This window comes from Pelobates fuscus, chromosome 9 (assembly GCF_036172605.1).
Source record: "Pelobates fuscus isolate aPelFus1 chromosome 9, aPelFus1.pri, whole genome shotgun sequence".
NCBI classification, from domain to species: domain Eukaryota; kingdom Metazoa; phylum Chordata; class Amphibia; order Anura; family Pelobatidae; genus Pelobates; species Pelobates fuscus.
In genome coordinates, this window is record NC_086325.1 from 26,383,108 (window position 1) to 26,527,286 (window position 144,179).

Here is a 144,179-nt window from a genome sequence, read left to right on the forward strand (position 1 = left end):
AATCCCCTAATCCAAGGTGTCCAAACGAACATGATGGATATCAAGATATCACTATACGCGGATGATGCGTTACTTACTCTTACATCTCCAGAGTCCTCTTTAAAAGCGCTAATGATTGAAATTAAAAGGTACTCCAATATTTCGAACTTTAAATTAAATATAACTAAAACCACAGTAATGTTTTTGAATTTGAACAATGATCTGGTAAATACCTTAACCCACTCCTATAAATTTATATGGACAGACTCAGAATTAAATTATCTGGGACTATTTATAACTGCCAATGTGACAGACATAATGGAGAGGAATACAATGTTTTTCATGAGAAATATGAATCTCAAACTTAAAAGATGGAAAAATTTAGAAACCTCCTGGCAAGGTAAAATAAATATTATTAATTCATATATTTTGCCTAAATGGCTATATATGTTCTCTATGATGCCACTCAAAGTCCCGGGGTCTTGGTTGGCTATGATCCAATCCAGCTTCAATAATTTTATCTGGAATAATAAAAAACCCAGAATTGCTCAAAAGATCTTAACTAAAAAACTGTCCAATGGTGGATTAAACTACCCTAGTATTACCTACAGTTATTATGCAAATATTATTAGACATATCTATCTCCTTCAGGACCCAGTGCAGGTCCCGGAACCATGGTATATTTTAGAGTCTGAAATGGTGCAAACAGACACATTGCAATTTTTGATGTGGACAGTCACAAACAATTCTTTAATCAACATGTTTAAGAACTCCACGATATTATTTCAAATTTTGGAAGAGTGGATAACAATTAAGAAAAAATTAGGCCTAATTAATAAGATACCCAAGACATGTACACTAGATATACTGCAAATCCTTATAAAAGATTTTTCTCTAAAGAACTGGGCTAATGCAGATAAAATTAAGTTATTACAAATTATGCAAGGCGATAATATTTTGTCATTTCAGACCTTAATTGATATTTTTCATATTCCATCTAGAGAAATTTTCACTTATTTGCGGATAAAAAACTTCATACACAAAAACGTGCTCAAATCGACTTCTATTTTTGCTAAAAATTTGGAAGTTATGTTTAAGTCTCAATCTATTAAAAAGAGCATGTCTGTTGCCTCATCAATGTTGGAACCCCTTAAGGAGTCGCCTTATAGATTGATCAAGACGTGGGAATTAGACTTGAAATTGCAAATTTCGTTAGATGACTGGAACTCCTCTTTAACTCGGGTAAATAAACATATCCATTGTTTGAATCTGTCAGAATGCCACTTCAAAGTTCTCTACAGATGGTATTATACTCCTGTTAGATTAGCCAAAATGTTTCACTCTGCCGAGCCAACTTGTTGGAGATGTGGAAGCCATTTAGGCACCTACATACATATTTGGTGGTCATGTCCAGTTGTTAAAGCTCTTTGGTCCTGGGCCTTTAATATTTTTGCATCTATGACCGTAGATAGAATTCCGGAGAATGCTGCTTCGGCTCTTTTACATCTGAATTTGCCTTTTGATTCTCAAAAAGAGATCTGTTTTGCCATTCATTGTTTAGTGGCTGCTAAAATTATTATTGCGAGAAATTGGAAAATATCTAAGTCGTTTAATAAACGACTACTGATAGAACAAGTAAGGTACCAAATATCAATGGAACACGAGATGATCAAAAATTCGACTTTCACTTCTAGGAAAAAAAATTGGTATTGTGAATGGTTAGATAAATACAGCTTACTATTTGGATAACTACCCCATAGATGGCTATCTCCCAATTTAAGTCATACGAGACATATCGACATCTGTATAAATAGAGAAAGATCTCTTAAACTGAAAATAGAAGTCAATAACCCCAGTACAGGTGGAAGAGAACATATTTTGATTATGCGCTCTGAGTTGGTGGATTTTTTTTTGTGTCCTATTGTTGTTTTTCTATGTATGTTAGTATTGATATGCTGGATTATAAGTGAATACGTGACTACTATTTGTGAATACGTGCTATGCATGTTAACTATAAAAGATCTATGTATTTATGTGATAGATGTGCATATATGCTGCTAAGTATTAATTCCTGCATATTTGTTGTATGTCAAAAAAATGAAAAAATGTTTGTCTAATAAAGATTTATATAAAAAAAAAAAAATGTATGTACACAAAGTGGATTGAATGTTTGCCATGCAATAGAACGCAAATACTGTGTGTGCCACTTCGTTGATTAACCATGTATTTTCCAGGTTTGGGCTGCCTCAAAGAATTGAGTCAGATAGAAGTAGTCATTTTACTAATGAAGTAATGTCTGAGATATGGAAAATCCTAGGTGTTAAACGAAAGCTACATATTGCATACTGTGCTGCGTCTAGCGGGGGAGTAGAGCGATATAACCAGTCAATCATTAATATTCTGAACAAAATATGTTAAGGCGTCTGGGAAAGACTGGGACATTAAATTGCCTCTAGTTTTAATGAAGATTAGAGCTACACCTAGCACTGCTACCAAATTGTTACCTTTTGAATTGATGACAGGAAGAAAGATGGTTTTACCCCAGCATCTACTTTATCGTACATCTGATCACAGCTTGATCAATGCTGCCAATACGCATCAATACATTGAAAATTTGTGCAAGCACTTACAGCATGCGTTTGCCCAAGAGAATCTTGAATAATCAGCGACAGGGGTTAAGACCTATTACAATTTAAAAACCACAACAAGGGAATATGAAATAATAGATCAAGTCTATTTGTACAACTTTGCATGAAACCAAGTAAAGGAAAATACAATTTTACCTTCTTGGAATGGGCCATATGTAATAATTGATCAAATTTCCCCAGTAGCGTATAAGATAAAAATTCCTAAGGATGGTGATTTTATTGAAATGTGGGTTCACATTAACCAGTTGCTTGCTTGTCATCCTAAATATCAATTAAGGATTATAGGTGTGCATTCAGATGCAGAAGAGTGAACGACTAACCTGGATGCATGCTTGATTCACGTGGAATGTTGTGATGTGCAATGATCTCATGTATTTTCATGCCATTAACCATCCAGTAACTACATTTTTCTAAGGGAATTACTGAGGAGTCAGTATGAAATGTAGTGAGGGATGAAACTATAAATATATTTATAGACAGAATAACATAATGTAAATAATATGCATAACGTAGATGAATTGTCAATAATGTGTTGTCCTAGGCCAAGTGATGTCACACTGTTATAAGTTTATATGCTTAACAATTCTTGAATCATTAGTAGATAAGTCTAACACGAGTTCCTGATTCGTGACTGTCGAAAGATGTCCAAGAAGGATGTGGCGTATTTCTTGATCGTACTGCTCCTGTGCCAAGAGCTACGGACCGATCCAATCGCAGATGGAATTATCCTGATTTCGGAGATGCTAGGGTTCCTCTTGACAGAGAAGAGAATCCGGACACAACATGTGTTTGTCAGCTTGGACCCCAAGATTTCCATCGAGAAGGCGTACAACGTTTCATCAATGCAACTTCCTGAGTTACAAGGCTGGTACCAGATGCACCCCAAAGAGCATAGGACCATGTGCGAAACATCTTGGAGCAAGCAAACGTTTCGTATCCAGTACTATTTCGATGAGCAACCAATCCAAAATGTTCCTTACCAATATAATCATTACATTGGTTTGTACAACTGTTGGTGCGGTTGTTGCAACTGGAATGACTGCAGCCAACTCTATTTCAGTCCAAAAGCTGGATAAGGAAATCTATGCGCTAAAACAGCACATTACCAACATTCATCAGGCAATAAAACAGCAAAGAACACTTCTCTAAGACGTGTTAACTATTGTGGAAGACACAGTTGTTACAACAAACTTGTAACAGTTGTTACAACAAACTTGTAACAGACAGAGACATACACACACAGACACACACATACTTACAGACAGAGAGACACACATACTGACAAACACACACATACTTGCTGACAGACACACACACTGACAGACAGACACACACACTGACAGACACACACACTCTCACTGACAGACACACACACATACTCACTGACAGAGACACACACACAGACACACACACACACATACTCACAGACAGACACACACATACTCACTGACAGACACATACTCACTGACAGACACACACATACTTGCTGACAGACACACACACAGACACACACAAATACTCACTGACAGACACACGCACATACTCACTGACAGACACATACATACAGACACATTGACAGACACACACATATACTCACTAACAGACACACACACATACTCACTGACAGACACATACATACAGACACACTGACAGACACACACACACACACACACATACTCACTAACAGACACACACACATACTTGCTGACAGACACACACATACTTGCTGACAGACACACACACACAGACACACACACACACACACTCACTGACAGACAGACACATACAGACAGACACACACACACACTCACTGACAGACACATACATACAGACACACTGACAGACACACACACACTCACTAACAGACACACACACATACTCACTGACAGACACACACATACTTGCTGACAGACACACACACACACATACTCACAGAAAGACAGACACACACACTCACTGACAGACACATACATACAGACACACTGACAGACACACACACATACTCACTGACAGACACACACACATACTTGCTGACAGACACACACACACACATACTCACAGACAGACACACACACACAGACACACAGACAGACACACACACACACTCACTGACAGACAGACACACACACACACATTATTTTCTTTATTGCTCCTTACCTTATGGAGCTGGTGTGGGGCATCTCTCTGGGGTCCTTCCTGCTCCTCACTGCTCCCTTGCGCGGGTTAGTGATGCCGGGTGCCGGAATATGACTTCATATTATGGCGCCCGGCTTCACTTCAGACGGCGCCTGCGAGGGAGCACCAGCATGTACTCGCGGCTCGGCAGGCCTCAAAGACGGTCCGCCAATTTGACATGCTTGGTGTAAAGGAATTCCAAAGCTGAGAGATATCTGTATTACACATTGCTAAAATTGCATCTATGTGGATATAACTGTTGATTAAATTCTAGAGGAATTATTTGTCATCTTGCATGTAACTTCTTTAGAAGTTAAATTAGCATAAGTTGTGCCAGAACTGTTGCCAACTGGTATACTTATGTTATACCTAAATATTAATTGATTATTGCCACGCATGTAACATATTATTTTTATTAATAATTATTTGTCACAATAAATTATACTTTTATAATGTGTGAAATACAAACCCTCTAATAAACGTACTCCAGGGTCTATAAGAGTTAAAATAGTGGGTAACTCTTCCCTTTAAATCAATTAAGGGGAAACAGTGCCAAGATATAAATTTTTATATAATAAAAATGATTAAATACATTTTTGATAATTTTTATAAAATATTATTTTTAATATTTATCACCCTATAAATATCCTCCCAAAACAACATATCAAGAAGCCGAAAGATTGCACAACAAAAAGGTATTTATACAAAAAGTAAGACTCATATTACACAAATACCAATCCCGAGTAAACCATCTAGATCAGAGTCCCGGGTCAAGGGGCTTGAAATAGCCTCTAGTTCCAGTAGATCCAAGAATTGCCAATTTGGAGCCTTATGTACTTCAGAAAGGGAAGAAACAGAAAAACTTGGTTTAGTGCAGGAGTAAGAATTATAGAGACAATGTCTGGCAGTCATCCTTCAGCCAGAAGATCGTCAGTAAAGGAGATAATGTCATGTCCATTGGTAGACTGGACCTCGAAGATCGGAAAACTGAAATCTGTGAGTGAGAAGTGACTAAAGTACTGAGGGAAGTGGTGCTTCAAGGTCAATTTGTTTTGCCCATTTGGGATTACATCTGAATAGTGGTTCACATTTCTTTAAAATGCTATAAACAGCGATGTATCAATCAGTCTAGATTTAGTATATTACAGCGTAACTAAATTGCTGACATTCGTACAGAGTTTAATAGTTCTATAAATTAAAACTGTCTCCTTACCCTTTTTATGGTCTACAATTGCATGAAGATATTTATCTTTTTTCATTAATCATGTTCTTCAAGGATTAAAAGGTAATTTTCCCCGCAAGGACAGAGCTTCGGAAGCTTGTCTTTCACTTTATGACAACGGCATTTTTTGCATTTTTTGCTGTTTGCGTTCAACTGCAATTTGCATTTGACTAATTTATTGCACCGACGCATATTATATACCGTTTTTTAAAGGACAGAAAGGGCTTTAATTCGATGTAACATATATATATATAAATTCTTATTTATTATAAAAAAAAAACAGAAATATGCAAAAAAATGAATTTTTGTGTGTTTTCTTTTACAGTTTTTGCAATAATAATGTGTGCACAATTAGTGCAGGTTAAGGAAAGTAATTAAAAATAAATTCATTTAGTTGTTCTGATTTACAGAATATATAATGTGTCTGGGATTTTAAGTTTTCTTTGGTAGTTACAGGTCACAAAGCACAAGGAGTAAAATAAACTTTTAATGTGGAGCGATTTTAGAATTTGGTATGTTTGTCTTGTAAGCTTAATAGCCATAAAAGAAAACAAAATTGCCACACAAAAGTATATATTTATATACAGTAGACACCACAGGCTATTTACCTAAGGTTGTTTTGACACTTTCTACGTAGCCATTTTACCGCCAACCTCTGATAAATATTGGAGTAAAATTGTGTTTATTTGGGGATTTCGCACACAAACTTATAACAAAGAACTTCTCATGTGTATTTTGTAAAGTTGGTGTGTGCTATTCCTGTACAAAGTTGTATTATGTGTTCAGTTACTTCTGCTGAGTACAACGGTACCCCCATTGTATTTCGTGAAGCTACAGTGGCATATAGGAGACCTGTCCTTTTCAGTATTCACAGTAGAATTTTGAGAGACGGATTTACATACGGATTGCATTTTTGCTGGGCATTTTGTATATTTCATATGTGCCACTAAGTTCAAACCCCCCAAATTATGCTCAGCTAAGTCTTCTGAGTAAAAGGACACCCCCATTGTATGTCTATGGCACTATTTCGTGAAGCTACAGTGACATACAGGAGACCTGTCCTTTTCAGTATTCACAGTAGAATTTTGTGAGACGGATTTAATGAGCCTATGCTTCCATTTGGGGTATTATAACAGTTTGACTGTTCAAAAAAAACCCACAAAGGCCTACCATTTGTAAAAGTAGACACTCCAGGGTATATCATAAGGTGCATATTGTGCCTTAGCATGCCCCCATTTTTTCCCCAATATATGCCAAAGTATGTGGTAAAAAATAATTTGGGGCATTTTTTTCATACGGATTGCATTTTTGCTGGGCATTTTGTATATTTCATATGTGCCACTAAGTTCAAAACCCCCAAATTATGCTCAGCTAAGTCTTCTGAGTAAAAAGACACCCCCAATGAATGTCTTTGGCACTATTTCGTGAAGCTAAGGTGCCATATAGGAGACCAAGCCATATCAGTTTTTACCGAACTTTGAATTTTGACGCTGGGCCTATGTGCAATTTCCAAGCCACTTCGCAGGTTTTAAATTCAAACGACCCCACAAAGGCCTACCATTTCTTAAAGTAGATACCCCAGGGTATTTCAAAAGGCATATTTTGAACCTTGGCCTAGCGTGTACCAAGTGTAGTGGTAATAAGCGTTTTTTTTTCTGCCTTTTTGACACACAAAGTGAGTTTGCACAGTATTTTTTGCAAACCATATGTGTACTACCACTGTATAATACTTCATATGTTGCTCAGCTATGCCTGCTGAGTACAAAAATACCCCAGTATGTACCTTTGCCATGTATATGTGGACATCGGAGGGGCACATTTGGGACACAGCCATTCCATTTTTTTCAAACTTTAAATTTTTACGCTGTGCCCATGTCCCATTTTAGAGTATTTTACCAGGCTATATAATCCAAATACCCCATAAAGCCATACCATTTCTTAAAGAAGACATCCCAGGGTATTTCAAAAGGCATATTTTGAACCTTAGCGTGGGATCATTTTTCCGCTAGCTTGTACCAGGTGTAGTGGTAATAAGCGTTTTTTCTGCCTTTTTGACACACAAAGTGAGTTTGCACAGTATATTTTGCAAACCTTATGTGTACTACCACTGTATAATACTTCATATGTTGCTCAGCTATGTCTGCTGAGTACAAAAATACCCCCCTATGTACCTTTGCCAGGTATATGTGGACATCGGAGGGGCACATTTGGGACACAGCCATTCCATTTTTTTTTCAAACTTTAAATTTTTTTTTATTATTATTTTTTTTATCTTTACATCAGGTTTACTGCCCTGTCATCTGAAATTTACAGATATATAAGCAAATTAGTCAAATGTTTCTTTCACAAACTTTTTTTTTTTTAAACAATGTAGAAATATTAATGAAAAAAAATTTAAATCTTCATATCAGTTTCATTTCATATTAAGAGTTCTCTACGACCAATAGTCACACACTGCAGACATTAGGGGCTGAACGACAGACATCAAGAACAATGTGCAAATATAGAAAATAACTGAAATGATGGATTTACCAGCTCAAACAGCTTCACTGGAAATTTTATATTAAAGGTTAATCCTGCGACCTGGTTAGAAAACCTCTACAAAAGAATAGTATGAATCTTCAGGTGTACGTCCCACCGGATCAATAGCCAGAGTACTAATAAATGAACATGGAAATGGCTTAAACAAATTGTTCCACCGATATAAAGGTCAACCTCAAGGACTGTTTTCACAAAGTCTTTGTAAGCATACAAAAGGATTTTCTGTTTGTCTGTTGCCAAATGCATTTTGTCATAGTCCTAAAGTAATTCCATCGTCTGCTCATTTCTTCTGTTTAGGCGGTGGTCTGTAAATACCAACCACCACTGCGTGGTCTCTCTCAAATGGCTCCAAGGTCAGTTGTTCTTGTGGTTTCATATTTTCTTGTTGCATTTTCTTTACTTCAGAAGCAAAAACAGCCTCTGGAGCCGCGGTGGAGTCAATACAATTTGCCTTAATAGATATGACAAAATGGCCACAATTCTTCAGGAAATTGTGAGCATTGAGCGCCACTATCCGAGTATGATCCGGCTGAGCTACGTCTGCAAAAACGACATCTATCATACCTATTAACATGCGGTATTTGTGAGGATGCCTGGCGTCTTCAATGACAGGACTGATGTTTGTACGTCTCTTTGCCACGTTAATGAGATCACGGCCGGATCTGTGAGAGAACTCTACGGCATAAACCAATCCTTCTGGACCAACCAAGTCAGAAACATGAGACACTGTGGTGCCGGAAGCAGCTCCAAGATACAAGACTTTAGAGCCAGGTTTTATGTGGATTTGATCAATTCCGCCCAAAATGGCAGCAGCAAGCTTCGATCGGAAAGGGTTCCATGCTCTGTACTCTATTTTAGTTTCTCCTTCCTCAACAGATAATCGCTTCTCTCCATATACAGACTCACCGGGAACTAGGTTTCTAGTCACCAGAGCATCTTCCTTCCCTCGGGAGATAAAGACACCTTCATGTCGGTAAGGCTCAACAATGACTTTCTTTCCTCCGCCAAAGCCTCCTCTTCCTCCGCCACGGGGACCCCCTCTTCCTCTGAACCCTCCCCTGCCACCTCGACCGCCACGATCACTAGGGCCGCCAAATCCCCCTCTTCCACCACGAAATCCAAATCCACCTCTTCCACCACGATCGCCAAATTCCCCCTCTTCCACCACGATCGCCAAATCCCCCTCTTCCACCAAAACCTCCGCGGCCACCTCTAGGGCTGAAACCTGGCCTCATGGCGATGTCTGTGCGGACTGGCAAACTTTAAATTTTTACGCTGTGCCCATGTCCCATTTTAGAGTATTTTACCAGGCTATATAATCCAAATACCCCATAAAGCCATACCATTTCTTAAAGAAGACATCCCAGGGTATTTCAAAAGGCATATTTTGAACCTTAGCGTGGGATCATTTTTCCGCTAGCTTGTACCAGGTGTAGTGGTAATGAGCGTTATTAAATGTATTTTTTTACTTTTTAAAACTTTTTTTACTTTTTAAAACTATTTTTTTAAACTTTTGTTTTGCTTATTCATTTTTTTAAAGTTTCCTAAACTTTCGTAAAACTTTTTTTTACAGATTTAACATTTTTCTAAGCTTTCTTTTTACCGTTAACCCCTAACTAGCAGTAAGCAGCACTAACAGTAAATTCCCTATTTTCCCATAACTCCCATCCACCCCAGCTAGCAAAATATTTAATTATACAATATTTAAATTAGTTAATTAAATAAATTTAACCCCTGAGGGTTAAAAAATAAATACAAGTTAATCGTCAGAGGTTAAAAAAAATTAGATCACAGTATAATACTGTGATCTGTGTTTTGATCACTGTAGGCAGTGATCGACTGGCAGGGAAGGGGTTAATTTTGATTTGGACTGGGTAAAGGGTTTATTTTTTTAATTTTTTTACTTGAATGTTATTAAAACTTTTTTTAACTTAATTTTTTAACTTTTTAAAGCTTATTTTAAAACTTTTTTTAACGTTAACCCCTAGTTAGCCTAACACTAAATCCCCCAATTCCCCACTAACTTCCACCCTCCCCAGCTAGCTAAATTTATCATTTTAAAATATTTAAATTAATTAATAAAATAAATTTAACCCCTGAGGGTTAAAAAAAAAAAAAAGAATTGACCCTCAGGGGTTAAAAAAAAAATCAGATCATAGTAAAATGTAATCCCTGCCAATTGATCACTGTAGTCAGTGATCAATTGGCAGGAAAGGGGTTAATTTTTTTTATTAAAATGGGTGTAAAGGGGGGTGGGATTTTAATTAAACTTTATTTTTTTTCCACCAGGGGGCAGGATCAGCACTGATCCGTCTCCCTGCACTTCACACAGAACCCGGAAGTGCAGGGAGGCGGAGGTGAGTATACAGAGCACATGTGCCCGCTCTGACATGCTGTCAGAGTGGGCACATGTGCTGGGACAGCCCGATCCAGTGCTCCCGGTCTGCCTCTAATACAGAGGCAGACCGGAGCACCATTAACCCCGCGACCGCCACGATTGCGGCGATCTGGGGTTAATTTTACCGCGTGACGGACGAGGTCCGTCACTCGTCATTAACGCATTCCCCTGAGTGACGGACCTCGTCCGTCATTCGTCGTTAAGGGGTTATGTGTCTTCCATTGATATTTGTTTTAGGGTTGCACCCAATTATTGGGATTATCTCGGTTTACGTGAATAAATTCTGTTACGATATCACTTGCTTTTTATTTAATACACATTATAACAGTTTCAGATTGTCTCTTTTGTCATGAAATTTGGTATTCAGTTTTAATATAATTTGGGGTGCAGTGGGAGCACTGTGTGTATGTTAGATAGTGTGTGTTTGTGTGAGGGGTGTAGTGTGTGTATAGGAGTGCAGTGTATATATGGGGGTGCAGTGGGGGAAGTGTGTGTATGGGAATGCAGTGGGAGCATGGTGTGTATGGGTCAGTGTGTGTATGGGGGTGCAGTGTGTGTATGGGGAAGCACTGTGTGTATGGGGGTCCAGTGGAAGCACTGTGTGTATGGGGGTGCAGTGGGGGCAGTGTGAGTATGGGGGTGTAGTGGGAGCACTGTGAGTATGGGGGTGAAGTGGAAGCACTGTGTGTATGGGGGTGCAGTGGGGGCAGTGTGAGTATGGGGGTGCAGTGGGAGCACTGTGTGTATGAAGTGAATTTAGAGCTCTGTTTGTATGGGGGTGCAGAGTGTGTATGGTGTGAAGTGGGAGCACTGTGTGTATGGGGTGCAGTGTGTGTGTATGGGGGTGCATTGGGAGCACTGTGAATATGGGGCTGAAGTGGAATCACTGTGTGTATGAGGGAGCAGTGGGAGCACTGTGTATGGGGGCACAGTATATGTATGGGGTGAAGTGGGAGCATTGTGTGTATGGGGTGCAGTGTGTGTATGGGGGTGCAGTGGGAGCACTGTGTGTATGCGGGGGCACTGTGTGCATGGGAGGCTGTGAGAGAGTGTATTTGGGATTTTGATTAAAACAAACAAGTGTTTTTTATATTTAAAAAAGTATGCTTTATATCCTCCCTCCCTTCTTACCTTTGTCCAGGGAGGAGGGATATCAATTGTGAATCCCTGGTGGTCCAGTGGAGAAGCCCTGGTGGTCCTAGTGGTGAGAGTGAACTCTAGCCTGCAGCTCCTGAGCTTAAGAGAGGAGAGAGAGCTGCAAGCAAGAGCTCATAAGGTCTCTCCCTCCCCTGCCAGCCACCAGCAAAGTGCAACCGGGCCGGTGAAGGAGATCTCTGATCTCCACATTAGTCCATGAAGAAAACCAGCAGGGCCGGCCCTTGGATAGCGCCGGCCCTGCATTGTCTGGCAAGGAAGAGCATCAGCACTGTTATTTTCTCAGGGGAGAGCAGGGGGCACTTGAACCCCACCCAATCTGCCACTGCCTGTTGGTGCCTTATTTCCTAGGTTTTAGTTTACAATAAAAGTTATAATAATAATAAGACTTAGTACAATTATAAACTAGAGGAAGACTAATAGAAAATAATGAGAGTGTCTTTTGGATTATCATTATACAAAAAGTGCTGATTTTTTATAGAAACTGGTATTTTTTATAAATTAACCTTGTTACTTCCTCTGGCTGTCAAAGAGACAAAGATCTGAAGCGTTTTGCAGGCCATAAAGCGAGCCTGTGCATACTCCTTATGCTTCCCTCAATAACGTTTTATCAATAGAAACACAAACAACAGAGTCACAAAACCAAGCAACCTTTTGACTCAACACCAGGATCTTTGTCAAATTTTGGCAGCTTAAGAAAAACCTGTATAGGGTCAAAATATTGCCTGGTTCACTTTTAATGAGATACTTTTCCTTCACTTTATTGCTGGACTTTATAGCTCTGTTATATGCATTTCTGCTGGACATACAGAACTTCCCAACCAATAGTTCCTCTCTCCTCCCAGTACTACACCAGAACAGGTCTGTATTTGTGGTTAATGTTCTGCCACTGGTGCCCAAGGGTACCCATATACTTAAAGCAGGTTTTGCCACAAAGTACCATTATAGTTTTATTTTTCGTTTCAGAGCTGCCTTTACATCTTCATTTTTTAAGCTGTAAATTATTGGGTTTAATATTGGGACAGCTGCCGTGTTAAAAAGAGAGAAGCCTTTATTGAAGTCCAAAGTGTCCATTGAAGATGGCATTAGATACTGACAGAAAAGTGTTGAGTAAAGTAAGACAACCACCGTGAGATGCGAGGAACATGTGTAGAAGGCTTTTTGTCTCCCGGAACTCGAACGGATCTTTAGTATGGGGGCAATAATAAATAGATAAGAGATAAAGGTCAAAAGAAAGGGAGTGAGACTCAACAGAAGCAGGCCTTCTGTAAAAAACAAAATAATCAAGGCAGAGGTGTCACTGCAGGATAATTTTAAAACAAACACTATATCACAGAAGAAATGGTTCATAATATTGGATTTATAGCAGGTGAGATTTAAGGTTAAAACCATGTACGGTATAATTTCTATAAATCCCACAAACCAGCAGGCACATGCCAACACATAACAGTTCTTCATCTTCATAACGACTGGATAGTGCAAGGGGTTACAAATGGCCATGTAGCGATCATAGCTCATGGCAGTCAGTATCAGCAACTCATTCGAAGTAAAACTTGAAAAAAAGTAAATTTGTGCCATGCAGGTAGAGAAAGAAACTTGATTACTTTTCGTTAAAAACATGATAAATGTATTGTGTAGAGTTACAGTGGAACAGCACATGTCCATGATGGAGAGGTTACACAGGAAGAAGTACATGGGAGTGTGCAAATGATGGTCCAAACAGACGAGCAGGAGAATGGTCAAGTTACCACCAAGGGTGAAGAGATAAATCAGAAGAACCAGTAGGAAGATGGGAGCCTGGAGCGCAGGGACATCTGATATCCCCTTAATAATGAAGAAGGTCACTTTAGTCTGATTTATTTCATCCATTAGTACAATACGCAGCAATCTAAGGAAAATTATTGTTTTGGATTGATTTTTAATTATAGGCATTTCGAAAACAGCACAAATAAATTCCATACACTCCGCTATGTATTGAGATCTTTGTCCGATATTTGACCACTTTCTGCTACATTTTAAATATATCTGCTAATTCTATGATGCATGACAAAAACTAGAAATGTCTGTATTGTGCATTGGGGAACATTATGGAAATAATGCGAATGCGCCGAACGCTCATGCAAACTTACCCATAGGAAAGCATTGAATCAATGCTCAGTATGAGAGCCACTAGAGGGCAAGTTGACCCCACATCTTTCTCAAAAATTGCAATGTTTTACATTATAGTCACCCAGACCATTGAGATGAAGTGTCAGTGCCAATAATATGTCAAATATACATACAGAGAGAGAGATTTGCACACGAAGAATTTTTGTTTAGTTTTGGTCGAAGATTTTCTATTTTCAGTTCAGATGAAATTCAAATATCAATTTGGTTCGAACAAAAAAATCCAAAAAGTTTGCATTTGATTAATTAATTTTGGTCAAAGCCTTAATCCGTATGGTGAATTAATTTTAAAGGTGGCAGTCACAACAACCCCCTAAAGAGAGTTACTCAAGTTGGAATGTTAAAGGAACACTGTAGGCACTAAAACAACTTCATCTTATTGAACTTGGTATAGTTCCTCCAGCCCTAACACATCCCCAGAGCCGTCACATTCTGTCATAGTGAATCTTTTTATTCAGTGATTCTCAATGGACGAATCCTAAGCATACAGTTGCGAGCAATGCACATTTGCCTAAGGTCCACAATGCTCCTCATAAGAATGCCCTATGAAGGAAATGTAGATGGGAAAACCGTAGGATGAAAACCATAATTCAGATAACACGACTACTTTGCATAGAATCACAAGCCATGTTGTTATGTGCATACTCACCCAGGGAATCAGACCAACCCAATTATCATGATGCTCAGTAATGAAACATCTCAAGTACTGTTCCACATTTTGATTAGTATGTTCTGCACCTCCATGAGATTGAGGATGATAAGCCGACAAGAAGTTGAACTGAATACCCACCTGAGAACAAAAGACCCTCCAGAATTGGGATATGAATTGAGTGCCCTTGTCAGATAATTTCATTGAGGATACCATGTAAGCGAAAGACTTCTTTGGCAAATATTTCAGCTAATTCTGAAGATTAGGGTAATGTAGGCAAAGGAATAAAATGAGCCATTTTAGTAACTCTGTCTATAAAAGTTAAGATTACAGTTGTTTTGTCTGACATACGTAGATCAACATCATAAAGTCTATTGCTATACTAAGCCATGGTTTGTTTGGTATTTCTAATGGTGGAAGCAGACCACATAAGAGCGTATGAGGTAGTTTGGTCTAAGCACAAGTTTCACAAGCCATAACATAATCTCTGATGTCTTTACGTAAGGAAGGTCACCAGCATTCATTAGTTATAATGGAATGTCTTAGGAATGCCTGGATGTTCAGTGACTTTACTGTCATGGAAACAGGTAACTATTTCCATCTTACAACAAAAAAACTGAAATAAAACAAGTTCAGAAGGACCTGGGGCCCCAGGATGGCCAGCACAGCTAGCGATTAGGGGATGGATGGGGTGGGTTCAGTCCCCCACACGTCCCGCCCATCCCACGATAGATAACGAACAATTGCTGTATAAAGTACCTATCTCCAAATGGGGGGGCTTATAGGATCCCCCAAAGGGGATACTCACAAATTAAACTGCCCTAGAGAACGTACTAATACGATCCACTGACCTATCCGCCCTTCGCAAGTGGCGATACGGTGGAGTTCAGGCGAGTTTTTTTCTTCTCCTTAATCACTCCTCTACACTGTACCCCTTATCTTTTCTATGCACCTATATTTCCATATTTTTGTTCATTATGTACAATTGTGCAGTATAGGATCACTCATGGAACACAAAGAGAGGTAACAAGCAAATTGCGATATTACACTGCCCCCTGACATTCCTAAAGGGGAAGAGACCATTGAGTGGAAAATGTCCTATCTCTCAATACCTAATATTTGTATGGTTGTACACAATTTAATTTGTATTTACAATAAAAACCAAGACAAGATGCTGGACGTTGTATATTTCCGAGATTAGCTTAAAGACACATTGTATTACCTGAACTCAAAGGCTATCTATGTGGTACTATTCACAGCTGTGTTTTAGCTGTCCATGTGTATATGGATATTGTTGCTGTGCATATGTTCATATATGTCTATATACATATTACAAATGTTATGGATATGTTGTATTGTTTCATACTGTGTTGAAATAAATAAAGAAGTAAAAAAAAAAAAAAACAGAAATAAAATCATATACTTATCAAATAAACAGAAGGCGTGACAAAACGTGTAAGACCAAATTTCCTTTCATTGTCTTTTTATATACAAATAAAACCTCCTTTTCTACTCATCTACCTGTCGAAGTCCTGCATGGTTCCTGATATTGGGTGATACCAGAATCTAAGAGGGAGATACTAGCCCCCCCAAAACATCGGGGAGGCACCATTTGAGTGCATATAACTCCAACATCCTGTAAGTGCAATCTTTGGCAGGACATAACCTCACTCTGAATAACATTTGTAAATTGTGGAAACATTTGTAAATTGTTGTTTATCAAAAAGTCTCCACCGAACCTTGAACATTTTGTCCAGTAGAATGGTCACAAAATGCAGAAGCCAGTTGTGTCCAGCCAGGCCTATGTTACATTCCTATTCTACTTCTGGGAAATCGATTAGCAGTATTTACGACATTTGCCTTTTCTTGTCTAAAGAATATTAAGTTAAATTTCCTTCAACTAAAAATGATATACAAACATCTGAATCGGCAACATGTAATAAGGGTACAGGGTTATATTTAGATATAAAGACACTCTTAGATCCGAAATTACCTGATACACACTGACAAGGCTGTCAGTTAAAGGTATTTAGATGAAACCTACACTGCAAAAGGTCTCACCTTTTCTGAGGCTGGTTATAAGTTATAAACATACAAAATTAAACAGTCAAACTTCCACTACTCCTGGGCGGCAGCAACGACTATAATACATGTCAGCCCCAATACATACAATGAAAAACAAAGAAAAAAGTTACTCTCGCACTATCCCACCTGTGCAATGCAAACATACAAAATTAAGCCCTGTGTACTCTGTACTAAATTGCATTGCAGCTGTCCAGGAGTAGTGGGAGTTTGAGCACAGGGCTTAATTTTGTATGTTTGCTTTTGTATCACAGCCATGTTACAGTGCTGCCGCCAACCCTAATTATTCTGTATTAAATGGTAATACGTGTGCAGGGGTTTAGAAAAATACCCCTCTCTGTCTCATTAGAGATTTTGCCTTTTAACTAAAAGAAGTCAGGTGAATTGTTAGTGTAGGACTCACCTAAGAGGTTTTGCCTTGACATGGCTTACACTTAATGGCCACTAAAAACCTCCAGTTATTCAAATGTGCAAAGGGATTTGTGATAGTGTTTAAGTAGTTTTTTTTCCTAGTTTTTTTTATTGACTATAGGTTGTAGTTGCTATTCACACCTGGATAAATGCCATAATGTGCTTTATTTCACAGTGTCGTGTTCTTGGTGTGAGGGACAGCCGGTAGAGCTAGTTAGATAATTCAACGTCCCCTGTATGGAATGTCCTGCTCAGTAGAGGTCAGCGATGTCTGCTCTTACCTGTTACAGGATATATCCTCTCTCTACGGCTCCGGGACTGATTGAGAGTGAACGTTTTTATCTTCTCCTGGTAGATTTGGGAACATGTCCCTAATGGTCACGGAACCTCAGAAGACGTGCATTTCAACAAACACTATATTAACTATTTTTATTCTAACTCTAAAGCAATATTATGGGCAACTCAAACTGCAGATTACATATTTGACTTTTGTATTCTGTGACGACCAGCCCACTGGGAAAAAAGTGTGGCCCATGTCAGGGTACCCATTGAAGTTGGGGATATTAAAAGAAAACTACAAACATGTAATAGTCCTCAGCTTGCAAAAGTGCATTGTGCGTGAAGAATGCCTCCTCTTTTTTCCAATTATAAAAATGCTGATTTCAGCACTTTCATAAATGAACCTTGTTACACTTCCCCAATCCTTCCTGTCAATCAGACAGCCAGTCATTTTTCGTCCTGGTCTGTGCACTAAAACTTACTGAGAGGTATGTGATTGGATAGCCAGAGAAAGTCTGTCTTGGGGAGAAGGGGAAGACTTGCAGTAGTTGTACATCAAGCATGTCAAACTTGTGGCCCACAATGAATATATTTGCGGCCCACCTGCCCTGGGGCCGCTTTGTGCTGTGGCCGCGAACAGCCACAAGACAGGAAAGATTCTTGTCTTCCCTTCCACGGCCACAAGAGGGCAGATTGGCTGTCTGTCTGCAGAGCAGGCCAGTTACTCCCCCAGCCCCTCCTGCTCGCAGTGCCAGAGGAGTGTCTAGCCTGCTTGAGCAGAGAAGAGCAGATCAGAGCTGGAACTGGAGGATGTGCGGCTCATCTTAAGGTGAGTGAAGAGGGGCTTGGGGGACCTTCCTGTGTAGTTGTTAAATTGGGGGGGAGGGCAGTGTATTCATTTTGGGAAAGGAGGGGGCGGTGTATTAAATTATGTAGGGAGGGCAGTGTATTAATTTGAGGGAGGGGCAGTGTATTAAAGCAGTGGGAGGGGGTCAATGTGTTAGATTGGGGGAGGGCAGTGTATTCATTTGGGGGATTGGGAGAGGGAAGCAGTAGTAGAGTGGTGGTAAGGGGGCAGTGGGTTAAATTGGGGGAAGGGCAGTGTAGTAATTTAGGGGAGGGTGGGGGCAGTGTATTAAATTGGGGGATGGAGGGAGCAGTATATTAGAGTGGTGAAAGGGGGGGGGCAGTGTGTTAAGTTAGGGAAAGGGGCATTGTATTAAATTGGGGGAAGGAGGGGGCCAGTGTATTTAATTGGGGTGTGAGGGCAGTGTATGCAATTAGAGTGGAGGAAGAATGGGTAGTGTATTAGATTGGGTGAAGGGGCAGTGTATAGGAGTAGAGGGAGGGTGGGCAGTGTATTGGATTTGGGGGCAGTCTATTAGAATGGAGGAGGGGTAGTGAGTTAGATTGGGTCTGCATGGAGGCACTGAACGCTCGCTGTAGCCGCGCAGCTTTTTGCTACACATGCACAATAGCCTCCCAATGCTTTCCCCTGGCTTCTGAAATTCCACTTTTTGGCTTTTGAAATTTCACTTTCAGGAAGCGAGGAGTGCCGCTGATTGGCTGAAGGCGGTCAGCTAATGCTCTCAGTCAATCAGGGGTTTCTCATTCACAAAACTGGCTTGGAGAGGAATATACCTTTTCCCACAGGCCTTGGGAAGCGATACGGATAGATGTAAGCAACAAGCACCTTCAAGGCTACTGGTCTCGGCAGCTTCAAAAGATAGAACGCAAATATATGCATAGGGGCTCCTTTTTTTCTCTTTTTCTTCCCCTCCTATCACTAATTCCACCTCGAACCTTGCGTTGGTGCCTGCACTCACCCGGGCGCTAATCATAATGGCCGATCAAGTGATTGGTGGCAGCCAGAGAAAAGTATGGTGCAGTCAGAGAAAAGAGTGAAAAAGGGAAAAACAAAGACCAAAAAAAAGAGAAAGGTGGGAGAAAAAAAAAGATATGGGTAAATTATTGCACAATAAATAATGACAGGTGGAGGAAGAGAAGAAGGAAGAGAGATGGGAAATGGGCTTAACGGGAAATAAGTGCAGAGGCAGTATGTGCTTTGGAGGCACCAATAACCATTCATGGCCACTGTGGTCAAAAGTCCTCTCACTCACCTATTATGGGTTATTGTCTCGATAGGGAGAAATATTTTTCCTGACTGTAGCCAAATGGAGAATACATGATGTACCCAAGTTTGTTCATGCAACCCTGTTATCCTTATATAATGGATTATTGTCTTCTCCAAACAGTATCAGACTTCTCTTGTATAATGTCACATTTATAAGAAGTTTTTTATGCAACTTTCACTGTTTAATAATTACAAATAGTGATGTCGCGAACACAAAATTTTCGGTTCGCGAACGGCGGACGCGAACTTCCGCAAACGTTCACGAACCGGCGAACCGGGCGAACCGCCATAGACTTCAATGGGCAGGCGAATTTTAAAACCCACAGGGACTCTTTCTGGCCACAATAGTGATAGAAAAGTTGTTTCAAGGGGACCCTGATACACACTGCGGGGGGACCTACTGTCCTCCCCCCGCCCCCGCCCCTGCGTGGTGGGTGGAGGCCATAAAAATAATGAGGGGGGGACCTACTGTCCTCCCCCCGACCTCCACCCCGGCGCAGTGGGTGGGGGCCATAAATCACAATGGGGCGAGGACCTAATGTCCTCCCCCCGCCCCCACCCCTGCGCGGTGGGTGGGGGCCATACAAATTATGAGGGGAGGGACCTACTGTCCTCCCCCCCGGTCCCCACCCCTGCGCGGTGGGTGGGGGCCATAAAAATAATGAAAGGGGGGACCTACTGGCCTCCACCTCGGCCCCCACCCCTGCGCGGTGGGTGAGGGCCATAAATCACAATGGGGGGAGGACTTACTGTCCTCCCCCCGCCCCCACCCCTGCGCGGTGGGTGGGGGCCATAAATCACAATGGGGAGGACCTACTGTCCTCCCCCCGCCACCACCCCTGCACGGTGGGTGGGGGCCATAAAAATAATGAGGGGGGGACCTACTGTCCTCCACCCTGGCCCCCACCCCTGCGCGGTGGGTGAGGGCCATAAATCACAATGGGGAGGACTTACTGTCCTCCCCCCGCCCCCACCCCTGCACGGTGGGTGGGGGCCATAAATCACAATGGGGAGGACCTACTGTCCTCCCCCCGCCACCACCCCTGCACGGTGGGTGGGGGCCATAAAAATAATGAGGGGGGGACCTACTGTCCTCCACCCTGGCCCCCACCCCTGCGCGGTGGGTGAGGGCCATAAATCACAATGGGGAGGACTTACTGTCCTCCCCCCGCCCCCACCCCTGCACGGTGGGTGGGGGCCATAAATCACAATGGGGAGGACCTACTGTCCTCCCCCCGCCACCACCCCTGCACGGTGGGTGGGGGCCATAAAAATAATGAGGGGGGACCTACTGTCCTCCCCCCTGGCCCCCACCCCTGCGCGTTGTGTGGGGGCCATAAAATAATGAGGGGGGGACCTAGTGTCCTCCCCCCCTGGCCCCCACCCCTGAGCGGTGGGTGGGGGCCCTAAAAAAAACAATAAGGGGGGGCCTACTGTCCCCCTCCAGCCCCCACCCCTGAGTGGTGGGTGGGGGCCCTAAATAAAAATTTCCCCCCCAATCAAAGGTGACTAGGGGTCCCCAAGCCCCTAGTCACCCACCCCCCCACCCCCAAAAAAGTTACCCCCTACCTACCCCCCTCACCCTAAAAAATAGTGAAGGGGGAATAAAATAACTAACCTGTAAAGAACTTTGACGTCTTCTTTTTTCTAAAATCTTCTTTTTTCAGCCCCAAAAAAGGGCAAATAAAAAGCCATAAGAACCGACGCAATAAAAAAAAAAAACGAGCGCAAAAAAAATAATCCATCTTCACCCATGGAGGGCTCCGTGCAGACTGAGCTCTGCAGGGCGGGGGAAGGCTTATAAAGCCTTGCCACACCCTGCAATTAGGCTTAGAACACTCTGATTGGCTGGTTTAAGCCAATCAGAGTGCTCTTTGTCATTTTACACAGCGTGGGAAAATTCCAAAGAACTTTCCCACGCTGTGTAAAATGACACAGAGCACTCTGATTGGTTAGATTCCAAGCCCACCAATCAGAGTACTCTTTGTCATTTTACACAGCGTGGGAAAATTCCAAAGAACTTTCCCACGCTGTGTAAAATGACACAGAGCACTCTGATTGGTTAGATTCCAAGCTCTTTGTCATTTTTGTCATTAGATTCAGAATTTGAAAACGAGGACCATTTTTTAGAAATTCGTACACACTACAACACACTAGCCACACTAGCCACACCCCTCAAGATCACAGAAAAGGATTTTAAGTTTAGAGGAAGAAGAAGTGTTAGACGCGAACAAAAGAGAAAGGCTAGAGAGATAAAGATCACACCGAAAACCAACACTTGCTCAGGCATTTTTTACCTTTCACAAAAAGTTCTAAGTGCAGCACAACTATCAGTTTTAACCAAAGGGCTAAAATTTGCCCCAACAAATACATTCAAACCATTCAAAGCTTTCATTGATGTGAATATATTTGTGCGCAAAGCAACACTTAAAGGGACACTATAGTCACCTGAACAACTACAGCTTAATGTAGTTGTTCAGGTGAGATCTACAGGGAGTGCAGAATTATTAGGCAAATTAGTATTTTGACCACATCATCCTCTTTATGCATGTTGTCTTACTCCAAGCTGTATAGGCTCAAAAGCCTACTACCAATTAAGCATATTAGGTGATGTGCATCTCTGTAATGAGAAGGGGTGTGGTCTAATGACATCAACACCCTATATCAGGTGTGCATAATTATTAGGCAACTTCCTTTCCTTTGGCAAAATGGGTCAAAAGAAGGACTTGACAGGCTCAGAAAAGTAAAAAATAGTGAGATATCTTGCAGAGGGATGCAGCACTCTTAAAATTGCAAAGCTTCTGAAGCGTGATCATCGAACAATCAAGCGTTTCATTCAAAATAGTCAACAGGGTCGCAAGAAGCGTGTGGAAAAACCAAGGCGCAAAATAACTGCCCATGAACTGAGAAAAGTCAAGCGTGCAGCTGCCAAGATGCCACTTGCCACCAGTTTGGCCATATTTCAGAGCTGCAACATCACTGGAGTGCCCAAAAGCACAAGGTGTGCAATACTCAGAGACATGGCCAAGGTAAGAAAGGCTGAAAGATGACCACCACTGAACAAGACACACAAGCTGAAACGTCAAGACTGGGCCAAGAAATATCTCAAGACTGATTTTTCTAAGGTTTTATGGACTGATGAAATGAGAGTGAGTCTTGATGGGCCAGATGGATGGGCCCGTGGCTGGATTGGTAAAGGGCAGAGAGCTCCAGTCCGACTCAGACGCCAGCAAGGTGGAGGTGGAGTACTGGTTTGGGCTGGTATCATCAAAGATGAGCTTGTGGGGCCTTTTCGGGTTGAGGATGGAGTCAAGCTCAACTCCCAGTCCTACTGCCAGTTTCTGGAAGACACCTTCTACAAGCAGTGGTACAGGAAGAAGTCTGCATCCTTCAAGAAAAACATGATTTTCATGCAGGACAATGCTCCATCACACGCGTCCAAGTACTCCACAGCGTGGCTGGCAAGAAAGGGTATAAAAGAAAATCTAATGACATGGCCTCCTTGTTCACCTGATCTGAACCCCATTGAGAACCTGTGATCCATCATCAAATGTGAGATTTACAAGGAGGGAAAACAGTACACCTCTCTGAACAGTGTCTGGGAGGCTGTGGTTGCTTCTGCACGCAATGTTGATGGTGAACAGATCAAAACACTGACAGAATCCATGGATGGCAGGCTTTTGAGTGTCCTTGCAAAGAAAGGTGGCTATATTGGTCACTGATTTGTTTTTGTTTTGTTTTTGAATGTCAGAAATGTATATTTGTGAATGTTGAGATGTTATATTGGTTTCACTGGTAAAAATAAATAATTGAAATGGGTATATATTTGTTTTTTGTTAAGTTGCCTAATAATTATGCACAGTAATAGTCACCTGCACACACAGATATCCCCCTAAAATAGCTAAAACTAAAAACAAACTAAAAACTACTTCTAAATATATTCAGCTTTGATATTAATGAGTATTTGGGGTTCATTGAGAACATGGTTGTTGTTCAATAATAAAATTAATCCTCAAAAATACAACTTGCCTAATAATTCTGCACTCCCTGTATAGCTTCCTGCAGGCAATCTGATGTAAACACTGTATTTTCAGAGAAAATACAGTGTTTACATTGATTGATGGAATACCTCCAGTGGCCGTCACTCAGACGGCCACCAGAGGGACTTCCTATCACGCAGGGCCCTAAAAAGGCCCTGTACACGTCAGACGTTTGAAAATACGTCTGACGTGTTCAGGAGAGAGAAGGCACTGTGTGCGCGCCTTCTCTGTCCAGCCTGTCAGCGGAGGAGGGGGGCGGGCAAAGACCGCGAGCTGAGCTGTCACTCAGCTCAGCTTGCGGCCACGTACACCGCGCGAATGCGCGGTAGTGCGCTCAGGACTTCAGAGGGCGGCATGAATGCCGCCCTCTGAAGTATGTGCGCATGTGTGGCGAAGCCGCACATGCGCATAAGGGAGCAATGACGCTTCCAAATGGAAGCGTCTGATTGCTCCCTGCTCGCGCCCGCCTATTTCGTCATTTTGACGAAATAGGGGGCGCGGCTTCACGAGGCTCCCGGCGCTGGAACCAGGTGAGTAAAATTGCCTCCCTGGAGAGTCCCTTTAACAGATTTTTTATAGACAAAAATGCCGATATTATTGTTTCATCTCCCCCTCTTCCTCATACTGACCATCAAATTATTAACACACAATTGCGAGAAAAATCTAAATTTTATCCTGCACATTTTAAATCTGCTCCTCTAACAACTCTTGAAAAACTGGTAACAAACAATCTTGATAAAATCAAAAAAATAAATATAACCCTTAGAACTTGACACATGCTGAAAGGAATGCACTAAAAGAGCTCCAAGAAGATACAGACATAGTAATTAAACCAGCAGATAACGGAGGAGGATTAGTTATTTTATCTAGCACTATGTACATAGAAGAGGCACACAAACAGCTAAACTCACAAACGTATATACAAAACTTTCATCAGATCCCACAAATTAAATGCAAACTATTTTAACTCAATTTTTAAAGAAAGGTTTAGATTTGGAAATTTTAAATAAACAAGAATTACATTTTGTAAACAAAACATTCCCTAAAATACCTGTTATATATTTTCTTCCCAAAATACATAAAAATGAAACCCAACCCCCAGGAAGACCAATCGTGTCAGGTATTGGTTCTCTTCTCTGTAACCTTTCGCAATATATTGACACCCTCCTGCAACCCTCTGTAAAAAGAATGCAATCTTATCTACAAGATTCCATGTCATTACTAAAGTTTTTAAACAATTTTAAATGGAAGTCTAATTTTATCCTTGTCACATGCGATGTCCAATCTCTCTATACTATTATACCTCATAACATTGGTTGCCAAGCAATTAAAGAGATTTTAACATCAGAAGGAAAGATAGCACATATACAAATAGATTTTATTCTTGAAGGTATTAATATTATTTTAAAGAACAACTATTTTTGATTTCTTAACTCTTTTTATCTCCAAAAAAGGGGAGCAGCTATGGGGACTAGGTTTGCACCCAGCTACGCAAACCTGTTTATGGCACACTGGGAGTCTGAAGCCATTTTTGGTGATCATGCATGGACGGCAAACCTAGTCTCCTATTTTAGATACATTGATGATCTCTTTTTTTATCTGGGAAGGTTCAGAAGATGGCCTTATTTCTTTTATTAATTATCTTAATATTAATAATAGAGGCATCATTTTAACATACGAATATAGTAAAGAACAAATCAATTTTCATAGATCTGAATATTTTTATCAAAAATGGACAAATACACACCAAAACATATTTTAAGAAAGTCTGTGTAGATACTGCAATTGAGAAATCCAGTTGCCACTATCAACCATGGCTGGATAGTGCTCCCAAGAGCCAAATCTTAAGATTACGCAGAAATTGTTCAGAATTGAAAGATTTTAACGAGCAAGCAGATTTAAAAAAAAATAAGTTTATTGATAAGAATTATTCCGAATCAATCCTAACAGACACAATCAATCACATTCAACATAAAGATAGAGATGAACTTTTAATATATAAAACTAAAGATACAGGTGAATCTATGCCCCTCCCTATTATTTTTGATTTTAATAACAAAAGTGGTAATATAAAAAAGATTATTAAAAAATTGGCATATTTTAAAACAAGATGACACCCTTAATAAAATTCTACCAGAACGTCCTAATATAGTATTCAGAGGAGCTCCTAATTTTTAATCTCTCCTGACTAAAGATTTTACTAGAGAAACAATAACTAAACCCTCTTTATCCTTATTTCCTAAAATTAAAGGTTTCTGCAAATGCAAATCATGTATAGTTTGTAGAACTACCGATTCATCATTACCATCTAAAATAACTGAATTTACCTCCAAATTAACAAATAAGGTTTACAAAATTGATGATTTTATCAACTGTACTACAAAAAATTTGATTTATCTGCTGGAATGCCCTTGTGGCCTCCAATATGTTGGAATGACCACAAGGTGCTTCAAAACAAGAATAAGCGAACACTACAGAAACATCAAAAATGGATATCTGAATCATTCAGTGTCCAAACATTTTCTCTTACATAATAAAGACACAAAAATGTTAAAATGCATGGGTATCAAGAAATGTTCTGTCCCCTGGAGAGGAGGAGACATAAAAAACATCTTGGGACGAATAGAAATGAAATGGGTATATGAGCTTAAGACTCTGATACCCCATGGCTTAAATTCAGATTTTGATTTGTTTAATTTTATCTGATATTTTGTGCCTTTTTATTCTGTCTCTTCCTATGGTATTATCAGTTTTTATGGTCCCCATCATATATATTTTATATAGTTTTATTTTATGTTTTATTTATAGTTTTTCTCTATATTACTGTTCATTTATTTCTAACATATGTGTCACTAGCATTTCCTGTGTTTTCATTTATTTATATATATATATATATTTTCTTTTGCCCTTGTATTTATGTATTTTTCTTTATTTTATTATTATCCTTCCCCACAAACTATTCATTTATTTATTTCTCAACATTCTGGTTCTTTTATCCGATCGGCTGCAGCTACTGTGCTAGCCGATTTCAAATTTACATATTCTCCGCCCACTCTTCCGTCATTGGTGGCCAGTGCTTGTACCAGCGTGTGTCCCTCTCCCCCTTCTAGCTGGCTATTTGATTATGCGCACGCGCGCACGCACGCAAGTGCGCATGCGCGTGTGCGCTTGTAAAGACTACAAAACCCATAACCCCTAGCGGCTAGCGGACCACGTGATCGCAACTAAATATGAATTATAAAGCGAAATAACGCTCGTTTTCGATGCTTGGCACCTGTACTCAAGTGCCACTAACACCTATGAATGAATACTAACATTAAATGTGTATTTTAAATGTTTTTATTATTGTTACATTTTATTTCATTTTCTTGGAATCTGATTGACTAACCTCTGTTTTAGGCGCCATTTTTTAACATCTGTACCCCTATTTAAAGTCACCCTGCCAGGTTATATGTTTTATTCCGTATTGATAAAGCCATTATAGGCGAAACGCGTTTATGGACATTTTTATTGTGTATTTTATATATTAAAGATTTTTTTGGTCACTTTTTTGTTTGTGCCAATAATCTTTATATACACTTAATCTTTTACCTGGCATTTTCTACCTCGGGACTCCAAGCAATCCTTGGTGGGGATTATTCCACCTACGCTATCATCAAGGAGCAGTCAGCCTGCTCCATTCTTGTGAATACCATGTTATTCGTTTATTTTATTTATTCATTATTTTATACAGAAAACACTATTGGTTGTGTCTTTTTATTCTCTTTGAGTGGCATTTTTTCCTTTGAAGAAAAGAAAAAGCTGCAGTATATCCTACAAGCGGGGATCTAAACCGCTGTACGCGTTCCACACTAGAGCTAGTTATAGCTCTACCAAATGTGAGTGCTATACTTTTCTTTCTTAATTTGTCACACTTTAGTGAATATATTACACTATTTTGGATATTTGTTTTATCTTTTCATATTATTGGATTCACCTGCGGAAGGACAACGAGGACACCGTTCTCCATCCAGTATTGTATAGACTATCCTACCTAAAGAAGATTTACCCAGCTAAGACTTTACTTATTTTACTTGGACTTTCCCTTTTATCTGGACTATTTTATTAACTTATTTCTTTTTTTTAGTGGCGCAGCTTTTACTTTTATTTTTTTTTCATTGTGTTTTAAGGGTTTTTTTTTTTTTTTTTGTCAATCTGATTTTTATTAAGGCATATAGTATGGGGTACAAAAGAGAAGACGGAGGAAACGTTAAAGCGAGTTACATTATAGGGTTGGTACAACAATACACAAAGTTAACGTACATTTCCAGATTTTCAATGCCTAATTTTTTTTTTTTATGTAACGTAGTTAAGCTCCAATTTGAAAATACAAGCTAAGGATCGTAGGATCCGGATTAGTATCTCGCTAGGTCATGCTAGTCAGGCGACAGGTTACACATATATAACAAAAAAAACAAAACATTAGTTACTTATGCTAAGTACATGCTAACTTCAATATGCAAGCAGGTCTGGCTAGTTCAGCGTTAGTGGTACTGGTCAGGTAAGTTAAGTTATGCACAAGTTACGACATTTTTAAAACATGTGAGCACAGGTGTTTTGCCAAATTTCGTCGTGGAAATACATAGAAATTTCAGGCTTTGGAACAGTAATAGAGTAGTTTAAACACGCTAAGCATGGCAGATTTAAGTTTGGTCTAGTAGACTAATAGACATGCCTCTGGATAACTGTCGCTTAACACATCTAAGTCGGCATACTTGCAGGGCCATTGTGAATAACATAACAAAAATCTGCGTTTGGTCATGAAGACGCGAGTTAAGGTCACTAGTAATAAAAGATTTCTGTAGGCTTAAGTTTATCCACCAGGGGGCAGCAGAGCGACAGGCTTAAATTTTGTGAATAGAATAAGCAGTAAGATAGGGAACTTATAGTGTCTAACACAGCATTTTTCAATTATACACATTTAAAATATGCAGTAAACAGGGTGCAGTAATAATGACCACAAAGACAAATTGGGCGAGTCAGTGATTGCAATATTTGGGAGGTCAGCATGAACTGTACCAGGGGTGCAAGTTAGTCCTTAGACCGTGCACAATGGCTTATCAGGCTGCCATTTTGTTGCCAGTGTCCCCATTTACCCGATACCAGAGTTCGGTAGGCTTTCGGTGTAGGTCTGTGGGCCGTCCGTGCCTATCTGTGTAGGGGTTACCTCCTGCGCTGCGGCTGTGCGGTTCCGGCTGTGCGCCATCGCTGGGTTTCGGTTACCCTCTTGTCTGTGTGTGGCTTGGACGTGCTGGAGCTGGGCAGGCATTTGTCCTGGGACTGTCTCCGCCGCTTGTGGTCGCTTGGGAAGGAGAGTGCTGGTGCCTGAGGGGCGATTCGACGCTACCTGTTGCTTCGCTCTCTGCCTTCGTCCCCTTCTGGAGGCTGCCCTTGGGGCTCGCTGTGGGTGCTTATGTAGTTGCCGCCTTGTAGCTGGTCGGACCCATAGTGCTAGTGCCTGGACCGCTTGGTTAAAGGGCCGAATCTTGTGCCGGAGTTGTGACCATAAACCAGAGCAGAGTCGGTCAAAAAACTCCTGGGTGCTTTTAGGTGGGGTGGCAAGGGTATTGCTTTTACCGTGTGTTTCCCCCTTTCTCCTTACTGCCGTTTGCATGTCATCGCTGTGTCGTGGCTGTAGCAGGCCACGTGTAGAGATACTGAGCCTCTCCGCCATCTTGGGCGCCTCCATTCTGCTTGGAAGGTCAGTGGCGTCTGCTATGCTGGCTTGCCTTGCCGTGTCCAGTGTTGGTGGGGACCGGGATATCCCCCACCGGTCCAAAGGGGGGGGGGAAGTGGCGTGTAAGTGTCTCCTCTTCAGCCTGAGAACCGGGAGAGCGGCCGTCTCTCCACGGCTCCCACCCGTGCAGGCCGCGGGTTGAGAAAGTGGCTTTTCCGCGGCGGGGAGCCCCGGGACGGGTGTCTCCGTGTTCAGCATTCCCTCCTGAATGCGAGGGTGATTGTCCGCTGCCGGCACGATCCGGTGGTCGGGCGCAATGCCCCGAATCAGGGCTTCAGTATCGGGAGCTCCCGCCATGAGCGTCCGGCTTGCTCGGCTGGTAAGCTCCGCCCCCGTGTTTTAAGGGTTTTGAGGGATTCCCTTTTAAAGTTGCTGCCTTGTTCTGGTTTTAGCGCTAACCCTTTTTCTCTTCTTTTTAGATTTAAAGTAAGACCTGAAGAGGTTGTTTTATCAGTCTGTATAGATCAGGGGTTCTCAATCCCTACCAGTCCAGGATTTAGAGATTACCTGGGTGTGTCTAAGGTGTTTTTTTTTTTTCATTTTCGAAACAACTTAGACACACCCAGGTAATCCCTAAATCCTGGACTGGTAGGGGGTCTTTGAAGACTGGGTTGAGAACCCCTGGTATAGATGGTTAAACAGCAACTGGATAAATACTTGCAAAAACATAATATTCATGGATATAATTTTTAAAAGGTGGAGTAACAGCTTCTTGATCCAAAGAGAGATCTGACTGCCATTCTGGGGTCGAGAATGTATTTTATTGTGAAACTGGAAAGCGTTTCAAACTGTCCTTTAAAGTTGATGGATACATGTTTCTTTTCAGCCTATGTAACTATAACTATAGCGAAGTTGGAGAAATTTTCCAAATCTGCTATTTTAGCCGTAATCCTGTAAAGCCTGACCAATGAAATATTAAAATATTAATAAAGAAATACATAAATAGCCAGAAAATTCTTATTCTTTTTCAATGTGAACATATTATTTAACCTTTAAACATAATTTAATTTTATTCATTTATGAGGTTTCTTAATCCTAAATATTTTTTTTTCAAGAAACAAAAACTATTAGAATATTTGCAATAAATTGGTTACATTTCTTCCCAAACAGGAACCTTTTAACATCTTACATATTATTTATTTTGCAATGTGGTTGGGAAAACAAAACAAAAAACATTTTCTGTCCTTGTTCAGGAAAAGATGAACTTTACATTTCCCACAGAACGCATGTGAGAAGTGATTGCTTGTGCAGTGTTTGCATGAATGTTGAGTTTCCCATTGTCAGGATCGGGACAGGGATCCAACACGCAGAGTACAAACAGGTACAGGATACGTATACCGGACCTTAGAATGGCCGGACTAACGTACGGAGAATATAGAGAATGGTCAGAGACAAGCCGAGGTCGAGGGAACGAGAGGACAGGTAAGCGAGGAACAAGCCGGGTCAAGGATAACAGAGGTAAACAGAGTAAGTCAAACAAGCCGGGTCGGAACCAAAGGGATAACTGAAAATACCAGAGCACTGTGTGACTAGGCAGGCTAGAACCACGACAGGGCAATGAGCAAATGAGAGAAGCACTGTTAAATACCCTGGCTCAGAAGGGTAGACACGCCTCCGACGAGTCCTGATTAGTCTCCAAACAATTGAGTGACAGGTCGTTCCGGGTTGGCGTCATGACGTCGACTTCCGGAAGTCATGCTACAAAAGGAAGTGACTCCCTCGCGGCCGGCGTTTATGTGACCGGGTGGACCGCGAGGAAACAGACCGTCCGGATGGATAGACGTCTAAGTCTCTACCTCTCCCAGAGGTAGAGACCTCAGGTACCCTGACAGTACCCCCCCTCTCAGATACGCCCACCGGGCGGAATGAACCGGGACGAGATGGGAAGCGGAAGTGAAACGCCCTGCGGAGACGAGGAGCATGAACATCCTCTTGAGGCACCCAACTCCTCTCCTCAGGACCATATCCCTTCCAATCGACCAGATATTGTACTCTCCCCCGGGAGATTCGAGAATCGATGATAGCGTTAACCTCATACTCCTCCTGACCCTCCACCTGAACAGGGCGAGGGGAGGAGACCGTGGAGGAAAATCTGTTACAGACTAGTGGTTTCAGCAATGAAACATGAAATGAGTTAGGGATGCGTAAGGCAGATGGAAGAGCTAGACGATACGCAACTGGGTTAATTCGAGTCAGCACCCTGTAAGGTCCAATATAACGAGGAGCGAACTTCATGGAAGGCACTTTTAAACGAATGTTTCTTGTACTCAACCATACTCTATCACCTGGAACAAACACCGGAGCCGCCCTTCTACGTTTATCAGCGTGTTTCTTAACCAGCATAGAATTGTGCAGAAGAATTTGTCGAGTCTGATCCCACAACTTCCTCAAATTGGCAACATGAACATCAACCGACGGTAACCCTTGGGAAGGAGAAGCCGAGGGAAGAATAGATGGGTGAAAGCCATAATTCATGAAGAAGGGGCTTGAATGAGTAGAATCACAAACGAGATTGTTGTGTGCAAACTCCGCCCAAGGAATCAAACCAACCCAATCGTCCTGGTGTTCAGAAACAAAACAACGTAAATATTGTTCAATCTTTTGGTTGGTGCGTTCAGCAGCTCCGTTAGACTGAGGAAGATAGGCAGAAGAGAAATTCAATTTGATACCCAGTTGAGAGCAGAAGGACCTCCTATAACGGGAAACAAATTGGGAACCCCTGTCAGACACAATTTGGGAGGGTATCCCATGTAAACGAAAAATCTCCCTTGCGAATATCTCTGCCAATTCGGGGGAAGACGGGAGTTTAGGCAGAGGAACGAAGTGAGCCATCTTGGTGAATCTGTCAACCACGGTGAGGATAACAGTCTGTTTTTTAGAGATAGGTAAATCGACAATGAAGTCCATAGCTAAACAGGACCATGGCTTCTCTGGAACCTCTAAGGGATGCAGAAATCCACATGGGAGCGTATGAGGTTGCTTAGTCTTAGTACAGACCTCACACGTACCGATGAAATCCGTAACATCCTTACGTAAAGCAGGCCACCAGAAATCTTTGGAGATTAAAGCATACGTCTTGCGAATGCCAGGATGCCCAGCTACCTTGCTGTTGTGGAAACACCGTAACACTTCCAGTTGGAGAGCAGGGGGAACGAAGTGGCTATCCCCAGGAGTCTGTTTAGGAGCTAGATGTTGTAACTTCATGATCTCAGCAAGCAACGGAGAATGAATCCTGAGATTCGTGTTAGCGATTATATTACATTTAGGAACTATCGAGGAAAGAACTGGCTCAGCTATAGTGGACGGTTCATATTGGCGAGATAAAGCATCGGCTTTAGAGTTCTTAGAACCAGGTCTATAAGTAAGCACATAATTGAAGTGAGTCAGGAATAAGGACCAATGAGCTTGCCTGGCGGATAGGCGCTTAGCCTCCCCAATATAGGACAAGTTCTTGTGGTCCGTTAGAATCGTAACAGGATGTAAGGTCCCTTCTAATAAATGTCTCCACTCCTTTAGAGCCATAATGACCGCTAACAGTTCCCTGTCACCGATGTCATATCTGCTTTCAGGACCAGATAGTTTCTTAGAGAAAAAACCACAAGGGTGTAACGGTTTGTCCACCCCTAACCTTTGTGACAGAACAGCACCTACTCCCGTCTCAGAGGCATCGACCTCGAGTAGGAACGGCAGAGTCGTATCAGGATGGACTAAAATTGGGGCAGAAGCAAAAAGTTCCTTGAGAGTCTTGAAAGCAACAAGGGCCTCAGTAGACCAGGTCTTAGTATCAGCCCCTTGTTTGGTCATATTGGTAATAGGCGCAATAATAGAAGAGTATCCCTTAATAAAGCGCCTATAATAATTAGAGAAACCAATAAACCTCTGAATCGCCTTGAGTCCCTTAGGCAATGGCCAATCTAAAATAGATTGGAGTTTGTCAGGATCCATCTTAAAGCCTTCCCCAGAAATCACGTAACCAAGAAAGTCTATCTGAGACTGGTCAAAACTGCATTTCTCCAATTTACAGTATAAGCCATGTTGCAGAAGTTTGTGCAATACCTTTCTGACTTGTCTGTGGTGGGTCTCAATGTCCCTAGAGTGTATAAGTATGTCATCCAGGTATACAATAACACAATCATGTTGAAACTCCCTAAGAACTTCATTAATCAAATCCTGAAATACTGCCGGAGCATTACAAAGACCAAATGGCATAACCGTGTATTCATAGTGACCATAACGGGTATTGAACGCTGTCATCCACTCGTGTCCATGCTGGATTCTCACCAAGTTATACGCCCCTCTGAGATCTAACTTGGTGAAAATTTTAGAGCCCTTTAAACGATCAAACAGCTCGGTAATCAAAGGAATCGGATAGGCATTTCTGATGGTTATCTTATTCAAACCTCGGTAATCAATACAAGGTCTCAGAGTGCCATCCTTCTTTTTAACGAAAAAAAACCCAGCCCCGGCGGGAGAAGAGGATCTCCTAATGAATCCTTTTTCTAGATTCTCACGAATATATTCCTCTAGAACTGAGTTCTCTTGAGTGGATAGAGGATATACATTGCCCCTCGGAGGCATAGTACCAGGTAGAAGCTTAATTTTACAATCAAATGACCTGTGTGGAGGTAAGGTATCAGCATTCTTCTTGTCGAATACTGCTTTTAAGTCCTGGTAGAGAGACGGTATCTGTCTCTCTGTAGACTGAGTGGAAGTACCTGGTGTGTTTATTACAGCCAATGGAGAAACCCTGCGTAAACACCTCTCCTGGCAGCCCTGACCCCATGAGAGTATCTCCCCTAACTCCCAATCGATAATAGGGTTATGTCTTTTTAACCAAGGGTACCCCAGGACTATGGGGACAGAAGGGGACGAAATGAGCATAAGTGATAACTCTTCCTCGTGTAAGATACCAACAGTTAAGTTAACGGGTATGGTCTCACGGGAGATAACAGGCTCAAGTAAAGGTCTACCATCTATGGCCTCAACGGCCAAGGGTGTATCCCTTAACTGGGATGGGATAGTGTGTTTAGTAGCAAAGGCTTGGTCGATAAAATTCTCAGCAGCTCCGGAATCTATCAAAGCCATAGTCTTTAGTACTCCCTTCTCCCAAGTTAAAGAAACTGGTAGCAGAAGCCTGTGATCTTTATAATTATGAGTAGAGGACAAAATAGAAACACCCAAGGCCTGTCCTCTAGAGAAACTTAGGTGCGAGCGTTTCCCGAGCGATTAGGACAATTCAGGCGTAAGTGACCTCTGACTCCACAATACATGCATAATCCCTCTCTTCTCCTGTACTGTCTCTCTTCTTCAGAGAGGCGAGTATTGCCTATCTGCATAGGTTCAGGAAACAGTGAGGTAGTGGAATCAGGACTTTGAAATGCGGGAGCTAATTTAAAGGAAGGTCTAAGGTTCCTCTCTCGAGTGTTTTGTCTCTCTCTTAAACGCTCATCAATACGAGAAATGAACGAAATTAAATCCTCCAAATTTTCAGGGAGTTCTCTAGTAGCAACCTCATCAAGGATTACGTCTGATAGCCCGTTCAAAAATACATCTATATAAGCCTGCTCATTCCACTTAACTTCTGACGCCAGAGACCTGAACTCTAGTGCATAATCCACAAGTGTTCGGTTCTCCTGTCTCAGGCGCAACAGTAATCTGGCTGCATTGACCTTTCTACCAGGGGGGTCAAAAGTTCTTCTAAAGGCAGCTACAAAGGCATTATAATTATATACTAACGGGTTATCGTTCTCCCATAGTGGGTTGGCCCATCTCAGAGCTTTCTCAATGAGTAAGGTGATAATAAATCCAACCTTTGCCCTATCTGTAGGATAGGAACGAGGTTGCAATTCAAAGTGGATACTAATCTGGTTTAAAAAACCACGACACTTCTCAGGTGAACCACCATAACGTACTGGTGGGGTAATGCGGGAGGAGGCACCTACAGTGGCTACCTCTAGGCCAGAACTTACAGGGGAGATAGAAGTAGTACGTGTCTCCTCTGGTGGATTATTGGCACGAGATAATAACGCCTGTAGCGCTAGGGCCATTTGATCCATTCTGTGTTCCATGGCTTCGAACCTAGGATCAGAGGGGCCAAGCTGACTGTTTGTACTTGCAGGATCCATTGGCCCTGTCGTAATGTCAGGATCGGGACAGGGATCCAACACGCAGAGTACAAACAGGTACAGGATACGTATACCGGACCTTAGAATGGCCGGACTAACGTACGGAGAATATAGAGAATGGTCAGAGACAAGCCGAGGTCGAGGGAACGAGAGGACAGGTAAGCCGGGTCAAGGATAACAGAGGTAAACAGAGTAAGTCAAACAAGCCGGGTCGGAACCAAAGGGATAACTGAAAATACCAGAGCACTGTGTGACTAGGCAGGCTAGAACCACGACAGGGCAATGAGCAAATGAGAGAAGCACTGTTAAATACCCTGGCTCAGAAGGGTAGACACGCCTCCGACGAGTCCTGATTAGTCTCCAAACAATTGAGCGACAGGTCGTTCCGGGTTGGCGTCATGACGTCGACTTCCGGACGTCATGCTACAAAAGGAGGTGACTCCCTCGCGGCCGGCGTTTATGTGACCGGGTGGACCGCGAGGAACATGGGAAACAGACCGTCCGGATGGATAGACGTCTAAGTCTCTACCTCTCCCAGAGGTAGAGACCTCAGGTACCCTGACACCCATGTAGAAAGATGATCGATGCCATCCTTCCTCACATCCAACATTCTAACAGGTGCACTAGAGGATGGCCTTTTGCAGGAAGATGCTGCTTCAGGTTCTGAAAAGTATAGTGGTCTGCTACACTTGATCCTACCCTTTCTGGCACTTGTGAGAAGCCTGGAACCTTTGCAGAGGCATGGGTTTCTTCTGGAGTCCAGGTCTCTTCTGTAGAGATTCCATGCATTGATGATTACCAGCGTGATAGAGAGCCACCAAATATACATGTACCCCCTTTTGGACTTGAAGCTAAACTTACAAAGTGCAGACAGCATATCCAGGGGGGTCAACACCTCCCATGAACTTATTTTTTTTTCTTGTTTGGCATTTGTTAAGAAAACATGACAGAAAGACATTTTGTCAAATACATCCCCATATCTTGAACCCCCATTTGTTTGGTTTTGTTAGCATGTAGACATGCAATCTTCCCTTGATTTGCACCATAATTTCATCCACTGCATTAAATTCTTCAGGTAAAGCAAAATAAATTTTCTAGTAGATTTTGTTTTTCTCATCATCAGACACTATAGGATAGTCTTGAAGGTGAAATTCTTTGAGCAATTTTATAAATCGATTGCTAGACATCCCACCAGATTCTCCATTTCCTAATAGGCTTGTACATTTGGCATCTAAACTCATGTGCATGAACATACCAAGAACATGCTCAATTACTTTGGCATTTGTATTTACTGACTTTTCCTCTTTCTGTACTCTATACAAGTTAGTCTGTTCTGCAAATTCATATTTCATGAGCAACAGACCACTTGATTAGCAGTAAAAAGAAAAAGGGAAGTGCTCATGACATTGTACAGAACACTGGTGAGACGTCACTTGGAGTATTGTACGCAGTACTGGAGACCGTATCCTCAGAAGGATATTGATACCTTAGAGAGAGTTCAGAGAAGGGCTACTAAACTGGTTCATGGATTGCAGGATAAAACTTACCAGGAAAGGTTAAAGGAACTTAACATGTATAGCTTGGAGGAAAGACGAGACGGGGGGGATATGATAGAAACATTTAAATATATAAAGGGAATCAACACAGTAAAAGAGGAGACTATATTTAAAAGAAAAACTACCACAACAAGAGGACATAGTCTTAAATTAGAGGGACAAAGGTTTAAAAATAATATCCGGAAGTATTACTTTACTGGGAGGGTAGTGGATGCATGGAACAGGCTTCCAGATGAAGTGGTAGAGGTTAACACAGTAAAGGAGTTTAAGCATGCGTGGGATGTGCATAAGGCTATCCTAACTATAAGATAAGGCCAGGGACTAATGAAAGTATTTTTAAAAAATTGGGCAGACTAGATGGGCCGAATGGTTCTTATCTGCCGTCACATTCTATGTCTCTATGTTTGATGGTGTGGCATGGTGTCCACCCTGATCTATCATCTGGATTTCAATTTGCTACAATTTGGAATTTAGTCAATAACCCTGTACCTGTACCTGTCCCTCCAACACTAGAACCAATATGACATACATATTTAATTATATCTGAAAACCCTATACATTTGCTAGGGCAATGCATGGAGGAAATATTTTCCAATTTAAAATAAGACTTAATTCATTAACCCCACGGTAAAAAATATGGGGAAACAAAAAAAAATCCCTGTTTAGTAGATACACTCCCAATGAATACATGTATTCGTGCATTTTCTCGCATTTATTCATTGGGGGTATATCTTAAAAGAGCTTGCAAAAGCTACAGTTCTTGATCTGAACTGAATGAACCGTAGCTATAGCAAGCCATTCCCTTTTTACCAGGAAGAGACTTTATGTCCTAATCAGAGGACATTTTTTTTTAGAACTGGTCTGATCTGAGCTCTGAGAACAGGTAAGCAAAGAAATCTGAACTTTTATAAAGTAATCTTTTAATATGACACTCCTCACCAATAAATCACTTTAGCAAGTGGTCCTTTAAGGGAAGGATAATGATCCTTCATCAGAACACAAACATTATTGTATTGTTTATCTGCAAGTGCATCATCATTCTATGGGGTGACAAAGCATGATGGAAGATGCATTTTCACAATAGCTGTATATCTACATATTGCAAAAAAAGGTGCGCTATGACTTTAAATAACTTAATAGTGTACAATACAATAGTAATTTTCAATATTGTTGTTGAAAGTGCATGTGCAATGTGCAACACGTGAAAAAAAAATGGGGTAGCAAATCCACACTTACAATTTTAACGCCACTGGCGTGGATCACCCCTCAGGGCTATAGTATAGTGGTGTTTTTCTGAGCTATTTTACACGTTAAGGTGCAGCTTGTTTTAAGATTGTTTCACTTGGAATAAATAAATAATTATATTCACTATCACTAAATATATAGCGCCTACTATTTGCCTGTAGATATTTCTTTTATACTGTATATCTACATATTGGCTACTTCTGCTCTGTTGTTTAATACAATTCTAAATTTGTTTATTAGACCAATTTAATTTAAGAGTCCATGGGTTAAGTGCATACAAAGCTAGAATGTGTTTTCTGATGTTTTTTACAAGAGCTGACCTCTTGTTAAAACATGCCCTAAAATCTGGGCAAGGGAATGGTTTTTCTCCTGTGTGAATCCTCACAGAGGCTTCTTGTTTTGAGAACACTAGTCTGATCTGAGATATGAGAACAGGTAAGAGGAGGCAGGCACGTACATGCCACTTCCATTAGCTCAGGGCAGCAAACGGAATTAGGAAAGAAACCTCCCTGGCTTTTGCTAGACATTGGGTGTTCCGTTAGTTAATAATAAAAGTAAGGATTTCTCATAGAAACTAGCACTTTTACAAAGTGCCTTTTTTCCAATTTGAAGTTTATTAGTTTTGCAAGCATCAAAAAAAAAAAAAAAAAGAGGGGGTACAGAAAGCAAGAAGGGAGGCATTGGGGGGAACATTAATATAAATTTTACATTCCAACATAGCATGACACAACGTCATATCACTTTATGTTATGTTTTTTATGTGGACACCGGTCATCAATTTTACAGCAAGAGTTTCGTCAACTGAGTAGTTTTGTGGCCCTTAGGCGTGTCTCTGTCTACGTGGGACCTTTGTGGAGACGGAGACCTTTGTCCTGGGCAGTTGACTTTGAATGCTTTTTTTTTTCTTGAATTTAAAAAAAAATTATGAATGTCTTTAATTTTTGCTACCCATTCGGTACTTGCTTCTTGGGTTGTCTTGTAGATACCAAACTGTTGAATGGTCAAAAGTTCATATGACCAATTTAGTCTTTTTCCAAAGTCTAGAGATTAATAAATTGTCAGATATTAAGGCATGGTAAAGGATGACATGGGTACGTTTTGGAGGCCCTCCGGCATCATAAACAAAACACAGACCTTTGTGTTATCTATCCGTGGTGTTGGTAATATGTTTTTGCAAGAGGTTTGCTGTGCCGGTCCAGAATGGTTGGAGCCTGCAGCAGGACCACCAAACATGAAGCATAATGCCTACCTCTCGCCCACACCTCCAGCAAGTATAAAGTGTCCTTTAAGGAAAGGATAATGATCCTTTATCAGAAAACAAACAGTATTGTATTGTTTATCTGCAAGTCCATGATTCTTTGACATCATGCTATGGGGGTACAAAGCACAATGGAAGATGCATTTTTACATCAGCTGTATAGCCACATGCTGGCTACTTCTGCTCTGTAGTATAATACAATTCTAAATTAGTTATAATACTAATTTAATGTATAGTCCTTGGGTTAAGTGCATACAAAGCTAGAATGTGTTTTCTGATGTTTTACAAGTGCTGACCTCTTTTTAAAACATGCCCTACAATCTGAACAAGCAAATGGTTTTTCTCCTGTGTGAATTCTCAGATGATCCACAAGAGAGGACTTCCAACTAAAGCATTTCCCACATTCAGTGCAGGAAAAAGGTTTACTTCCTGTGTGAATCACCATGTGCCTCGCAAGTTCTGAGTTACTCATAAATCGTATCCCGCACTGCAAGCAAGGAAACGGTTTCTCCCCTCTGTGAAGTTTTTGATGTTTGGCAAGGTGTGAGTTTTGACTGAACCGTTTCCAACACTGTGGACATGTAAACGGCTTCTCTCCTGTGTGTGTCCGCTCATGTTTCACAAGACTTGACCTAAGGTTAAAGCATTTTCCACACTCGCCACAAGCAAATGGTTTCTCACCAGTGTGTATTCTCGTGTGTTTCACGAGATCTGACTTTTGTGTGAAAACTTTGCCGCATACTGAGCAAGGAAATGGTGCCCTTACTTCATGAACTCTCTGATGCTGAATGAGCGTTGAGTTCCTTGTAAAACTCTTACCACAGCTTGAGCAGATAAAGAGAGTCTTTTCACTGTGTGTTACTTGATGTCTAGTGAGATGTGCGTTACTGATAAAACACTTCTTACACTGCAAACATACGAAAGGTTTGTCGCCGGTGTGAATCTTCTGGTGTTGTTCAAGATTTGACCTTTTATAAAAGCGTTTTCCACAATCAGAACAAGGAAAAGGTCTCTCGTCCATGTGAGTTTTTAGATGTTCTATGAGGTCAGCATGACTGGACAAACCTTTGCCACATCTACAGCAATAATGCAGCCTCTCTGCTTTGTGGCGGTTATTTGTCAAATCAATAGCATCTTGTGCCATAGCCAAGCAATAAGATTCGTCACATGCTCCAGTGATTGCTGACCCATCTAAGAAAAAAAAAAGTACCGGTAAAATAATAGCAATGCAAACAGTACATGAGAGTAAACTTTGCTTTTTTAATAAAAGTATGACATATCCTCTGAACACTATTTATGATCTCAACAAGATGAAGTGGTTAAATTATGCTAACTGCGCCTTGGTGAGTAGGACTAGTGATAGAATAAACTATCTTGGCAAAACAACAGACAAGTAACTCTTCAAATCTAAATACAAAGCCACTTGCAAAACTCTGCAGTAGAGCAGTTGGTTGATTTCTGCAATGTTCCTTGCTCATTGTGATATGAAATAGGTGCAAACAGGAGGACTCATGGGATCTGCTACGTGATATGGGTAGCAACCTAATGAATAATAGCAGAGGTTTATGATGGGAGTGCTAACAAAGTGATGGACATGTGCAGATTGTGACGTGAGTGCCATGGGTATGAATGGTGGGTGTGGTATGTGATGTAGATGCCATGGGTATGAATGGTGGGTGTGGTCTGTGATGTAGATGCCATGGGTATGAATGGTGGGTGTGATCTGTGATGTAGATGCCATGGGTATGAATGGTGGGTGTGGTATGTGATGTAGATGCCATGGGTATGAATGGCGGGTGTGGTCTGTGATATAGATGCCATGGGTATGAATGGTGGGTGTGGTTTGTGATGTAGATGCCATGGGTATGAATGGTGGGTGTGGTCTATTATGTAGATGCCATGGGTATGAATGGTGGGTGTGGTTTGTGATGTAGATGCCATGGGTATGAATGGTGGGTGTGGTTTGTGATGTAGATGCCATGGGTATGAATGGTGGGTGTGGTCTGTGATGTAGATGCCATGGGTTTGAATGGTGGGTGTGGTCTGTGATATAGATGCCATGGGTATAAATGGTGGGTGTGGTTTGTGATATAGATGCCATAGGTATGAATGGTGGGTGTGGTTTGTGATGTAGATGCCATGGGTATGAATGGTAGGTGTGGTTTGTGATGTAGATGCCATGGGTATGAATGGTGGGTGTGGTTTGTGATTTGGATGCCATGGGTATGAATGGTGGGTGTGGTTTGTGATATAGATGCCATGGGTATGAATGGTGGGTGTGGTCTGTGATATAGATGCCATGGGTATGAATGGTGGGTGTGGTATGTGATGTAGATGCCATGGGTATGAATGGTAGGTGTGGTTTGTGATGTAGATGCCATGGGTATGAATGGTGGGTGTGGTTTGTGATTTGGATGCCATGGGTATGAATGGTGGGTGTGGTCTGTGATATAGATGCCATGGGTATGAATGGTGGGTGTGGTATGTGATGTAGATGCCATGGGTATGAATGGTGGGTGTGGTATGTGATGTAGATGCCATGGGTATGAATGGTGGGTGTGGTCTGTGATATAGATGCCATGGGTATGAATGGTGGGTGTGGTATGTGATGTAGATGCCATGGGTATGAATGGTGGGTGTGGTCTGTGATATAGATGCCATGGGTATGAATGGTGGGTGTGGTTTGTGATTTGGATGCCATGGATATGAATGGTGGGTGTGGTTTGTGATGTAGATGCCATGGGTATGAATGGTAGGTGTGGTTTGTGATGTAGATGCCATGGGTATGAATGGTGGGTGTGGTTTGTGATGTAGATGCCATGGGTATGAATGGTGGGTGTGGTTTGTGATTTGGATGCCATGGATATGAATGGTGGGTGTGGTTTGTGATGTAGATGCCATGGGTATGAATGGTGGGTGTTGTCACGAACGCACCCTACTCCAAGAGTGTGCGTGACGTAGTTGTGGTGGTGAAAGGGTTAAAGTACACTATTTGTCTTCACTAGACCGGAAATAATGACAAAACCCCCCTTTTTAACAGCACCCACACTTAAACATAATAATATAACTATTACTATTTTAACGCTGCCACCACCAAGACAATTTATAAATGGGGTGCCTTGGTCCCCCAGATAAATCAACAATAAAACCCACCAAATATTACTTAATACAATATTTAAGGAATTACAAAAATACTAACTAGTCTCTTCAAGTAACGTGATTCTTAACCAGACAAAGGCAGAACTTAATAAATTATTATGAACAAAGAATAGTCACAGTGCATATAACAATATATGATAAACAAGTTATTTACACCAACAACAGATAAAAACAAAAAGGATAAAATACAGAAGTCCTAATTACTCACTGTAGCGGAGTAGCAGTATAATCACGGTATCTCCGCTGGTAGTCAGGATAAAAACAGGTAAAACACAGGCAGCGTAATAATAATCCCTCTTCCCCAAGGACTAGACGACACAAAGTCTGGGAGCCAACTGTCAGCTGACCTCTGTGGGGGTCCCACCTTCAAGAGATGTAACCCCTGTTGACCTCAGCAATAACATCTCTGTAATTTGTGCCATTTACTACACAAATTACAATAAAGGATAATATTCCAAGGGTGTGGTGTGGTTTGTGATGTAGAAGCCATGGGTATGAATGGTGGGTGTGGTTTGTAGGTGTGATTTTTGATATGGTTGCCATGGGGATAAATGGTGGGTGTGGCTTGTAAAGTGGGTGCCGTGGAGATGAATGCTGGGTGCAGTCTGTAATGTGAGTACCGTAGGGAAGTATGATGGGTGTAATTTGTTATATGGATGCATATTTGTATTTGTTATGTGAGTTGAGAGCATGGGTATGAATGGTGGGTGTGGTTTGTAGGTGTGATTTTTGATATGGTTGCCATGGGGATAAATGGTGGGTGTGGTTTGTGAAGTGGGTGCCGTCGGAGTGTTATTTGTGATGTTGGCACCATGGAGATGAATATTGAGAGTAATCTGTGATGTGTGTTCCGTTAGGATGAAGGTGGTTGTGAATTACCGGCTTTTCATTTACTGCTGTTACTGGCAATAAGTTTGCAATATGATGATTTTACCTGAATTACTTTCAGGAAAACACTGCCTCTCACCTGTATGTGAATTGTCCTTTAAATCTGGATGTTCACTTTGGTCTGTCTTCTCCGCATTTTCATCTGTATCTATGACATATCCTTCTAGAACACAGAAAAAATATAGTTTATTGCACCATTTTATGTCACATTTAAAATGTTAAAGTATTCCTGGACTATCTGTTTAAGGGAGAAGTAAGATAGCATGCTATATAATGTCAGGTCTCTGCGGGCTGCGGCTCGTGTCGGCCGCGCACTGATCATGGAGATCTTGCCTCCTGCCTCGCCGTGAGCAAAGGCTCGTGTCGGCCGCGTGCCGCGAACAGTAGTTTAAATTCTTACCTCACCGCCACCGCCGATTTCTACTCCCCGCGTACCATTAGCGGCGTCCCCTCACTCCCGCTTGCCGCTCGCGGCGGCTCTTGGTAACCGCGCGCCGCTCGGGCTGTCTCTGCTTTCCCCGATGGCCTCCTAGAGCTTTTATGGGCACCCGAGTCAGTCACCTGACTCGACGCGTAGTGATGAGGTCATTAGTCAAAATGGGAGCTACAAGTACCTCCCACGTGTAATAATTAACTCTGACTAGAAGTTAGCCAATCAGAATTGTTCTAAACCTATATAAGCTTACCTTTTCCTTTCCTTTTTGCCCTGTTGATGTCTTTGATAGCCCAATAGCACGTTATACTGTGTCTGATTTTCTGGTTACTGAACTTTGGCTTTTCTCACAACGTTTACTTTGTTTTCTTTGATCCTTGACCTCGGCTTGTCCTTTCGTATTCCCGGTATACTCTGTTGTCCTTGACATCGGCTTGTACTCTGACTACTCTCTCTCTCTTTTGCATAGCCCGGCCACTCTAAGGACCGGTATTGCAATCCTGTGTGTCTGTGATCTGTCTCCGTGTTTAGGTTCCACTAATAACCGTAACAAATAAGGCATAAGGCATGGAATGCTTTTGCTATGCAAGGCATATGACAGAAATTTTAAAAAATAAAACCTGTTTTTTGGGTTTGTTTGTTTTTTAAAAGCACAACCAATATCTTCTATTTAACTATCAGGTTGTTAAAAAATCTCAGATGTGATGTTTTTAAGCATAGGCGTAAATAAAACATATTGTACATGTTGGCTTCCAGAATGTTTTCTTTACAATACACCTGAGTTTAAATATCTTATCACTTCCATTTCTAGTCTATTAAAATGTCACCTTACAACAATCAATAAAAACATCCAAATCCCTCACTGCAGACACAAGCTGGGGATTTTACACGACAAACCCTTCAATACACACAGACATTTTCTGTGTTCACAATAAAATTATGTTATAGATATAGAGGACATATGTCTGAATGGCCATTTTTTTTCCCCACATAGAATAAGCTCTTTGGAATTCAGACGTTCCTTCTTCAGGTTGAACAGTAGAGGCCTCGGTGGTCTGAAAACATACTTCAGCCAAACATACAGCTATATTAAGATGCTCTTTCTATATCTCACTCTATGGAGAGGATTGCCTCAGAGCAAGGAGGCATTAAAACTGACAAACAACATAATCCACTCTACCAATGGCCATTTGTCTGCAGACCAGTTATCCAGGGATTATCGTGACATAACATTGGAGACATTAAAAAGAGATCATAAACACTTTTAGAGATATTTTCTCTTATTTTTGCAACAGTTTAAAATTTACTGAAATGAGGATATAATGCATTATATAGAGTAAAAAATGGGTCGCAAGAGAATACTGAGAACGGGCAGCAACTGAAATAGCCTGCCCTTCGGTCGGTCACCGCTCAGTTCTCAAGCTGCTTTTTGCTCATCTTGTGCCATTACAGAGAGAACTTCTCTGAAACATATCAGACTGGTCCCACCCATACGGGCAGTCCAGATCCGAAATGCCAGCAAGTTCCCTCTGCACGAGAGACACAGCAACCCCAGACGATCGTTTCAGCCTTGTAAGGCATCATCAGTGAGGCATAGCTGATATCTCCCTAGGCACCGTGAGCAAGGGGTCCACGTCTGGATTATCCCTTAAACTTGTGGAGAGTAAAAAATGGGTCGCAAGAGAATACTGAGAACGGGCAGCAACTGAAATAGCCTGCCCTTCGGTCGGTCACCGCTCAGTTCTCAAGCTGCTTTTTGCTCATCTTGTGCCATTACAGAGAGAACTTCTCTGAAACATATCAGACTGGTCCCACCCATACGGGCAGTCCAGATCCGAAATGCCAACATACAGTGAGGTATATATGAGGGCAGTTTTGAACCAATGTGTGTTTTATTTATCATATTAAAGATCTTTTATTCACTGACCTAGAACTTCCCCAAGCAATGTATCCAGTTATCTAAATTCCATTCTGTGATTTTGAAGCTCACTCTGTAGATTGCTTTACTGCAGGTTAAAGAGTGTATGTGGGGGTGTAGGGGGCTTAGTTCAAGGCAATACTGTAATCATATAGGAACATCATATATAACTGTGCTATGAGGAATTTACCTGAGCAGGACTGTGGATGATTTTCATTCTCCCCAGAGTCATCATCGCAGGACTCCTCTTCCTCTTCGATCTTAATTGTAATCTCAGACTTTGCTGTTGCATATCCTGCAGTGGAGAGCTGATTAAAGTTTCCATCTCACATTCAAAGAAAACTTCTAACCCTTCCAAAGCCCGTTAGGTAATCATTATTACCTTGATGGAATCTGTATTTTCTTGTCACTATGCACCGGTTTGGCATATGTTATATGTCAAGCATGTCAAACTCAAAGTGTGGCACGGGCCACATAAACAAGGTTTAGGTTTATGTGGGCCGCACACACACACACCCACTCACTGACAGACAGACACACATACTCACAGACAGACACACACATACAGACACACACATACTCAGTGACAGACACACACACACATACTCACAGACACACACATACTCACAGACAAAAACACACATACAGACACTGACACACACACACTCACAGACAGACACACATACTCAGACAGACACACACACATACTCAGACAGACACACACATACTCACAGACACACTGAGAGACACACACACACTGACAGACACACACACACACACATACAGACACACACACTGACAGACACACACACAGACACTGACACATACAGACACTGACACACACACTCACTGACAGACACACACACATACTTGCTGACAGACACACACTCACACACACACATACTTGGCATTATTGCTCCTTACCTTATGGAGCCGATGGGGGACATCTCCCTGGAACATTAGGCATGTACTCGCGGCTCGCCGGGTAGCAAAGATGGTCCTTGTGGGCCGCATGCGGCCCGCGAGTTTGACATGCTTGTTATATGTTATGTTATTATGTTATATGTTACAAAAAGATGGATCCAGGGAGCATCCATATTGGTTTTTGAGAAGTTCACAGAGGCATTTGTGAATTAATAATAATAACAACATGCCTAACCAGGAAAGTTACATTCAGATTACTCTGGTTTCCAAGTAAACAGCCTACATTTTAATCAGTTACTTATTTTAATACTTGGATACACTGTTGCTGACCTATCTGATGCAAAGTCCTACGGAAAATGTTACGGAAGCACAGAATTTCTACGTCTGGCTGTGAGCTCAACACGCTGTTGTTTAACATAATTCTATTGCGTATGTGTAAGGTGGCCAAACCTTTTCTTAACTACATAAGAGGGTTTTATTCACAATTAAAAAAAATGAACTTTTTGTATGCATGACTTCCTTCTGCCTATGTAACTTACTGTCATTTAGGTTTGCAGGACTCTTGTCAAACTGCTGGTCACACCTTACATATGTCTCGTCCTCTGTCTCCATCTTAACCCCAGTCTTCAGTTTCACAGAACTGTGCCCTGGAAGATACATTTTAAGATATTACATTTTACTACTGCATCATATTTCTCTCTCCACTCATACATCTCTGACCCTTGGGAAATAATTCAAACTATTACCATGTTCGAAAAAGAAACAGAAAAAATATTTGTGATATTTAAGATGATCACAAAACAGTTCATATATAAAGCAACAATCGATTCTGAGGTGCTATACCCTTGACATTTTCAGAATACATATCCCATGATGCACATTCATTTGTGGTTAGCCAACACTGTTACACACTGTTGATTAAAATGTAAACGTGGATACAAAATAATTTAAACCCGTAAACAATATTTTCAAACATCAAAATTAAAAATGGATGCTCTGACTGTATAAATAGCTCTTCATGGTGTTCAGAACCCCAATCAAAATGAGAGGACTGGTCATCGTACTGTATGTCACGGTATCTCCATGGTGCGCCTTTTGCCTTCCTATTAAGAATTCTTATTCAATATTAATATTAGAATAATTGGGGAATAAAATGGTGCCTTAAAGAAGTATTCTCCAAACTGTCCTCAGGATTATTCCGCTATAGTCAATGTGAGCTAATTCATGGCTCTGTCATTGTGTCACACTTTGCTCTGTGTTAGCAGCTTTATTCCTTATAACTCCATTATGGTCACAACACAATAGGACGACCCTATGTACAGCCTGGGGATGCAAAGCTGTGTACCCGGGGACCACATGGGGCAATAAATAATAATAATAATAATAATATAATGAGAATACTAATATGACAATAATAATAATAATAATAATAATAATAATATAATGACAATAATAAAATAAGGAGAATAATGACTTTAATAAAATAAGGAGAATGACAATAATAATGTATTGAGAATAATAATAATATAATAAGAATAATGGCAATAATAATATAATAAGAAAAATGACAATAATAATATAATACGAACAATGACAATAATAATAATATAAGAAGAATAATGGCAATAATAATATAATAAGAACAATGACAATAATAATAATAATAATAATAATATAATAAGAATAATGGCAATAATAATATAATAAGAATAATGACAATAATAATAATATAATAGGAATAATGACAATAATAATATAATAGGAATAATGGCAATAATAATATAATAAGAATAATGACAATAATAATATTAATAATAATAATAATAATAATATAATAAGAATAATGGCAATAATGATATAATACGAACAATGACAATAATAATATAATAAGAATAATGACAATAATAATAATAATAATATAATAGGAATAATGACAATAATAATAATATAATAGGAATAATGACAATAATAATAATATAATAGGAATAATGGCAATAATAATATAATACGAACAATGACAATAATAATAATAATATAATAAGAACAATGACAATAATAATAATAATAATACTATAATAAGAATAATGGCAATAATACCATAATAAGAATAATGGCAATAATAATATAATACTTACAATGACAATAATATAATAAGAACAATAACAATAATAATATAAGAAGAACAATGACAGTGAAAATTTCAACCTACTGCAGCCATTCCTAGGGAGAGGTTGAGGGGGCGTGGTCCACAATCTTGTGAGTTGATTGGCTGCGTCCAGTTGTCTGCCGCAAAGGATTCTGTGATTTGTAGTTCACCTGTGTAGCTTCCACAGTGCCACCTGCATGTGCGGCACCGCAGGGGTTAATGGCAGTGTTTACCAGCCAGCTGTTAGTCTCTCTCTCTCCCTCTCTGATATCACGTGACGCTGACTTCACGCTATAGAATTCTGGGAGTTGTATTGCCTGTCCTCTATCTCTGCAGTAGCTTGCTGCGGAAAGAGAACTACAACGCCCAGAATGCAAATGAGACGAAGAGCGGAGCAGCCAATCAGATGGCCTCACCCTGTCACACGTGCTTTATAGTGCCCTATACAGGAAGCTGTGTGTGCAGAGCTGCTACCTGGTAAGGTAATTGCTGTATAATGTTCCATGTGCATGCATGGGTAGGCTTCTGAAATAAATCTTTTAATTATCAAGCATTTTTTACATTTTATTATAAATAAACACATATTAAACTGTCATGTTTGTGCAGACTTGGATCTATAATGGGGTTAAAGTGCAACATTTGGAGCAAACAGTAGGACATTCCTCTGGTTCCTATGGTGATTGCCCCAAATTAAGTATTTTACCTTAAAACGGTCTTTTTTATGATAAGAATGGCTCAGTAAGGGTGTATCTAACATCTAAACAACCTTTTTATTACTCCAGTTTCTGATCTTCAGGAATCCCACACTGTATGATCTATTGGTAACACACTGTTATGTACCTTTTTTTGTAATAACGTATAGCAGTGTTTATAGAATCTGGTCAGGTTTCCCTTTATAAACATTTACAGGGGCACTCCCAGCTCTTTGTAATGGTTTTGGTTACAGGTTCCCCAGACACAGTCCCATTGTTAAAATTCAATCCGTTTTTATTTGACACTAACTAGGCGACTGCCGTGAATCCCCTCTTCATAAATATAGCTAAAGCTGAAATTCTTACTTCAGTTTTGTGAATGAGGCGTTAATGAGAGGTTGAGCGTATCAGTTGGTGGTTTAAGCCTATCCGCAGCCCCCCATGCTTGAAGCCCTGGACCATCATTGGAAGTTGCAGGCCAGAGCGAAGATTTGGTGTTAAACAAAGCTCTGATGGTAAGAGCCCAGGACCTCCATACATCATAACTTTATTGCAATTAAGCTGTTATGATGCCTAGTGTGTCCCTTTAACAGTGAGATGGCTCCTGTGGACTCATGGCACCATTACCCACTACAGGCCATTGTAGTAGTTATGGGGCTTAGATTGACGCTTTAACAATGTTTCATACTGTCCTTTAATGTTGTAATATTTTAGGCTTGATTTGCCACTGTTAGAAAAAGTCTCTGATTCAGCAGAATTTGAGAAAAGATATTTAGTGTTGGTATTATGTCCATCTGGTGATAAGCCAATGTGAAAAAATATTTCTTATATTTGTTCCATTTGACGTCATTCCTCTTTTCGTAGGTCTCTGTCTTCTAACTAACAATGAACAAGAGTACAAAGCCGATGGGTGTGAGGGTTCTAAGAAATGCTTTAGAGATTATCCAGTTAATCACTGGAGATGTAAGTTTGTAAGCTGTGTTATCACATTATCTGTCTCTTCACTCCAGACACAATTCATGGATCCTGGATTTTCTATATAATTCACAGGCTTTACTGTTGTACTCCCAGAATAACTATTCCTTATCCAGGGTTATTGTACCAACTTAGGAGAAGACTGACTCCCATTCACAGAGAAGTTTATATCTTGATATAATAGGGTGTCTTTAATTAGCTCTGTATGCCTGATCCCTTTTAGTCTGTAAAACGTTAAGGCACTGAGGTCTGATATTGTCTTCTTTTTTATATTTTGTAGGAATATATCATTGTGAATAAGAAATTCCAATGTAAGTGCATTGACTTGCTGACTAGCGAGGTAAGTGCTTCTAGACTTCTATAATTTTGTTAAATCCCACGCTTTACTTCATTAGCTGCTTTTCATAGGCTTCAAACTATCTCACGTGCTGGCTAGTATTTTACAATATTCACATGTGCCATCATTATGTCTTTAACGGTCCCGTGTTCACTGGTGATATACAATACAGTATTTTGCTAAATTAGATCACAGATAAAATGCAGACCACACTAGGGCTTACCTACAAGGTAGCACTTGTTCTCAATATAACTGGGCATTTTGTTTCTTCCAGATCCCTTTAAAATATAAAGATATTGCAGTTTTCTTCTCTGTGGAGGAATGGGAGTATATAAAACGACACAAAGACCTATCTCAAGATGTAATGATGGATAATCACCTTTATATCGGCACTTCTGGACCTGACATTAATATTCTCACAGGTTCCTTTACATTTTTTATTAGTAATTGTTTGTAAAAATCGACGAGTTTTGCTAAAGATTTCTAGAACAGGAATGTATTGCTTCCATGTGAGGCAAAACTATTGTGTATCAGACTGTGCAATAAAGGATGTTTTAAAAAATAGATCTCTCTTTTCAGGAAGTGTGTAGGGAGTATTTTTAAATCACAAGCAGGGAGGTGTGACTATGACTGCATTAAGAAAGCGATTCAACTCCTAATAATTGAGCAGTGAGACTGAAGGGGCACGATCTATATACCAAAAACACTTAATTAAGCTAAATTTGTTTTGGTGCTTAGAGAGTGTCCCAGTAAATTGCTTTATTGTAAATTACAGGTCTTCCCATCTCAATCTCATGTAAGCTCAACCTCCAGGAGGAAGATGGGATGAATGAAAAGGATGCATGTCTTGAACGGACATCAAGGTGCCCAAGTGAGTAAACTAAAAGCTGGTTTACCTAGAGTTAATGGTTATAATAAAAAGTGAGATCATTCCTGAAAAAAACCCCAAAAAACAGTTTTGCACATATTTGATGTATTTAATCTTTTCATGGATCTAGATTAATTATTTCACGTAATATCATGACAATCCTGGTGCATTGTCCAGAATGGGTGAAGTATGCCAAATACCCTAAAATGTAAGCTGCTGCCACTAAAACAAGTTTAATACATATGAAATAATGGTCCCCACAGGTGAGAAGGATTTGGCAAGAGAGGATATGAAAGAGACACATGTAAAGGATACAGAGGCGCAGAAGATATTTGAGAATTCCAGCTCAGGTGAGGAAGTGATTTTGTTATTCCAGCTCAGGTGAGGGAGTGATTTTGTTATTCCAGCTCAGGTGAGGGAGTGATTTTGTTATTCCAGCTCAGGTGAGGGAGTGATTTTGTTATTCCAGCTCAGGTGAGGAAGTGATTTTGTTATTCCAGCTCAGGTGAGGAAGTGATTTTGTTATTCCAGCTCAGGTGAGGGAGTGATTTTGTTATTCCAGCTCAGGTGACGAAGTGATTTTGTTATTCCAGCTCAGGTGACGAAGTGATTTTGTTATTCCAGCTCAGGTGACGAAGTGATTTTGTTATTCCAGCTTAGGTGAGGAAGTGATTTTGTTTTTCCAGCTCAGGTGAGGAAATGATTTGGGGATTCCAGTTCAGGTGAGGAAATTATTTGGAGATCGATTGGCTTATAGATGTCTCCAGAATTTCAGATGTCTTTTTTTCCTCTAATACACACCTTTTATAGTTGTTTGAGGGACAAGTGTTACTAAAATAAACCAAATTGGCAAAAATCTTGCTCCTCATTAGCCTCCATTCCAGATAGTGGATTGTATGCATGTTCATGTGTATATCTTTTGGCTGATGTATTAATGCCTATTTTTTTTCCCATTTTATCAGATGATTCCCTGGTCAAAGTTGAAAATGATGCGGCCAAACGTGGATCTGAGACACTGGCCTGTTTACCGGATAAGCTAGTGGAAGGTGATACTGGAGACAAAAAGACCTGTTCACCACAATGCTCAGTAGAACATGGCTCTACTATGTTTTCTGAGTTTAAAAGAGAATCTCACATGTCATGTTCTTCAGCTGGAATCACCATAGAGGATACAAGTAAATGTCATGAGTTTCAGGGAGAACATGACTTAGCCAAAAGTCCCTCAGGTCAGACAGTGGAACATGATAACACTGCATTTAATAAGATCCAAAGGAGTTCCCACACAGAGGCCCTTTCTTTGAGTCACCTAGAGGAAGAAAGTACTTGCACATTTAGAAGATGTAAACAAGGGCAATACTTGGGAGCTTGTTCATGGGAGAAGACAACGGAGTATGGTAATGACCGATTCTGTGGGTTTGAAGGAAAACCCCATAGAACTGCGCGTTTGTCAGAGAATAATGGGAAAAATTGTATAAGTAAACCTGAAAGGGATTATGGAGGACAGTCTTCTAACCATCCATCCTCTACATCAATTTCCAGTTCAAATCAAACTTGTCTTTCAGACGACACACTTCTCGGTGACTGCCAGGATTTGGATTACGACATCAAGAAAGTTAAGATTGAAGACAATACAATCATTGAAGAATGGTTCAACCAAGATTCTTCCCATACAGATCAGCAAGCAGCCTCTACTACAAGGTCTTTTCATGTATGTGAAGTATGTGGGAAGAGTTTTCCATACAAATATCACCTTATTGTCCATCAGCGCATACACACCGGAGAGAAGGCACCTAAATGTAATGAATGCGGTAAGATATTTAGCTATAAATCCAGTCTCCAGAGACACCAGAGAACTCACACTGGGGAGAAGGTCCCGAGGTGCAGTGTGTGCGGCAAACACTTCACATACCAATCCAGTCTTGTTCGCCATCAGAGGACTCACACTGGCGAGAAGTCCTTTACATGCAATGTATGTGGCAAAAAGTTTGTTTCAAACTTTAACATGGTTGTTCATCAACGAAAACACACTGGAGAGAAACCGTATGGATGCAAGGTTTGTGGAAAACACTTTGCCCATAAATCCGCTTATAATCAGCATCAGAAACGTCACGAGAGGGATGGTTCCTGAATCTGGAAGAAGTTTAATTCTTAGTCTAAGGACTCTGTGAAACAGATTTAAACAGTGTTTGTCTTTTCTGCAGTATTTTATGCTGACTAAATACCTTCCTGAATAGCATTAGAGGTAGGGTCAGAAGAAACTCAGGGTGCTTTCGTGCCACGGGGTGCTGCTTTTACTGGTAGCTAGTGCCCATTTGTTTGTTTACACTGGCTGTGTCTGCTGGATATGGGGTAGGAATGGCTACTCTTGGCAGTTAGAAAGCAGAGTAGTCTCTGAAGAATAGCTCATAAACATCTGCATCACCCAGATTAGCCATAACCAACAGCATACATCGTCAGAGTTCCTGTCCTATTGTGTTTTACACCTCACCTCCTATAGAATGTAAGCTCGTTTGAGCAGGGTCCTCTTCAACCTATTGTTCCTGTAAGTTTTCTAGTAATTGTTCTATTTATAGTTAAATCCCACTCTCATAATATTGTAAAGTGCTACGGAATCTGTTGGCGCTATATAAATGGCGATGAGAATTATGGTAGTATTAGTGCATTGCACATAGAGAACTGTAGGTGGTGCTCTAGTATACAGACTGGAAATGCATCAGAGGATGTTCTGAATTGGCATTTATAAACTTTCTGTGAAATCAAATTACACTCAATGGATAAGCTACCTGGAATTAAATGGTTGCTGTTTATGCTGTGTTTGTCTGTTGTTTCTTTACTAATTGAACAAAACTACTACATATATCAAGTGTGTTTACAGGAACACTACAGTGGTAGGAATGCAAACCCTGACTTCCTAAAGCTATAGTGTTCCTGTCCCTATCTTTAGTAGTTCCCCCCCCCCCCCAAATATTTATAAAGTCTTACCTTTTTCCAACATTGAGGCTCCCTCAGTGCTGCTCACATCTCTGCTACCCGCAACGTCATAAAGGAAGCATGGTTTTCTTCAGCCATGGTCCAAGCCAATGCTCCTGTGTTTTACATTGCAGGGTTGATAGGACAGGACCACTGCACCCAGACCACTTCATTGACACTTATCTTGTATTCTAATAAGTCACCGTCAGGGATTTGTGTTTGCTGTGTTTAGTAATAACTCGTGTTGTAGTAAAACAGAATATCTTGGGCAGGAATCCACACTGATCCTGTGTTGCTCAGTGGGTGGATTCTATGGAGCTTGTTGTCTGCAACCCTTGTACCTCTCCCTCCGATCTGGTGTTCTCTAAGACACTCAGAAGTTCTGGATCACAAAAGAGGGATAAATGGTCTGCTGCCACCGTTGTTGAAGACGACAAGCTGCGTTGCTCTTGGAGAGAGGCATTCCAAACCTACAACCTATAATAGCTAGTGGAACTGCACTCAAACCCTCCCAGGAATCCTTGGGTGCTAACCGGATCGGTCCCGGTCCCAGTACCAAAAAGGACCAAATGTAGGATATAAATGTTGAAAATCCAGGCACTCCAAAAAGTCTTCCAGAATTAGGCAATTTTTATTGGACCCAAGCACCAAAAAACGTTTCGACCCTAAGGTCTTAGCCAAGCTACTAAACACATACACAGCAAGCAATATATAGGGGTATACATAATTAACAAATACCAAAAACATGTGACATAATAAGATTAGGACACAACAAGATTGATTAACTTAATTACTTAACCATATAGTCCCCTAGTGATCATTATCCATCCCCCATCATACCTTATCCAATTATTTATCCAACACATCAGGACTGTCAACTCTCACAGGGCAATATAAACAGTTAATGAGAAAATTAAAGGAATCAATAAAGCAAATTCCAATTGAAAATAGCTTAAATTGATACATACACTGATTTTAGGATGCCAGTATGGATTAATTCCTTGTATTTCCGGGTCGGTCACATGGTATCCATCATGTGATCCGATCTAACGTATTGGGGTACATTACATAGTGGGTCACATGATAATGTCCAAATGGACTATACCTAATGCGCACGCGCAACCCTGCGAATGTGCCGTTTTTTTCTTACACAATCATTCTTTCAAATGATCATTTAAGTCTGGGTCCCATCTGAGACGCATGCGTCACAAAGCGCATGCGTAATACAACTCTTTACTATTCAATCAACCACCAATCTGTAATAGTGTTGCAAATTGTCTCGTCCTCAGATACTACCATCACTTGAATAATAATAGTTATGCCTCATATACATTAACCCTGCACATTCCTAAATAATACAACATTTTAATATAGTTATATACACATCCTGTAAGCAAAAATGACAGCCCAGGTGTTGGACAACAACTGGAAGGTGGATCTATATATTACTGCTGTTTAATTGTGTATACACTTTTTGATGAATAAAGTATAAAGGAGAAGACTGAATGATATAATAGAATAATGTGAAATACAATGATAAAATATTGATGTTTGCAATAGGAATATATTGTAAATGTAATATAGGTTAGACACCAATGATAACATTGTTTAGATCCACCTTCCAGTTGTTGTCCAACATCTGGGCTGTCATTTTTGCTTACAGGATGTGTATATAACTCTCTGTGCTGTGTAGCTGCTCCTCAGATCAGTGAGTAGAGAGATGCAGGTATATACTGTTACTTCCTATCCCTGCCTCTCTCCACACACACGGGGCCCCTACTGGCCAGTGCTGGTATTGCAGAGTAATCTCTGTTTATGCTGAGAAAAATACCAGCATTTGTATTGCCGGTATTACTGCAATATTAGCACCAGCCAGGCACCCTCAAATAAATACCGGCCATGTTTTTTTTTTTTTAAATCAATGGGCCTATTTTATGGGCGTGTCCTGGAGCGGTGGCTCCATCAGCCCCTATGTTAATCTAGCCCTGCATGTTGCATAGTCAACTTTTATATAGGCCTTGACACAATAATCACTACAATACAGAATCCTTGGGAGAGACTCTCACAGTTTAAGTCAAACCATATTTATGTAGTATGACAAAAAACAAACAGAACTCTTCTGGAGCCTGGACCTTCTGCTGTAGCTTATTCAAATTTTGGTCGCAATGTTTAGAGAAGGACAGGTTAATGCAGAAGATTACTTTCGCAATAACAGAGCTCCAGGAGGTCCCCTTTTTTGCTTGAAAATGGGTCCACATAATCTGGTAATGGCACCCAAAGATGTTTTTCCCCCCTTACACACTACGATGAGCTGTACCAGTTACAGTGCTTAAGAGTGCCCCTTTTAAGAACCAAATGAAAGTCATCGCTTGCTCATTTTATGGCATTTGACACACTAAGAGAGACAACAATGCAAAACAATTGATTTTCTGGGTCAAAGTGCTCGACTAAACTGTGTGCCTCTCCTGGGAACACAAAGGAATTGCAAATTGCCAAAACAAAAAAACTTACAGACCAAAGAGAAATATAACACCCCGAGGAAAAAAGGATAAACACCATAACGTTTGTAGGAGGAGTAAAGTGTCCAATGTGTTTTATAAATTTGCAAACTAGTACAACTAGATCTTGCACTAATATCTTTATCCAATGTCAAAATACTTGTACTCGTAGTTCTTTAGAAAGCACAGGCATTAAGAGAATGGAAGTATACACCCACGGCTGTATTTGCTGCAAGGCAAACAAGGCATTTAAGAAAAAGTGTATGTAGTGGAGCGCTGATTCAATAGAAATAGATGAGATTAGGGTAAATTGATAGGAAACCTAACAACCTATATGATAAAAGGCAGATGCATAAATAAAATAAAATAAACCCTTCTCTCTTAATAGGTCATGGAACTGACCTTACTCATACACTCAAATTGAGTAAAAATTAATTTATTCATAAAATGCAGACAAATACATAAAAGAAAAGAGACAATAACTTTTGCATATGATAATATGTCTATGACGAATAGCTAAAAAACAGCCACATAAAAAGCCCGCAGCCCCAGGAGTCTGTCCGCCCAGCCAGCAGCCCCAGCAAGGAGCCAGCCCAAACAGTCAGGAACAGGATCCAATCCAGCTCTCCCAAAGGTAGGGAGGCTAGGTGGGTTTAAATAAAAAAAAATAATAATAATAAATCTTGACTGTATGAGAAAGTGTGTGTGTCTGTGTGTATCTCTATGTTTGTCAGTGAGTGTGTGTGTCAGTGTGTGTGTGTGTGTGTGTGCGCTTGCCTGTCAGTGAGTGTAGCTGTTAGTGTGTGTGTGTGTGAGTGAATGTGTGTGTCTGTCAGAGGGGGTCCAATCAGTGAGAATGTTTGTGGCAATGTATGTCTTTCAGTGAGTGTATGTGTATCTGAGAGTGTGTGTGTCTGTCAGGGTTGTTTAATTAAACAATGTGTGTGTGCACCAATGACTGTGTATGTCAGTGCATGTGTTAATGAGGGCGTGTGTCTGTCAGCCATAAAAATGGCCTTGACACAAAGTGGTGGTGCAAATTTAGATTAGGGGGGTGCCTGAATTTAGTTGTGCCCAGGGCAGCAAAAAAACAGGATACACCACTGTATACACCACAATACCAGCAAACAGAGGTGTCTAAATAGGCTTTGTTGTAAGATAGCAAATGGTTGATTATGAATGCCAGTACTGTTATGTGGATACACTATAATAAATAAAGTATTGCTAAAATGTTTGGGCCAACTGGTTTTTCCTCCAGTTTAGCAACATCAGTGGGATAACGCAAAACATTTTTAAACACTGATGGAAGAATGCAAACAGTAAAAAAACTAATGAGAATATGGTACAAAAATACACATTCACAGCCGTCAGGATCCTTTGCTCTGATCTGGGTCATTTTAGATTCCATTTAATAACTTTTTAAAATTGATTGTTAGATAAACATTGTGTGTGGTTCTGCTCTATTTATTGCAAGGAAGCAGCTCGAGACTTCCAGTCCCTTCATATATAAATGCCAAGTTTAAAATTAAGCACATCAAAAGGTAATTTGTTCGGTTATATGAAAACACGTCAGCTATAACAAATTAGAAATTCCATTATATAATGCACTAGATTTTAATAAGGAAACATGGCTTCTCTGTTTTTAGCATTCTCTCTCATTCTGACACTCTTCTCAAAAACAGAATGTGGGACTTGACGGCTCTATACTCTTTCCTTGCTCACTAGGTAAATTGTGAATTTTGCTTTTATAGCTCTTTTTCTGTCCTTTACACCTATATGAATTCAATATTATTGCAATGAGAAAATTACATGCTGCTGTTATACTGTGTATTGCTATTGTTTCCTGCTGGTATTACACACCTTTTATACGTTAAAGGAACACTATAGTCACCTAAATTACTTTAGCTAAATAAAGCAGTTTTAGTGTATACATCATTCCCCTGCAATTTCACTGCTCAATTCACTGCCATTTAGGAGTTAAATCACTTTGTTTCTGTTTATGCAGCCCTAGCCACACCTCCTCTGGCTATGATTGACAGAGCCTGCATGAAAAAAAAAAACTGGTTTCACTTTCAAACAGATGTAATTTACCTTAAATAATTGTATCTCAATCTCTAAATTGAACTTTAATCACATACAGGAGGCTCTTGCAGGGTCTAGCAAGCTATTAACATAGCAGGGGATAAGAAAAGCTTAATTAAACAGAACTTGCAATAAAGAAAGCCTAAATAGGGCTCTCTTCACAGGAAGTGTTTATGGAAGGCTGTGCAAGTCACATGCAGGGAGGTGTGACTAGGGTTCATAAACAAAGGGATTTAACTCCTAAATGGCAGAGGATTGAGCAGTGAGGCTGCAGGGGCATGTTCTATACACCAAAACTGCTTCATTAAGCTAAAGTTGTTCATGTGACTATAGTGTCCCTTTAAACTTTTAATAAAATCTGCACGGGAAGAAAAACAAAACTTTAAAATTATCACAAGGTTAATCTTAGATAAAATAAATACAATTTATTAAATATTGCATTCAGTGAATACTGTATAACCTGCTATAAAACAAGCACGCAAGGCTCAGACATGCAGCAATTATTGTGTTTCATTGCGTGGCATCACGGACTTCATGTCTACATGTTGTTTTTTGATTTCCATCAAGTATCCCCACAAGCATTCACAAACAGCTGTTTTGGGTTAAAATAATGGAGGTGGGTGACATTGTACAATCCAGACAGTTGGGGCAGATGAAATCTTAAGCGGTAGGATGCATTGACCCAACACCTGGAGTTTGTCAAACCCTGCCTTGATATATAATTTGTGTGATTTTGCTGGATTTCATACAACCAAACACTTTGTGTTAATAACAGCACTTTTAATTATATCCCAAAATTGGAACCTGAACAATGAATCTGCTTTTATACTGTTTGGGTTTCCAGGTGATTATAAGTTAGGAAATATTCCACATCCCATGAAATTTAGAGCTTTCTTTCACATGACGTTTCATATGTTGATTAAAAGCAGATTTATGGGCAAAGTTTCGGCCACAGACCTTGCACTGGTATGGTTTCTCCCCTGTGTGTTTCCTCTGATGGACAACAAGGTTAAATTTGCAGGCAAATAGTTTGCCACATTCATTGCACATAAATGATTTCTCCCCAGTGTGAGTTCTCTGATGCCTTAGAAGTATGGATTTGTAAGTAAACCGTTTTCCGCACAGAGAGCAAGCATGCGGAGTCCTTCTTTGAACTGTTGCTGGCTGATCTGGATAAACCATCATTTGGTTGAACACTCTATCGGAGCTTATCATGTCCTCCTCATTTATTTCTTTTGTATCATAGTTGGCATAACAGTGGTCATGAGCAAATTCGGTATTTTCTATTAGGCTTTCAGGTTCAGACTGATTTGACCTCAAAGATAATAACTGACTTCCTACTGTGTATGACACTGATTCATTAGGTGGGCACACACTTGAGTTTTCTTTGTGATATTGAGTAAACATAAAGTTGTCATTTTCCACTGGCTGGGGCCATAAGTCCGTGTACGATGGCTCTTTAAATCCAAATGGTACACTGTTACCATTTTGTACTGTCCGCAGTGATGAACAAGTCAATGTGTAAGGTTCCACTTTGAACTTGGAACGTGTTCGAGTTTCACGCTGCATTTTCCAATCTGAGGAAGAAGCTGATGCGTAAGAAACTAATTTGGGTTTGCAGAGTGCAGCAGTATCACCATGCACTGTCCTATTTGATGAAAAAGTTGACGCGTATGGTTTTGCTTTCAACTTGCACCTTGAACCAATAGTCCGTTGTACAGGGTGAGCCAATGAAAAAGCCGACGTGTAAGGGACCAATTTGGAATTGCAAGGTGCACCACTATCACCATGCAGTCTCTGATCTGATGGAGAAGCTGATGAGCAAGGTTCTAAAAGTCTAACAGTATCACCGCCTGCAGCCTGATCCAATGTAGAAGCCACTGCATAATGTTTTGTTGTGAATTTGCCATGCTCTCTACGCTCACCTTCCAACATGCGAACAGGTGTGCAGGTGTCTACGGTAGGCTTTTCTTGAAACTCATGAAACTTATCTGTACTATTTTCCACCAAGTAATCTAATGAGTGTTTCGGTGTTTGATGATTTCCTTTAAATGTGTTAAATTCACATTCCTCCGATTTGGAAACCTCTTTGTCATATTGGTCATGAAATCTGTATGAACCGTCTTCTACCAGGGGATCTGATGAACAGACTGGAGAGGAAGGTTCACATTTAAATTGGCAAATCCTAGTGTTTTCACCTTCTACTGCTGGACCCAATGAACATGTTTCAGTCTCAGGTTCTCCTTGAAACGTATTTGTATCATCTTCCACTGATGGACGAGTTGGTGCGCGAGGTTCTTTTTTAAACAAATCAGTTACACTGCTATCATTTTCAATTATTTCACTAAATGAAGACTCCTTTATGGATGATTCATTTTCCCCTTTCTTGCCCCTGTATGCACCTTTTGAAAAAGACTGCACTGGAAGTAAAGAAATGAATTACACGTTAACATTTTAGTTGGAAACTGTTAACATGAATAAATTCTAAATCTGTGTATAAACTAGTGACTGATATTTGGATTTGTGAACAGACACTAACGATGGATGCTGTTGGCCCATTTCAGATAAGTGAAACCCTCCCCCGAGCTACATAAAATACAGTTTTAGATCGCATCAAGCCATCCACAAGTTTCCCAACCATCTCAAAACCATCAAAGAGGTCCAGAAACCAAACGGAGAATGATAGTGTATTATTAAACATAACAGATGGTAAGGTTGAAGACCAGATTCTCGAACATACTGTATCTGTCAGTTTCAGTCTGTCAAACCAAGTGTTGAAGTATATGCAATGTATGTAAGGTTGTGGTATATGTTAGCCCTAAATAAGTAAGAATAAACATAGCAGTATAGTTTCTATATGTGATGTACAAAACCCATATAGAGTCTTGTATGCTCTCGTTATAAATGAGAAGTAGTTTGTAGAACGGATATGGGTTATTGTTCACAAGAATAAACGTGATAATGTTAAAAAAGTAACTGAAGCCTATTTATATTTTTACTTTTTCACCATCAATGCAGATTACATCACAGTTGTTAAAAATTTCCTATAGTTGGCTATTGGTCAGAACTAAGAAGTAGAACTATAAACGGACTGTGCAGATCTTTCCCTTATAAGAGTCCCACCCAACTCCTGAGCTCCACAGTCTCTCCTTACAAGCTTGTGGATAAAGTGTTCTAGGGCTGATTCCTCCCCCTGCTGGATTCATTTCATACAGATAATAATTTGCTCCGAACTATAGCTATGCATTTGGTGGATTTTTTAAAATCGATCAGTATACGGGAAGACACAATGTAGCAAAGTGAACTACTGTTCCAAACATTCTGTATGTGGGACCCAAACGGGTGACTGTTTTCTGGGTTTTAGCCTCCTGGAAATACTCTATTTAAGGAACACTATAGTGCCAGGAAAACAAACTCGTTTTCCTGGCATTATAGGGTTATTAAGTCCCCCCCTCCCTCAGGGCCCCCTTCCGCTGGGCTGAGGGTGTTAAAACCCCTTCAACCACTTACCTTAATCCAGCACCTGTCTCCCTTGGCGCTGGTGACCTCTCCTCCCCCTGCCGATGTCAGCTCCGGATGCGCATCAAGAGCCACGTGCGCATTGAAACCGCCCAAAGGAAAGCATTACTCAATGCTTTCCTATGGAAGTCCAGCGTCATCCAAGTGTGATTTTCACACTGAGAATTGTGGAAGGCACCTCTAGTGGCTGTCAATGAGACGGCCACTAGAGGCTGGATTAACCCTCAATGTAAACATAGCAGTTTCGTTGAAACTGCTATGTTTACAGCTGCAGCGTTAAAACTAGGGGGACCTGGCACCCAGACCACTTCATTGAGCTGAAGTGGTCTGGGTCCCTATAGTGGTCCTTAAAGAAAGCATTTTCTTTAGCCAAATATTAGGTTATGAGGCTTCCACAGATTCTATTTCCCATTAAACTAACTAAGTAATTGGTAAATTTAGGGCTAACAGTTAGGACTGAGCTAGCAGCTTCACTTGCAGAGTCCCATGATGACATCTCCATAATGCTGAATGTTACTCACTTTTAAACATCTCTGTCTTCCTGTGTATTTGATCGGTAGCCTTTTTGTTCATCCAATCTCCTTCCTGCATCACTGCTAGTACTTTACCTAGGTGTATCAGTGGAAATACATATTAATTAGAGAGGAAGAATAACTTGGTTTGTGTATGTTTATACAAGAAACTATGTGTTTGTTACAGTGCTAATTGTTAAACTATAACAGTTGCAAGGTGGTGCATAGGGCGAAAAAAGTTTTATCTGGATTTGCCTTCTTCCGGGGCCTTCATTTGCAGTTCCTACTTTTCTTATGTATAATCTTTTGATTTTGTTTGAATTTCTGTTAAAATTCCAATGCAGTATACAAAGTATTTGTTTGTTTGTTTTTTTCAGTTCTAGATTTATGAAAAATTTGGAAAGATAAGTGACACGTTCAATTTAAAAGACTTCACTTTCTTTAAAGAGCTCATTGCTTGTAACCTCATGGTTTACATCAACGGACGACAAAATGCAAGTCAAATACAAAAATCTGAGCATTTCCTAGCATCGATATGGCAACGTGAGCCTGCTGTGTAAATGGAAACGTCACATGAAAGAGTAAACTCAAAAACATCTAAAATAACTTTATGGTAGATGATGTCAACTCCACCATACCAGGCCTGATCTTCCACGGAAAGGGGCGCAGAAGAAGAGTAGAACTGGCACTCTACAATAGGAGAAACAATCTGATATTTCTTTTGATGGTTACATATTTTACTAGATACCAGGATACAATTAAAACTAAAATATAGTATTTCTTTTCAACTGCCCTGCCCTACCTGTGCACACTTTAAAATAGACATGACACTCATACGGTTAAAACCAGGGGGTAATTTTTTTTTTTAAGATACTAATTTGTAAAAATTATTCAGAATATTTCTCACCTGTTAAAAGCTCAGGATTTAATGGGTCTTCTTCTTTATCACTATCATTCATCCTATCTTCCTCTAAATTACTGACTGTATCTATTCTTCCATCAGCTGGGACTAGTAATAACAGCAGACTTTTAGGCATGCTTTGATTTACATAATAAACGTTTTATGAAATGAAGTGTTTCCGTTTCTTCCTGCCCAAACTATTCTCCACCCTGCTTTATCCCAACATACAGGATACACATGTTAATGCGGGCAAAGGTTTACATGCAAATACATGATGTATAGATCTACGTGTAAATAGAATGAGAGGCTCTGATTGATGGAATGTCTTCGTGGTCAGGTAGTGGTCTGCGGAAGGTAACTTTTTTTATCTTTAAAGTTCTGCAATGCATCTGTTTCCTAATATATTATCTATTTAATGCTTATACACGTGTAAATCAATTGGTATCTACTGTGTGCCTTTAATATTTTGCATCAGGTCATACAGCACGGCATGTTTGCAGATCTGTTTCAGAGAAGCTAGCACTTTATTACCTGAATAGAATGGAAGGATTCAGATCTAGGTCATGAAGTGCTGGCTGATTTAACATTATGCATTACTGTAAAATGTAGTTTGAGCTCACAAGTGTGGATTTGTTTTGTTCTTAAATTCTAAAACCAATAATTTAAAAAAAAAGTAAGATGAAAGTACCTGAGTTTCTGTTTAATGAATGGCCGAAAGGACTAAGGGTTTTTGGCCTCTTTGTCACCACATCCTTATAATTGTCCATGTGTCCTTCTATATATTCCCATTCTTCCACAGAGAAGAATACTGCAATATCGTCACATATTACAGGCACCTGAAACACACAGAATTCTGTTTAGTGTGACTTGTGGAAATAGAAGTGCAAGGAGACTTAATTGGCATGTGGACACTATATAAAAGACTGCCAGCAGACACTGTGATTTAGGGGTGGCCTTTTAATGAGCTTACAGCTGTTTCTTGCTAGAAGCTGTCATATCATATGGAAAACCAATCCCGCACGGGGCTTCTGCAAGAAACACAGAGCCAGGGGCACAAAATAGTTTCATCCTATCTAGAGGTTAGTAAGGTACACCCAGCTCCTAATTAAATGATACGAGAAACTTTACTTATCCAGAAATCATTGATTAGAACACTAAACATCACATTGCTCTATTTTTCCTCCATTCGTTCTGTTTCTTTCCTTCACTATATTTAGTGATAGAAAAGGACAGAGCTTTTATCAACATAGAGGCCTCGATTTTTGGGACAGATGTGTGGATTTCTACATTTAATTTGATTATTCTGACTTCACAAACTCCTATGTGTCAACAAAATGGGATAGGTAAACCTTATGGTAAAAATCCAGGGAAGTGACAATTTCCCTTTAAGGCTTGCTGAACATAGCAGAATATGTAATAAAGCATATACCACTGCAGGGCCAATGTCTGCCATTTATGTGTAGCACTGGGATGTTCTAGCAGATCTGGCCATGAGTATTCTCATTCATGGAAGAAAACCCCCCCAAAAAAACAATGCATGTCTTTAGCGAATGAAAGTTCTTACAGCGGGGGTTTGCCAGATGCTGTACAGCTTTTAAATGAAACTATGAGCACACAGATCACTTCAGCTCAAAGAAGTGGTCTCGGTACACTGGCCCTGACGTTTGGCTCCTGCATTGTAAAACATTGCTGTTTTGGAGATATGGCAAAAGTTCACATAGCAGAGCTAAATACACTTTCCTACTGACAGCCACTAGATGGCGATTCTGCATCCAGAACCGAGTTACATTCGGTTCGTCATGTCTGATGTCCTCATACACAGGGTGACAAGATCCACCATGTTTACCGGGACACCTAAAATGTTGTCATATTTATACAAATGCATGAAAGCGGTTTGTCACAGAAAACGTGGTGGAAATGGACTCCTTGCTCATACAATAATTGTATAATCTAATATATAAAATTACTTTTTTTTTTTTTTATATAACAGCTTTATAACAGTACTGAATCCATATCCCTAAAGTGTTTGATCAGTTACGAGAACATTTGAAGAAACACATACAGAACAGTAACAGTGCTATTGGGAGCCCGTCAGAAATCTCACCTCTCCAGCCAGAAGGTGAATGTTGCTGTGGAGAGATTTCTTCTTCACGATAACGTATTCCTGCACAGTGACAGAACAGCATTTTCAACGTCAGTCCAAGAAACAGATTTGTTAAACATGTGCACCTATACACCTCTCACAATAGGCAAATGACAGTATATTCACTGAGCCAGGGAGTCCCTTTAAGACCAATGTCATTAGGATACGCAGAGTCTCACTTACATCTCCAGTCATCAGATAGATTATGTCAAGGGCATTTTTCAGGACCGCTTCGCTCACCAGCTTCTTCCTGTTCATTATTACTCTGTAATACGGATCACCTATGAGGACAGAAACAATGTCACAAGCAGAAATGCACATTATAACGTCTGAGCCATAAATAAACAAGGTTTAACAATTCCTCGTAGAGAGTCTCTCTGTACCTTCTATTTCATCTTGATAACATTTTCCTCTAGATAACCATTTCACTCTACATCTTCGTTTTCATCAATTACCATCCCCTCTGGAACTTCAAATACCATATTATTATTTTGTCTCTGTCAACCTGAGTTTTTTCAGTTGTGAATGGCAACCAAACTGCAAAATTTAGGCCATAATAGCAAACCTTGAAAATGGATTGCTTGCAGGATTTTTTATTAATATTATGATTGCCATTTATATAGCGCCAAAAGATTCCGCAGCGTTTTACAAAAATATAAAACAATTACAAACAACTTACAGGAACGATAGGACTGAAAAGGACTCTGCTCAAACGAGCTTACATTCTATAGAAGGTGGGGTTTAAAACACAATAGGACAGGAGTCAGGCATCATCTCGCTCATTGGAGACGTGATCTATGGAGGCTCCAACAATCTCCTCCATAGATATGCGCGAGAGTACAGCACCGACATAACTCCTAACAGGTGTAGCTTCAGTAGCTTAAGAAGGTCTCCAGGATGAAGATGGCGGCGGCGGCTGTGAGGGACAGTTTCAGGTAAGTATCCCATGGCCACCAGATACTAATCAGAGATGTCACCTTCGAGATTACTACTATCGTTTTTTATTAAAGAGCTCTAGCCATCCATTGTATTTAGCAGCAAAGAGTATTGTAGTTCTCAAGTGGAAAAATCAACTAGTTCCTACTTACCAGCAATTGCTGTAAAACTCCACAATAATTGAATGTATGAACTGATGTTTGAGTTTACAAAGACTCGGTAAAGAAATAGGTGCAGAAGACATACTGTAGATATGGTTCCACACATAATTCCCAGATCCCTTCAAGATATGCAGGAGCCTAATTAAAGGCTGTTATCCTGACAAATTGTTACTGTTAAAAGGGACACTATAGGCCTTCAGACCACTTCATCTCAATGGTCTGGGTGCCACGTCCCTGTCTATTTAATCCTGCAACTGAAAGAATTGCACTTTTGCAGGATCAGTAATGTTTTTATTGCAGGGCAAACACTCCTCAAGAAGACGGCCAATAGAGGTGCCTCAATGCCAGAGCTATTACAAAAATAAAGTCGGTCATAGCTCAAACGACCGTCATTGAGAATCCCTGATGGCGCAAAACAAGTTGGAAATGTGATCAATTTGCAGAATTTTGCAAAGTATGCCTAACATCTGCAATTAATTTCTCCAAAATTCACCGTTTATGGAATATTTCTGACAATGAAAACAGTGTATTGCAATAAGCAGAAACCCAAATTTCAAAATTTAGTCTTAAATGGCTGTGTCTACACAGGATTTGGAAGATTTGTTTTTTCCCCACATCAGCCCTTTTCTGCCTAAATTTTGCAGTTGTGGTCATTGACCACCAATCACTCGTTAGTGAACCCCCCTGTGAATTAGTCTTGTGGTCAGAGAGCTGCATGCACAAGTTTATATAAATCAATATAATAATTTTATTTTACAGATACAATTGTCAGCAACTGCCTGTAAACATCTAACTCTGTCTGTAGCAGTCTGGATTTCCCAGCTGGGCTTGTAAAATGTTTTTAAGAATATAAAATGCAATTAAATACTGAGAATAACACTATATTCACTATCACAGCAGTATTCCATGCACTTTCCCTTTAAATAGAGTGTAAATGATGGAGTTATTGACCCTCAGTGTATGGAGCTGGCAGTCACTGTGTTTATATGGGGACATAGAGCGCACAGCCTGCACCCCGCAGCCTCAGCTGCTCACTCCCCAACTTCCTACCTGAGACAGGAGCAGCTTGCGTGTGACACAGGGCGGACATCTGATTGGCTGAACGCAGGACCGAGGACAAGGGATTCTGGAACTTGTGGTTCCATTGAACATGCGCGTTAATACCCAGCATGACAAATAAAACTAACTCTCCCAGAATGCTCTGCGGAGTAGTAGTGATCACGTGAAATATCAACCAATTAGATCACAGAACCAGCTTCAGGCTACATAGACGGAAGGTGGTTCAATAGTAAAATTAGTGGGGCGGCAGTTTACTCCCCCCAAAGAAAGTAGCTTCAAAATGTTTTGTTAGGGATTAAAAATGCCTTCAACGTGTGTCAAGCCAGCTCTGTCATTTAAATAAGTAAACCAGCACTGTAGCTATATAATCTCAGACATGGTGACAGGCTTTGTGATCTGATTGGCTGATATTCCACGTGATCACTACTACTCCGCAGAGCATTCTGGGAGAGTTAGTTTTATTTTTCCTGCTGTGTATTAACTCGCATGTTCAAGGGGACCACAAGTCCCAGAATCCCTTGTCCTCGGTCCTGCCTTCAGCCAATCAGATGTCCGCCCTGTGTCACACGCAGGCTGCTCCTGTCTCAGGTAGGAAGTTGGGGAGTGAGTAGCTGAGGCTGCGGGGTGCAGGCTGTGCGCTCTATGTCCCCATATAAACACAGTGACTGCCAGCTCCATGCAGTGGGGGTCAATAACTCCATCATTTACACTCTATTTAAAGGGAAAGTGCATGGAATAATGCTGGGCAATAAAAGGCACTCATATAAATGGTATAAATTCATTATATTTACAGTAATATTGCTCATTTAAATGGGAAACAAGCTTGTTTCTAACCTAATTAGCAAAACAAGTCATTTTATATCAACAATCCCCTGGCCTTAAATTACTGTTATTGATCATTTGTTACTGATGTAGTAAATTATTATTATGATATTATTTATATGGCGCCAACAAATTCCACAGCGCTTTACCGTGGGTGGACGAACAGACATGTAGTTGTAACCAGACAAGTTGGACACACAGGAACAGAGGGGTTGAGGGCCCTGCTCAATGAGCTTACATTATTTTTATTATTATCGCCATTTATATAGCGCCAACAGATTCCGTAGCGCTTTACAATAATTCTTTACATGCTGGTTTGTGTTTCAAAGAAAACATTGCCCCAGTGTAACATACTTTTAAATATAAAGTTAATGCAAGAAGGTAATATTATTATTATTATGATTTATTTAAATTATGCAGACGCCAGGCGTGCTACCTATAGTTTACACATTGTTGTAAATTGAGGGCGTGCAAATAAAATCTTATGACAAATGCGGTTTGTGCATCCAATTATCTGACCACACAACTACAGTGTAATGTTTGGGGCGTTATTCAGTAAAGCAGTGTTTGTGGAGAACCGGCTGTGGTATTTTTTTTTTTTTTTAATTCTAGGCCAAAGTAGCCTAATTGACAGTATTTTATTATTATTAGCATGTACATAGCCCAGCTGTTTCAACACCACTTTACCATAATGAAGATATTTAACAATAAGTAATTGGCCTTAATAAAATGAGAGGTGAAGAAGGCCCCGCTTAAACTATGCTAAAATCCAGCGTTTAGTGAAGAACTTTATGACAGGGTTGTTCAATAATAATCCATGAACTGTCAAAATGGGTCAAGTTTAAAGGGACTTTCTATGAAATTATTTTGATGATTGGAGAGCCATGGTGCCGTCCTGTGGCTCAGTGTTGAACCATTTCAATTGGATTGACCTTGAATGAGGTTCCTGGGTTCCTGTGGCACTGCCCATGGTGGATGTATGCCTACGATGGAATGTAATTCCACATTAGCAATACTAATCCACACCGGTGATGGTTGACATGGCAGTGATTGACTGAAAGAACTCAACTGACCCTCTGACCACATCACTGCTGTCCATCGCTGCCCATGCTAATTTTCAAGCATTAGCCCTAGCAACAGAGAGCCCCAGAGCCCCACTATTACACCAGTACATAAATGTTTTAGAACGGAACAGTGGGATGGTCCAGGAGAATTCAGACATCATACAGTGTCCCTTTAATTCTAGAATAGCTAGGGTGTAAGATTATTTTCTTTTGGATACAAAATTGTAAAACATAGTTAAAATAAACAGTATATAAACTCACCACATACTAACCCAATGATCCACACTAATCTCATACCCATCTCATGTTCCTCTAAATCCTCCTTCAATACTGCCCTCTGGAACGCACGCTCTGTTTGCAATTTAACTTAATCCACTGCTGTCCATGACTTCTTCATCTCTCGTTCAATAGATTTACTAGCCTTAACAGAAACCTGGCTCTCCCCCTCTGACACTGCCACCCCTGCATCTTTGTCTTTCGGTGGTCTCCAACTTACCCACAACCCAAGAAACTCTGAATGTAAAGGTGGTGGTGTTGGGTTTCTCCTCTCCCCTCACTGCTCCTTTAAACCTCTTCCCACCCCCCCTTCCCTCTTTTTCCCGTCATTTGAAATACATTCAATTCGCCTTTTCAAACCCTTCTCTGCCAACATTGCTGTTATTTACCGTCCCCCTGGTTCTCCTCTTCTCTTCCTTGACCACTTTGCTGCCTGGCTACCCTATTTCCTCTCTTCTAACATTCCATCCCTAATTCTCAGGGACTTCAATATTCCTATAAACCCACCTTTGACCTCTGCAGCCACTAAACTACTTTCAATTACTTCCTCCCTCGGGCTATCGCAGTGGGCAAATTCTCCCACCCATGTAGCTGGCAATACCCTTGACCTAATCTTCACTTATGCATGTACAGTATCTAATATCTGCAACTCTCCATATCCACTCTCTGATCACCACCTCTTATCATTTGCTCTCGCGTACCCCCTCACCCAACAACCTCAGCCTAATCCCCCTCAACTCAGGAGGGACCTTAATTCTCTTGATCTCCAGCAGTTGTCAGCTGACATTGATTCACGACTGCTGTCCATCCCTTCCCTCTCCTGTCCTTCACTGGCCATCTCCACATATAACTCTACTCTTACATCTGCCTTGAACGCTGCAACGCCACTCCAAACAAGTACCTCAAGGAGGACCCGCCCCCATCCATGGCATACTAAATCAACGCGCTACCTGCAAAGATGCTCCCGTTGTGCTGAACGCTCCTGGAGGAAGTCTCGTACACAATCAGACTTTCTCCATTATAGATTCATATTGTGTTCATACAGTGCAGCCCTTGCCCTTGCCAAACAGTCCTATTTTTCCTCTCTCATTAGTTCATGTTCACGCAACCCCAGGCATCTCTTTGACACCTTTAATTCTCTTCTTCGCCCTGCTGTGGCCACCCCCCCAAACTAACCTTACTGCTGATAACTTTGCATGTTACTTCACTGACAAGATTGAACAGCTAAGGAAAGAATTCTCCCCTCCTTGCCTTTCTGTTTCTCAACCACACATAGATCATGCCTTTCCTACCGTTCAGACATTCTCCCCAGCTACTGACCAAGAGGTGGCTGCTCTTCTTTGCTCCTCTCGCCCCACCACTTGCCCGCTCGATCCTGTCCCATCTCACCTTATTAGATCTCTCTCCACTTGTCTCGTGCCTTCTTTAACACACATCTTCAACTGCTCGCTTTCTTCTGGCATCATCCCTGCTGACCTTAAACATGCCACTGTAGTACCTATACTAAAAAAAAACATCCCTCGACCCATCCACCCCCTCTAACTACCGTCCTATATCCCTGCTCCCTTTTTCCTCAAAGCTTCTGGAAAGACTTGTCATTTCCTCAATTCCAACTCTCTCCTTGACCCCCTTCAATCTGGCTTCCGCCCTCTCCACTCTACAGAGACTGCCCTTATCAAAGTTACTAACGACCTAATCACAGCTAAATCCAAAGGCCACTACTCCATACTAATTCTTCTTGACCTCTCAGCGGCCTTTGACACTGTTGATCATGCTCTCCTTCTTCAAACTCTTCAATCGCTTGGTCTCTGTGACTCTGTCCTCTCGTGGTTTTCCTCTTATCTCTCCCAACGCTCATTCAGTGTCTCTTTTTCTAATGATACCTCCTCCCCTCGTCCTGTCTCGGTTGGAGTCCCCCAAGGCTCCGTCCTTGGTCCCCTTCTATTTTCTCTTTATACTGCCTCTCTTGGCAAACTTATTACCTCTTTTGGATTCCACCACCACCTGTACGCTGATGACACCCAGCTATATCTCTCCTCCCCGGACCTCTCCCCTGCCGTCCTGCAACGTGTCACTGCTTGCCTTTCTTCCATCTCTGACTGGATGTCCTCCCACTTTCTGAAACCCAATCTCTCAAAAACTGAGCTCCTTGTCTTTCCTCCTCCTAATACTGATCCTCCTCTTTCGCTCTCCCTTCAAGTTTCTGGTACTAACATCAGTCCATCCTTGCAAGCGCGCTGTCTTGGCGTCATACTTGACTCTGGTCTCACCTTTGAGCCTCACATCCAGCATGTTGCCAAATCCTGTAGATTCCATCTTAAAAACATAGCCTGCATCCGCCCCTTTCTTGCACCAGATACTACCAAGGAGCTTGTCCATGCTCTAGTACTTTCCCGCATGGATTATTGTAACCCTCTCCTGATTGGTCTTCCCAAAATCCGTACTGCACCCCTACAGTCCGTAATGAACGCTGCTGCTAGACTGATTTTCCTCTCTAGACGTTTCTCTCGCACCTCACCCCTCTGCCAGTCCTAACATAGGCTTCGTGTATGCTATAGGAGTCAATTCAAGGTACTAACTCACACCTATAAAGCACTGAACAACTCTAGCCCCTCTTATATCTCCTCACAGATCCATAGGTATGTCCCTTCTCGGTCTCTCCGCTCTGCCCGTGACCACCTCCTGTCCGTTGTCCGCACCCGTACAGCCAACTCGCGCTTGCAGGACTTCTCGCGGGCGGCTCCCTTCCTATGGAATAGCCTGCCTACCGCCATCAGACTCTCCCCTAGTCTTGCATCTTTTAAGAAGTGCCTTAAAACCCATCTCTTTAGGAAAGCTTATGGCCTCCAAGACTAACCCTTACCTCACATACCTGTCTCTTGCCCTCTCCTAAAGGGCAGCCCACCTTATTTGATTGTAAATTCCTGTCCTAATGTGTTTTACACCCCACCTCCTATAGAATGTAAGCTCGATCGAGCAGGGTCCTCTTCAACCTATTGTTCCCGTAAGTTTATTTGTAATTGTCCTATTTATAATTAAATCCCCTCTCATAATATTGTAAAGCGCGACGGAATCTGTTGGCACTATATAAATGGCAATATTAAATAAATAAAATAGTGTAAGTTTTCATTTCAGTAACCTTTGCTGTTTAGAGAATAAACCCACAACTGGTGATACAGAAGGTGCAGAATATAATAAACATCTTCATGAGCTTGATTGTTGGTGTGAAATATAATCTAGCTTTCAGAAAAATTATGAAAAGGTTTATACGTTAAACTGGAAATTATTGAGAATCAATAAAGAAATTGCAAATTCCGGTCCCTGAGCAAGCATGTAATAGCCAGTATATTTCATTTGCAGCTCTATATGGCCCTCCATTTGTTAAATGAGTGGACATTAAAGGGACATTATAGCAACCAAAACAACTTTAGCTTAATGGAGCAGTTTTTGTGTATAGCTAATTATTTGCATTCATTATCTAATATTTTTACATATAAAATAATAGTAGTGAGAACAAGTAGGGTAAAGGTGAAGATGCAATGACGGTGTTAAAACATCGTTGCATATTATACGTGTATATCACAACCACATCTGCCTAGCGTCAGGCTCTACGCATTGATAAAGTAGATTAGAGAGAAGCACAGTCAGCTATCAAAGTTACTAAAGATTCTATTTAAAGGTCAGGCGTTACCCTGTGTATTTCTGCTTGTGACATGCTTGTGTTTCTGTCCTCATAGGTGATCCGTATTACAGGGTTATAATGAACAGGCAGAAGCTGGTGAGCGAAGCGGTCCTAAAAAATGCCCTTGACATAATCTATCTGATGACCGGAGATGTAAGTGAGACTCTGCGTATCCTAATGACATAGGCCTAAAGGGACTGAATCATGTTAACAAATGTCTCAACTCCATGTACTTACCCTGTTTTTCATCTGTATATCATGTAACTCATACTGATAAATGTGTTGGTTGTTTGTACTGTTTTGGTTTTTTTTTAATCATAGAGTTAAATCTGCACCCAGACTATGTATTTTAATTTCTTGTATGTAATCCTATATTCCTATCAGGGAAATTCACTAAATCAGGTTTTTGTGGAATTCTTACCCCAGTTCGGCTATTTAAGACAGTATGTTATATGTTATCTTTCGGTGCTTTTGACTTGGCGAATACACTACCCGATGCCCATTGTGTATATATTTAATGTCTCGAGAGAAATGTTTACACACTCGTGTTTCCTAAAGTTCTCCCTTGCATTAACATTGGAGATCCTGCTCTGTATTTTTGAAGGAATACGTCATCGTGAAAAAGAAATCTCTCCATAGCAACATTCATCTTCTGTCTGGAGAGGTGAGACCCAGTGGACTCCCAATACCACTGTTCTGTTCTGTACATGTACTGTATGTAAATATTCCAAATGTTCTCATAAACTAATCATACACTGCTAGAATGTGGAACTATTTCTGACTACACCCCGTTCTCAGTGTTACAGAAAGCATATGGTTTTATATTCTACAATTCTTTTATGTTTGGCTCTCAGACAAATCTTGTGGCTCCTGTTTGCTTTCATGTATAGCAATCCAGCAAACTGATGGCTAGTTTATGTAGTACATACATTTTCTATTGTTTTTACTGCAATCAAAGTTTCTATTAATGACAACAATGTCAACCGATTTGAATCTGTCATTGGAAATGGTTTCAAGTTATTTTACTGCAATTGGACTGTACTTAGAAAGGATCTCCAAGCAATATAACCCCTCACAACTCTTTGTTGTGGTTATGGTACCATGTGTGTACACTTGCAACCCCCTCCCCATCTCTCCTGGCACCTACTGAATGCCTCCTCATCAGTTTACCCTGTAATACACAAATTACACTTTTCCAATATCATGTGTGATTCCATCCAATCTGGATGGCAAAGATTGGATGTGAGCACTGGGTTGGATGTCTACGATTGCTATATTTTACCTGATCTGTCTCATTTGTGTGACTCCCACACGATATTCTTACAGATAGCATTCCATTTCTCCTACAGCAATGGCTAACGCTGGCCTTGCAGATTTTATGGCTTGTTACTACTCCTGTGATGAGCAGTCAGTTTTCTTATCGGTTTAAATTCCCTAATTCACACTAAATGGGATTCTGTGTTTTAGGTGCCTGTAATATGTGATGATATTGCAGTCTTCTTTTCCATGGAGGAATGGGAATATATAGAAGGACACAAGGACAGTTACAAGGACGTGATGACAGAGGGCCCCCAAACTCCTTTTGGCTTTTCATTGAGCAGAAACTCAGGTAATTTATGCTATCTTGCCAAGTATATATATATATATATATAATTATATGCAGAATCTGGCACTCTACCTTAAAGTTATTGTCCATCAAAAAAACGCCTCGGTGCTGCAGAGCGTGGATACACAAAGAAATGACGAAACAGAGCACTCCAGAGGACCTGTTGATTAGTTTTTATCAGTGTTGAAGAAAATCGACGTTTCGACCCGCAGGTCTTTATCAAGATCCTGATAATGATAAAGACCTGCGGGTCGAAACGTCGATTTTCTTCAACACTGATAAAAACTAATCATCAAGTCCTCTGGAGTGCTCTGTTTCATCATTTCTTTATATATATATATATATATATATATATATATATATATATATATATATATATATAAACAAAAAAGAACCTCTTGCACTCCTACTTAAAAAATGTAACCAGGTGCCAGGTCCCAATAATATATAGATCAAAAAAGCATTTACCGGCACTCTTGGAATAAATTCATTCAGTTTATTTGTAGGTAGAACCAGTCAACGTTTCAGCTCCCGGTCGGAGCTTTCATCAGGACACACAAGGCATAAGATATTGCAAAAGACAAACATATATAAGACATCTCATCAAAAAAAAACACTCACCAAATCAGCTGTAACTCATCACTCCTCCTGCACGGCGTGTACCCGGCATCACAGCACATGTGCCGCAGCAGTCCACACTTCCGCATCACGTGATGGAGGGGGGGCCATGTGTTAACCCAGGAAGCGTCATAGTATCCTAGCAACCGCCGATGCGATCGGCCATGGTTGCTACTATTTAAACAGCCACCGGTAGGAGAAAGTCTCCTTTCATAAACAACGCCACCCACTCCAGAACGTAGCGGTCGTTGCTATGGCAACCGGCACTAGCCGTGCCAGCAGGAGTAGATGAGAATGAGCAGGGCAAAGACATAGAATATGCTTCAGACTCAGGGGATCTATCACTCAATATATGACACATGAATAAGTGAAAACAGAAAAATGCTTAATAAATAAGTGAACATAAACAATTTAAACTAACAATCATAAAGTGAGGTTATCACACAATTTTCTATGTCTAGTGTTAATGAGTGTGGGCTTAAAGGAGACCAATTGGCATACCTTATTTTTTTTTTTTTTTTTAAAGCATTTTGTTTTTATTTTTATTTTAAAAATGCAACCTGTTTAGATTGTCTGGATACGGGGAAAATGGTAGTTTGCGCACACAATGGTATATAGTGATTACTGAATTTATAGCTACAAGGTACAATCATAAAAAAAACATCATAGGGTAATATGTATATACAAAATATAAAATAGAAAGTAACTTGGAGAACTCACAATATCTAGAGCCATGTAAGTCGGCTCTAAACTATGATGGCGTGTTCATACATCCAGTATTGGTACTGGAAAAGATGCAGGTCCCCCCAGAAAACTTTGTAAAAATCCAACACCTATTTCAGTCGCAGATGGGAGCTGGAGGTTTCCACAGGCTATGTTTACTTTAGTGAATCGATCTGCCAGAATTGATATTGCGGTTAGGGGAGGGGAAGCTATACCCCAATACCAATTCTGGCAGATCGACCTGCATCTTTTCCAGTACCAATATTGGATGTATGAACACGCCATCATAGTTTAGAGCCGACTTACATGGCTCTAGATATTGTCAGTGCTCCAAGTTACTTTCTATTTTATATTTTGCATATACATATTACCCTATGATGGTTTTTTTATGATTGTGTCTTGCAGATATAAATTCAGTAACCACTATATACCATTGTGGGCGCAAACCGCCCTTTTCTCCGTGTCCATTCGTTTATGTAAGTGTTTTTTGTGACATAACACTGGGGTGTGTTTAGACGCACTGGGATATACTATTTACCTTATTTTATACCTCTTATTAGATTTTTAGCGCCACTTATCCATTTTCTGTATTTATCTTGTTTAGATTGTCTGTCTTAAAAGTTAATGTGAAATTATTGCCCTTTCAAGTAATTAGGTAGCACATATATTTTATAATGCATCGCAAGTCAAGTTCCAAGTTAAGGAAATAGAATAGCAAGAAAATGCTTTATACACAAGGGAACCCCAGTATGGGATGCCAAGTAAATTAATAACACTTTCTTTAAGAGCCTCTATGTTTTTAATTATCAGCTAAAGACTATGTAACTGGATGATATAAAAATACTTGTTGCATACTCTGGTTGGAAGGCCAACAGTAACGAGGGATGGTGAGAAGACTATGTTTTCATTTTAACATATATTGATTCGTATGTAAACACCCTTTTTGTCATCCAGTCTGGAGTATCTCAGCTGGGTTCCATTTCACTAAACCTTGTTCAAATAAACTTACATTCTCGTGGTAGTGTGCATATATCTGAATTACACACACCTTACATTCCTAAACAAATCTAAACATCATAAATAATTTATTGTGTAAATCAAAGCAAGGCTCTCTAGTTCTTCTCTGTCATTATTAGACCCATCTCATGGAAACCTAGAGGAAAATGGAATGAATGAAAGTGACACAGACCAAGAACCAATGAATCCAGAGATCTTTGCAGGTGAGAAATATGTAGAATAATAATTGTAATCACTAACCAGTATTTTGACAGCATGTGTTGAATTTAAAGGGACACTCCAGGTACCATAAACTTTATTGGGTAAAGTATGTGTCTGAAAATAGCAAATCATGGCAAGGCCAACATATTTAGTAACTTGCTTAAAAAAGTCATGTTCTTGTTCAATTGACCACAGGTCTTGTGACATTTCATTGTTTAAAAGATCTATGGAGAGATCTCATGGTCCTGCAGGATCTTCCATAGGCCTCCCAATTTGCATTGTCAGCAGCTGAAGAGAAGAAGATGGTGGCATGTACGTATGAGAAGTCCAGCGGTGTATATCCTCCCACCCTCTTCTTCTCCCAATCTCCACAGGGTAGTGGACCTTTAACCTAGGGTGCAAGAAATACACCCGCGCAATTAACAGATTCTGCTTTTATGAAAACTGATGGATATTTTGCATGTGACTTAGAAAGACATAAGAAAAAATTGACCGTAGGATACATGTGGATCAACATCAATGAAAGTAACCAATCTTCAATTCTAATTAATATGCATTTCTCCTGAAAATCTAGGTGAAGTAGTAGCGATCCAAGAAGGAGAATGGATGAATGAAACAGTCACTGACCAAATAAACTGCAAGTCAGAGATATTTGCAGGTGAGTAATATTCAGCTTTATGGATTCCATCATGGAATTCAGCATGCCCACTGGCCACTAATTATTTATACAATGCAATGGACAATAGATTCTGCAGATGCCTCATATCTGATATTCAGGTACAGGACATAATTTTATTGGACCAGTCTCTTCCCTGGTAGTGGCATAATATAGCTTCACAGAATAAAGTAACTCTTTTCTCTTTTTTTATCGTGTATTGGGGCTGATGTGTACTATTATCATTGCTGCCGCCCAGAAGTAGTGGGAGTCTGAGTGCAGGACTTATTTTTGTGTATTTGCATTCACTTTTGTATGACACAGCCATGTTACAATGCTGCCACTGACCCCATGTGTTCCCTATTAAGGGTTAATAAGTATGTAGGGGTTTAGAAAATGACCCCTCTCTGTCTCGTGAGATTTTTTTTTTTTTTACCTGAAGCAAGCACAGTGAATTGTTCGTGTAGGACTCATCTAAGAGGTTTTGCCTTGATGTGGCAGGTGGGCTTACTTCTAATGGCCATTCGAGTGGTATTAAAAACCTCCAGTTATATAAATATGCATAGGGATAGTGTGCAAGTAACTCTTCTTTAGTTTTTATTGTATGTATTGGGGCTGATGTGTACTATGCTCGTTGTTGCCGTCCAGGAGTAGTCGAAGTCTGAGCGCAGGACTTATTTTTGTCTATAAGAAAAAAAGCACCATAGGACACATGTGTGTCGACATGCATAGAACTAATCAATCTTCAATTCTAATTAATATGCATTTCTCCTGAAAATCTAGGTGAAGTGTTAGCGATGCAAGAAGAACGGATGAGTGAGACAGTCACTGGTCAAATAAACAGCAAGACAGAGACGTTTGCAGGTGAGTAATATTCAGCATTATGGATTTGCCATCATGGAATTCAGCATGACCACGGGCCACTATCTATTTATACACTGCAATGGGCAACATGTTCTGCACAACCCTCATATCTGATATCCAGATATGATTTTATTGGACCAATCTCTTCCCTGGTAGTGGCATAATATAGTTTTGCAGAATAAGAGAAAAAAACGGGCAAGATCATCCCACAGTGGTTAGAACGAAGACCCCTGGATGTTTGGCAGTGGTAGATGGCTACAGTAGAAGCAACTGTAACAAAACTAAAAGGAAAGGTAACAAAGATGGCTGTAATATAAAAATTGATAAGATCTTCACTAAAATATGCCCTTTTTATTAGGTCATTCTGGAAGTATGAAGAGTGGAGCAAAAGCTGGAAAACCATTACATAAAAAGCAATTAAGGATGACACGTTTCTTTCCAAACTCATCTTCTGTGGTAACCTACGGCGCTCCACTTAAAGCTACAGAAACCTTAGATGGCCGAAGAGAAGGATCGCCGTTGGACGATCCATCGGATCCATCAACAAGCCAGACACCGAAAAAGAGAAAATTCAGGGAAGAGTGGTTAAGGGAGCTAACCTGGCTTAAATATGATGCAACAACAGGCATAGCCATGTGTGGGGTATGTGCCGCCTGCCCCAGCATTGCTGACCATGGGTCTAAGGTCGTAAAAGGCTTTTCAGGGCCGTTCAAGCTAGAGACTTTTAAAAAACATGCCAAATCACGCCTGCATGAGAAATGCATAAATGCTGAACCTGATGTTACGTAGGGTATTTTTTAATGAGGCCTATTCTATTACAATGACCACAGGGCCCTATGAAGACTTTCAAGGACTGTTAGAATTCAGTGGGAAATTGGAGTTTCTGTTGCAAAACTACACAAATGAAAACAATGGAAATAATTCATCTCTCACCACCGCAGCAAAAAAATAGATGCCAGAGTACGAACTGATATTTAAAGGAACACTATAGTCACCAAAACAACTTTAAGCTTAATGAAGCAGTTTTGGTGTATAGGTCATGCCTCTGGAGTCCCACTGTTAAATTCTCTGCCATATAGGAGTTAAATCACTTATTTCTGTTTATGCAGCCCTAGGCACACCAGCCTGCATGGAAACAAAATGGTTTCATTTTCAGTTAGATGTAACTTACTTTAGAGTTTATCCCCGGCTCTGTAACCTGAACTTTATTAACATTAAAGGGTCTACTAACTAGGCTATTAACCGAGCAAGAGATAAATAATTCTAAATGACACAGAATTTGCAATAAAGGAAGTGTAAACATTACATGGCTCTTTACAGGAAGTGTTTAGGAAGGCTGTGCAAGTTTCATTAGAATAGGTGTGGTTAGGACTGCATAAACAAAGTGATTTATCTTCTAAATAGCAGAGAATTGAGCAGTGAGACTGGAAAGGCATGATTTATACACCAAAATTGCTTCTTTAAGCTAAAATTGTTTTTATGACTAAAGTGTCTTTTCCCATTACCCTTGGTAGGTTTATCTGTTGTAATAGAATCGAACACTAAGTGTGTTAAATGGAAATTAAAATTTAAAGGTTCCGTCTCTGAATAGAATTTCAGTTTCAAACCCTTTGTATGCTTTGTGCCTACGAGTCTCATTTTTCTATTCACTATTTTTGTTGTGGAAAATAAATAATACCTGAAATATGTAAAAATGGTCAACATGCTTCATATTCAGTTTTTTTTTTTTTTTTTTAGACTGTTGCATGATGGTATTTCAGCTGTCAATACCAATCTACAAACATGCACCAAAAGTTATGTAAAAAAAAATAAAAATAAAAGTATATGTTTTGGAGCTTATTTGGTGCATTAGTATTGTGTCACACTATGGGGACTTATTCAATAAACACCAAAATGTTGTGAATCGAAAACTTTGAGGGCATGCTGATTTAGAGTTAAACAACTGGAAGATCATTTAACAGCCCTTTTAAAATAGCATTTTCCTGAATTACAGAATGTGAGTTAAAATAGCAGATTTAAAATAAACGCTCCATACCCGATGTAGTCACAACTTGGCTTCTTAGAGCCTACATTTGGCATTCAATTCACTACAGTTTGGTGTATAGTGAACTATTATTTATAGACTTTAAACAATTTAGTGTTTTTTTTTTTTACATTATATAAAACTTTACATTTTGATTTTCGGCTCATTATTGTTCTGTGCTTAGTCAACAAACCCTCCATAGTGTAGATGTATAACAGTCACAAGTGAACGTGCAGTTTGCTTCCAGGCTTTTACATATTTGTTTGTCTTTTTTGTTAGAAACAAACACACAAATGTTACAAACATAAAAGAAATGTTATTAACTCTGTGGAATTGCTCCCGTATCCAAATCACATTGATCAAAGATTGTTCCTAGGTGGATTTTGTAATATATTAATTGCATTCAATGAATTACATTATTATTTATATTGTTAATATATTGCTCAGCACTAGACTAGTTAAATAAGGAAATATTACTTAAAGGGACACTATAATCACAAGAACAACTACAGCTTAATGTAGTTGTTCTGGTGAGTATTGTCAGCCCCTGCAGGATTTCAGCAAACACTGTCTTTTACATTGCTGTCCTAGGGACACCTCCAGTGGCCACTCCTCTTATGGCTACTAGAAGTGCTTCCTGGGGTAGTGCATTCAGTGTCTCCACCCTGTGCATGGAGACACTGAACTTTCCTCATAGAGATGCACTGATTCAAAGCATCTCTATGAGGAGATGCTGATTGGCCAAGTTGGCATTTGGCTCTGCCCCTCTGCCCACCTTCTTGGCTGAGATCATCACTATTGACAATCTCAGCCAATCCAATGCTGTCTTCTGATGATGTCAGCCAAGAAGGCAGATCTGTGGCAGAGCCAGCACCAGCAGACTGGAATAAAGGTAAGGTTTTACTATACTGCAGGCAGAGTGGCTGTAAAGAGGAAACTGTCCTAGCATTGGATTACAGGTAGATTTAAAAAATGTGTAGCTTTTTTTATATTGAAACAAGGAGGAGGCCTATGTAAACATGTAAACAAAAAGAAATGCAAGACTATACCAGTAAAAACAAAGTTTGAGTATTCTAATTTGGCAAAGTGGTTGCTGTCATGTAAAATATTTAGTTATTTCACTTCTAGGAAGTGCAGGACTACCTTGCAATTACACAGAAAATAAGAGTAGGTGTATAACAATGTATAGAAAAGTACATCACCTGCTGCCTTATTTAAAAAAAAAAAAAAAAAAAGGAAACAAGAAGAGGTTAGCTAAAACAATACACGTTTCTTTTTAATTAAAAATGTGCTGTATCCCCATACGTTCATTGATGAACTACCAATAAATGTGTTACATTAGTAAGCCTGACATCTGGGAGAGGTATCTTGTTTAGTTTAGTCTCAAATGTTTTTATTGCATTCCCTAGAAACAAAATAGGTAAACAACCACAGCCTCCCATTGACCAGGGTTAATGTCTGCCCAGTAAAAGTCCCTGCAGCCTACCATTGCCCAGGGTTAATGTCTGTGCAGTAAGTGTCCCTGCAGCCTCCCATTGCCCAGGGTTAGTGTCTGCCCAGTAAGTGTCCCTGCAGCCTCCCATTGCCCAGGGTTAGTGTCTGCCCAGTAAGTGTTCCTGCAGCCTCCCATTGCCCTGGGTTAGTACCTGCAGCCTCCCATTGCCCAGGGTAAGTACCTGCCCAGTAAGTGTCCCTGCAGCCTCCCATTGCCCAGGGTTAGTGCCAACCCAGTAAGTGTCCCTGCAGCCCCCCACTGCCCAGGGTTAGTACCTGCAGCCCCCCACTGACCAGGGTTAGAACCTGCAGCCCCCCATTGCCCAGGGTTAGAACCTGCAGCCCCCCATTGCCCAGGGTTAGTACCTGCAGCCTCCCATTGCCCAGGGTTAGTACCTGCAGCCCCCCACTGCCCAGGGTCAGTGTCTGCCCAGTGAATGCCCTGCTTCTCAGGGTCAGTGTGTGTCTAGTAAGAGCCCTTGCTTCCAGCTCCTGCCCTGGGTCAGTGTGTGCCCAGACTGTCTCCCTCCATCCAAGCCTTGCCCGGTGGGTAGCCCTTAGCGCTGCCCAGATCATCCAGCATGGTGTAGCCGGTATGTAAGTCGCTGTACAGACTCTCAGGATACCCCGGGCAAGTTTTAATAGAGATTGACAGCTCAGTCTGTTCTCCCATTGGCTGTCACACCTCCCATGTCCACCTCCGCAGTGATGCATTACGGGAATCGTAGTCCGTCTGTTCACAGCACGTCATTATACAGCAGTGAGAAAGAAACATCTCCCAGGATCCTTTGCGCACACCGCCATTGATTGGTCTCGGGATTGCCCCGCCCCCTCCGAGGGCCATTCATATAGACAAAAGGCTGAGCTGGGCAAGGTAAGCCAGTGTGGGCAGGAAGCGGCGGTGCGGCCTGCAGGGCAGGCTTCCTCAGTGAGAGCTGGGACTATTACTGCAGGGGAGGGCTGGAAAGTGGCTCTATAGCCCTCAGACCTGAGTGGGAGAGAGGTTCTCAGCCCCAGGGCCCATCCTGCCTCTCCTGTCTGTATCTAAACATTAACTGGCAAGGTGTACCATCAATGGGGCCCTCCTGGGCAAGGGGCCACACTGGGGGGGCCAGCACATGTATTAATCACTGAGTATGGAGTGTAAGCTCTTTTGAGCAACAATAAACCATTATGCATTCTTATGAATGTATAACTTTCTACATTGTTATATAACATTATATTTAATGGAATATATGTACGTACGTGTGTACCCTATATTTTATTATCACTTTAAGGAATAATGTTGCAATCTTAGCATTGCCGTTCTGTTATTTGGTACTTAGGAATCTCTTTGTTTCATAATTTTTTTTTTTATTGTTGCGCCAAGCTTCATAATTTGCATTGAAATACAAAATTACAATGAAAATTGCAAGATTTCACATCAATATTCAATAATGTAACAAGTATCTATTAGTAAATTCCATAGTTAGAATTATTCACTAAACTGTAAATGGTCAAGCTTCCTGCAAGGAGTTTCACATTTCTTGGGAATAGTTGAGGATAAAAATCATGAATTTTTAATACACGTAACCAAGACAGTTAAATTGTGCATTTATTACTTTTCCAAAATGTTTCTCCTAGATCCCTTGAATCCTACCCACTCCCATTTTGCTCAGCACTAACACCCTTGATCAATGCTGGAAAGTATCTAAGCAGATGTTTCTCATAGAGGGGTATAATGGACACAGTAAGGACATTCGGAAGCTATAAAATAATATATGAAGATGGGTATTGGTAAAAGATAATGAACAAAATTTATTTGATAATTAAATGCTGGATCCTTTATAAATTAGTTGAATAAAATATATTGTCTCCTTTTACACATGAGAGACTGTAGGGGCGTGATTTATGCATCAAATCCACTTAATTAAGCTAAGGTGGTTCTGGTGCTTCAAAGCTTATTTTTCACCTTTAAGGGTCTTTGAATAAAAGACCCTTGAAATTGACATCCCCACTTGGTACAAATGCCAGGCAAAAATGCTTACCTAAAGCTCCCTGTTGCTGTCGCCGCCATGTTCCTTTTAAAACTCCTTGCGCTTCATCTACCCGGACCCTGCATCACGGTTACACTTTCGCACATACAGTAGAGTATATCACAGACGTCTGTGGAGGATCTTGCGAGGTGGCAGGGTCCTTCATAGAATAACTCTCACATTGTGCGAAAAGATGCCCTTAATTCACAGCCGTCGCTAGTGATGACTGGGAATTGCCGAAATGTGCTCTGCTGTTTGTCAACTACAGGAATTAAACTAAACTAAAGAAAATTAAATTATTTGGGGCAACTACACAGCATCTAGCTCATTCTTCTTTTCCACATCCCTTTGAAGATTTCGACTCTGGGCCACTTGGCACCTAAGAGGTTATTTAGCTTGGCAAGTGCCATTAATTACAGCAAAGTGCATTCTAAGTTAGACCATAAAAATTCTTACTTGTTTTCATGGCACATAAAGTGTTTGTCACTCTTCATGGTATTTAAGGTGCTATTTTATTAAGTTTTTTTTTTACATAAGATATATAGTATATCATGACAGTCCTGGTCATGGGTATATTAGCGTAGCATGGACCTTTTCCATATTCTGAGTGGTGGGGTGCATGGACCTCCAGTGGTAGTGTTCTTGTAAACTGAGAAAGTGACTACTTACAGGAATTAATGATAGTCATATTTTTGAGAAATCCTGTTTACCAAACAAAAAGTCACAATTTCAGCTTTCTTTGTGCACATACTGGAGTAGCAATCACTTTTTTTTTAGTTGTGACCAATCACTTTTAATTAAAAGTTCCTTCAGTTGTCAGTGTCTTCACTATTTTTACAAGAAAGTATAAGATACATCCAGGTGTCCCTCTTTTATTTTACTGCTCTGCAAATGCGAAACTAACTTTTATAAGTGATGATTCATATGAACTGTGTCTGTATTGTATTAGCCTATTCTATGTGCCAACTTTTATTAAATGCATTTATCGGAAATAAAACTTTAGGGAAAGTTCCCTAAAAAACTTATTAGGGAAAGTTCCCTAAAAAACTTATTTTGTTATCAATGTGTGGCTAGTTGCAAATGGTGGTCTGTTTTGTAAATATATGTATTTCATTGCAGTTTTTCCCCATGTTCAAATGATACACAACTAATAACATAATGTAATTTGTCTTTCCTAGGTATACCAGTCCTTGCCAAACTTGTAATACACCCAGTTATATGGAGAAAGGTATCCCAGAGCCTAGGAATGAATACATGTCCAAAACTCAAAAAGAAACCAGGAAATCTGAATCGTATTCACATGGACAGCTTGCTCTAACAGAGCAAAAGGAGGCTAAAGAGAGAACTAGTGAAAAAGAGCTATGCAATATGAAGAAGAAAAAAATTTCAAAAGTAGAAAAACACACCCAACCAAAAAGTTATAAATGCTATAAAATCGGGCAAAGGTCTAAAGGCAGACAACACATTGAGAAACAGTTTCCATGTACAGATTGCGGCAAAACATTTACTCGTAGGTCATCTTTAATTACACACCACCGAATCCACACGGGAGAGAAACCATATGTTTGCATTGAGTGTGGGAAAGGATTCACTGACAGCTCAAATCTTGTCAAACACCAGCGAACACACACAGGAGAGAGACCATACGCATGCACAGACTGTGGTAAAACCTTCACTGATAGCTCAAACCTTATTGCCCACCAGAGAGCACACACAGGGGAGCGACCGTATGTATGCAGTGACTGTGAAAAGAGCTTTACACTTGTTTCAAACCTTGTTACTCACCAGAGGGCTCACACTGGGGAGAAACCGTATGAATGCACAGAGTGTGGAAAGCGATTTTCTCGCAGCTCACATCTAATCACACACCAGAGGGCCCACAGAGGCGAGAGGCCATATTCTTGTTCGGAGTGTGGGAGAAGATTTACACAAATTTCTAATCTTATTGCCCACCAGAGAGCCCACACAGGGCTACGGCCATACTCGTGCATGGACTGTGGCAAAAGTTATACACAGCGATCCAACCTCATTGAGCATCAGAGGACCCATACTGGGGAGAGGCCTTATATCTGCACCGAGTGTGGGAAAAGCTTCAGCCAGAATTCAAGTCTTATTAAACACCGAAAAGTACACATGAAAAATGAGATGAACGAAGATCTTGAAGATTCCACCGAAAAAATCATCATTGACTGGAGTCCATAAAGTAGTAATGGCCAAGCCGTGAACTGACCAGCTTATATTTTATTGGACAAAACTTTAATACAAGAGAATACTATTTCAGTTTCATTATTTTGAAGTGATTTCTACCTTGTAAAACTAGAAACTCCCCATGAATGGGGGGATAAAAACATACTTATATTTCTACATGTTTCTGTAAAGAACCTAATGTGGATAATATTGCACAGATTGTTGGCTTACATGAAATGTATGCTATCACTATATATCAGTAGGCTGACAGAACTTTTAATGTTCTGTATCTGAACCATTCACAAATAATATTAATTGTCTATTCTTTTGTCCTTCTGTATTTTAAATAAAGATTGATTGTTAATAGCGCATCATTTCTTAACATGTTATGATAAGCAATAATAAACATAAACACATACACAAGAAGAAGACAAGAAGCACTCTTATTAAATAGCAAAAAGTCATATAGAATGATATATATTTTATTACAGCAGTATTTCCTTGTAAAAGCAGATTTCTGTAGTAAATTAAAGCACAATGTGGGTTAAAGTAAATTAATATTTTTTGCTGTTAGTAGAAAAAGCTGAACATTTTATATTTCAATGAGATACAGGAGAGAATAGAGTGTACTATTTAAGATGGAGTATCATCATGTATTGCCCTTCTTTGAGAGATGTCATAAAAACTAAAGCGTACATGTGTGAGTATGTCCCAGAAAGTATCTGTCTTGTGTTATTGGTTTGAAGATCTCTGCACATTTAAGGAGCTGTGTGGCACAAAATGGGATACCTACAAAATGTTTACAGGTGTAAAATAATGTCAAGTATGATAGAAACGCAGTACAGCAAGATAAATTCATTGCACAATGCTTGAGTCTCAAGCCTTAAAATTGCGCCATTTTTGAATGATTTGGTATAATTTGGCTCCAGGGCAATCTGTGTTCCCTACATTGCGATGTCCCTTCAGAATATAAGCTGATTTGATATAACCTTTCGAGACTCCACACTTTATCAGACTTTGAGCAGCATTTAGGGCGCTAGCACTGGGAGCGCGCTCTGGGTGGGAAAAAAAAAATACAAGTTACAAAAATGATCAAAAAGAATTAGTATAGGTAGGATAATTCAAAATGGAAATGAGGAGATAGTTGAAGATATAAATAGCTAGAAATAAACCAATAAAAATGGTTGTTCTGCTGAAATCAAAATAAATAGCATTTCTGTGTTAGAAGAAATACATGTTATGTTTTATAAACGTACAACAAGGTGGAGACAGAAAAGAGTAAAGATAAACGGAGACTCTATAATAATTTATCCCAAATGTGATGTTATGGCATTACCCCATTGTACCAACTTACTAGTGAACGATCCAATAAAGCTAATTCCAATGGATTTTGAGTTGTAGCCTGTTGCATGAGCTCCGAGGTTTCTCCAGCCACGTCCTTCATATACACGGCCATCTTCTCCAACCAGAAAGCTAAATTAATTTGGGAGTATAAAAACAATAAATATATAAGTATATATCATTATTTGTATTATATAGTAAACTTCACAATTGCCTATTTCTTTGCTAAGCTTTTCACTGCCTGAAAACCCATTCTAGGGATGGAATCTTTTCTTGTAGGTCTTCTCCAGCTTTTCAATACACAGTCTACCATTTTTTCTCCTATCTTCTCACCCAGAGATGAGCCAATCACCGGATCTTTAATTTTAACATCAGAGCTAAATAAATATATCTTGGCAGTATGTTGCCTCAATGAACGAATGCACTGGATCAAGAAGCCATACTTTGAAGTCTTCATTTAATTGGTCTGGTTTAGCAAACAGAAGATAGTGAAAGTTTTGCATTAGAGATCTGTTCTACTGGATGCATTTTAGCGAAGGGGAATGATCGTAACCATTTAAAATAAAGGAAAGGCAAATTCCTGGGGGAATTTTTCCTGCTCCTGCCCCGGGCTGGGGATGCCCATGCCAATTATCTTCTTTTATCTATTATATCTTTAAATTCTACCCCCTTGACCTTTAAACTCTGGACATTGTAATTCCAAAGTTTTCCAGCTATCCACTTGATTTTTTTTGAAGACCTCTCTTTTTAAGCAGCTTACTTGTATCCAATGTCACACCAGCCTCGACTGCTCATGTGATAATTCTGGACATTTCTGGCTTGAGCAGAACATGTAGCCGGTGAGGAACAAAATGCCCCCTCAGTGTGGTGGATGATCACATATGGGACTGGAGTAGTTAAACGACTGCTGCATTTGGCAGCCTTTCCTCCCCATGCTGACTTGGACACGATGGTGGGACATCCTGGTTAAAATATAGAGAAAAGGAGAATTCAGTTCAAGAACCATACCTCTTTTATTTGGTACCAGGGCGTAACTGCAGGTTGGTACTACACGCTGAACTGTAATATGTTTTATCTATGTATTGCTCAACCCTCTTTGTGCCTCTATATACACTCACCCTTTGTGAGTCTCTTAATTCTTCCTTTCCTCCTTGTGTGTTGTTTGACCCCATTTACCTCCTTGTGTGTCTTTTAACCCACCAATACTTCTTGCTTTGTGCTCCTCTCATAATTGTAGACGACAGTTACAAAGAGATGTTTCTCATAGTGTTTTAGTGTATCTCTTACCTATGTCCTGGTTAACACCCCATTCACACTGTTTAACTCCCTGTCCTATCTACTAAACTGTGATGTATTTAAAGCACTTACCATGCGTAAGGGCACAGAAGGCAGACAGAAGGATAACGAGGAGTTTCATGTTAAGTTTTCAGATTGCACGTCAGATACCTGGAATCAGAATTATTTCAAAGCTCTATGTGTAGTCATATATGTTCCTAGATTACTTCGTTCATAACCCATTTAAGACAAAAAAAACAGCAGGAAGAAGTATTAGGAGATGTGAACCTTGGAAAGAGTTTAGATTTTAGTAGATGGTACAGCGCAGTGTGTGAGTACTCTGCAGATTTCACAATGCAGTACCCCTCCCTGGTCCAAGCTAAGTAAGAGGAGGGAGAAATAAACAGATTTTTTTTAAATGTTCCCAATGCACAGAACAGCCTCTGAAACTCACAACAGCTACTATTACCCCAACACACACTTCAACCCATGTCATCCCCAACACACAATGCAGTCCTATCCCCCACCAACACTCACACAACTGTTCCTATTACACCTTACACACACACTAAAGCCCCTATTCAACATGCACATTTGTACTACAACCTCTATTCTCCCACAAATATGCGATCCAGTCTAACCTCCCCCATCACACAATACAGCCCTTATTTCCACATACACTCTACAGCCCCTTTCCCTAAAACAAAACTCTACAGACCCCATAACCCCAACCAAACACATAACCTACAGTCCCCATCCAACCCATAACCACAACCCTAGCCCTCCCAAACACACCTAGCGCCCCTATCTATCAACACACACTATATTCCTCAAATAAAATCCTTACAGACCTTATCTTCCCACACGTCCTAGAGCTCCGATTCCCCAAAGATACCCTAGGGCCCTTATCAATCCAAATAACACCATACGGCAAGTTTTCCCACATACAGCCACTTGTAAGAGGAGCAGGTTAGACTATTGTCAGGCTTGAGGACCAGAGATGTCCTGCTATACCATTCGTCCCTGTCCACAAGGGCTCTGAGAGGCAACCTCCAGGGGTTTTTACTTCTTCCACAACCCTCAGCCAGTTCTCCGATCAGATAGCTCTTTTATATCTCTCTCCCAAACACCACACAGAACTTAGTGAAGGGAAGAACAAAGTGTATTTTTATTGATGTTTATATAGGGAAACCCAAGGGGAAACCCAAGGGGAGGATAAAGCATAACAACCAATAATAGGGACAGGACTTGGCAAAGTAACCAATAACAATGACAGGTTTAATTACATTGCACCCACCCCTGGTGCCAGAGTGTCTGGGCATCACTAACTTAATCAAAGTGACAAGCTGTACTGATTGAATTAAACTTACACACAAAACATCTCCACACTCCAAAAAAACAGAGATTGTAGAATATAACATTTACACACCATTAACCCTTTATATGTCCACTTGTTCTGTTATTGCCACAGAGGGCCCATAGTCTCTGGGTAAGAAGCTAGCACACAAGCTTTTCTGCAAGATTCTCTTACACCACTATTAACATGCGCACACACACAACACCACAAACAGCCCATGCACAGACACAACCCCACCACAGACTTCCCCATACGCATTCAAACAGTTGAGTTGCTTTGGTCAAAAACACCTTGGGCTTGAGCCCACAAATAATTTGGTGACTCCTTCCTATATTATATGTATGTAAGCCAATATGTTCCATGTGATCAGATTCACAAATTCATATGAATTATTTTACTATTTTTCTCAACACACATCTTAGCACATGTCTGGAATGAAAATTGGCATCAAAATGGAATAGTAAAATATTATAGCAATATTGCCATAATTACCGAGATATCTTGTTGATCAAAGGATAAAACTGCTTCACACTCTGGAATTATTATTATTATTATTTTCCTATTTTTTGTACAGCCAAATATTGCATATGTTTTTGAACTGTGAAACAAAGTACCTGTCACATATGCATTAACAGAGCCAGATTACCTAGACTCCCTGGTGGACTCTGGCTGTGAGGGTACCCTGCTTGAGCCTGCGGAGGACCCTGGGCAACCTTAAGCAGACTCTGTGCACTAAACGGGAATTGCACATATTTCGTCCAAAAAAAAACAAGCAGAAAAATACATATTTTCCAAGTTTTCCCTACCTTGGAGGTACAGTTACTATTTCTGGCCCAATTCCCTATCTATTCTATTCTAATGTCCCTCTTTCCTTAAAGCTTCACATTATTGGTCAGGCTAAATTTATGCCAGAGCTCCACAGCAATAAATCATGCACTAATGTGTCTTTAAACAACAATAAATGTGATTAGAAATAAGTCTGTGTAAATAAGTTACATTATTCTAATTCTAAATCACTTTCAGTTGTATAAATAGTCATTAGTTAGTCACCAAAAATATCTCAGAACAACTCGCCCCTGGCCACACCGCTACTCACACCCCAAAAATGAAAAGTGTCCTCTTTGTCCATCTGAAATGTTGCGAGGTATGAAAATAGCTGAGATTTATGCAAGTTTAGCCTAAAATATGAAATCCCCAGGTTAGTTCCCAACAGTTCCCAGTTTAGTGAATGGCCAGCTGGTTCAAAGCAGAAGTTAAATCATTAAGTCCAGAGATGTCATTCTCTGCTGATCTCCTTGAGACTTACCTTTGGTACTGTAAACTTGATGAATACAAAAAATCCAATTCCTTGCTGTTTATATATTCTCTGTCTCTGGATGGGAAGAGATTCACACTTTCAGTTACTGTTTCCTTCAGGGCGTAGCACAGGATAATGTTGAAAGATCTTGAGTAACCTTATTGAGTGTTTCCATTTTTAATTGCTGTCAACTTGAAGACCTGAGACTGACTCATGTAGTGGTTTGTTGATTGTATGAAATTAAATAATTTGCTATGTCGAAACACAGTCAGCAAATTGCACTTAGCCAATGTTTGTGCGTCTGTGCATAGAAATATTCACATAATTGGCATTAGACAGTCCAGCTCGGAATTTATCTAATACGTAATGGAATGTAGAAGGTTGGTTGAGGTGTGCCGAAACCAACATACAAGTAGGCCTGTAAAAAGAGGGCCCACAAAGGTGAATTGTTTAATATAGATGAGTGTAGGTGGGTTGGGACAAACAGCTTGCACGACAAAGGTAAGTAGGTGGTAGGGTTTAAATAGGATCATAACTCCTCCTACAAATTAAGGCCAAATGGCCTTCCAACTTGTGCTCGGAATTTATCTAACACGTAATGGAATGTAGAAGGGGAAGCAAGGTTGGTTGAAGTGTGCCGAAACCAACGTACGAGTAGGCCTGTAAAAAGAGGATTCAAAGAAACACACTTTATTGCAAGTTTATACAGCTTCTGTACTGAAAGCTTGTAAGGAGCTTTTACTCTGATTGAGGTATGTATGTAACTGAGCTGAGGATTACCTGTGGCCCCATCACTTAGTGATGTAGACTGGGGTGTTAGAGCTCGAAGCTGCTGATGCAGCCCTTTTGCAAAAAATAGAGACCAGCGAAGGAAGCCATGATGTAGCTTACCTTAATGGAAGGTTTAGACGTGAAGTAATGGATTAGTACTGATAGTGTATGGCTACGTAAAGCGGAGTGACAGCATAGGAGGTATAAATAAGATGCTTGAATTTGTAGGTTTAGAGGAAGAGGCAAAAAGTACAATAGGTTAACTGCAAAAGTCTTAAAGCGAAAAAACTCTACTTGTGACAATCAACAATATACAAAGCCCTGGCGTGGGTGATAGAGTAGTCGTGAAACTGCGTGAAGCATGCGTACCTGTACGAGGTGTAATTGTGTGCTTAGTCCAAGATTATATCATGGAAAGGTGGTATCCTGTATGGTATGTATTGGGTCGTAGGGAGCGCCTGAAAGAAGATCTTAAACTGAGCGTGAAAGAGCGTCAGCGACTGTGTTGTAGACACCAGGAATGTAAAAGCAGACTAAAAAGAGCTGAGAGGTTGCTGCCAGCCTAGCCAGCCTGCGAATCAGCCACAAAATGGTTAGCCAGGATGGCCGCCCGAACGTAGGCCAGGTGCCATGGTGAAGGGTGAATAGGTAGTAGATTAAAGGTGTTGGATAAGTCAGTCTTGCTCAACCAAGCCAAACTACTTGCTGAAGTGATAGTTTGTATGGCATGGTCGATTTGCGTAGTGCAGTGAGAACTCAATAGCGGGAATGAGGGAGTTTGAGGCTGGGAATGGATGTAGAGTGCGGTGCGGAAGAGGTCTATGATCAGACGTATTATAAAGTATAGTGAATAGCTACCTCGATGGGAATGGTACACCAAGATGAGAAGTGTGAAGACCGGAAGGAGGCGATCGTGAAATCAGCGTATGACTGCTGTGGACAGAAGGTGGTCCACCATAAGAGGGTCAATGGGTGCAGATAATAGGATAGGGCATACGAGTGTACCTGTGGGAATGGTGATAAGGCCTGTCTGAACCCCTGTGAGAAACCCGGCACCAGCATCTACCAGATGCGTACCTGGGTGTAAATGCAGATAGTATTCCAGGATATCAATGTTAACCCCTTAAGGACCAAACTTCTGGAATAAAAGGGAATCGTGACATGTCACACATGTCATGTGTCCTTAAGGGGTTAACCTTAGTTGGGCGTATCTTAGGTGACAGATGGTCTGCGTTTGTGGACTAGGTAGGTTCTGGAGCAGATGTGCAAAACACTGCATGTAGTGAAATAGCCTACCCCAGTATTAAAGTAATGGTGCACCCGAGTCTTCCCCAGAAATGAAATGGTCAGCCCAGCTTGACCCTCGGGCCGCCTCCCTGACTAGTGCGTGGGGTGACAGAGTGGTGAGAAGTGGAAGTGGCTGTCTCTATGCGAGAGGCAATGATAAACAGAGGAATGGAAAGCTTTGTAAAAATCGTGGGTCTCTCTGTTTAGAACTACTGAAATGTCTCCATATCACACGCGGCAAGGGAGCTGTGTCCTCTCTGCTCCCTCGCGCCGCACAGGCTGTCTGCTGATGCTTGGAGCCGGAATATGACGTTATATTCCGGCTCCCAGCATCAGCAAACGGCGCGCGGCGAGAGGCAGCAGAGAGGACACAGCTCCCTCGCCGCGTGTGACAGAGAGAGAGCCGCCCTCCAGGGGGGGAGGGGGTCCAGCATTAGGCCACCTCTTCGGCCCCCCCCATGACAGGGGGAACACGGGGGGCATTTGGGAGCGGCATAAGTCATGCAGCTTCAGCAGGAACGGTGTTCCTGCTCAAAAGAAAGTGCAGGAATGCCGTTCCCACGCGTTCCTGCAGCACTCAAGCCCTGCCCCCTCAACTCCCACGTCCTTGAGAGCATGGACTATTCCTAAAATTACGGCCGAGCTTAGGCTTAGGGGAATCCCCTTTCCAGCTATGGCTAGAAAGGCGGAACTCTACAGACTGCTCACCTACCAAGCCCCTGAGCCTAGGCCAGGCACTAGCTCTCAAGGACAGCCACCAAGAGCTGGCCTGGCCACCCAGGATACCCTAGCAGCAATTTTGGCTAACCTACAAACTTTGCACACCAGGCTATCTAAGGTGGAGAGCGCCATCGCCTCCCCAGGTAACACATCAGGCCTCCCAGCCACCACCCCAGCAGTTCCTGTTGTACCGCCATGCCCCCCTATACAGCCCTCTCCAGCACCAGCCACAGGTATATCTCCTTTCGAGTCACCAGCCCACTCCGTCCCAGACTCCATCAGGAAAGAAATCCTAGACGGGAAGGACGTGTGTCTGGTGTCTCTGCTTATAGTATCCCAAGACATACTGGAGAACAGGGCATACAATTACGGGGACATCTCAGTGGTGCTCAAGTCTAGAGACCCTAGGCTTAACAAAAAACTATCCATCCCTCAGTTCGTAATTGCCTTTAGGATATACCGTGATGTCATCTGCACGGTGTATCCCCACAGAAGAGAGGAGCTAGACCTCTACCTCCACAAGGTGGTGGATTTAGGCATCAAGTACGGGGGCTCCTCTTTTTACGACTATCATAAGTCGGTATCAGCGAAGGCGGCGACCCATCTGAAACAGTTTAATGTCAGAATTAACTGGTGTCAGATGGATAAAGAACTATTCTGTCGCCACTTCGCTGGTCTCAGGCCCCCGTCGGACTTATGTCCTTCCGAAGCCGATCCTACCACCTCCACTCCCACCCCTCATCCCACTTTCACCCCTCACAACAAACCAGTGGGTGGTCTACGTGACAAGCTGGGTAGGCCCATCTCCTTTCTAGGTAAAGCTCAGGTGTGCAATAATTTCAACGCAGGCTCCTGCAGTTTCAGCGCCTGTAGATTGTTGCACATCTGCTCCATATGCTTTAGGGCACCTACCAAGACCATGTGCCCGGCCAGGTTGTCCCCTAACAAATGACTAACCGACATCAATGTCGACAACCTGTTTTTTTTTACCTAAGAACACACCCTAGCAGGCATCTGGTGGAATATTTGACCACTGGGTTCACACAGGGTTTTTTCACGGGTATTATAGCCATCCCCACAGGCACACTGGAATGTCCCAATCTATTGTCAGCATGCCAAGATCCAGTTTCCACAGACACTCCTTTCCTCCGAAGTTTCCAACGGTTTCATGATCGGCCCCTTCACCTCCTCACCGTTTTCCTCCTGGCGCACTAACCCCATTGGTGTCGCAGTACACAAGTATTCTAATAAAAAACAGCAAATTATTTATTTATCGGCACCGCACTCCTCTTTTGTTCCCAGTATTAACGCACTCATACCCGCAGACGAATTCTCACTTCAGTACGTAACAATTGACAACGCCATACAATCCATTATCTCAACTGGTAGTCGCCCCTGGCTCAGCAAAACGGACATCACAAACGCTTTCAAATTACTACCCATGCACCACCTCACTCTGGCACTTGCACGGTGTTAAATGGCGAGAAAAGTACTACTTTTCCACACGACTCACTGTCGGTTCTCGAAGCAGCCCCAAATTGTTTGATATCTTCGCTGAGACTCTATGCTGGCTGCTTCTGAACGTCCTCAGGTGTCACTCTGTCATCCACTTAGACAACTTCTTACTGATAGAGCCAGGGGCAAAGACACCCACCGCTATCAGCAGTACTTCAGCACCTTTTTCCACACTTGGTGTACCATTGTCTCCATCAAAAACTATCGGCCCCACAACTAAACTAACCTTTTTGGGGATAGAGCTGCACTCTGTTACCCTCTGAGCTAGCCTTCCCCACGACAAAAACAGTAAAACATATCACAACGATGATATCGTCAGTGAAAGGGCCTTGTCTTGAATTTTTCACACACAAACGGCACTTTCACTAACAATACAATTGCTGTGATACGTTTTACTATTTTGAAACACTAATAATTGTGTTCAGCAAAGTCTCCCGAGTATAACAGTACCCACCATGTACAGGTGTACAGTTTTTATGGTGTTTTCAAAAGTTACTGAGTCAAATATAAGACTTGAATTTCCTTTTTTGTACATTAAAATTTGCCAGATTGGTGTTGCCTTTGAAACCGTATGGTAGCCCAGGAATGAGAATTACCCCCATGATGGCATACCATTTTCAAAAGTAGACAACCCAAGGTATTGCAAATGGAGTATGGTTATTCTTACACCGGCCAAAATTAGGGTTAAAATTTGTTTTTTGCAGTTTTCACACACACAAACAAATATGAATGCTAACTTTGACCAGTGTTTGTGACTAACTGGCTACTAAAAAAAGACTGGACATAACCCATTTGTAATACCTTGGATTGTCTACTTTTGTAAATGGTATGCTATCATGGGGTTAATTATCATTCATGTGTTACCATACAGTCTCAAAGGCAACATAACCTGTTGGGGAAATCAAACCAAGCGTTTGATGATATCCTGAGTATCTGCCCCTGTCCAGATTAAAAGGTTGTACAGCGTGCACACTTCCCGAGTAATTCACACCGGACACAAGATTCTGGTTAATGAATCAACTGAGGAATGTTTATTTTCGGGGGTTGAACCCCCTTATAAAGCACTAATACATAATATGCATAATGATAGATAACAGAGAGGAATACATCAATAATTGGTTAGGTGTTAAGTGGTTTTAATCAAAGCACATCCTACTGATAATAACGTCACGCAGTGGGACAAGTGTCATAATGTTCTTCCCCAGATTCCATCGCCATCTTGTACACTGTCAACGGGAGGGGTAGCTTATAGCGAGATATTTTGAGTAGTCATTATTATAATGTGAGTTTGTTTAGTTAAATGGAGTAAATAGGCATTTTACTAAATTGTCTATTATTGTCCTTAACAGTCCCCCCCCCCCTTAATATAAAATGGGTTATACTAGACATGTTGAGCAGGTTATATAATTACCTAGGCACTACACAGTGTGGCAAACCTAGCCACTGTGGAACTATAATCTGGGAAGGTTGTCTGGAGGCTGTATTATGTGCCATGTATATTTGCTGTGTATGTGTTATGTTATGTTGATTCGCATGCTGGCAGCCGTAAGCTACCAGCATACAAGTACTTCGTTCGATGAACAGCGGTGACTTAAGCCGTTCGCCGAACGAATAAGGGCTCCCCTGATAGACCACACACTTAGGGTCGTGTGGCAATTGTTAACCGATTGCAACAATGTTGCAATCGGTAATTATAGACTATTCTGGGTGGCCGTCGTTCGACTACCGACCATGCGGCGGTCGGCCATCTTGGATTCGTCTATTTGGCAGCGGTGCTTGGTCGTCGAGTGCCTGGAACCAAAAACGGCTACTCGATGATGCGAGCACCGCTGCACTTCCAAGCCATTCGGGAGCCCGGTTTTCGGTAGAATCGTTCCCCTGGATATGTTCGACAGATTGAGGGGAACTTCTATGTAAAGTTATATTTGGGCGGCGTTCGGTCAATTCCGACGGGATCCGACCTTACAGCCGAAAGAGCGCAATTCGTGCAAATCGTAACTGCCGAAGGAGGAAAAGGGAATGGCAAGCAGAACCCAACGAAAGAACCGACTACCGAAGTGAATGGAGACGGATTATTCTAAATTAAAGAAACAGACACTAAAAGATCTACTGGAAGCCAGGGGTAAAGTAGCCAGCAGCAAACCTAAGGCTGTACTAATTGCCGAGCTAATGGAGGGAGACCAAGCCCGCAGCGCTACACCCCCAGTAGTCATGGAAGAAACGCTCTATGAGAGAGAAATGAGGACCAGGCTGGCATTTTTACCACAGCCTATATCAGCGGACATGATGAACCTAGTAATGGCGAATGTGCAGGAGTACGTGATGGCACACAGCCCACAGTATGCAACCCCTCGGACCGGGACCACGACCGAGTCATCACACAGCCAGGTACCACCCAAAGTTCCTTATCAAGCATTTAAAGTATTTTGCGAGGAGAAGGAGGAAATCGATGGGTTTTTACAAGATTTTGAGAGGCTGTGTGATTTACATGACTTGGCACGACCCACATGGGTCCCCCTGCTGGCAAGCAGACTAGCAGGGCGGGCAGCCGATGCATACCGCGCTGTACCCAGCGAGGACAGCAAGGACTATGAGAAAGTAAAACGAGCGATACTAGACCGGTATGCCATCACCCCAGAAGCCTACCGGCGAAAATTTAGAGACCTAAAGAAACCAGAGAAAGACTCACATGCCGAGTGGGCACACAAGTTAGACCAAGCATCCAAAGGGTGGATACAAGCGAGCCAAGCCACGACCATGGAAGGATTGCGGCAGTTACTACTGCTGGAGCAATTTTTTGATGGACTAGCTCCAATGACCAAAGAATGGGTAAGAGACAGGAAACCTCTCACCCTAACCGAGGCAGCACAATTGGCCGACCAGCATTTTGACGCAAGGAGACATCAGGTAACCCTCTCCAAGGGCTACCCACGACCCACGGGGTCACCCAGCACTCCCATTACCCCAAGTCCCACTACAACCCCTTTTCGCACAGCCCCAGGGAATGTACCACCGGCTTCCCGGTACAACGGCCGTGCCAATATCCAGTGCCACTCTTGCAAACAGTGGGGGCATATAGCCCGGGAATGCACCCAAAACCGGGGCAGACCCACCTGGAACCAAGCCCGACCAAACCCAGCCCCAAGGGCTGCAGCCCACTATTATCAGCGGGAACCAGCGGCCCAAGAACTGTGGAGTGTACAACCGGAGGAACCACTAGGAGTATTACATGAGGTGATGTCGGTCAGAGCTACTGACAACAGACAACATCATCGGCACCTGGTAACGCTGGAGGGGAAAGAGTTACAGGGGCTTCGCGATTCCGGAGCCACCCTCACTTTGATTGCACCCCACCTAGTTTCCGGGACCGCTCACACTGGGGGATCAGTGGCCGTGAGGGTAGCAGGGGGAGCAGTGTACCGTTTGCCCACTGCTAAAGTACATTTGAATTGGGGTGTGGGGGAGGGAGTTGTAGAAGTAGGTCTCATGCAAAACCTACCTGCGGATGTGGTACTGGGGAATGACCTAGGACAGATGACCTCTGCTTTTGTTCCCCAAGCTCCCTACCAAGAGGCACAACCAGTCACCACCCGGCAACAAGCCCGCACCACGGCTCCACCTACACACTCTGAGGCTCAGGTAAGAGACCAAGACCCTCACCCGATACGTATGCCCTGGGATACCCCAGCTAAGTTTGAAGCCGAGGTAAAAGCAGATCCCACATTACAGGTGTATAGGGACAGGGTACGCAATGACCAAGCGGGAACAGAGGGGGAGCGGTATACGTGGGAAAAAGGGCTACTGTATCGCATTGCAGAACGAGGAGTGGGGGGGTCCGCCACAGTGTCTACCAAACAGTTAGTGGTTCCCCAAAAGTACCGGCCCGAGCTACTTAAGATTGCGCACGATATTCCCTTATCCGGACATCTAGGGGTGACTCGCACCCGATATAGATTGACACATGCATTTTTCTGGCCAGGGATTTCTAAAGATGTGAGACACTACTGCACGTCCTGTGATATATGTCAGCGAGTAGGCAAAAGAGGTGACCGCCACAAAGCGAAATTATGTCCCCTCCCGATCATTTCCGAACCGTTCAGTAGAGTGGCCGTAGACATAGTGGGGCCACTATCCAAACCCAGTCCCTCCGGTAAAAAGTATATCTTGACGGTAGTGGACTATGCCACCCGATACCCCGAGGCCGTAGCTATCTCAAATATCCATGCCGAGACAGTAGCCGAGGCATTGATGAAAATATTCTCCCGGGTAGGGTTTCCCCAAGAAATAATATCTGATAGGGGCACCCAATTCACCGCCGAGGTCACTCAGCAACTATGGAAAATATGTGGCATTAAGCCCATAATAAATTCTGCATACCATCCCCAGTCCAATGGGTTATGCGAAAGATTTAATGGTACGTTAAAGCAAATGCTCCGTACGTTTGGGGAGGCACACCGAGACTGGGAACGTTTTCTACCCCATTTACTTTTCGCCTATAGAGAGGTACCCCAAGAGTCCACCGGATTTTCCCCGTTTGAATTGTTGTTCGGGAGGAGGGTGCGGGGACCATTAGATCTCATTAGAGAGCATTGGGAGGGAGAGAGTAGCCCAGATGGAACCCCTATCGTATCCTACGTGCTGGAATTCAGGGACCGTCTGGAGGCGCTGACTCAGGAGGTGCGCACCAACCTTCAGGCGGCCCAGCAACGCCAGCGCCGTTGGTACGATAAGGGAGCCAGGGACCGCAGCTTTCAGGTGGGACAGAAGGTTTTGATTTTAAAACCTGTCCGCACAGACAAGCTGCAGGCCATCTGGCAAGGCCCATACCAGGTGGTGGAACAGAAGTGTGACACCACCTACGTGATTGGCCCCTGCTCAGGGGTAGGGAAGAGACGCATGCTCCATGTGAACATGCTCAAACCCTACCATGAGAGGATAGAGGACGTGGCGGCGATATGCGCCTCAGCCTCGGAGGATCAGGAGAATTTACCCCTACCCGACCTATTGGAACCGGAGGAGCAGACCGAGCCCTCCAAGGGGGTTCAGCTGGGGGAGCGGCTAAGCCCACAGGAGCGTGCCCAGGTACAAGAGTTGATCGTAGCGAAAGGGGCTACCTTCTCCAATTTACCAGGGTACACTCAGCTGGCCACCCACCGAGTTGAAACCCCAGGACAGCTACCCATGCGGCAGACTCCGTACCGCGTTCCTGAAGCCGTCAGGGCTCACATGGAAAAGGAAATAGCGGAAATGTTACAGCTAGGGGTGATCGAGCATTCAGATAGCCCCTGGGCATCGCCGGTAGTGTTGGTACCCAAAAAGGACGGCACGACACGTTTCTGTGTCGACTACCGGAGGCTAAATGACAAAACGGTGTCTGATGCCTACCCGATGCCCCGGATAGACGAGCTGCTGGATAAGATGGCACGGGGTCAGTATCTCACTACCATAGATCTATGCAAAGGATACTGGCAGATTCCACTAGCCGAGGATGCCATCCCTAAGTCGGCGTTTGTCACCCCGTTTGGCTTGTACCAATTTAGGGTCATGCCATTCGGGATGAAAAACGCTCCGGCAACCTTCCAGCGGATGGTAGATCGGCTACTGGATGGATTCCAGGAATACGCCTGTGCCTATTTAGACGATATAGCTATATTCAGTCAGACCTGGGCCGAACATCTACAACACATAGGGGCCATACTCGATCGCATTGGAGAGGCAGGATTGACGCTGAAACCCAGTAAATGCCATATAGGGATGGCAGAGGTGCAGTACTTGGGCCACAGGGTGGGAAGCGGGCGACAGAAACCCGAACCCGCTAAAGTAGAAGCGGTAGCTAAATGGCCAACCCCTAGAACGAAAACCCAGGTGTTAGCATTTCTAGGTACCGCCGGGTACTATAGGAAGTTTGTACCCAATTATAGCGCCCTGGCCAAACCCCTGACTGACTTGACCCGTAAAAATCTTCCTCGACAGGTTATCTGGGCCCCAGAGTGTGACCAGGCCTTCCAACAACTAAAAACGGCACTAATCAATGCTCCAGTACTGAATGCTCCTGATCCAACTAAACGATTTCTTGTCCACACAGACGCTTCAATGTTTGGATTGGGGGCAGTGCTGAGCCAAGTTGGAACTGATGGCGGCGAACACCCCGTAGCATACTTGAGCCGAAAGCTATTACCACGCGAAGTAAGCTACGCCGCCATTGAGAAGGAGTGCCTGGCCGTGGTGTGGGCCCTTAAGAAATTACAGCCCTATTTGTACGGACAACCTTTCTCCCTACTCACAGATCACAACCCGTTGGTGTGGCTTAACCGTGTAGCAGGAGACAACGGCCGGCTGCTGCGCTGGAGTTTGGCGCTGCAGCCCTTTGACTTTACGATACACTATCGCCCAGGGAAGCAAAACGGTAACGCCGACGGGTTATCTAGACAAACTGAACTTGAAAAGTGATCTGTGAGTATTTTCCCGGACCTCCCCAAGCCGATCCGTTGGGATCAGACTGTGTATGCCGGCTTGATTTTGGGGGAGCATTGTGGCAAACCTAGCCACTGTGGAACTATAATCTGGGAAGGTTGTCTGGAGGCTGTATTATGTGCCATGTATATTTGCTGTGTATGTGTTATGTTATGTTGATTCGCATGCTGGCAGCCGTAAGCTACCAGCATACAAGTACTTCGTTCGACGAACAGCGGTGACTTAAGCCGTTCGCCGAACGAATAAGGGCTCCCCTGATAGACCACACACTTAGGGTCGTGTGGCAATTGTTAACCGATTGCAACAATGTTGCAATCGGTAATTATAGACTATTCTGGGTGGCCGTCGTTCGACTACCGACCATGCGGCGGTCGGCCATCTTGGATTCGTCTATTTGGCAGCGGTGCTTGGTCGTCGAGTGCCTGGAACCAAAAACGGCTACTCGATGATGCGAGCACCGCTGCACTTCCAAGCCATTCGGGAGCCCGGTTTTCGGTAGAATCGTTCTCCTGGATATGTTCGACAGATTGAGGGGAACTTCTATGTAAAGTTATATTTGGGCGGCGTTCGGTCAATTCCGCCTGGATCTGAGCGGTATTCTCACGAAAGGTGCGCTCAGACCCCAGCTACCTGCCGAACGTTCGGTCATTTAAATCTACAGAATAAAATGTGAAAACCGTATTTTAATATAGATTGTCAGTTCTGCTGCACGAGGGGATAATCCACTTAATCGTCCATTTTAGTGGGAGTATCCTTCTCGTGCAGCACAGCCTGTTGGGAAAGTTACAATGTATGATGGGAGAAATCCCCTGGATTTACTGTCTGGAAACCCCTTGCATGGGGAACTGTATAAATATGCCAGCTGTGAATAAAACGAGTTAGTTGACTCCCAAACTGTGTTTCGTCCGGTTATTGGGAGGATTTGGGGATTTGTCTTACCTTTCAGCGCTGACTGTGGATGTACTCGTGGAACCAGCGGAGATTGTGGTCTTTAATACCTGCCCTCCGCTACACACAGTAAGGATTAAAGGGCTTTTTTTATATATATAAAAGTGTAAGCAGCAGTTCATCCGTTCGGACTTAATTACTATTTACTAGGTTTATAAACGTTTGATAGATATGAGTAAACTTAAAATCAACAGTCATTATACCATATACGTACATTGTTATGCAATAGACTTAATTTGAAAACAACTATGCAAAATTACAAAACTATATATTCAACTGACACACCAAGGATAATAGTATATTAACTGAATGTCTAATGGAAAATGCCTTATGAAATACTCTTTCTTGGACATACGTTAAAGAATATCCTTAATAATTTTGTTTAGTAAGATCCCCTTTGATGTTAAGTATCTTTGGAATTCTCTCTTTACTTGAGGCTACAATAGTATATATGAACATTTGAAAAATGTGATTATCAATGCTGATTCAAAATAACTTATTAAAAGTATATCAGCAGATTTGCCCAATGAAAATGCCTTTTTTTTTTTTTTTTTTTTTTTTTTTTTTGTCTTTGAAGTATATAAGGATATAAGGGATTGGTGATGATAGTAGATAACACTATTAGTATTTCTGGTTTATTTTTATTCTTCACTTTGTTTTTTTCACAAAATGAAATACGGGCCTAGGCCCCTGAATTAGGATTTAGGACCCTTAGTTAAACCACTTTCTAGTATTACTAAGCATGACACTGTAATTAATTGCACATTTAGTATCTTTAGTTTTTTGTTTTGTTATAATTAATCTCATATGTATAGAGTGGACATAGTGAAGACGCGATCCTTAAATCTTTCTTTATGATGTTGGGAATAACAATAAGTAATAGACGAAACGGTATAGAGAACTATAATGTTTCTTAAAAATAATGCTATATGGGCCTGTTATTACAATTTCTTTCTTTCTCCCTCCGCTCTCTCTCCTAATAAGATACTCCAATCTATAATACCCCTCCCTGTGGGACTCTATGGGATTCCCAGTATATGGAATACTTTTTTGTATTCCAGGTTTCTATGTAAATATATATGTTTTTATGTTTGGTCAGTCATGTAATCTGTGTAACCGGTCGGATATTTCGCTTATATGGTCAGGGAGCATGAGAAAGAAGATTAGGTTGAAGTATAGTTAGAGTTTTAACTATTAATGCTCAAGGTCTCAATTCCCCTATTAAACGAGGGTATTTATATAATACCCTTGTTCAACAACGTATACAAATAGGGTTTATTCAGGAAACCCACTGGATGGCGGACGCGAAGAAATTTTGGTCGTATAAAAATTATCCTCTGATTTTTTCTGCTTCTATACAAGGGAAAAAAAATGCGGAGTCTCAATAATTTTCTCTAGAGAAGTTAATTTTGACTGTTGCTTTAACTATCTAGATCCAGACGGGAGGTTTATTATACTGGTTGGTCAAATGAATGGGATAGATTACACTCTGGTTAATGTATATCTACCCAATAAGGATCCAATTAAAACATTGCTTAAAATTCTAGACATGGTGGAGCAAGTAAAAAAGGGTATAGTTATGATTGCGGGGGATTTTAACTGTATTTGTGATACCCTAATGGACAAACAATTAGCTAAAAATCAAAAAATAGACAAATCCCTGAAAAGACAGGCAGCATCATTAAATAGAGTGCTAAAGAAAGCAGAATTGTATGACTGTTGGAGACTATTCCATCCTAATGAAAAGAATACGACCCATAGATCCATCCCTCATAATTCATCAGCGAGGATAGACATGATTATGGGTAATCTAAATCTAATCCAGACGATGTCTACAATCTCTATCGTTGAAAATACATGGTCAGACCATGATATGGTAATTGCAGATATGATGAGAACCCGAAGACCCCCCTCGATCTGGAGATTGGCAGACTATCTATTAAAGGATAAAACTAATGTAGATCATATAGAGAAACTTATGGATTATTTTATTAAGGAGAATTCATCTGAGGATATATCTAAAGAATGCCTATGGTGTTCCTTTAAAGTAGTCATCAGGGGATACTGGATAAAATTAGCAAGTCATCAAAAAAAGAATGTAGATAAGATTTTGTCAGAGCTCTATATAGAATTCTATAACCTCGCTAAAGCTAATAAGCAAGTTTTTTCCGAAAGGAGAACATCAGCTATTAAAATCTGCCAAGAAAAGATAAACGCACAGCTTAAAATTAGGATAGAACGTAATCTAAAAAAACTTAACATTAGTTATTACTATAAGAGTAACCGCGCTGACTCAATGTTAACTAACAAATTAAAGAAAAAAAGGGCTGCACAAAAAATATCCAAATTGGGAGATGGTAAAAACTTTGTCTACAAACCAGATGAAATAGCTAATAAATTTAGGTAATTTTACGAGAATTTATACAATTTGAATAAGTCATCTGATATGGATGGGATCGAGAAATATTTGGAAAAATCTAATCTGTCGAAAGTGTCCCCTGAGCAAAAATTGAGACTTAATGGAACTATATCTCAGAATGAAGTTGAATTAGCTATTGAAAAGCTGGTCAACAGAAAAGCTCCAGGTCCGGATGGGTATACGAATTTGTTCTATAAGGTCTTTAAAAAACAACTTCTTCCTCTATTAACGAACACCTTTAATGAACTGGCGACTAAGGGATCTGCTTCTGTAGATCTATTAAGGGCTCATATCACTCCAATTTTAAAACAAGGTAAAACCTCATATGAAGTGAGCAATTATCGCCCTATTTCGTTGATCAATGTTGATATTAAACTTTATGCCGCAATTCTAGCGGATTGTTTAAAAACAATATTGCCATCACTTATCCATCAGGACCAGATAGGATTTATGTTAGGTAGGCACTCATTTAACAATACGCGTAGGGTCCTAAATTTGTTGGACTGGGCGCAGGCTGAGGGAACCCCCCTCCTGACCCTGTCGGTGGATGCAGAAAAAGCCTTTGACAGGGTCGGGTGGCGGGTTCCTGAGGAGAACTCTTTCTCAATTTGGTTTTGAGGGGTGGTTTATGGATGCAGTTGGGGCTATATATTCGAACCCGTCGGCCCGCATTGTAACTCGTGATATGTGCTCAGAATGGTTCAGTATAAATAATGGGACAAGGCAGGGGTGTCCTCTTTCCCCCCTTCTATATGTATTATCAATAGAGCCTTTAGCGAATAATATTAGACAAAATCATGAGATTAAAGGAATGGGTCCAAGTAATGATGTTTGGAAAATTTGTCTGTACGCAGATGATATCCTAATTTCTATAACAGAGCCTCACGTCTCGCTCCCATACCTAATACAAGAATTTGACAACTACAGCACTGTCTCAAATTATAGTTTGAATATGAATAAAACAATAGCTCTGTCCACTAATATACAAAGTGATAAATTAACTTTGTTAAAGAAAGAGTTTGATTTTAAATGGACAAAAAAAGAGTTTCCTTATCTGGGGGTGATTATATCTTCAGATACAAAAAGGACCATGGAAACTAATTTTTTGAAATTGTTAAAAGAAACTAACGCTCTATTAAAAGAATGGAGAGTACATGAAATCTCCTGGTGGGGAAGGATTAACACTATTAAAGCCTATATAATCCCGAAATGGGCCTACCTCTTTGGGATGCTCCCACTTTCGATTTCTATACATTGGTTAACCATGTTACAGAATAGTTTTACATCTTATATATGGAGAGGAAAGAGACCGAGAATTAATACGTATACCCTTTCCAGGAAAACACAACAGGGGGGATTAGGATATCCCTTAATCTCCCAAATTTATCAGGCTAATATGTTGATACACGCCAGTAATTTACAATTAAGTGAGTCTAAAAATCAAGCCTGGTATAAGATCGAAACAGCCAGAACTGGACTGGACAACCTTGAAATTCTCCTATGGAGAGAAGCCAGCCAGAATAATCAAATAGCTGAGATCCCTTCTCATTACCCTTTACCTTTAATTCAAACATTAAAAGAATGGAATACTATAAAGAGAAAACTAAAAATTAATAAAAAAATACTCGAAAATTTAGATTTAAGCTCTATGGAAATGTTTATGCTGGAGATTAAGTTAGTAAATTGGTACAGAGATCCTAATTTTAAGATAAAAGATCTTTATACTGATAAACAACTTAAAAGCTTTGAAGAACTCAAAGCCCTGTTGGATCTACCCTCCAGAGAAATATTTAATTACCTCCGCTTAAAGAGCTATCTTAAAGACAAACTACTAGTCCTTAATGGTCAAGCGGGAAAACTGTTTAGAAAAATCTTTTCCAATTTAAGGGCTAAAAAGGTGTTTTCTTTGGCGATTGAATTAATTAAACTAAAAGGTATCCCAGTTATCCCTAATGCCTTAACTAAATGGGAAAATGACTTGGCAATTTATATCTCACTTGATAGTTGGTGTAAATCCTTTTTGATGACTTAAAAAGCTATACATTGTCTAAATATTCTAGAGACCTTTACTAAAATTATGTACAGATGGTATCTGGTACCGACTAGACTAGCAAAAATATCGGTCTCCAACCCACCAAACTGCTGGCGGTGTTTTCAACAAGATGGCTCTATGCTTCATATTTGGTGGGCATGTCGTAGAATTAAGCCTTTGTGGAGTATCTCATTTAACTTAATATACAGGATTGGGGGACTTAGACTAGAGCACAAACCAGAAATTGCTCTCCTTCACATTATGAGGGAAAAATTACATGGTGTTCATGAAATCGTAACTCTACACTGCTTACTAGCAACTAAAATCCTTATCGCGAGATCTTGGAAAAGCATTTTGATCGCTAATAGAGACCAAGTTTTAGCTCAACTGTTATATCAACTAGAGATGGAAAAAGGGATTATACTTATGAATGACTACCCTAATGCAGATACTTTGATGTTATACGCTAATCTTATTGATAGGATTAAGGGGCTGGCATAAACATGAACATCTGCTCCCTTGCCATATACCTATTGGATATCGATATCAGACTTATTATTGATCTTTATTCTTCATACTTCTCCTAATTTGGAATCTTAGACTTGATGATCTATTTTCGTTATTTCTGTCCGGTTATATATATGTATGTATTTGTTTTTCTGCATGAGTATTGACACTTTAGATATGGGATGACTTGATATATTGACATTCTAAGTTCAACTTTATATGTATAGTAATAGTTATCCAACAGATTTACATGACCCAATCAAAATACTCTGTGCTTTGTACGTTTACCCGAAGGAGGATGTCCATGCGGTAATTCCTCCTTCGGTGCTGTAGTGTATTTTTTATGTCATATTTGTCCTGTCTTTGTATTAAAATATCTTAATAAAAATAAATTGATAAAAAAAAAAAAAAGAAAAAAAGAAAATGCCTAACAGATTATTTTCTCTATGATTTATTTTTAGAGAATATCCTAGATAACACTGTTTAGGAGATCTTCTTTGATTTTGAGTACTCTTACTATTCTATTTTCCCGAAGGATTATATTTAATTTTTAATCTATAGGTTAAAATAATATTTGGGTTGGTAAAATTATATATAATAAAGGGTCACAGAAAGTATAAATCTTTAAGTTGGAAGAATCTCTTATTAATATTATTAATATCAGCCTAAACTTCTCTATTTGTTGTATAATGGAGAGAAGAGGACAGAGAAGAGAGAGGGGCAGGGAGAGAGGACAAAGGGGGAGGAGGGGAGAAGTTTAAAGGAAAGAAGGAAAAAAAGGAAGAAGATAGGAAAAACAGAGTGGAGAAAGAAAAAAAAGGAGAGAAAGAAAATGAATGTTGAGCCCTCTATTGCCGTCACTCAGGGGCCCGCTCCGCCCACTTTAACCCCCATTCTAAGAAGTGTCACGTTAAGACGCTTAGATTTAGATCAATTCACTGTATTATACTTTATTTATTTGTATTTAATTTAATTTAGGTTAATTTAAGTTTCCTTTTCTCCCCTCCCCCCCTTTTTTTCTCTCTCTCTCCCCTTAGATGCCTGTGATTTGAGCTATGAAGTTATATACACATAATGTGAGAGGCCTAAATGCACCAGATAAGAGATATATGATACTTAAAGAAATTCAAGATTTGAAGGCTGACATAATTTGTCTGCAAGAGACCCACTTTAAGCACAATTCTAATCCTATCTTTAGTCTGAAGAATTTCCCTTTTCAGTATCATGCTACATCCCCCAATAAGACTAAAGGGCAGGGCCGCACTGGGGATACAAAGCAGCCCTGGAAAAAAAAATCTATGCCAGCCCCATAAGTCATTGCGCCATATATTGTCGCAATATATATATATATATATATATATATATATATATATATATATATATATATATATATATATATATATTGCTTTTTCTAATATAATATATTGGTCCTTTCAGAGTAAAACATTTAATTATACAGTAAGCATACTCACATGCAGACACAGACAATCTCACTGACACACACAAGCTCATTGATACACAGCCTCATAGACAAACAATTTCACTAATATACATAAGCTCATTGACATAAAAACACAAGCTCACTCACTAGCAGGCACACACACACACAGCTTAATGTAGTGGTTCTGGTGTCTATAGCCTGTCCCTGCAGGCTTTTGAATGTAAACACTGACTTTGCAGAGACAAGGCAGTGTTTACATTGCTTCCTAGTGACACCTCTAGTGACAGACACTCAGACGGTCACTAGAGGCGCTTCCTGTGTCAGTGCGGATGTGCTGAGATCATCAAGCTTGATGATCTCAGTCATAGAGGCAGAGACCAGCACGACGTTGGAAAAAAAAAAGGTGAGTAAAACACTATTTTTAAAAACACACACAGACACCACGACTGACACACACACACACCACGACTGACACACACACAAACACCATGACAGAGAAAGACACACACACACACACACCATGACAGACACACACCATGATACAGACACACCGTGACACAGACAGACACACAGCATGACACATACAGACACACACACACAGCGTAACACAGACAGACACACACACAGCGTAACACAGACAGACACACACACAACGTAACACAGACACACACACAGCGTAACACAGACAGACAGACACACAGCATGACACAGACAGACACACAGCATGACACAGACAGACACACAGCATGATACAGACACACCGTGACACAGACAGACACACAGCATGACACATACAGACACACACACACAGCGTAACACAGACAGACACACACACAGCGTAACACAGACAGACACACACACAACGTAACACAGACACACACACAGCGTAACACAGACAGACAGACACACAGCATGACACAGACAGACACACAGCATGACACAGACAGACACACAGCGTAACACAGACAGACACACAGCATGACACAGACAGACACACAGCATGACACAGACAGACACACAGCATGACACAGACAGACACACACACACACTGCATGACACAGACAGACACACACACACTGCATGACACAGACAGACACACAGCATGACACAGACAGACACACACCGCATGACACAGACAGACACACACCGCATGACACAGACACACACACAGCATGACACAGACAGACACACACACACACCATGACAGACACACACACACACCATGACAGACACACACACACACCATGACAGACACACACCATGATGCAGACACAGCATGACACAGACAGACACACAGCATGATACAGACACACACACACCGCATGACACAGACACACAAACAGCATGACACAGACAGACACACACACACACACCATGACAGACATACACACACACCATGACAGACACACACCATGATACAGACACAGCATGACAGAGACAGACACACAGCATGATACAGACACACACACACAGCATGACACAGACAGATACACAGCATGACACAGACATAAACACAGCATGATACAGACACACACAGCATGACACAGACACACACACACAGCATGACGCAGACACACACACACAGCATGACGCAGACACACACAGCATGACACAGACACACACACACACAGCATGACGCAGACACACACAGCATGACACAGACACACACAGCATGACACAGACAGACAGACACACACACAGCATGATACAGACACACACACACAGCATGACACAGACACATACACACACACCATGACAGACAGACACAAACACACACAGCATGACACACACACACACTTCCACTGACATACATATTTTTTAGTACCTGTGGGCAGGGGCGTACCTAGAGCATTTGGCACCCGGGGCGGACCCTGAGTGTGGCAACCCCCCCCCCCCCCCCCCCATAATAAAAATGTAAGAAAACACCCACATATTTTTTCAATGTTTTCAATAATATTTATTGCACAAATTTGTAAACTGCTTGTAAAATTTGTAAAATGCGCCAGTTTTGTAGAAGGGGGAAGACCAGTGCTTTTGTAGAAAGGGGCTGGTGAGAACCTTCTAGAAAACTCCTGCCCTGCCCCTTTCTACAAAGCCCCTTGTCTCGCCCTTCATATAAAAACCCTGCACCCCGATCACATACATTTCAGACACTCCCTACACATAAAAACCCTGCACCCCGATCGCATAAATTTCATTCACTCCCTACACATAAAAATCCTGCACACCCCCTTAATAAAAAACCCTGCACACCCCCTTAATAAAAAACAAAAACGTGCACAACCCCTCTTAATAACAAAAAACCTGCACACCCCCTTAACAAAAAACCAAAAATCTGCAGTGCACATCCTCCCTTAATAAATAGAATACTGCAACCCCCTTAATCAAAAAAACCCTGCACCCCCATTATGTAAACCTCCCCCTTTAATTCTTTAATCCACAGCCCCCTTTAATTAATCCACACACCCCTTAATTAATACACCCCCCTTAATAAATCCTCACCCCCCCTTAATTAATACACCCCCCTTAATTAATCCTCACTCCCCCTTAATTAATACACCCCCTTAATTAATCAACACACCCCTTAATTAATACACCCCCCTTAATTAATCCACACACCCCTTAATTATTACACCCCCTTAATTAATCCTCACTCCCCCTTAATACACCCCCCTTAATTAATCCACACACCCCTTAATTAATCCACACCCCCTTAATTAATACATCCCCCTTAATTAATCCACTCACCCCTTAATTAATCCACTCACCCCTTAATTAATCCTCACTCCCCCTTAATACACCCCCCTTAATTAATAGACCCCCTTAATTAACCCACACCCCCATTAATACACCCCCTTAATTAATACATCCCCCTTAATTAATCCACTCACCCCTTAATTAATCCTCACTCCCCCTTAATACACCACACTTAATTAATACTCACTCCCCCCTTAATTAATACACCCCCCTTAATTAATCCACACCCCCCTTAATTAATACACCCCTTAATACAACCCCCTTAATTAATCCACACACCCCTTAATTAATACTCACTCCCGCCTTAATTAATCAATACACCCCCCTTAATTAATACACCCCCCTTAATTAATACACCCCCATTAATTAATACACCCCCTTAATTAATACACCCCCTTAATTAATACTCACTCCCCCTTAATTAATACACCCCCTTAATTAATACACCCCCCTTAATTAATACTCACTCCCCCTTAATTAATACACCCACTTAATGAATACACCCCCCTTAATTAACACACCCTTAATTAATACACCCCCTTAATTAATACTCACTCCCCCCTTAATTAATCCACACCCCCCTTAATTAATACACCCCCCCTTAATTAAACCTCCCTCCCCTTTAATTCTTTAATTAATCCATTATCCACCCCCCCTTTAATTAATTTAGCCCCATCACATAAAATGACTACTTACATTTTATTGAAGTAGTACGCCACTGCCTGTGGGTGGGCAGACTGGTAGCTGTGCTGGCGGCCGCAGGGAGAACTTGAAAGGCGGCCGCAGGGGAAGCTTTTCATGAGGCCGGGAGCAGGCTCTTCTGGGGGAGCAGGCTGTTCTGTCTCTGCTCCCCCTCCCTCGCGCGCTAGAAAGACCGGGGCCGGAATATGACATCATATTCCGGCTCCGGTCTCATTAAGCTGCGCGCGAGGGAGGGGGAGCAGAGACAGAACAGCCTGCTCCCCCAGAAGAGCCTGCTCCCGGCCTCATGAAAAGCTTCCCCTGCGGCCGCCTTTCAAGTTCTCCCTGCGGCCGCAGGTCACCCCGGCCCCAGTTGCCGGTATCCCGGTGGGCCAGTCCGGCCCTGCTAAAGGGGTATCAATTCTTATTAATCAAAGATTAGCTTTTGAACACATAACAACATATATAGATCCACAGGGTAGATTTCTTATTTTAGTATGCATAATAAATAACTCAACATACACTATAGCAAATGCATACTTTCCAAATGTGAATCAAAATAATTTTATGCAAACACTTATGAATAAAGTAATAAGCTTACAAACAGGTACTACGATTATTGGCGGAGATTTTAATCATGTGCTAGATCCGAATTTGGATTCAACTGCTTCCCATTCAAACAAAAGGAAAAGAAAAGAAAAGTTGTAACACCTTTAACAAAATACTGATATCTCATGGCCTCTATGATATTTGGAGAACTCTGCATCCCAATGCCAAAGAATTTACGCTTTTTTCTCAAGTCCAGAACACCTACTCTCGTATAGATGGTTTCTTTATGCATAGCTCACACCTTTCACAAATAAAGTCCTGTGAGATAGGAATATCTACAAAATCGGATCACAATCCTGTAATACTCACATTAACGGACCAATATAGATATGTAAAAAAAGGCCCTTGGAGATTAAATGAAGAGTTATTAAATGATCTAGAATTCAGAAATCAAATTAAACATGAATTACAGCAATATTTCATTTCCAACAATCTAGAGAATATTAACCCAACGACGTTATGGCTAGCTCACAAACCGGTAATACGAGGGCTTTTAATAAGCAGAGCGGCATACCTTAAAAAAACTACCCAAACTGCCTGGTTGAACCTTCTTAAAGATCTTCAAGATCTACATAGACAAAATCAGATTAATCCATCTCTACAAATACAAGAGCAAATAGAGCATACGCAAAATGATATTAATGAGATCCACTTTCAACAAACCAGCATCGCACTAGGGAAACTCAAGGCCACATCTTATTCAATGGGCAATAAAGCAACAAAGTTCCTATCGCAGAAATTGCGTAATAAACAAGCACAATCCAGAATCCCATTTTTACTATCTAAAACTGGACAAAAGATATATCAACCCGCCCAGATTTGCAATGAATTCGCAAGTTACTATAAAACGTTATATAACTTGAAAGATCAGAAAAATACATCACAACCAGTTTCAGCCACAATTGTCAGTATTTAGACAAACTGCATTTACCTAAAATCCAAGGACATCAATTAACACAACTTACAGCACCCATCACCACGGAAGAAGTATTAAAGCTAATAAATGAAATGCCTAAAGGAAAAGCATCAGGTCCTGACGGATTCTCGGATTTTTATTATACTACATTTAAACACCTATTGGTGACATCTCTTACTGATTTTTTCAATGAAGGAACTAAAAAAGGATTTTTCCCGACTGAATTTCTAATGAAGCTCTAATCATTACTATTGCAAAACCAGGGAAATCCCCAACAATATGTCAAAATTTTCGTCCTATTTCTTTACTGAACATCGATGCCAAAATATATGCAAAAGTGTATGCAGAAAGAATTAAGGCAATCTTACCAACCTTAATTCATACAGATTAGGTGGGATTCGTATCAGGCAGACAAGGGATAGATAACACAAGAAAAGTCTTATATATTTACACTATTCTAAAGTCATCTAAATTAGAAAGCATTATGTTATCTCTAGACGCGGAGAAAGCTTTCGACCGTTTGAATTGGCTTTTTCTTCAAGAAACTCTGACTGCTTACGGATTTCCACCCGCATTTCTTTTAGTGATTAAAGCCCTATACAATAACCTGACAGCAAAGGTTATTAATTTAGGTTTTGGTTCAGATTCCTTTAAGATTACGAATGGTACACGACAAGGGTGTCCATTATCCCCCATGTTATATGTTCTGGCCCTGGAGCCTTTAGCTTCAGCCATCCGACAAAGTAAAGACATACATGGAGTGCGAGTGGGATCAGAAGAATATAAACTTAGCATCTTTGCTGATGATATTTTGTTAACACTTACTCAACCACATATTACCTTACCCAGTCTGCATAAGGAAATACATAAATATAGCCAACTCTCCTTTTATAAACTTAATATTACAAAAACGCAAGCTATGTGCTTTAATATATCTAAATCGTCAGAAGAAAAACTTAAATTAGATCATCACTTTGACTGGAGAGAAGATCATCTGGTGTATCTTGGTATCAGATTTACAAAAAATGAAAAATAACTATTTTCAGCAAATTATATAAGATTACTTAAAGATATTGAAAAACAACTGAAAACGTGGGGAAATATCATATTATCATGGGTAGGAAAAATAGCGTCAGTGAAGATGCAAATTTTACCAAAAATACTTTACCTGTTTAGGTCTTTACAGATTAAGATCCCGCAAACATATATTTTGGCATTTCAGGCCATATTAATTCGTTCATTTGGGGAGGGAAACATCCCTGAATTTCAAAAAGTTTAATAATGAAACTAGTGATGTCGCGAACCCGAAATTTTCGGTTCGCGAACGGCGAAAGCGAACTTCCTCAAATGTTGACTTCAATGGGCAGGCGAATTTTAAAACCAACAGGGACTCTTTCTGGCCACAAAAGTGATGGAAAAGTTGTTTCAAGGGGACTAACACCTGGACTGTGGCATGCCGGAGGGGGATCCATGTCAAAACTCCCATGGTAAATTACACAGTTGATGCAGAGTCTGCTTTTAATACATAAAGGGCAGAAATCACCTAACATTCCTAAATCACAATGGATATGGATTGACACCTGACATATGTCATATTGACACCTTGACATATGGATTGACACCTTGACATATGGATTGACACCTGTCCTCAGAGACCCTGATGCACACGGACACAGAGCAGAATAGGGACTGTTCCCCCTACATAGGGTCACTTGGCAGATATGGCGTGGTCGTTGTGCTGTGACATCACCCTTATACGCTGTGTAAACCATACTTTTTAATTTATTTTGCAAATGCTGCATCCTTTCCGACTTGTAATTCGGTAACATTTCTGCCACTGTCTGCTTATACCGGGGGTCTAGTAGCGTGGACACCCAGAACAGGTCGTTCTCCTTTAGCCTTTTTATACGAGGGTCCCTCAACAGACACGACAGCATGAAAGACCCCATTTGCACAAGGCTGGATGCCGAGCTACTCATTTCCCTTTCCTCCTCCTCACACAGAGCAGAATAGAGACTGTTCCCCCTACATAGGGTCACTTGGTTGATATGGATTGACACCTGTCCTCAAAACCCCTGATACACACTGACACAAAGCAGAATAGAGACTGTTCCCCGTCCTCAGAGACCATGATACACACTGACACAGAGCAGAATAGAGACCGGGGGTCTAGTAGCGTGGACACCCAGCACAGGCAGTTCTCCTTCAGCCTTTTTATACGAGGGTCCCTCAACAGGCACGACATCATGAAAGACCCCATTTGCACAAGGTTGGATGCCGAGCTACTCATTTCCCGTTCCTCCTCCTCACACAGAGCAGAATAGAGACTGTTCCCCCTACATAGGGTCTCTTGGCAGATATGGATTGACACCTGTCCTCAAAACCCCTGATACACACTGACACAGAGCAGAATAGAGACTGTTCCCCGTCCACAGAGACCATGATACACACTGACACAGAGCAGAATAGAGACTGTTACCCCTACATAGGGTCACTTGGCAGATATGGATTGACACCTGTCCTCAAAACCCCTGATACACACTGACACAGAGCAGAATAGAGACTGTTCCCCGTCCTCAGAGACCATGATACACACTGACACAGAGCAGAATAGAGACTGTTCCCCCTACATAGGGTCACTTGGCAGGTATGGATTGACACCTGTCCTCAAAGCCCATGATACACACTGACACAGAGCAGACTAGAGACTGTTACCCCTACATAGGGTCACTTGGCAGGTATGGATTGACACATGTCCTCAAAGCCCATGATACACACTGACACAGAGCAGAATAGAGACTGTTCCCCATCCACAGAGACCATGATACACACTGACACAGAGCAGAATAGAGACTGTTACCCCTACATAGGGTCACTTGGCAGATATGGATTGACACCTGTCCTCAATGCCTCTGATACACACTGACACAGAGCAGAATAGAGACTGTTCCCCGTCCTCAAAGCCCATGATACACACTGACACAGAGCAGAATAGAGACTGTTCCCCGTCCTCTAAGCCCCTGATACACACTGACACAGAGCAGAATAGGGACTGTTCCCCCTACATTGGGTCACTTGGCAGGTATGGATTGACACCTGTCCTCAGGGACCCTGATACACACTGGGGGGAGCTACTGTCCTCCCCCACCGCTGTGCGGTGGGTGGGGGCCATAAATCACAATGGGGGGACCTACTGTCCTCCCCCCGGCCCCCACCCCTGCGCGGTGGGTGGGGGGCATAAACCTACTGATAGGAGTGGAGTATTGTTCATATCAGTTCAATACCTTCCGCGTCTCATATCAGTGGACGTGTATATGGCAGCCATTTTAGGAACCGCACACCTGGGACTCGAACAAGGTCACCTCGTTCAAGCTGCTCTGGTTCCTTGATGAGCCAGCTGCCCGCGAGTTAACATGTCCCGTGGAAAAGCACTCTGTCCTGTAAAGCCTCACCACAAAAAATGTAAATAAATAACAGCACTCGGAGTGGTGAGTTTAGTAAATGTTCATATCAGTTTAATACCTTCCGCGTCTCCTATCAGTGGACGTGTATATGGCAGCCATTTTAGGAACCGCACACCTGGGACCCGAGCAAGGTCACCTCTTTCAACAGGCGACAAGATTTGGCCCTGTAAAACTCTCCTGGATATTATGTACAATTTCTATGGATATGGCAGTGATTTCTGTAACAGGGAGATGGAGGAAAATGCTTGGTCGGTCCTCTTACTTGAAATTTGGGGCACTGCGCGGGCAAGCTAATGTGCCACCAGATAGGAGTGGTGAGTTTAGTATTGTTCTGATCAGTTTAATACCTTCCGCGTCTCCTATCAGTGGACGTGTATATGGCAGCGATTTTTATTTGTGTAATCCCCTCCCCTTTTTAGGCCAAGGTTGGAAGATGCTTAGACCACTGGTATATTGGTGCCATCTTGGAGGATTTTTTTTTGGTTTGGTTTTTGAAGCCACAGTGCTGCACCAGTGGGCCTAAAAGTTAGGCATGTACACATGCCTGAAAAATTTGGTATTGTTGCAGCCGCTGCTGTAGCAGCGGCCAGAAAAATTGATATTTGTTTCACAGGCAGAAAGTGCCCTAAAACATGGCGGCTTGAACCCTAGTTGGTGGCGGATAAGTCACGCAAGTCAAACGTCATTCAGAGCTAAAATACAGCAGCATGTAGACCATTTTTAGCCCAAAGCAGCTCATCTCATCAGGCCTTTTTTAATCGAATGTATCGCCCAGTGTCAGTCCCTTCGGGATCCATCCCTCATTCACCTTAATAAAGGTGAGGTAATCTAGACTTTTTTGACCTAGGCGACTTCTCTTCTCAGTGACAATACCTCCTGCTGCACTGAAGGTCCTTTCTGACAGGACACTTGAAGCGGGGCAGGACAGAAGTTCTATCGCAAATTGGGATAGCTCAGGCCACAGGTCAAGCCTGCAACCCAGTAGTCAAGGGGTTCATCGCTCCTCAGAGTGTCGATATCTGCAGTTAAGGCGAGGTAGTCTGCTACCTGTCGGTCGAGTCGCTCTCTGAGGGTGGATCCCGAAGGGCTGTGGCGATGCATAGGACTTAAAAAGGTCCGCATGTCCTCCATCAACAACACGTCTTTAAAGCGTCCTGTCCTTGCCGGCGTGGTCGTGGGAGGAGGAGGATGACTTCCACCTCTCCCCCTGTTTCCCGTTGTGCTGTGACATCACCCTTATACGCTGTGTAAAGCATACTTTTTAATTTATTTTGCAAATGCTGCATCCTTTCCGACTTGTTGTAATTCGGTAACATTTCTGCCACTTTCTGCTTATACCGGGGGTCTAGTAGCGTGGACACCCAGTACAGGTCGTTCTCCTTCAGCCTTTTTATATGAGGGTCCCTCAACAGGCAGGACAGCATGAAAGACCCCATTTGCACAAGGTTGGATGCCGAGCTACTCATTTCCCGTTCCTCCTCCTCACTGATGTCATTGAAGGTATGTTCTTGCCCCCAGCCACGTACAACACCACGGGTACCAGATAGGTGACAACGAGCACCCTGGGATGCCTGTTGTGTTTGGTCTTGCTCCTCCTCCTCCTCAAAGCCACATTCCTCCTCTGACTCCTCTTCCTCACAATCCTCTTCCAGCGTTGCCGCAGGTCCAGCAAGCGATGCTGATAAGGCTGTTTCTGGTGGTGATGGTGACCACAACTCTTCCTCTTCACGCTCATCTACGGCCTGATCTAGCACTCTTCGCAGGGCACGCTCCAGGAAGAAAACAAATGGTATGATGTCGCTGATGGTGCCTTCGGTGCGACTGACTAGGTTTGTCACCTCCTCAAAAGGACGCATGAGCCTACAGGCATTGCGCATGAGAGTCCAGTAACGTGGCAAAAAAATTCCCAGCTCCCCAGAGGCTGTCCTAGCACCCCGGTCATACAAATATTAATTAACAGCTTTTTCTTGTTGGAGCAGGCGGTCGAACATTAGGAGTGTTGAATTCCAACGTGTAGGGCTGTCGCAAATCAAGCGCCTCACTGGCATTTTGTTTCGCCGCTGGATATTGGCAAAGTGAGCCATGGCCGTGTAGGAACACCTGAAATGGCCACACACCTTCCTGGCCTGCTTCAGGACGTCCTGTAAGCCTGTGTACTTATGCACAAAGCATTGTACGATCAGATTACACACATGTGCCATGCACGGCACATGTGTCAACTTGCCCAACTTCAATGCCGCTATCAAATTTTTTCCGTAGTCACACACCACTTTGCCGATATCCAGTTGCTGCGGAGTCAGCCACTTTTCCACCTGTGCGTTCAGGGCGGACAGGAGTGCTTGTCCGGTGTGACTCTCTGCTTTCAAGCAAGTCAAACCCAAGACAGCGTGACACTGCCGTATCCGGGATGTGGAATAGTGCCTGGGGAGCTGGGGGGGGGGGGGGGGTGCCGTTGATGTGGAGCAAGACGCAACAGCACAAGAGGACTCAGCCGAGGAGGTTATGGAAGAGGATGGAGTAAGAGGAGTAGAGGAGGTGGCAGCAGGACTGCCTGCAAGTCGTGGCGGTGTCACCAACTCCTCTGCAATGCCACGCATTCCATGCTTGTCAGCCATCAGCAGGTTTACCCAATGTGCAGTGTAGGTGATATACCTGCCCTGACCATGCTTTGCAGACCAGGTATCAGTGGTCAGATGGACCCTTGCCCCAACACTGTGTGCCAGACATGCTATGACTTCCTTTTGCACAATCGAGTACAGGTTGGGCATTGCCTTTTGTACAAAGAAATTCCGGCCCGGTACCTTCCACTGCGGTGTCCCAATAGCTACAAATTTTTTGAACGCCTCAGACTCAACCAGATTGTATGGTAAAAGCTGGCGGGCTAATAGTTCGGACAAGCCAGCTGTCAGACGCTGGGCAAGGGGGTGACTTGGTGACATTGGCTTCTTACGCTCAAACATGTCCTTGACAGACACATGACTGTGGGCAGATGAGCGGGAACTGCTCAAGGCGGGAGACGGAGTGGCGGATGGTTGAGAGGGGGCAAGGAGGACAGCAGTGGTTGACGTGGCTGAAGATGCTGGACCAGGAGGAGGATTAGAGTAGGCGTGCTGCTTGTACTCATGTGTTGATCCCATAGGCGTTTGTGATGTGAGATCATGTGCCTACGCAAAGCAGTTGTACCTAGGTGGGTGTTGGACCTCCCACGACTCAGTTTCCTTTGGCACAGGTTGCAAATGGCATCACTGTTGTCAGAGGCAGACACACAAAAAATTTTCCACACTGCTGAGCTCTGCAATGACGGCATTCTGGTGGTGGACACAGCATGAGTTGATTGGCGTGCTGTCGGGCTGACCCCGGGTGCCGATGCATGCTGTCTGACTGTGCCACTAGCTCCTTGCGACGACCCCCCCCTGCTTCCAACTCGTCTCCTCCTCCTCTCTGTCTCCCCATCTGAACTTTCGCCCTGTTCTTCTTCTTGCCGAGCGGGCACCCACGTGACATCCATGGACGCATCGTCATCATCAACCGCTTTGCTTGTATCTGACAACTCAGAAAAGGAAGCAGCAGCGGGTACAACATCATCGTCATCACACCGTACCTCCATGTGTTTAATGCTGCCTGCCTGAGACATATCCCTGTTATCTACATCCACTGGCAATAATGGTTGCGCATCACTCATTTCTTCAAACGGATGTGTGAATAACTCCTCTGACATACCAAGTAAAGCGGCTGTGGTGCTAGTTTTGGTGGTGGCGGCAGGAGGGTGAGTGGTATCTTGAGAGGTGCCTGAAGCTAAGCTGGAGGAGGATGGTGCGTCAAGGTTCCGAGCGGAGGCTGTAGAAGATTGGGTGTCCTGTGTTAGCCAGTCAACTATGTCCTCAGAACTTTTCAAGTTCAGAGTACGTGGCTTCTGAAAACTGGGCATTATTCTAGGGCAAAAGGGAATCACAGCACCACGACCACGACGGCCCCTGCGGGGTGGCCTGCCTCTGCCTGTCATTTTTTGGGGGATTAGTGGTACTATGCGTGCAAGCTACTGTGAGACCAGATATGAGTGGCAATGTGCACTGTAACAGTTCTGGAGAGCACACACTGTAGGCCTGACAGAGCCGCTTGAAGGACACTGACTGGCTGCTATTAGCTTACACTGGAAACCTTTTTTCTTTGTAAAAGCACGCTATAGAGACACCAAATATGATTGGCAATGGGCACTGTAACAGTTCTGGAGAGCACACGCTGAAGGAAGGACTGACACAACCGCTTGAAAGACACTGACTGGCTGCTATTAGCTTACACTGGAAACCTTTTTTCTTTGTAAAAGCACGCTATAGAGACACCAGATATGAGTGGCAATGTGCACTGTAACAGTTCTGCAAAGCACACACTGTAGGCCTGACACACCCGCTTGAAGACAAGTAACTGCTATTCAATCTATAACAGTGAAAAAAATGTTTGGTTTTAAATGCATGCTATAGAGACACCAGATATGATTGGCAATGTGCACTGTAACAGTTTTGGAGAGCACACGCTGAAGGAAGGACTGACAGAGCCGCTTGAAGGACACTGACTGGCTGCTATTAGCTTACAATGGAAACCTTTTTTCTTTGTAAAAGCATGCTATAGAGACACCAGATATGAGTGGCAATGTGCACTGTAACAGTTCTGTAGAGCACACGCTGAAGGAAGGACTGACAGAGCCGCTTGAAGGACACTGACTGGCTGCTATTAGCTTACAATGGAAACCTTTTTTCTTTGTAAAAGCACGCTATAGAGACACCAGATATGAGTGGCAATGTGCACTGTAACAGTTCTGCAGAGCACACACTGTAGGCCTGACACACCCGCTTGAAGACAAGTAACTGCTATTCAATCTATAACAGTGAAAAAAAAATTTTGGTTTTAAAAGCACGCTATAGAGACACCAGATATGATTGGCAATGTGCACTGTAACAGTTCTGGAGAGCACACGCTGAAGGAAGGACTGACAGAGCCGCTTGAAGGACACTGACTGGCTGCTATTAGCTTACACTGGAAACCTTTTTTCTTTGTAAAAGCACGCTACAGAGACACCAGATATGAGTGGCAACTGTCAAAGTACGCTGGCACAGGTCTGCAGAGCACACGCTGAAGGAGGCCTGACACCCAGACGCTTGCAGACAACTAACTGCTCTTCTATTACAGTGAAAAAAATATATATTTTTTTAAATCTAAAGCTTAAGCTATTGTCACAACAGATATGAGTGGTGGCACTGACTGTGCAAATGGGCACAGCATCCAGCCTGACACAGAAGATGGCAGGCAGGCAACTGCTCTTCTATTACAGTGAAAAAAATATATTTTTTTTTAAATCTAAAGCTTAAGCTATTGTCACAACAGATATGAGTGGTGGCACTGGGCAAGTGGGCACAGTATCCACTGTGAGCCTCACACAGAAGCTGGCAGGCAGGCAACTGCTCTTCTATTACAGTGAAAAAAAAATATATTTTTTTAAATCTAAAGCTTAAGCTATTGTAAAAACAGATATGAGTGGTGGCACTGGGCAAGTGGGCACAGTATCCACTGTGAGCCTCACACAGAAGCTGGCAGGCAGGCACCTGCAATTACATTACACAGAAAAAAAAGCAGCCTGATGTTCTAGCCCTAAAAAGGGCTTTTTGGGGTGCTGTCCTTACAGCAGAGATCAGATGAGTCCTTCAGGATTGTAGTGGACACTGAATAGCCTAGCCTAGCTATCAATTTCCCTATCTAATCAGCAACAGCTAAACTTTCCCTCCTCTCACTAAGCATGCAGCTTCAGAATGAATTGAAAATGGACGCTGGGAGGGAGGTTGGAGGGTGTGGAAGGGAGGGAGTGCTGCTGATTGGCTGGAATGTGTCTGCTGACCGAGAGGCACAGGGTCAAAGTTTGCCCAATGATGACGAATAGGGGGCGGATCGAACTGCGCATGTGTCCGCCCGCCGTGGCGAACACGAACACGCTAAGTTCGCCGGGAACTGTTCGTCGGCGAACAGTTCGGTACATCACTAAATGAAACAAATAAAAGATGGAGGTATGGGATTCTCGAACTTGAAAGCATATTACTACTCAGCAATTTTAAGCAATATAGTTAGCATAAATTCACAAATATATACCCCTCAATGGGTTGCTATAGAGAGTCACTGCTGTGGTACCTCTAGCCTCTCCTCTATATTCTGGCTTCCCCATCAGAAACGGGCAATATCCCCAGATACTTTATTAATCACTAAACACTCGTTAAAAATTTGGGATAACAATCGGGAAAGATTATGCTCGGCTTAACCATGTGCATTGATAACCCCAATAAAAACCTTATATGGGGGGCAGAGCCTGGCAGCCATGCCGAGCGGCCACACATAATGGGAGCTCCAAGCTAAAAGTGAGCAAATATAGCCGTAATTCCAGCTAAAGCCCTACATCTTGCTAAATTATACTCCTGAACACAAGGGGCTACCGCTGCGGCTACAAGCAGCAGGTCTCACGACCGTGATCGGCGGCTCCTACCTCGAGAATGATCTGAGGCCTGCGGAGGCCTGCTCGGAAGGCGGAAGGGAGGCGGCCGATCCCTTCGCTGACTGTGGCGCGCCTGCCCGGGGCATCTCAAGCAAACGCAACCCCCCCCCCCTGCCGGTGAGGGACATCCCGGCAAACATAGCCTGAACAAAGCTTTACCTGCACTGCTGGATCAGCACTCATAACTATGGCGGACGCCACGTGCAGCCCCGTACCCAGCTCTCCACTGCCCCCTTGCTGAACGACTCGATCGCCTGTTTGCTGCCTTCTGGGACAAGCTATCTCGCCGCAGAGGCACCATCGAGCAGACCCCACAGAACACCATCCCGAGCGCTACCACACAGGGAACTTCATACCCTGGACGGACCGCCGGTGCTGCGCGGAGAAGGCGAAGGAACAGACGACGGCCCCAGAGCCGCAGAACGTCAGAAAGCCACCTCACATCAGAACAGAGGGCCGCACGGGGTAGACTCCCCCAAAACCGCTCTCCCCCACGGGAGTTCACTATACTGCATCTGAAGAGACACCCTACCCGAGTTCAAGAAGCACGCTGTCACGAAGCCGGCAAACTCAGAACACTGAACTGGGTTGGTAATGGGGGCTGGGGGGGCACTGCCAATAAGAAACTGAACACTCATTCGTGCCTGGAGAGTATCCAGCACCCAAAGGGCATCGGCTAAACCCATCTGGGCAACTCACAGGCTTAACGGCCAAACCTCTCTTGGAGACAATTGCCTGGCTCCTGGACTTCCTCCGCATTGCCTATTGCTTGCTCCTGACAACGGATGGCTGCAAACCTACCAGAGCACACATGAGTACTACCTAGAGATTACCCAACGCTTCCAGTTCCACATCTTGAAATACACTCATATTTTAATGTGATCTACTTTGTTACATCCCAGTCACTGTGCATAAAATATGTCTTTCCACCTCTCTTGACCAAGCAACCACTGACTGGAACAATTTAAATATGTTTAAGCTAAAATACCTGTGCAGTTTCCCTCATGTGCCACAATGCTTTACAATTTGAATTGCCTCAGTTTTATTATGTTTTAAAATGCGTTAAACTGTGGCAACACACACGTGAACAAAAAACAAAAAATGTGCAGTTTTTCATATATGCCACAATGCTATACCTACTGAAGTGCTTGTATTTTATGTAATGGCATAATAATAAGTATGCTTGTCAAACTCTTGCACAACCAAAATAAAGAATTAAAAAAAAAAAAACCTTATATGTCTGCAATGACACTTTTCTTTACCAAGCTTGGAAACAAAAGGGAATAACTCACGTTTTTCATCTTTTCGTAAGAAACGGCTTAAAAGCTTTCTCAGATCTTCAAAAATAATTCAATCTCCTTTCACAGTTTATATTCACATATCTACAGATTAAAGCACTTCTCTTAAATAATAAAATATTCATAAGACACGAAGCGCTACGTACATCAGTTACGAAATTTGAACAATTATGCGTAGCTTTATGTCCACAAAAAAAACAATATCTACATGTTATGATCACCTCACCAAGATAGAAGAACCGAAAGCATGGAAATTTATGTTAGATTGGCAAAGGGACATTCAAGAATCTATAACTCAAGAAGCATGGGAGAACATATTCACAATACATAAAAGCCTATCATCATGCGCCCAACATTTCGAAACTTCACGGAAAATATTGTATAGGTGGTATATGGTACCGAGTCGCCTCCGATCAATGTACCCAGATGCGGAGGACATATGTTGGAGATGCCATCTACATAAAGGCACTATGCTGCATATATGGTGGACATGCGATAAAGTAAACAATTTATGGAAAGATACGGAGAGAATGATTGAAGAAGCCACAGAATGTAAACTAGACCATAATCCAAAGACAATACTTCTTAAAGTATTCCCAGACAATATTACTAAACCTATAAGGAAATTGATCTTTTTAATTGTATCTACAGTATCAATATTATTAGCAAAGAACTGGAAATCCCCAGAATTACCTTCCTTACAAGAAATTAGGTCTTTGATGTCTATAACAGTAGATTATGAACTCATTATGTGGAAGCAAACAAGAATAGGGAGATTAAGCCCGAAAGTAGCTGATAGATGGCACAGTTACTTATCAACATTTACTTCATAGCTTTAAAACACGGACATCGATAACCCGGGTTAAACCAGGAATTTACAGTCTGGGCTTGGAGATAATTGAGTAGATACAGTAATTGACTCAATTATCTCCAAAGCAGAAGGGAGGAATATGCTGGGTGTGTTTCTATTGTCCCATTGTCTCTGATTGGCTGCTGTACTTGCATTGTATGTGTTGTAATGTGTTTATTGGTTGTTCTGCAAAACCCTGTGGGCAGTACTATGTTTTGTGGATTGTGAATAAAAGAGGCTGTATGTGCCAGTACAGGGAGTTCCTGCTTAACCCTCAAAGTGAAGAGTCGTCTCATTATTGGGGGGGGATTTATTGTATGCTGTTCCAGTTTGACTGCTAGGAGTGTAAACCTATTCGTATGGTTTCCTATTCAACTGTCTACAGCATTCATATGCTGGACTGGGCACACAAACTAAAACAAAACATAACTAACAGAACCCAGAACTGGAGCAGGACAGAAAGCAGAACATGTACACACGACATAAGGAAACATTAACTATACAGGGGCAGGACAAGACTGTACATGGATTACAAAATAAAACAAGACAAGATATAATAGGCAAAACAAGAGGAGACATAACTAAGCACTATATATGTAAATCATGGGGATTTAGTCACATTATATGATCATACATTGCATAAGCCTGCCAACAACGCCAATGTACCCCATAACTGGCGGTTCCTACACTGCCTAATGAATACTAAAATAACCACAGAACACATATATAGAACTTAGCTGCAAGAAAGGGCAGAAGCCTTGAGCAGCTGCCTGCAGGAACTCTGAAACATAAATAAATGATGGAAAACAAATGGGTGTGGCAAATAAAACAAACATTTAAATGAATCCAAGAGACTGGGAAATCCAGGGGTGGATTACAGGAATGAACCCAGAAACCCAGCATAAAGAAAACCAGACACAGAATAGAAAACCAAAAAACAAGAAAAACTAAACAAGAATAGTAAAAGGTGTCATGTTACATGATATTGTTTTATTATAATGTACTGTTTCTTTAATGTGCATCTTAAGTTTGTCTCTTGGGCCACTCCATAGTTTGCATGATGCTTCAGATTCTCCCCTCCCCCTTTCCTGTTCCAGTGTATTCTATGCTGTACATCTAAATGTGACTTGTGATATCTCTCCTACCTGTTTGGAAGAATCGTTCTTTTACCTGTTGTAACTTCACATTCTACAGATCATGCGACGAATAAACAGCACCAGATCTTCTTACATGTGAGTTGTGACTGAGTAAACTATCTGGGAAGGTGATTTGGTATGAATAATCTCATCAGGGCAATGAGCGCCATGTGCTCCTGAAAACCACATTCATAGCCTTTGCAGCCGTTCCAGAATAGTAAAAGAACGTATCCAGCAGCTTGTACAGAGATTGCTGTGTCACAGGACAGATCATAGTGAAGTGTAACTGTGTGTATTGTATGAGAAGTCTGCATTCAACCCCAGCACAGCTTGTTACAGCCCCAGCACAGCTTGTTACAGCCCCAGCACAGCTTGTTACAGCCCCAGCACAGCTTGTTACAGCCCCAGCACAGCTTGTTACAGCCCCAGCACAGCTTGTTACAGCCCCAGCACAGCTTGTTACAGCCCCAGCACAGCTTGTTACAGCCCCAGCACAGCTTGTTACAGCCCCAGCACAGCTTGTTACAGCCCCAGCACAGCTTGTTACAGCCCCAGCACAGCTTGTTACAGCCCCAGCACAGCTTTTTACAGCCCCACACAGTATACAGACACTCTTCACTGCTACAGCCAAGCCTGTGTACCTCAGGCCATCATGAGTGGAAAAGGCTCAGTATGTGATGAAACACCACAGCATGCACCACATGGAGAAAGCCAGGATGAGGACCCAGAGCCCAGTGCATTGCCTAAACGCTCTGTGAAACCCACTTGGAAGGTTAAAGAGAACTATGAATCCATGAGAACTGAACTAGCAACCAGTTTGAAGCAGATTTGGGATAAAATCCTCACCCACATTGATGTGATTTCATGTCCCAGCCATAAGGTACTGCAACTAGAGGGCGCCATAAAGCATCTCTGTGCTTCATATGAACTGTACCAGACTACAAGCAATAAATATAAAACTATTCTGCAAAACATTAACACTGAGGAATCATTAGAGCAACTTAACAATGTCCAGCTTCTTAACATGGAAAGAGAAAGCTTTATCCTGCTAACTAAAGCAAAGGCAGAAGCAAAATTAACGCAGCCACAGGACACTGTATCTCACAGATCCGAATCCACCAGACATTCTAAAAGTTCTTCTAGATCCCGAAGTTCAAGGCACTCAACGCTTGGTAAACAGCTTATAAACGCCCGAGCCGAAGCAGAGGCTAGCAAAGTACAGGCCGCATATGCAAAAAAGAGAGCAGACATGGAGGCTGAGGCTGCAGCAATGCAAGCCGAAGCGGCAGCAATGGAAGCTCAGACAGCACGTCAAAGGGCAGCAATTGAAGCTTTAAAGGTACAGAGCAACTACGCGGCAGCTGCAGCAAAACTAAAGATTTTGGAACAAGCTATCGGTGCAGAGGAAAATGCTAGTGAAAGGGTCAGCATCAAGGCAGATATGGAAGATCCTTTCGAACGCACTAAGAACTATGTTCTAAACCACAGCAGCGAGCACTCAATTGCCTCCATTCTTCACGACAACGCAAGGACTTCACCACACCACCAGGCAAAAGCTGTTCCAGCAACTTCCTACATGCAAAACCACCCCAGTACAGCGCCTGACTGTCATGCTGATTCTGCATATGTCACAGAATTGCACACTAATCTGCAAGCAAGTCACCAAGCTCCTGCTAATAGTACCGTTCCAGACTTTAACCCAACAACTCAGCTGAACGCCCTTGCTGCACCATATCTTCCGTCTATTTACAACAATACCATAAACAACGCAATGCACAACATCCAACCAGCGACCTCCTACGTAAAGTCAGAGACAACTGATACAGCAGAGTTTGTAAAGTATATACTTCGAAGAGAGCTCACCAAGTCAGGCCTAGTAAGCTTCGATGACCATCCTGAAAATTACAGAAGCTGGAAAGCTGCCTTCAAAACTACCATAGGTGATCTTGGTATTTCTGCTGCTGAGGAGCTGGATCTGCTGATCAGGTGGCTTGGCCCACAATCTACAGAACGTGTCAAGAGCCTCAGGTCAGTCTACATCGACAATCCAACAGCAGGTCTCACCGCTGCATGGGAACGTCTAGAACAGAGTTATGGTAGTCCTGAAGCCATAGAGAATGCATTGCTTAAACGATTGGAAAATTTCCCAACGATATCCGGTAAGGACAATAAAGAGTTCCAGAGACTCAGTGACCTTCTTCTCGAAGTCCAGCTTGCCAAAACCGACCCTAAACTACCGGGCCTCAGTTACCTGGACACTGCTCGAGGAGTTAACCCTATCATTTACAAGCTTCCTTATAGCCTACGTGAAAAGTGGATCCAAATTGGGTCAAAATACAAACGGGAAAACAAGGTTTCATTTCCCCCTTTCTCCTACTTCTGCGAATTTGTCAGGAACATTGCTGACACCAAGAACGATCCTAGTTTTGCATTTGGTGAGTTCAGTACTCCCTCACTGAAAGGTGACAACCTACAAATCAGCTACAAGAACCGTAGAGGTCCCGTGTCTGTTAAGAAGACAGAAATTATTCCCGCTCCCACATCAGCTCCCGCCTCAAACAAGAGCGGCAAGATCGAAAACCCAAACCAATTATGTCCTATCCACAAGAAGCCACATCCCCTCAAAAAATGTATCGGTTTTAGGAAGAAGCCCCTACAAGAACGAAAGGAACTCCTAAAGACCTTTGGGGTATGTTATAGATGCTGTGCTTCCACTGATCACTTTGCCAAGGAATGTAAAATCCCCATCAAGTGCATAGGGTGCGGTTCCGAGGACCATGTTCAAGCTCTCCATCCACTCGAGCCCAACCCTTCACAATCTGCAAACCTTTCTACCAGACCAAATCACGATGGGAAGAGTACAGATCAGGTGCCTAATTCCACTATGATATTTTCCTCATGCACTGAAGTCTGTGGGGAAGACCACTGTGACAAGTCTTGTGCTAAAATATGCCTAGTGAACGTTCACCACAAGGATCAGCCAGAAAAGACTTTAAAGGTGTATGCTATCTTAGATGATCAAAGCAATCGATCACTTGCCCGACCTGAACTGTTTGATCTATTTTGCATAAGAGGAGAGGTTCACCCTTACACCCTAAGCACATGTAGCGGCACTACAGAGGTCTTTGGAAGAAGGGCACATGGCTTTATTGTGTCCTCTCTAGGAGATAACTTACAATTACCCTTACCTACACTTGTAGAGTGCAACCAGATACCAGCCAACAAAGAAGAAATACCTACACCAGAAGTTGCCTTCTACCACCCTCACCTAAAGTCAATAGCAAGTGAAATCCCACCACTTGACAAAGATGCTAAAATCCTTCTTCTGCTGGGAAGAGATATTCTAAGGGTCCACAAGGTGCACAGGCAGGTCAGCGGACCCCCAGATGCTCCATTTGCCCAGTACCTGGACTTGGGCTGGGTCATCATAGGTAATGTCTGTATAGGCAAAATGAAAAGGCCTACTAACATTTCTTCATTTAAGACAAATATATTGCCGAATGGTCGTAGTACTCACTTTGAGCCATGCCCACATCACTACTGGGTAAAGGAGAAGGTAACTAGCTGCAAGTTGCAACATGGCAACACAAACCTTTCCCGCACAAACGATGACAGGTTTGGCTCTACAGTTTTCAATGCAAGCAGTGAAGACAACATGTTAGCTCCTTCAGTAGAAGACAAAGAATTCCTTAAAGTAATGGACAACGAGTTCTTTCAGGAAGATTCCAATAGTTGGGTAGCCCCCCTACCCTTTCGCCTCCCGAGAGAGAAGCTACCCAACAATCTACATCAAGCCATTAAAAGATTCTCCTCCTTAAAGCGTACTTTGAGCAGGAAACCAGAGATGGAAAGACATTTTGTAGACTTCATCCAGAATATCTTTGATAGAGGTCATGCTGAACCCGCACCTCCACTGAAAGAAGGAGAAGAATGCTGGTACCTCCCTTCCTTCGGTGTGTATCACCCACGAAAGCCAGACCAAATCAGAGTTGTCTTTGACTCCAGTGCCCAACATGAAGGCATCTCACTTAACAACATGCTCCTCACAGGGCCTAACTTGAACAACAGCCTGATTGGAGTCCTAATTCGCTTTAGACAAGAACCTGTAGCAGTGATGGCGGACATTCAACAAATGTTCCACTGCTTCATCGTCAAGGAAGACAACAGAAACTACCTCAGGTTCCTATGGCACAAGGACAATGACCTCAACAAAGAGGTAATTGATTACCGAATGAGGGTGCATGTCTTTGGGAACAGCCCTTCCCCAGCTGTAGCAATCTATGGACTAAAAAAGACAGCCCAGCTTGGAGAAGCTGAGTATGGATCCGACGCTCGTCAATTTGTCGAAAGGAACTTTTACGTCGACGACGGGCTCAAATCCTTTCCTACTGCTAAAGAAGCAATTGATCTTCTCACCCGAACAAAGGAGATGCTATCCGTAGCAAACTTGAGACTCCACAAGATTATATCCAACAGCCAAGAGCTAATGAATGCATTTCACTCTGAGGACTATGCTGCCAGCGTGAAAGACCTTGACCTTGGGTCGGACACGCCTCCTTTGCAGAGAAGTCTAGGTCTGCTGTGGAACATCAAAGAAGACACATTCACCTTTCAAGTGTCAACCTGTGACAAACCTTTTACCAGGAGAGGAGTCTTGTCCATGGTGAATAGCATCTACGACCCACTGGGATTTATAGCCCCAGTCACCACCCAAGGTAAGATGCTTTTAAGACAGCTCACTACTGATAACATAGATTGGGACACTCCGTTACCCATGGAGAAACAACAAAGATGGGAGAAATGGAGAGGTTCTCTGAAGCCACTAGAACAGCTCCAAATTCCACGTTGCTATGCCCCAGTCTCCATTTCAGCCGCTAACCAGAGGGAAATCCATATTTTCTCAGACGCATCAGTTGAAGCTATAGCTGCAGTGGCCTATTTGAAGACCTCAGGGATCAATGGAGACACACATTGCAATTTTGTTCTAGGCAAGGCAAAGCTAACACCAAAACCTGCACATACCATACCCAGACTTGAACTTTGTGCAGCTGTGCTAGCCGTGGAAATAGCTGAAGTCATAAATAGTGAAATGGACATTAAAATCGATTCCTTCACATTTTACACAGACAGTAAGATAGTGCTTGGATACATTTACAACCAAACCAAACAATTTTACGCGTACGTCAGTAATCGAGTAGAACGTATCAGAAGGTTCTCTCTGCCAAAGCAATGGCATTATATTCCCACTGACCTTAATCCCGCTGATTGTGGGACAAGACCTATATCCCCAGCAGCTCTCCATAGCTGCTTGTGGCTGACGGCTCCAAGATTTCTTCACGAAAACTCCTACTCAAATTCCACCGATGTCGCCTTTGAACTAGTACATCCTGATGATGATAAAGAAATCAGGTCTATGAACACCACATTGCATACTTCTACAAGTCCAGAACCAAAACTCAAGTCACACCGCTTTGAACGTTTCTCAACCTGGTCATCAGCTGTTAGGGCTGTTGCTTATTTGATTCACGTTGCCCATTGTTTTAAAAGGAGCTCAATATCAGAGTGTCATGGTTGGCATATCTGTACCAACCATCTTACCGCAACGGAAATTGAGCGTGCCGAAAAGGTTATCATTCGCTGTGTACAACAAGAAGTGTACATGGAAGAATTCCACAGATTCAAAGGTGGAATACCTTTATCAAAGGATAGTTCACTATTTAATCTAAACCCTGTGGTCGATGACAATCAGTTGCTGCGAGTTGGAGGTCGAATAGAGAAATCTGACCTGTGCAGCAAGGAACAAAACCCTATCATCATACCAGGTCAGCACCACATCGCCACTCTTCTAATCCGGCACTATCATGAACTAACACAACACCAAGGTAGACAATTTACAGAAGGCGCTATCAGGTCAGCCGGCTTGTGGATTGTTGGAATGAAAAGATGTGTTTCTTCCCTGCTTTTCAAATGCGTCAAGTGTCGCAAGTTAAGAGGTAGACACCAACTACAACAAATGGCAAGCCTGCCAGCTGATCGTTTAAGCACAGATCCACCCTTCACCTACGTTGGAGTTGACGTCTTCGGTCCGTGGACCGTGGTAACTCGAAAGACTCGTGGTGGAGCAGCCAACAGCAAAAGGTGGGCCGTGTTGTTTACTTGTCTCACCATACGAGCTGTACACATCGAAGTGATTGAGTCAATGGATTCTTCTTGTTTCATCAACGCTTTACGAAGATTCTTCTCCATCCGAGGACCTGTCAAGCAGCTAAGATCCGACTGTGGTTCCAACTTTGTTGGAGCCTGTAAAGAACTTCAACTAGACAATTTCTTAGCAAACAATGGATGTACTTGGCTGTTTAATCCACCACATTCTTCACATATGGGAGGATCCTGGGAGCGAATGATTGGGATCGCTCGAAGAATTCTTGATTCCATGTTGCAGGACCGCAAGTCTTCACTATTGACTCATGAGACTTTGAGTACCTTTCTCTCGGAAGTATCCGCCATCATTAATGCAAGGCCTCTAGTACCAGTATCTTCTGATTCTGATTCTCCAGTGATTCTTACCCCAGCCACACTCCTTACTCAGAAGGTTGGGACTACCGTGATATCTCCTGCTGAGATCGACGCGAAGGATATTTACAGGCGTCAATGGAAACAGGTACAACACCTAGCCAACATGTTTTGGCACCGCTGGAGAAAGGAGTACCTGCCTATCCTTCAAAGCCGTTCCAAATGGCAAACTCCCAAGCCCAACCTCAAAGTAGGCGACCTTGTTCTTCTGAAAGATAGAGAAGTCTGTCGCAATGAGTGGCCTATGGGTCTTGTAACAAGTGTAATGCCCAGCGATGATGGAAAGGTTCGCAAGGTTGAGATTAAGAAAACCAAAGGAGGTTTAGCTCGGACTTTCTCACGACCAATCACAGAATTGGTACTTCTTCTCCCAAGTGAGTGACTTATGCAAGAGTACAAGACTGTACGGTTCTATGGCGGGGAGAACGCCATAACTGTTAGCTACGCCACTGTTGAAGCTCCATGGCTAAAGTCCTGTAGTCTACAGTTTATAGCCATCTGTTATTGGACTTCATGTTTTATTGTTTATTTACTGCATACCTTCTCTGTTTTGCAGGTATCTTGTATTTACGGTTTACACACCAGTATTATTTTACAATGTTTTCTTCACTTACAGGTTCAAGTTGGACTTTTAGACATTTGGACTTATCTTTATATATATAATAGGCTTTGAAATCTAAAGATTTCAGGCGGGGAGTGTCATGTTACATGATATTGTTTTATTATAATGTACTGTTTCTTTAATGTGCATCTTAAGTTTGTCTCTTGGGCCACTCCATAGTTTGCATGATGCTTCAGATTCTCCCCTCCCCCTTTCCTGTTCCAGTGTATTCTATGCTGTACATCTAAATGTGACTTGTGATATCTCTCCTACCTGTTTGGAAGAATCGTTCTTTTACCTGTTGTAACTTCACATTCTACAGATCATGCGACGAATAAACAGCACCAGATCTTCTTACATGTGAGTTGTGACTGAGTAAACTATCTGGGAAGGTGATTTGGTATGAATAATCTCATCAGGGCAATGAGCGCCATGTGCTCCTGAAAACCACATTCATAGCCTTTGCAGCCGTTCCAGAATAAAAGGAGTACTGGATACCAGAAGCCATTACCAGAATGATCCGCAGCCAGGAACAGAACAAGACACCCTGGAGGGCATCTCTGGTGTAATTAACAAAATGCTGTTGATTATAATAAATGTAGTTTATCCAATTCAGATTTTTGTTGGCGGTGACTATCGTAAGTATAGATTCAAACCCTGCTGCTACTTCGTCTCTTGCTTTAAATTCATTGGGAACCCCCCTTGGCACTCCCACGGCATTAATATAGATGTGAGGGTCGAAACTGCCTTTTATGGGAGTGTCACGCTTTACCCTGGGGTGTATCAGTGATGTGTTTGAGAAGCCTTGGTGATTATCTGATATTATATGAATTGGCATAATAACTTTGGCTAAGGTCCACTCTCCCCACCAGGGGCATAACAATCTGGGTCCAAGTTTCATGTCACCACAAAGCCAATATATATCACTAAGGGATCGGATCTGTCTAGTTATTAGATGGATTGGGGATTCCCGGCAAGAAGTACAATATCCTGGAGGAAATGTTCTCATAAAAACACCTGTCTCACCCTGTGTTGTATAACGTGTAATTACCTGGATACACCGTGACTCCATCAGGTGGTTTGGTATCCCTCTGGATTAGTGGATATGCTCTCTTCCATGACTCACACATGGGTGAACCATTATTTGACTGTATGTAGAGGCTTAGGAAACAGTTTTCTACCTCTGGAGGTAGATTCAAGGGCACAGTACCAAGGTTGTGCCTAGCACCCCCACATACATAACAGTTTGTTTTGTTATGAGAATTTGCATTATACCTCATCCATTCAAGCCATAGATTGATGTCTGAGAAACCAGTCTCTACTGCCATAGTGTCTTCAAAAGTGGGGTTAGCTATTGCAACCATGTCTTTAAGAGTCTTAATATGTGGTACAAGAGGATTGACAGTCATGTGTTGTGTGTCTACCCATTCAGGTAAGTTATACATGTCTTGTAAATAGAAAGTGTCTAATGTATTATATGAACCACCCCCCTTCCAATACATTCCCATAACATATTCCCCAGCATCCCCAGGACTAGGATGTTCAATATTCAGGGTTCATTTTATAGGGGTTGACCCTGTCGGTTTACGTATAGACATTCTGTCCAAGAGTGATTTCCCAGTTACGTCCAGTTTTCGTAAGGCACTCTGTGGTCTATAACCCCATGGTCGACCTGTATTCCAACCCACCGCTCTCTTATATTGTAACATTAATATTTACAATGTTCATCCCTTGAGGTTAATCCTTCTCGCTGCTATTTGATACAAAATACAATGAAAGATACATTTGTTTCATGTATTAGAGTTATGCCCTTGAAACAACTTGAAATTTAATTTGGTTTGTTCAATGAAAAAAAGAGTTAGACAAGCTGGAATCTTTGAGGCAATAAGCATTGAATACATCAAGGTTTCCAGGTAAGAGATTAGGAGTGTCCGCACGAAGCATCGATAGCAGCGAGAATGATTAACCGGTATGATAACCCTCATTGTAAATATCAATGTTACAATATAAGAGTGCCTAAATTAAAGGTAGAAGTGTATAAAGCATTTGGTATAAAGGTTTAAAGGTTTATTATATTGTTAACAAAATTCACTTTAACCCCTTAAGACCGCAGGACGTACTATGCCGTCCTTATTTTGGTGGCTCTAAACGCCGCAGGACGGCATAGTACGTCCTGGGCGGTCTTCAGCCCCACGTGGCCGGCGGCACATGGCCGCTGCAGATCGCGGTCGGGGGGCATGCCTGGCCCCCCAGGCAGCCCCCCTGTGCCTGGGGACCGCGGTCTGCAGCTTCCGATCGCAGTGACAGGCTGTCACTGCGATCGGTATTTACCATGTGTCAGCCGATTTGAAATCGGCTGACACATGGAGCCGGCCGCATTCTTCTACAGCAGATCGCGGTCGGGGGACATGCCTGGCCCCCCAGGCAGCCCCCCTGGGGTCAGTGACCGCGATCTGAACTGTCAGGCTGCAGTCTGATCACACTGACAGGCTGCCATAGCCTGTCAGTGCGATCAGTGTTACTATGTGTCAGCCCATTGGCTGACACATGTAACTGCAGCCATTAGCCCCCTACAGATCGCGGTGGGGGGCATGCCTGTACCTCCCAGGCATCCCCCTGTGGCCAATTACCGCGATCTGTAGGAGGTGATCACAGTGACAGCCAGTCACTGTGATCACTGTTAGTATGTGTCAGCCAATGATCTCAGATCACTGGCTGACACATTGTCTCTGCCCCTCTCCTCACCTCACTTCGATCTGAGAGAGAGAGGCAGAGAGATCGTGGTTTTTGCAGCTCCTGTGGAAAAAGAAAGTTTAATTTTTTTTTTAAAGTTTTAAAATTTATATTTTATTTAACCCTTTCAGTGCTGATCACAGCATATTACTGTGATCAACCTGATTAGGGTATTTATTTATTATTTTTTTTTTTGGATCAAAAAAAAAATTTTCTAATTTTTTTTGATCCTTTGTGTCAGTCGCAGCAACCCAAATCTCCATTACCCTTTCCCCGCTGCCGTGATCACTATACTGTACAGTATATCTGCTGTACAGTACTGTATCAGTGATCACTGTGATCAGAGGGCTCTCTGATCAGACTGACCTTTTTTAGGGTTATTTTTACATATCAAAAAATAACCCTTTCAGTTTTAAAAACTTTTTTGGGTCAAAAAAATTATTTCTAATTTTTTTTGACCCTTTGTGTCAGTCGCAGCAACCCAAATCTCCATTACCCTTTCCCCGCTGCCGTGATCACTATACTGTACAGTATATCTGCTGTACAGTACTGTATCAGTGATCACTGTGATCAGAGGGCTCTCTGATCAGACTGACCTTTTTTAGGGTTATTTTTACAGATCAAAAAATAACCCTTTCAGTTTTAAAAACTTTTTTGGGTCAAAAAAATTATTTCTAATTTTTTTTGACCCTTTGTGTCAGTCGCAGCAACCCAAATCTCCATTACCCTTTCCCCGCTGCCGTGATCACTATACTGTACAGTATATCTGCTGTACAGTACTGTATCAGTGATCACTGTGATCAGAGGGCTCTCTGATCAGACTGACTTTTTTTTAGGGTTATTTTTATAGATCTGAAAATAACCCTTTCAGTGTACTGATTGCAGCTGCCTATACTGTGATCAGTACATTTATATTATTTTTTGAGGGCGGGTAGTAGGTGTTAGGCAGGTAGATAATTAATTACCCACTTTAGTATATAAATTAATTAATTTGTCCCCCTAGAATGGCACGTCGCTACTCAGCCGAGGAGGCGTATGCCATTCTGGCAGGCAGTGATAGTGACACTCTGCAAGACAGTGACACTATCACTGCCTCTGACATTGAGCCTCTGAGTGAGACCTCAAGTGATGGTGCCCCACCACCACTCACAAGAGGACGCTCAGCAAGCCCAATGCCAGGCGGAGACTGGGTGCCTCCAAATATGATGGCCCCAGAAATACCGCCGTTCACTGTTACACCTGGCATCACTGTAACAGTGGACGACTGCGAGCCAATTCGTTTTTTTGAGCTCTTTATGTCAGACGATATATTTGAGCTCATGGCTCAGCAAACGAATTTGTTTGCTATGCAGTATCTCTCTGCACATCGGGGGTCCCATCATGGTCGCAGGAATATGTGGAGACCCACGGATGTCGCAGAGATGAAGCGGTTTTGGGCTTTAACCCTAATGATGGGTATTGTAAAAAAGCCCAGTATCAGGTCCTACTGGAGCAAGCAACGTATCCTGGCTACACCTCTTTTCCCTGAGGTTATGTTGAGGGATCGCTACCTGCAACTGCTGCGATTCCTTCATTTTAATGATAACTCGCTGTGTCCCCCTAGAAACGACCCACTGTTTGACAGGCTATATAAAATTCGGCCCTTTATTCAACTCCTGTCAGACAAATTTTCTGAAAATTATGTCCCCGATAAAGATATTTCAATTGACGAGTCCCTTATGAAATTTAAAGGTCGACTGCTATTTAAGCAATATATTCCATCGAAGCGGTCCCGATATGGCGTTAAATTTTATAAATTATGTGAATCCTGTACTGGTTACACATGGGCGTTTCGCATTTACCAGGGGAAGTATAGCCATCTTGACCCACCAGGATGCCCTGATTCTGTGGGTACAAGTGGCAAGATTGTTTGGGATCTAATCCTTCCCTTGTTGAATAAGGGATATAGGCTATGGGTTGACAATTATTATACCAGTATAGAATTATTTAAAAATTTATATTGTTTTGAAACCCTAGCCTGTGGCACAGTGAGGAAGAATCACAGGGGTTTCCCCCAAGCCCTGGCAAGTGGCAGAAGCAGTAGAGGTTCCTCTTCAGCTCTCCGCCAGGATGAGTTGCTTGCTCTTCGCTTCAGAGATAGGAAAGATGTATACATGCTGTCTACGATGCATGACGAAAGTACAGTGCCAGTGTCTGTGAGAGGTAGCACTGAGCATCTGGAAAAGCCGAAGTGCATTGTAGACTACAGCAAGTTTATGGGGGGAGTAGACTTGGCTGACCAATGCATACAGCCCTATCTGGTGAACCGAAAAACTAGGACCTGGTACAAGAAAATTGCAATCTACGTGAGCCAGATTGCAATTTTCAATGCCTATGTCCTCTATACAAAAGAGGTCATAGGTAGGCCCTGCCCTTTCCTCGAATTCACATTAAGCATTTTGTCCCGTATGTTGTTTACCCAGCCCCCCAATCCCACTTTGGAATCAGGAGATCTCCAAAGACTTTGTGGCAAACACTTCCCTTCCCGAATCCCATCCACCCCTAGTAAAAAAGCTCCCCCAAAAAAGTGCCGTGTTTGCTACAAGAAAGGAGTCCGAAAGGACTCCAGTTTTTATTGTCCAACCTGCCCATCTCTACCCGCCCTCTGCATAACAGACTGTTTCAAAGTCTACCATACAGAGCTGAATTTCTGAATCACTCTGTATGGGACTTTGGCAGTTTGTTTGCTTGATTTACCTGGATTTCTGACCTCGGCTTGTCCTGACTACGCTTTGTTAGCTGCCTGTACCGACCCATTGGCTTGTTTTACCGACTACTCTGAATTCTGGATTCCCCTGACCTTGGCCTGTCCCTGTTTACGCTAGCCATTCTAAAGTGGCTACACCAAACAACTCAAAATACTACATTTGTAGTACTTGAAATGTGACTTCCCCCCCAAAACAGAGAATCTAGTACATGGGGGTACTGTTACATTCAGGAGACAATGTTAAATACAAATAGTGAGGCTTTGTTGCAATAACTCATATCAGGAATATGAAATGTCCTGTGAAAATGGAGTTCATGTGCGTGAAAAAGCACAAATAAAGCTATAACCCCTATGTGGGCCCTTCATTTCTGATAAAGTGGTTAGACCAAATATCTTGCAATGCACCATTTCTTATACTCTGGGTTGCCTACTTTTGAAAATGATATGCCATAATAGTGGAAATGTTATTACCCAGGCTGCCATGCTCTCTCAAATGCGATATAGGCCCAGAAAATCACTTTGCCAAATTTCAATGTAATAAAGCCTAAATGGATAAGCCGTATATATGACCGTGTAACTTTCCAAAACACCATAAAACCTATACATGGGGGGTACCATGGCGCTCGTGAGACCTCACTGAGCAGAACTAGGAGTGTTTCAGGGCAGTAAACTATATACTAACAATAATATTATCAGTGAAAGTACAGATTTTATGTGAAAAATGCAAAAAAAACAAACAAACACTAAATTTGGCTAGGGTTTGTGCCCAAGTGGCTACTAGAAAAGACTGGGCATACCCCATTTTGAATACCCTGGGATGTCTACTTTTTCAAATGGTATGCCATGATGGGGGTAATTTTCATTTCTTGGCTGCCATACGGTCTCAAAGGCAGCCTGGACACTGCAAACTAATCTGACAAATTTCAAGGTGAAAAAGCATAAATGGATAAGCCGTATATATGACCCTGAAACTTTCCAAAACCCCATAAAACCTATACATGGGGGGTACCATGGCGCTCGTGAGACCTCACTGAGCAGAACTAGGAGTGTTTCAGGGCAGTAAACTATATACTAACAATAATATTATCAGTGAAAGTACAGATTTTATGTGAAAAATGCAAAAAAAAAAAACAAACACTAAATTTGGCTAGGGTTTGTGCCCAAGTGGCTACTAGAAAAGACTGGGCATACCCCATTTTGAATACCCTGGGATGTCTACTTTTTCAAATGGTATGCCATGATGGGGGTAATTTTCATTTCTTGGCTGCCATACGGTCTCAAAGGCAGCCTGGACACTGCAAACTAATCTGACAAATTTCAAGGTGAAAAAGCATAAATGGATAAGCCGTATATATGACCCTGAAACTTTTCAAAACCCCATAAAACCTATACATGGGGGGTACCATGGCGCTCGTGAGACCTCATTGAGCAGAACTAGGAGTGTTTCAGGGCAGTAAACTATATACTAACAATAATATTATCAGTGAAAGTACAGATTTTATGTGAAAAATGCAAAAAAAACAAACAAACACTAAATTTGGCTAGGGTTTGTGCCCAAGTGGCTACTAGAAAAGACTGGGCATACCCCATTTTGAATACCCTGGGATGTCTACTTTTTCAAATGGTATGCCATGATGGGGGTAATTTTCATTTCTTGGCTGCCATACGGTCTCAAAGGCAGCCTGGACACTG

At 41.8% G+C, this 144,179-nt stretch overlaps 7 protein-coding genes and 1 pseudogene across 10 annotated transcripts; 3 read left to right on the forward strand and 5 right to left on the reverse strand.

Annotated features, from left to right (window-relative positions):
* Positions 1-8,304: 8,304 nt before the first annotated feature.
* On the reverse strand, positions 8,305-9,814 carry LOC134573531 (rRNA 2'-O-methyltransferase fibrillarin-like; annotated as a pseudogene).
* Positions 9,815-13,060: 3,246 nt separating this feature from the next.
* LOC134573532 (olfactory receptor 5AR1-like) lies at positions 13,061-13,987 on the reverse strand. The gene has a single exon (XM_063433308.1). It carries the CDS (start codon positions 13,985-13,987, stop codon positions 13,061-13,063), a length of 927 nt encoding a protein of 308 aa, XP_063289378.1.
* Positions 13,988-39,179: 25,192 nt separating this feature from the next.
* On the reverse strand, positions 39,180-49,434 carry LOC134572590 (gastrula zinc finger protein XlCGF52.1-like). The gene is made up of 5 exons (XM_063431645.1): positions 49,371-49,434; positions 47,701-47,808; positions 46,428-46,532; positions 43,966-44,049; positions 39,180-41,030 (listed from the first exon to the last, which is right to left on the reverse strand). The coding sequence occupies exons 2-5, from the start codon at positions 47,771-47,773 to the stop codon at positions 40,084-40,086; spliced, it is 1,209 nt and encodes a 402-aa protein (XP_063287715.1). The 5' UTR covers positions 47,774-47,808; positions 49,371-49,434; the 3' UTR covers positions 39,180-40,083.
* Positions 49,435-49,728: 294 nt separating this feature from the next.
* LOC134572589 (zinc finger protein 37A-like) lies at positions 49,729-54,986 on the forward strand. Of its 3 annotated transcripts, none has more exons than XM_063431643.1 (7): positions 49,729-49,789; positions 50,864-50,962; positions 51,255-51,314; positions 51,586-51,733; positions 52,087-52,182; positions 52,443-52,529; positions 53,142-54,986. In XM_063431643.1, the coding sequence occupies exons 2-7, from the start codon at positions 50,885-50,887 to the stop codon at positions 54,305-54,307; spliced, it is 1,635 nt and encodes a 544-aa protein (XP_063287713.1). In that variant the 5' UTR covers positions 49,729-49,789; positions 50,864-50,884; the 3' UTR covers positions 54,308-54,986. The 3 variants fall into 3 exon arrangements, with proteins under 3 accessions (XP_063287713.1, XP_063287712.1, XP_063287714.1); XM_063431642.1 differs by having other exon boundaries at positions 49,744-49,784; XM_063431644.1 differs by lacking the exon at positions 52,443-52,529 and having other exon boundaries at positions 49,744-49,784.
* Positions 54,987-60,151: 5,165 nt separating this feature from the next.
* Positions 60,152-69,030, reverse strand: LOC134572587 (uncharacterized). Of its 2 annotated transcripts, XM_063431639.1 has the most exons (6): positions 68,952-69,030; positions 66,988-67,085; positions 66,766-66,825; positions 65,350-65,497; positions 63,770-63,856; positions 60,152-62,149 (listed from the first exon to the last, which is right to left on the reverse strand). In XM_063431639.1, exons 1-6 carry the CDS (start codon positions 68,989-68,991, stop codon positions 60,585-60,587), a joined length of 1,998 nt encoding a protein of 665 aa, XP_063287709.1. In that variant the 5' UTR covers positions 68,992-69,030; the 3' UTR covers positions 60,152-60,584. The 2 variants fall into 2 exon arrangements, with proteins under 2 accessions (XP_063287709.1, XP_063287710.1); XM_063431640.1 differs by lacking the exons at positions 65,350-65,497; positions 66,766-66,825; positions 66,988-67,085; positions 68,952-69,030 and adding an exon at positions 64,668-64,958.
* Positions 69,031-69,469: 439 nt separating this feature from the next.
* On the forward strand, positions 69,470-81,929 carry LOC134572592 (uncharacterized). The gene is made up of 8 exons (XM_063431648.1): positions 69,470-69,548; positions 74,860-74,957; positions 75,409-75,468; positions 76,272-76,413; positions 78,888-78,971; positions 79,544-79,627; positions 80,408-80,488; positions 80,847-81,929. The coding sequence occupies exons 1-8, from the start codon at positions 69,509-69,511 to the stop codon at positions 81,275-81,277; spliced, it is 1,020 nt and encodes a 339-aa protein (XP_063287718.1). The 5' UTR covers positions 69,470-69,508; the 3' UTR covers positions 81,278-81,929.
* Positions 81,930-84,836: 2,907 nt separating this feature from the next.
* Positions 84,837-88,560, forward strand: LOC134572595 (zinc finger protein 239-like). Its single transcript, XM_063431651.1, has 2 exons — positions 84,837-84,879; positions 87,199-88,560. Exon 2 carries the CDS (start codon positions 87,239-87,241, stop codon positions 88,220-88,222), a length of 984 nt encoding a protein of 327 aa, XP_063287721.1. The 5' UTR covers positions 84,837-84,879; positions 87,199-87,238; the 3' UTR covers positions 88,223-88,560.
* Positions 88,561-88,658: 98 nt separating this feature from the next.
* On the reverse strand, positions 88,659-90,965 carry LOC134572604 (peptidoglycan recognition protein 1-like). Its single transcript, XM_063431670.1, has 4 exons — positions 90,917-90,965; positions 90,309-90,510; positions 89,562-89,680; positions 88,659-89,262 (listed from the first exon to the last, which is right to left on the reverse strand). The coding sequence occupies exons 1-4, from the start codon at positions 90,963-90,965 to the stop codon at positions 89,084-89,086; spliced, it is 549 nt and encodes a 182-aa protein (XP_063287740.1). The 3' UTR covers positions 88,659-89,083.
* Positions 90,966-144,179: the final 53,214 nt, after the last annotated feature.

Excerpts from the sequence above, each read along its gene's own strand:
- LOC134573532 (XM_063433308.1), bottom strand. The coding sequence starts at position 13,987 with ATGGATGAAATAAATCAGACTAAAGTGACCTTCTTCATTATTAAGGGG.
- LOC134572590 (XM_063431645.1), bottom strand. The coding sequence starts at position 47,773 with ATGGAGACAGAGGACGAGACATATGTAAGGTGTGACCAGCAGTTTGAC. Across the intron at positions 44,050-46,427 it reads TCATCCACAGTCCTGCTCAG|AAGGATATGTCATAGATACA; the intron begins GTAAATTCCTCA and ends TCTGTGTTCTAG. Across the intron at positions 41,031-43,965 it reads AAAGGACAATTCACATACAG|ATGGGTCAGCAATCACTGGA; the intron begins GTGAGAGGCAGT and ends TTTTTTTCTTAG.
- LOC134572589 (XM_063431643.1), top strand. The coding sequence starts at position 50,885 with ATGAACAAGAGTACAAAGCCGATGGGTGTGAGGGTTCTAAGAAATGCT. Across the intron at positions 50,963-51,254 it reads TCCAGTTAATCACTGGAGAT|GAATATATCATTGTGAATAA; the intron begins GTAAGTTTGTAA and ends TATATTTTGTAG. Across the intron at positions 52,530-53,141 it reads ATTTGAGAATTCCAGCTCAG|ATGATTCCCTGGTCAAAGTT; the intron begins GTGAGGAAGTGA and ends CCATTTTATCAG.
- LOC134572587 (XM_063431639.1), bottom strand. The coding sequence starts at position 68,991 with ATGTCCGCCCTGTGTCACACGCAAGCTGCTCCTGTCTCAG. Across the intron at positions 66,826-66,987 it reads TCTATCTGATGACTGGAGAT|GAATACGTTATCGTGAAGAA; the intron begins GTAAGTGAGACT and ends GTCACTGTGCAG. Across the intron at positions 65,498-66,765 it reads TTCACCTTCTGGCTGGAGAG|GTGCCTGTAATATGTGACGA; the intron begins GTGAGATTTCTG and ends TGTGTGTTTCAG.
- LOC134572592 (XM_063431648.1), top strand. The coding sequence starts at position 69,509 with ATGTCCGCCCTGTGTCACACGCAGGCTGCTCCTGTCTCAG. Across the intron at positions 75,469-76,271 it reads TTCATCTTCTGTCTGGAGAG|GTGCCTGTAATATGTGATGA; the intron begins GTGAGACCCAGT and ends TCTGTGTTTTAG. Across the intron at positions 80,489-80,846 it reads CAAGACAGAGACGTTTGCAG|GTCATTCTGGAAGTATGAAG; the intron begins GTGAGTAATATT and ends CCTTTTTATTAG.
- LOC134572595 (XM_063431651.1), top strand. The coding sequence starts at position 87,239 with ATGGAGAAAGGTATCCCAGAGCCTAGGAATGAATACATGTCCAAAACT.
- LOC134572604 (XM_063431670.1), bottom strand. The coding sequence starts at position 90,965 with ATGAAACTCCTCGTTATCCTTCTGTCTGCCTTCTGTGCCCTTACGCAT. Across the intron at positions 89,681-90,308 it reads TGGTGTGACATTGGATACAA|CTTTCTGGTTGGAGAAGATG; the intron begins GTAAGCTGCTTA and ends AAATTAATTTAG. Across the intron at positions 89,263-89,561 it reads CTTTATTGGATCGTTCACTA|AGCGCGCTCCCAGTGCTAGC; the intron begins GTAAGTTGGTAC and ends TTTCCCACCCAG.